Consider the following 142,993-nt stretch of genomic DNA (forward strand, 5'->3'; position numbering starts at 1 on the left):
CGCAAGCCTTCCCACAGACGGCGCCAATTGTAGGGACACGATTATTAACGACCCAAGAGTGACATTGGGCTCGTATGTAAAGGGCCCGAACAATATAATTTGTAGAGTGTGGACTTGAAAGGCTGGACCTTGGTCACCGGACAGCGGTCTGGTCATGATTTTTATGGAAGCTCATATGAAGGTAGGCTTGGCTTGAATAGCTAAGGCTTACATCGATGCAGCTTGGAGGGTTTAAGTCCTCGAACTGCGTCTAAGGAGCATCATATCCTTCCCATTCTCCTTTTTTTGTAGGATTTTATCCTTCTTTTTCTCGGGGGCCCTCTCCCCCTTGGCTTTCTTTCCCTTTTATACTAGTGTTTACTTCCCGTTCAGTGTCCACGTGTAAGTTTTGCTTTTTCTTTGGGGTATAGACTCGTCCTATCAATCCATACCTCAGAGTGGTTGGGGGTGGTTGGGAAAAGTTAAATAGCATGGTCTGGAGTATGGGTCTGTCAGATGCAGGGCTCCATATTACGGTGTTGGCAGCTTTCTCCCTTGGACTGCCCTTGTACTGAGTTTGTCCTTTTCTTCAGGCGTTTTGTGAGGTGTTGAGCGTGAGATCGTCCTCGGCCACATCCTTGGGCCTTTTTGGGGCTTTCATCATGCGTCCTCGGTAATAGGGCTCATCGGCCTGGGTTTTGGGCCCTGAATGTAAAGTGGGCTATGACCTCAAATTTCCCGACCCCACATGAGTCATATGAAAAAAGAAAAAAAAAAAGTCATGGAAAAATTATGCGGTACAACTCATGACACATCATGCAAGCATGACTTGTACTGCCCAAATTTGATTACTAAAAAAAATTCTTATGGTATACTATTAAAATAATATAAAATAAATAACCAAATTTATCTTAAATTTATAAAATATTAACTATATTATCTCCTTTTTTTTTTTAATTCATGTAATATGTTTGTAAAATATTCAAATATTTGTTGATACTTTTTAAATTAAGGTTGTTAATTTTTACAAAATCATTATTATTTATTTAGTTAAATTAATTTTGACACCATCGTGGTTGAACTCTAATTTGACCTCAAAACTAAAAACCTTTTTTTTTTTACAGATATTTCAACAATTTATTTTCTTAAATCTTGCTCCCATGTTAGCTTTTGCAACAAATAAAATTATCAAGAATCTTGTACTATTAATACGAAACTAACCAAAAAATTTCCCCTTGGCTCCAATTAAAAATTAAAATGTAAAAAAAATATATATAATAAAGAAAGAAAATGAACTAAATCAAATTCAAAGGTTTCTAACAAAAATAAATGGGAATTAAAAATAAAATACAACAAAAATTTTGAGTCAAATCTTTTGAGTTATTTTTCTCTATTGAAATAATCTAACAATTCCATTGAGCTGAAATAAAAAAATAAATAAAAATTACCATGTCATGCATTGAATTCTGTTATTGTAAACGATTAGTATTCTTCTTCTCTCTCTCTCTGTTTGCTACAAGAAACAAAGAGCTACTTATGATGACAACAATTAGTAATAAAAAGTAGTAAACTTAAATTTTTTTTTTTTTTTTTTTTGAAAGATAATATAGTTAATTCTTCAAGTAGGGATGGCAATGGGGCATGGCGGGGCAGGGCCGAAGCATAGGGTCTTCATCTCTGCCCCGCATGGTTTTGTCTTGCCCCATCCTCACCCCGCCCCGCATGACGGGGAAAACTTTCTCATTCCCGCCCCTTGGGGTCCTGCGAAGCCCTGCCCCACCCTGTAAAACTCTACTTTTTGTTAATTTGTCCTACAACTAGTACAATTTTTTTAATGAAACCTATTTCATTAATAAAAATATACTTAAAATTACAACTAAATTTATCCCATCAAATCAAATCAATTTTTAGAAAAAAAATTGAATAATATATCTAAGTGTTTAACAAGACAATCATAAAAATGAAAAAAAAAAAAATTTAAAAATCTCATAGTATAACACATAACAAAATAAAGGTAGAGAACCACATTGGGTAGAATAAAATAAGCTAATATTGATATGTTTGTTTAAATACTAGAGTTTTAGGGTATGAAAAATTTACAATTATAACATTTAGCAACGTAGGGCGGGGACGGGATGGGGCGGGGCAGGGTGGGTCTAAAAAGTTTAAACCCATCCCCGCCCCGCCCCGTGGTGCGGGGCTAAAATCTTGCCCCATCCCCACCCCACCACCTTTGCGGAGTGAGAAAAATCCACGCAAGGCGAAGTGAGGAGGGGCGAGTTAAGCAGGGCAGAGAAAAATTATCATCCCTACCTTCAAGTATATGGCATGACTACATAAATAAAAAACATAATTTCAAAATTTTGGAAAATAATATCTTATTTTCAGAGTAGACTAATTACAATAAAAAATTATAAATATATTAATTATAATTATAATAAAAATTAAAAAAATACATATTTTTTTTGGACAAAATTTAGCTACAAAATTAGTTGTAGCCTTAGGTTATAAGACCTTACTTAATAAAATAAATATTACTACATATTTTGAAAATCTAACCATTGAATTGCATGTTCTTTATGCTCTTTATACACATATCGAATTTTGTGTCAATTGGATATTATTTACTATATGATCTATAAGCTTATTTTTTATTTATAATTTTAAACTACAAAAATTTGCAATTTAAACAATTTATTAATAATATAGCTATTGATATTTAATTTTCTATAAATTTTGCAAGCATGAAGGATATAAGAAGAAAATGTAATCCAAAGTTGGATTTGTCAAAATTTACCTCTAATAAAAAAATATTGAGTAAGATTGTAGCTAATCTGTTATTTTTTGATTTTATCGAGTTATGGTAATTGACACTTTTAATGTCTCTAAACATGCTCAATGTTCAAATCCACCATCCTCAACGTCATAACTATCAAATTTTGGAAAGTATATAAAAAAAATTAAAAAATAAAGTTTTTTTTTTTTTGGGGGGGGGGGGGAAACTTGAAGTATCTACTAGTTTAAAATAAATCTATTTTGTTTCCATATATATTGAACATGCTATGCAGTAGACTATTAGTTGGTTCTTAGGATACTTTTGGTACACTGAATGAAGATTACGACAGAAATTGTAATCTTTATTACTAAGAATAAAATGTGTTGTAATGTAATAACTAAACTTATTCATTAGTTTGGTTGTGAGTTATAACATTAGAATGAAACTTAACATTTATTTTAGGAAATTTCTTACTCATACAATTATATCTCCTTAAAAATTGTTATTTTTAAAATTTAAGAGAGAGATGTGTTATTTTTTATGATTTTTTATTTTTATAATTGTTAGATGTATATGGAAAGTTTGTTTATTTGGAAATATATTAAATTTTAAAATTATTACACTTACTAATAAATAGCTAATACAACCTTTTAACAAAATTTAAAATGTTTGTTACATACATGTGTCCTTACATTTACAACTGAAAACGTATGTGTAACAAACAGTCGTACAGAACTCTTCAAAAAATAAAAAATAAAAAATAGAAAGCAGTCATACATAATACAGATATCTTTAAAGGGCCCGGTTAATGTGTTAAGCTTTCTATTTTTAGAAATATTTTCTCAGAAATTGAAAAAATTATCATTACTTTTTCCAAAAATAAAAATTAATGTGTGTTAAGCGCACACATTGTAAAATCCATCTTTAAAATATGTAACTAACGGTCATATGTTCAAACCATAACTAACTAAAGGTCATGTGTTCTTCGGTCTTCATGCGCTAGCTGCGCGAGTCTTAACTCTTAAGTATTAGGCTGCCACGCTAAGTCATTATTCAATCACTGCTTTCAGCTTTCTTGTGATATACCTTAATTCTTTCAGCGTTTTCTTTCACTCACCAAGAAAAAAAAAAATGGCCGATGCAATCTCGTTTGGTCTTGTGCTGAAGATCATTGAAAAATTGGGCTCTACAACTTTCGATGAGATTGGATCAATTTGGGGTGTCAAAGATGAGTTCCAAAAGTTGAAGAACACTGTTTCCACCATTCAAGCTGTGCTTCAGGATGCAGAGGAGCAGCAGGACAAGAACCATCAAGTCAGGACTGGCTCATGAAGCTCAGAGACGCAATATATGATGCTGTTGACTTGTTGAGTGATTTCTCCACTGAAGATTTGCGGCAAAGGGTGATGGGTGGTGATAAAATGGCAAAGAAGGTACGTACTTTCTTTTCGAGCTCAAACCAACTTGCTTTTCGTCTTACTATGGCTCACAAAATAAAAGCAATGAGGGAGAGACTTAATGCAATAGCAAATGATAGGAACAATTTCCAACTGGTAGAACAGCCTTTACAGAGAAGGGTTGAAACTAGGGAAAGGGACCAAACTCACTCATTTGTAGGTGAAGAGGAAGTTATTGGGAGAGAAGACGATAAGAAGAACATCATAGATCTATTATTGAACTTTGATGTGGAAGAAAATGTCTCATTCATATCCATAGTTGGGATCGGTGGGTTAGGAAAAACTACACTTGCTCAATATGTATATAATGATGAGAAGGTGAAGACTTATTTTGAGTTAAAGATGTGGGTGTGTGTCTCTGATCTCTTTGAAGTGAAAACAATTGCTGAAAAGATACTTGGATCTGCAACTAGTACAAAACTTGAAAACCTTGATATGGATCAACTGCAAAATAAACTTCGCACAGAACTCAACCAAAAGAAGTACTTACTTGTGTTGGATGATGTGTGGAATGAGGATAATGAGAAATGGTGTAATTTGAAGAGACTTTTGATGGGTGGTTTAAAGGGAAGTAAGGTGGTGATAACTACACGGACCAAATTGGTTGCAGAGATTACAAGCACGATCCTACCATATAATCTAGAAGGCCTATCAGAAAAACAATCTTGGTTGTTATTTAAACAAATGGCATTTAAAAAAGAGCAAGAGACCATCGATCCTAACCTCGAAGTAATTGGAAAGGACATCATACAAAAATGTCAAGGAGTGCCTCTTGTAATAAAGACATTGGGGAGAGTATTATACTTCAAAAAAACAGAGGATGAATGGTCTTATATCAAGGATAATGAACTTTCAAATGTAACTCGGGGAGAAAATGATAAGGGTATTTTACTGATTCTTAAATTAAGTTACGATCATCTTCCATCACATTTAAAGTGTTGTTTCGCTTATTGTTCATTGTTTCCTAAAGATCAAGAGATTCCAAAGCTAACATTGATACAACTATGGATAGCACAAGGGTTTATCCAATTATTAGATGAAAAGATATCGTTAGAGGATGTTGCAAATGAGTACTGCATGGAACTAATTTGGAGGTCCTTCTTCCAAGAAGCAGAAGATGATCACTTGAGGAATATAACTAGTTTTAAAATGCATGATTTAATCCATGATCTTGCACAATTAATCTCAAGGACTGAGTGCACACTTGTTAATTCTAATGCAATAAGGGTCAATGAAAAAGTACATCACCTATCATTTCCATCTTACAATGTTTTTGAGAAGAATTTAAGCTCTTTTGTCAAAGCAAAGAAGATACGTACATTTATTTTGACATCCTATTCCTCGTTATATGATGAGGAAGTAGAGGAAGAATCAACTCTCAATAAACTTATTTCTAGTTTTAGATGCTTGCGTGTGTTAGACCTACATGGTTTAAATATTGTGACAGTCCCAAATTCCATAGATAAGTTGGCATATCTAAAGTATCTTGATCTTTCGGAGAATGACATTGAAGTTCTTCCTAGTTCTATTATTAGATTGCTGAATTTGCAAACAATAAAGCTTTCTAAATGTGGGAAGCTTAAAGAGTTACCAAGAGGCATTCAGAAGTTGGTTAACCTCAAGCATCTTGATATATATGGTTGTGACAGTTTGACTCATATGCCAAGTGGATTAGGGGAGTTGACTTCTCTACAGACATTACAGCTATTCATTGTGAGTAAGGACACTGTAGGGTCGTCCTCCAAGCATTGCAATGGACTAGTAGAACCAAACAAGCTAAGCAGCTTGAGAGGAGAATTACAAATTAAAAATTTGGCATGGATAAAAGATGTTACCTCAGAAGCTAAGGCAGCAAATTTGAAAGACAAGCACCATCTTAGAAATTTGAAATTAAGTTGGAATTGGGATGATAATAATGAAGCTCATGTCCGTGATGCTGAAATCTTGTTGGAAGGTCTCCAACCACACCATACTTTAAAATATTTGGATGTGGAAGGGTACCAGGGTATAAGATTTTCGAGTTGGCTTCCTTTGCTAACAAGCCTTGTTCATTTGAGAATATGGAAGTCTGATTGCCTATATCTACCTCCATTGTATCAACTCCCCAATCTCCAATATCTATATCTTCAAAGTCTGGCTAGTTTGGAATACATATCAGATCAGGAAATCATTGATGAGGTATTTCCTCCATTGGCATCATCGTCAACAACATTTTTCCCATCCCTAAAGTCACTCCAACTTTTGGATTGCCCTAATCTAAAGGGATGGTGGAGGAGGGATATTGTAAAAGACAATAGTGATAATTATAACGAGGATGTGCCAACAATGACATCAACATTGAGTCATCAATCTCAGCATCATATACCATTGCCTTACTTTCCTTGTCTTTCTTACCTGGAAATCTTGAATTGTAGTAAGCTGATTTACATGCCATTGTTTCCATATCTTGAAAAAGGGTTACTACTAAACAATGCCAACTTGAAGCCATTTCAACAGACAGTGGAAATGATGATGGTCCCTTCCTCCTCGTCCGCTTACCCACCTTTCTCCAAATTAAAGCATTTGTCTTTGTCTCAGATGCAGGATATAGAATCTTTGCCAGAGTATTTGTTACAAAACTTGACTTCCCTTGAGTATCTAGAGATTTGGGGGTGCCCTAGACTGAAATCTCTTTCTCAATTTATGCAAATTTTGACCTCTCTTAAGAAGCTGCAAATTGGGGATTGCGAGGAGATTGATCTGTTTAATGACGAGAGTGATGATGCCACTCAATGTGTTACAACTCTGCAAGTGCTTGAGATTTCAAATGTTCCTCGCTTGATTAATTTACCAGAATGGATCAAAAACCTCACATCACTTCGGAGGCTCAAAATTGACGAATGCCCCAATCTGACATCAATTCCAAAAGGGTTCAGCAGCCTCACATCACTTCAAAACCTTCAAATTTGGAGATGCCCCAATCTGTCATCACTTCCTGAAGGGATCAACAGCCTCACTTCACTTCAAAACCTTCAAATTTGGAGATGCACCAATTTGACATCACTTCCTGAAGGAATCAGCAACCTCACTGCACTTCAAAGGCTTCAAATTCATGGATGTCCTAATTTGATATCACTTCCAGAAGGGATAAGCAACCTTATATCAATTCAAAAGCTTCAAATTCACAGTTGTCCTAAATTGATATCACTTCCTAAAGGGATTGGTAATCTCACATCACTTCAATGGCTTGAAATTTGTGGATGCCCCAATCTGACATCTCTTCTCGAAGGGATCGGCGAGCTCACATCACTTCAGACTCTTGAAATTGATGGATTGCCTAATCTGACATTGCTTCCTGAAGGGATCAAAAACCTCACATCCCTTCAGAGGCTTAAAATTGATGAATGCGCCAATTTGACATCACTTACGGAAGGGATCAGCAATCTCACATCACTTCAAATCCTTGCAATTCGCAATTGCCTCAATCTGACATCACTTCCAGAGGGAATGTGTCGTCTCACCTCTTTACAAAGCTTGATGATTAGCAAATGTCCCCACTTGGAGAGAAGATGCCAGGAGGGAATTGGCGAGGATTGGCCTAATATTGCTCACATCCCAAATTTTCAATATCATTTTTAAAGACTAGATACTTGTTCAGCAACCAATATGCTTCTGCTTCTATGGTAGGTACTACAACATGTACTTTCTAAGCAATCATTTTTATTTATTTTTTTTAATTTTCCTTTCTTTTTGAGCTGACTTCTGTATCTTCTATAATGTTGATAATATCGGCAATTTATACTCAACTTAATATGCAGAATTTTTTAAGAACAGTACAAAGTTACAAACTACTGAATGGGAGCTATGGGAAACAAGGGAGGACCTTTCACATCCTAGAGATGGAAGGGAATGAACCTGGTCTATCATCAAATTTTCAGGTATATGTAATGCCAATTCTTCATAGACTCAAAAGCCATTTTATTCCTCCCTTTCTTCATTTTCCTTGGGTCTTCTACTGAAAAACATTTAAATTGATCCATATGCAGAATATAATTTTTTCTAAGTAAAGATATAAGTAATTAAATCCCATAGGAAGGGGGTGGATTCCACTAGGCCATAAGGCCACTGCCCTCATATGCAAAAGCAAAAGCAATTGAAGCATAGAAAAAGCATAGTAACATTCTTTTACTTGTTTTCAAACTTATGGAGACTGAAATTGTGCAAAAAGTAAACAACTAGCTTGTGATTACCTTATATAATTTTCTTTTTCTTTTAAAACTGTCATTCTAGTTATGACTTCTTCACATGCCAAGAGTGGAAAATAAGAAAAAAAATTAAAAAATAAATACATAAACCCAGCATTGCTTCCTCATCCAAATAATTACTATCTCTGTATCTCAAAATTAGGTTGGCAAGGTGATATGCTTGGTTTGTTTATTGATTTAGGTGCATTGACAGATTGGAAAGTTGCACTTGCTGATATTGGAGTGACATTGTGGTGGAAAATCGTTTTAGAGAACTAATCAGGTGTGTTTAGTTTTGTAAATTCTTTTTTATGTATAAGCTTCTACCATGTGTTTAGGGTGCAGAAATCTCTATGCTTTTAAGTGATTGTTCTGTAGCTTAATTGGACTAAAAGCATAGCTTGAAATATAGGTTTAGGGATGCAATGGATTCCACTTTATGAGTTTAATTAAAAAAAAAAAAAGGATGAATTGAAATATAAAGTTTAAAATAATATATTCTTTGGAATTGGAGAAACAAATTAATGAGCACTATTTTGTAAACCAGCGTAAAACATAGCATTGGAGATAACTGGATTTTGTTTATTATTCTTTTCTTTACTAGTCAGCATGATGCCTGGTGGAATAGATGAGACTGCTCTAAGACTACTCAAATATCCTTGAGATTTGAATTGATTTTTGAAGGATCATACACTCCACCATATCTCAAGTTTCATACAACACCTTTAAGATTTAATTTTTCTGTGCTTTACAAATACCAAACTTTCTTTTGTTATCTTTTTGTTTAAATTCAGTTAAGTTTCTCAGCTTTTCATAGCTTTCCTAAAAGTCAGATTAAGAATCGTTATCTTGTTATCTCTCCATTGACAGATTTAGTTAATCAAAATACAAGAAATCTGCAAGATGCTGCAAATGTTACAAATTTCATCTTCTACCAGTACCTTTTTGAGGATAGCTTCAATTTTTAGGCAACTGCTACTTGGGATGTTCAACTGCTACATTTTGGAGCATCAATATTTTGCTCATATCCTAAAATTTCAAGGGTAATTACTTCACTCCCCCGCTCCCCCCCCCCCCCCCCCCCCCCCCCCCCCCCAGTTGTTTTGTTGGTGAAATAAGTTGTCTGTGAGAGTCAGTTTGAAGTAAATATTGATTTTGCTTGATTTCTATATGCTTCTACACTGTACATAAACTTATATTAATCAATTTCAGAGAGAGAGAGATTAATCAGAATCACTTATGTATGCTATACTATTTTCACAGCTCAAAGTTCTGTATCTGCATTATTGTTGTCCCACTAGTGTAACAAGCAGTAAACACTAATGCTCACTATTTGTCTGTATTGACTGTCTTATGCATGTAAATAGTCTGCTTTCACTATCAATTTAGAGAGACTAGAAAAAAAAAAGGGAACAAAAATGAAAAAGGGCTGGACTTACCTTCTCTAACTACCTTTCTATTTCCTTTATTTTCATTTAGCTGAGCTTAAGAGTATTTGAATTGAAACTTTTATGGAAACTATTCTTCTAAATTAGTGATATAACAATTTTGTCGTTTACAGTAATAATAATTTCATCAAGATACTTAAATTTATTTTAGAATCTCATGTCCTGTACAATTGGCATGCAAAAGACAATAAAATACATTTTTCTTAGGTATTTACTTTCTTCTTAGAAGCAGATTATTTGTTAGAGATTTACATTCAATAAAGTATGGTAGCATAAGCTTATATCATCTACGGTATGATTTGCTGCAATCCTAAATGTTTCATTATGTATATTTGATCCTCTATTCTAAAGTACAAATTCTGGAAGGAAAAGGTTCAAACCTCTGATAATATAATCTCATTCTTACCCTACATTGATTTGAAGCTACAAGGATTATTTACGAGATTGCAGGAAAGTATATATGATGATAGGAACCTTATGAGGATTATAAGATTCTCATCACATTCATTTAAAGTTGCATTTTCCATTCTAAATCTCTCTTGTAATATATTTTAGGTAAGGAAATTTGATTGGTTGGCCTAACCAATATAATGTCAGATTGGACAGGACTACATAAAATATACATCTATCTTCCCTACCTATTAATTTTCTGAGTAACTCAGTCCCCTCCCATTCCATTAAAAAAAAAATTCTCTTGAGAACTTCTAGCTGAATAGAGTAAACTTTAGAAATCATCCAAAATTGCTTACTAATTTATTTACTAAACTCTGAATGCATGAATTACTGTTTATATAACATCCTTGATGTGCATATTGGATAAATGGGAGGAGTAAATGTGTGACTTTTGCCATTGTTAACAGGCTCTTGCAAAGACATTAACTAAGTTAGCTTATTGATTGGAACAATTCACGCTATTAAGGCCTAGCATAAGTGGATTCACTCGCAAAACTTAAATGGTAAGATGTTTCTCTAATCTTATTGTCTATTATTTTAATACTCTTGAGCTTATAAATTTTGGTGGATCTAGTAGGGTGTGATAAAGAACTTCACTGATTCAATGAAGGATTCACAGGACCTAGATTTTGCCAACATGGTACGGTGCATGGTCAAAAGTCAAATCTCTTTTTTTTGTAACTGATGGCCTTAATTAAAAAAAGTTCACTTCAACTGATTGTGGTTGATGAGTGTGCATCAGCTGGAAAGAAGGAAGAGCAGGGAACAACATGCAAGGCGTGCCTATGAGCTGTTTGAGAAGGATGGGAACGAATCAATTATGATAGGAGGAACTTGCTCGTCACTTTCGAAGGGCAAATTTTGATTCAATTGCTTAGGAATGCATCCATTATTAACTGATAATGGTTCTTTGATTATGTTTTCCTAATGGCAAGTTGGCAACTCATAGTAACTTGGTTGCTATATTGGTATTTGGAAATTCTTTTGCTTGGATTTTGGGTTAGTTTCTAATTGAGATACTTGACTGCTTTTAGTTTTTTTTTCCTGGCTTAAAGAGACACGAACAAAAATGAAGAATCTTTTGAGATATCGATATGTACTACAATTTCAGATGATGATGTTGGCAAAGAATTTGAAAAGCTTAACCTAAAGAAGAAGAAATGTCTAACCGATGGTTTAAATACACTGCTTATTATACATGAATTGTGATAATCATGTTGCACCCACTTAAGGCAAGATACCAAGATTGAAAAGTTTTTTTTTTTTTTTTTGAGTATGACCAAGATTGTAAAGTTGGGTTATTACACAGTTTTTTTTCCCCCTTAAATCCCGTGCATTGCGTCTACGGCTAGTTAAGCATACACCCAAACCCACCACAAAAATAGTATTTTAATTAAGAAAGTTCTTTTGGCTGAATAATTAAGAAAGTAATTGTTGAAGTACACATTTCTCTTCTCGTATTATTGTTGTTGTTGTTGTTGTTGTTTTTTTTTTTTTTTTTTTTTTTTTTTTTTTTTTTTATGAGTATTATTGTTGTGTTAATAACTTAATATAGCTTAGAATCTATCGCGCGTGTGTATATATATAGCTTTAGCATATTTACCGATCCATTAATCTCTTCTTTTTTTCTTTTTTTAATTTAATGTCTGAAGAATGAAGATAAATCTTTAATAATAGGAACGTGGTTAAACCTTGAATATTTTCTTCTTCTTCTTCTACTTTTTTTTTCTTTTTTTCATATTATTGTTATCACTTCCTAGCAAGTATAAATTATCGTCCCTATGACTTACATGCCTCAAATTTGTCCTCTTTTTTGTGGTCAAAATTCGTATATACGCTGTGGTCACCATCATAGGCAATTTTCCTTCAAAGCCACAAACTCCGTTTAGAAAAATTTTGGCGCACATGGATGTTTCCTCTAAGTTATAGGTTGGAGAAGCAAGCCTCAAGGGATTTGTATTTTTCATAAAAGTTTAAGAGTAGGGCAGCAATTAAGAATGTTGATGGTGTAACGGCACTGCCACATATCATCCTTCTGTACCATATTTAGAATATCTTGAACCAATTATGCTATGGCTTTGCTTTTTGGTAACTTCTATTTGGTTGTCACCTTTATGTTTTGAGGTTAAATTGCGTATTTGGTCTTCAATCTCTTTGACCTTTGTTTAAAATCGTTCTTTATTTTAAAGGGTGCACTTTAGTCCCTAATCCCTATACTTTCCTATTGTTTCAAAAAGGTCATTTTAGTCCCTACCTTCATAATGTTTCCAAAGGTCTTTCTCATCATCTAATAAATGAAAATTGCCAATATAATAAACAAAATTCATGCCTATTCATCAAACTAGGCACGGAGTTTCTATATGCAGAGTACAGAAACAATCCCAAATTCCCAGTTCAAACTAGCAGGGATTTTTTTTTTCCCAGCAATTGAAAACATCACAACCACACAAAGGTTTCACTTTTTTTTTCCCCCCTTTTCTACTTGATTATCTCGTTCAAATCTAAAAGAGTGCAGAATGAAGTTAAATAAATATCCAGCCTCCCATCTGTTTTGTATCAAGTAAAGAAACACAACGCCAAGAGCACAGTAGCTTGATGCCATTGCCTAGTCTCCTTTATAGGGAGAAACAAGACTAGGGTTCAAATCCCCCTCCCTATTTATTGTACAAGTTGTGACAATCCAATTATTCAAAAAAAGTACAAAAACATCACTGGTTAGTTTATATTCTATATTCCATTGCAGAGAGTTTATTGTCGTTTCCATCAAACCATAAAAATATACAGTTGAACATATATTTACAAAGTTTTCACCATTCACGTTTCCATCAATGCACATAGATTCCCAGTTAAAGGGCCTAAGCTTTCTTCATTTTCTAGTGTATTTACAACATTTTCACTATTCAGTGCTCTACCCTAAACATATATATGAAAAATTATTAACAGCAATAAGCACCAATTCTATAGGTTTATTTGTTCCTTTAAACATGAAGTACTGTTTTTTTTTTTTTTTTTTTTTAAATAAGTTTGTTCTTGCCTATAAAAAAAAAACCAGCAATGACCACCCAAAATAGAAAACTATATGTAGACCTTGATTTATGAACTCTCTTCCGGCTTCAGAAAATTGTAATATTCAAGTTGAGTCATCTCTCCACCATGTACTGGGTCAAATTTGCATCGGTAGAAACTGCATTCACAAACCAATTAACAATTTCACTATAAGTTGAATTTAGAAACTAAAAACCATCAGAATTGAATTACTGGCAAACACATGATCAAGTAAATGAAAGATGACCATATAATGAATAAGCACAGAATTCACCCACTTGATAAAAAAATAAAAGAATAATTTCTCTTTATGAAAGGACAACTAAAAAGAAAAAATTGTTTCATGATCCGATCCATGGCTGGATTTCCATATCAAAGTAACCAGATCACTACCATGGTAACAAACCATATCATGATCCCACTTATTGCAATCAAAAACTTTGTAACAAGAATTACTAAGCTGACTGGATCATAGAAATGAAATCCAATGCATGAAGAATAGAGAATTTCTTAAAGAAGATATATCTCCTCTCCTCCCTAAACACATAGGAAAGACCCAGGTTCTAGAAGATCTACAACTAGAGTAAACAATGGTGTGGGTACTATCCTCCCTGTAATACTAAAGGGCTCAAACTAAGGTAGAATATATTAGGTTCTCCAATTAAATTCAAGCACATAACTCCATTGAATTTAATTGTCCTTGGAAAAGATAACATTGTTTATGCTTCATTGGCAATTATGTGTTTGAATTTAACTTTAAAGATACCATTTAAGCCACTCCTGTTCCTTGAAGCAAAATGGAGGATAAAATGTGGTGGGGTCCAGCAGATTGCAAAAGATGCTGGATCATAGCCCTTGCAAAAGGCTAATCTTTATGAACTAAATCTAGAATTTAGAACACAGCTTGTAATAAATCCTTTCAGTATATATTAACAACACAATACTTTACTTTTTAAAATGATTATAAGAAGAGTATTCTAGTAAGAATTAGAGAAGAAATGAAGACAGCTAAGAGGGGCTATAAATCTTCAAGTTGATAGCAGTTTTAAAATTAAACAAACTCTAGAAAGATTACAGGGCATGTATTGAAGGCTAATTGAACCGTCACTGTCCAACTCATATATTGAAGGTTGGGTGATAATTTAGAGAGGGAGAGAGGTGATGACTTATATTACAATATGATTAGCTTACCTTCCATCCATGCCAAGAATCATAACTGTGCTCTTTTGGTGGCCAAAGGCAACAATGTACCGTAACCCTTCCTGCAAGCGAAACTGAGCCATTGACCACTCTGAGCTGAAATATCTTGGCAGCACACCTGCAAAAAAAAGGCCATTATCCAGTGTTGGCACTCCAAAATATGAACATCAAAATTGGTTACTTCATTCCAGTGGGCTTCGAAAGGCCATCTGATAAACATGGCCTGCTAGTTGATATGCAGTTACCAGTAATAGTATAACTATTTACTAAAACCAGGCATGCACTTCCAAGCAGTAAGTTGACGAGATTCAAAATCAATATATCACCAGTTTCACTCATGTCAACTACATAGCATTGAAAGCCACACCTTTACACAGAAAAGATCTGAATAATCATCTCTGGATATCCAAATTTTTTAGCCCTTAAATAATTCTAACTGACAGCACTCAATCACTAATTGGAAAGAACTTATTAGTGTACAGCACATAGCAATTACCTTTGAAGAAGGATAAAGATGAAATGGCTGATAGTTTAGAAACACTGGGTTCAGATGCACCACGTGATCGATCAGTCCCCAATGCTCCTGAATCAATCTTAAGACCGAATACATGAACAGTTCCCTTGTCACTTGAGACAGCTAGCCACTGGGCAGTCGATGAAAAGGCAATGCTATGTATCTCTGCTTGTTCTGCACCTCTCCTCACCTACATAAATTCAATGTACAAACAATGAATACACACAAGTTTTACTTCTTTCAAAGAAAGTAGGATCAAAATTTTCTATGCATGTTGGTTTACTAAAATCAGTTCTTGAGCAATCTTAACCCGATAATTGTCAAGGATATTAATAAGTGGAATTGATCAGGGTCAAATAGAGATAAAGCATGGCCCCAACTGATCAAAAAACCCTATAATACATTCACTACGTTTCAAATCACTTCTCAACTCATCTGATTGGAATGTTAAATTTCCACATCATTAAGCAATTCAAAAACACATTTCACAAAATACTAGGATATAGCCTCCCCAACCCCCCACCCCCAACCTTATGGATAAATTAACCAAACAGTAAACACAATTTGATTAAATTAGGTTTGAACTAACTTTTAATAAAGTCTAGTAAATCATAAACATAGGTCTTGAAATTTAAAACGATCATTTCTAATTTAGTTCCTAAAAAACTCAAAAGTGCTGGCTTTTAGTTTCTATGAAGTGATTTTTAGTTTGGTAATGTCATCTTAGGAGCTAAATGCTACGTTTAGTTTGGTCCTCAATCTTAACTCATGACTTGAAGTTTGAACTGAAAGCGAATGACACAAACATGAAACGCCAACAAGTGTTAGTTGAACTGAATTTCTATGAATTGTGTTAGTTTTTAGTTTGATCATGTCATATTAGGGGCTAAACGCTAATCAGTGTCAGTTGAACTACGAGGCACTTCGCGTACCCGAGACTATATTTAAGCCTTAAATTAAATTACCTCTTGTATCAATGAGCCATCAAAAGCATTGAAAACCCTAACCAAGGTCCCTCTACTACTAGCCGTAGCCAAAAACCTTCCATCTTGCGTGAGACCCAAGCAAGCCAGCTTCGAATCATGCGCGTGAATAAACCTAGTCCGTTTCGCCACATAATGATCGACCCGAACCTGACCCGTTTGCAACCCGGGGCAAACCAGCACCATATTCGGACCCACGCCTTGCGAGACCTCGCAGAGTCCACTAGGGTTCGGAGCCGTCTCTATCTGGTGCAGTAACTTGAAGCACACGTAGTCGTAGACGAAGACCTTGTGCGCCAAAACGACGACGATTCGGTCCCGTCGGAGCCGGACGGACTTAACATCTGACCTGAACGAGAGCTCGCCGAAGCACCGGGAAGAGTGGTCGTCCCACATCAGCACCTTCGTGGGCGGCGCGTGGGGTCCACGGGGGACGATCGCGAGTATTTGGGAGCGGAAGAGCATCTCGACGAACCCCATGCCGCCGCGTGTGTCGTCGATGTCTCTCCGGAACATCTCTCGGACCGGGTCGCAGTTGTAGACCCGGAAGCCTTGGGTGGTGCCCACCGTGAAGCATGTGTGGTCTTGGTTGAAGGACACGTGGTGGAGAGCCGTGTCCCGGGTCATACCCGAACCCGGAGTCGTATACGTTTCCGTGGTGGTGTTATCGGATTGGGGTTGGGATAGTGAGTCGGGGTCGGAGTCGGGGTCGGGTTGGAGTGTGAGATTAGAGAAATAAGAAGGGAAGGAAAGAGTGGTCATCGGTGAAGAAGGTAGGTTAGAAGGAATGTTTATACTTTATTACTTTATAGAGTTTTTGTCCTTTTCAACTTCGTCTTGACTCCCGTATTCTACTCTAGTATTCCTTTTTTCTTTCTATCTTAAAATTTTAAAAAGAAAACTCTGATAAATGATTAAAATAATTGATAAGTTTAAATTTTAAAATTTGTTAGTAATTTATTAAAACTTTTAATAATGGAATTTTTAATTGGAATAACATTTTAATCTTTATGAAACTTTTTTTGAGATGGAATTTTTATGAAACTTAAAATGGTGGAATAGAAATTTTTTTGAAACTTGGGTAACCGTAGAAATAAGTTTTCTGATAAATAATAAAACCTTTTAATAAATAATAACGAGTGACACATGACAAAATCCTATTATACAATGTAGAATAAATTATATACATTTACTTATTTGGTGCAACTATAATTTCAAAACCCAAGTTTTAGTATATGATATATAATATAATTTGGCTTAAAAATAAATTGAACAAAAGTATGGTTATACCTAGAATTAAAAAAATATTAAAAAAGTTGTACATACAAAGTAGTAAAAAATTATCGAAAATCATTTCAATTTGACTAGAGTAATGAAATATTTCAATATTAGTTAATACTAATATACCATTTTGAGATTATTATTATTTTTTGTGTGTATGTGGCATATGTGTGTTGGTATGTATATATGCGCACATTTTTTTTATATGTTTATAAAAATAGAATTTCAAATCCACATATTTATAAGCCCTATTTTATTTTATTTTTCTTATGAGAATAAACCCAAATATGAGCCTAAGTACATTAACACAATGCATTAGCTCAAATAATATGTTTTATAATATTTTAAATTATTTTTTATCATAACCACCAAAACATCATAAAAATCCTTCATAAAGTCGGTTAAAGCCATTATAAACTAGTATTTTATATGGCACGTTTTAGAAGGGTATAGATACTAGTTTAGTAGTTTATAGAGATACTAGTACGATATAAAGTAGTTTGGTAGATAAGCCAATTAAACCGAATAAGTAGGATAAAACTAAAGCAATACTTAGGTACAGTACTTAGGTGCTGTTTCTTAAATTCCTCTCTAAAATTTTTGCCATATGACTTTTTTCTCATGAATAGAAGTGTATTTTTTAAGTTAAGTAACCACATAGTAAAATTTTAAGAAGGGAACCTAAAGAACAGCACCTAAGGTACTTTAAATAAGTTTTATCCATAAAACTATACCAAACATGCTTTTAAATTAAATGTATTAAACAAAGGGACAATAAGTAAATAATGTGTGATTTTAAATAAAACATGATTATAAAATTTTCAAAATAATGAGAATTGATATAAATAATTATAAATTTAATTATTAAGTATTTTTTAGGTAACTTTGGTAATGTTGTCATAATACATTCTAAATAATGCATCATGTGTCCCTTTGGTATAATTATAGGAAGTAAAGTTTTAGTTGTAGAACTTTGGTTGAAGTACCCGTTTGGCATTGTTGTGAAAAATAGAACTTTAATCATAGAGTTTTACTAGTAGAGTTTTTGCAAAATGAAGGTTTAAATGAAAAGTTCTTTAGTGTTTGAGAGTGATTGACAAATTATAGAACGTTTTCCTCAACTATCTTTGCGTCCTTGGCCTCTTTGACTAATGACTTTCACGTTAACATTTTTCATTCAAGGTGAGCTTAGATTGTAGAACCTACTCCAAAAGCTATACTTCTTATAAAGCCTTTATTTATAGGCTTGTAGAGATCTCATGAGCAGGTCAATGGTCATTAACTTTAAATCTTTTTACTTCTCAATTCCAAAAATGATCTAGTCAAAGTTTGAAGCTAATGATCAGGGAATATTTTTATGCCAAACAAGCACCATCCAAAATTTTGCCATATTTTTTTAATTGATTACAATAGCCAATACCCTTGAAAAATTATCCAAAGCTTATTCAAATTCTTTCATGTGTGAGGTTTTAAATCCACCTCTCAATGTTGGAAAATGAACTTTCTTCACCTTATAGAGAGTTTTGAAGAATCTCTAATGCTTGATTGGATGAAGTTGCATTTGAAACTTTTTTGAATATGGTTTCATTCATACCTTCATAGATCAATGTAGAGCTTGTTGATCTTTCTTTCGAACCTTTTGCAAGGTTTCCTTTTGATTTGAAGTCACAGATCCTTACTCCATGTTATCTTTATCCACTATCTCCCATGCATCATATAATCCAAGTAACGACTTCATTCGGATAATCAATTATCAAATTTTTCTTAATCAACTGAAATGGAATCATCCCATTTTGGCAAGCACCATTCTCTCCATGAACCAATTGTCTCTGTACCACATTATTGGAAGTCGATGGGCCTTCACACACTCAAACACCACTCACAAATGGAACAAACCCACTCTCAAAGCACGCAAAGAAAGAATGGAGATGGAAAAGGAAGAGAATTCTTCGTGTTCTTATATCTATTCTTCACACTTGGTTTGCAATTAATGGAGGAAAACATGAATATATACTACACCATGCAACCTTAATTCTGACAGTATTAAATTATATAAACTTTAAAATTTTACTACTCCATTCAACTTGTTTACTATATTATTTGATGAATGAAATAAAGTCTCATAAATAAAATAAGTTGTTCATAAACACTGCAAACATTTCATTAGCAAGTTTCTTATTCTTTCAGTAAACCAGCACAGCGAAATGGACATATAGAGACATCACTAAAAAGTCATGTTTTCCGCCTCTCTCCTAATGGAATCAAAGAGTGCAGTAGATAAATAACGTTCTCCAGAGCTGGGGAAAATCACCTGCATAGCACACAAAATCAAAAGGAAATAGTTAAATAATTGGGTTAAACATATATATGCCGACAAGTATATTTTTCAAACTTTGAATTAGGTTAAAGAGTGGTAATAATTACACACAGTGTGTATGGGACACCCGGACGAACAATGCCATGTTAGCTGAAATTATGTTTTGAGAACACAATTTCAATAAAAATTGTGAAATTAAAAACACGATTTTACCATTTCACAAATATAACTTAAACTACAACAAATTGATCAATATTGTATACGATATTATGGCCACACAACCTGCAGCTAAGCAAAAGTAATGGACAGCTTGAAAATAAATATGGTATTCTACAACACTCTTCATCTCCTGGTTTTGGAAGACATGAAGAAATATGGATCCTAGAATGTGCAGTCAGGACTCCGTAGAGCATACAAAAGGAGTCATCCAAAACATATTTAAAGGGGTTCTGATGTGAAGCTTGAATTAAAATAACCTAAGCAGACTATCATAATAATAAAAACATGCAACAGAGATTCTATATTAATTTGAAGAAGGCAATAAGACTTACAACAATAAGTTTTCCATCATTTTCAGGCCTCTTTCCCACCTTCATTGCAGCAGCTGCTGCAGCACCAGATGAAATCCCCACCTGAAATAAACAAGTTCCCATTTTCAACAGAGAGTTGGAAAACCAAAGAGACCAGCAAGTAGCAACAAAAGAACTGTAGAAATTATGTGTAACAAAAATAAATAAAAAGGAAGTGTAAGGAATTCCTCTAGAATCTTTACATATTATCTAATGAAGATAATTCCATACCAGCAAACCTTCTTTCAGGGAAAGCAGCTTAGCAGTTTCAATAGCTTCCTCACTTGATACCTGAAAAAAGTTACCAAAAACATCACAAATCATTGAAAGTAAATCCATGCCTGTAGTAGCAGCCAACAGAAATCAGAAATGTTGTCATGGAAACAAAATAGCTCAGACTTGTTATGATTTGACAAGATTCACAAAGCAAACATTGTAAGTATGTTCCTGCACTACTAATCTAATAGGTTCATATAAATATCACAAGCATTTGCATCTTTTACTTAAATATGTAACAGGAATGTCCAAAGTCTTCTCTGTGTCTTTTCAGTTTCTATTTGAGGTAGAAGTATTATATCAGTCACTAGACACTTGTCCAAGGCCTAGCAAACTCCATGGATATAGAACACTCAAATTTTGTCAGAGCATTCCTTATCATTTTCCCAAAGCATCTCTCTTATTAAATACTATAATATTAAAATAGTGCAGATATTGAGTATGGAAAATCAATCCCAGAAGAAAAAGTTTACAAGAATGATCCATTTCGTGAAAATGTATGCATTTTCCTTTCCAAGCCTTCCTTGACAAAAGGAAATAAAGAAGATGAACAAGATCTCCAATAAAATATTCAATTTTCATTCTCAATATAAAGTCCTCCTAAACAAAAAATGATTTTAATCTTTTTATTTTCTAAAATATACTTGCAAAAGTAGCCACAGAGGACCAACTTCTCCGAAAGAGTTGGCATTCTTCGTTATATATTGGTTATCAAGATTGCCAATAAAAACAGTTTTGAACCTGAAGAATACATGATTTTGATCTTTTCTTTTCTAAACATACTTAAAAAAGCAGCCAGCAAGGAGTAAGTTTTCAGAAAGAATTACATTGTTCATTATCTAGAGGAATCAGACCAACTGCAAGCCCCATAAAACCGACTCATGCCTAGATGATATACCTTGGAAAAACTACAACTGAAATGAACCTTACTAATAGAAAGAATATAAATAAATAAATAAAAACCCCAAGACAGATAAACTAGAAAAGACCTTTCATGATCAAAATCCTAAACAAATGAACTACCTAATGTCTTTAAGGACTAAGAAGCTTGATTGTCTGAAACATCCAAAATGGACTTATCATTTTATCATATTGATTACACAAGTGGAAAGATGATAATGGGCTGTGTCTCATTGCAAGATTATTGTAATTGCATTTCCCATTTTTATGATATATTCAGACTGCTCTAGTACCTTTACAAAATTATAGCACAAGAAGATATTTTACATGTAAAATCAAGATGAATGCAAATATAATGGTTTCTAAACTCACTTGAATAACTTCATCAAACACATTGACATCCAGAACATCAGGGATAAAACCAGCACCAATTCCTTGAATCAGATGCTTGCCTATGAGATGTGCATGCATGCAACAGTTAGAGAACTATCATTGAAAATCAATGCAAACCAAAGAAATCATATAGATCAAATAAATATCAAACATAATGAAAATAATTTATGGCAGACAAATTTAACAAAGATTTGACTGTTCAAACATGTGCAATTTCTATCCCCATAAAAGAAAAAGAACCTGCCCTGAAATTTTTAATTTAAAAACCAACAAAGGTGGTCCAACCACCTTGGATTTCCTAATGATGCACGAAATTGATGCCAGCACAACGTACTAATATTTAACAAAATCACACATCCAATAAAAGTTCCAACTTTTTTGTTTTAGACACCTCATAATATCTCATATTATTATATTCTAAAGGTATAGACGATACTAGTGAAATTTGGAAACTGTAGAAATTTTTTCAAGTACAAATTTAATAATAAATTTTCAATCACAAAGACTGCACATATACATAAGAAGGGTAAAAGTACCAAGAAAGAATAAAGAATTGAAGGTACTAAACATTAACTAACCTTGTTGTCCTCCATTCAAGATTGCATTTTCAACCGGTTCTACCCCATACACCTACATTTATACAGGATAAAATGGACCATTAGTATAAAGTATAAAATAATCTCTCTCTCTCTCTCTCTCTCTCTCTCTCTAAGAATCAAGCACACACACAAATGGAACCTTAATCTCTGGGTTTTTCTCCTTCAGGAAATTCCCTGCACCAGTTATTGTACCCCCAGTCCCTATCCCTGCAACCAAAATATCAACTTTCCCTGCTGAATCTCTCCATATCTCTGGGCCAGTGGTTTCATAATGGATCTGAACCAAGAATGAGAGAATGATTTATTAATGGTGTTGATCATCTATCCATATCAAAATATAGCAAGTGCAAACAATACCTCTGGGTTGGCAGGATTTGCAAATTGTTTTAACAGATAACTATTAGGGAATTTGCTTAAGAGCTCATCAGCCTTCTCAAGAGCACCATCAATGCCCTTGGTAGGATCTGTAAGGTGCAACTCAGCTCCAAAAGCTAGGGACACAATTCTTCTCTCAATGCTATATGAAGCTGGCATGATAAGTATTAGTCTGTAACCCTTGACAGCCGCAATGAAAGCCAACCCAATGCCAGTATTGCCACTTGTTATCTCCATGAGAATAGTCTATTGCCATTATTCAAACATGTCCCAAATCAATGAAAAATATGTTAGTTCTATAATCTGGACTACATACATAGCAATATCTCATATACAATTAAATATGAGTATTAAATAGATACTAAAAAAAAAAAAATAAAGAATTAAAAGTAGAAGTGAAAAACCCTGTAATATGAGCATTGCAAAACTGGGAAACAAATCCCAGAGAGGTCGTCCAAGTCTCACTTTTAAGTTATAATGAGGTTAAATATCAGCACAGTACGCAATAAAATGTGTACCAAATGCCTAATGAAAAGCCATGCAGGTGCCATCATAGCAATTGTAGGGATATACTTTATTTGGTTTCAATTCTTATAATCAACCAAGAAAGAAGAAAATTTGAAAGGTAAAAAACCTGTATGACCAAAAAAAAAAAACCTAGATATGTAGAGATTTCACTACCAACCTTCCCTGGTGTAATCAGACCCTTATCCTCTGCATCTTTTATCATACTATATCCAATCCTACATGCCAAAAGTTGAATTCAAATGCATGTCTGAACTAAAGATTGTCAATGAAATACAATGGTTTGTAAATCACTCTATATAAATCAAAATACAAATGAAAAAAAAAAAGTTAAATAAAGAGTTAAATGCCTGTCTTTAACACTGGAACCTGGTTGCATCATCTCAAGCTTGGCAGCAATACGGGCTACACAACCATCCACAACATTATTGAGATATACCATTGGGGTATTGCCTATCAGCTGCAAAAGTCAAAAATTACCATTAGCAAAATGGAATATGAGAGCAAAAGCATTCATAATACAAAATAATGAAAACAAAAGCAACATTAAAGCATTAATTATATTGAAAAAAGTATACTTCTGTAACATCTTTCTTGATTGCACACTTGTCTTCCATCTTATCTTCTTAAAAATACTACAAAATGATAAAGAAAAAATGAGTGTGACGAAACTTCAAAGAAGTAGACTGCATTTGCATATAAAGAACAAAAAATATATAATGGGCAAATTTGCACAATCATGAAAAATAATATTGTTCCATTTTGCTTTTCACTGAGCCAATTCCTTTTTTCAATTAGTAAAAAAACTGCAAAACAAATCAAAACTTTTGATCATTACAAAAATTTAGCATGATTTGAGATATATCAACATGTACAAGATTTTATATGAAGACCTTCCTATGATCTCAAACACAACGAGAATTAAATTCATATGAGTACCGAATCCCGTAAAACAAACAACAGGGCAGATTTTTTAACATAGAGCTCTAAAAGTTCTACAAGCAAAGCCAAGATTTACTCACAATCAGAAATGAATTAACATAAACAAAGAAAAACCCTCCAAAAAAAAGGCTCGAAAGGAAATATTTTTCAATTCAGAGTTTCTAGATTCACCAAAAGCTCAAAAGTTGAGGTTTTTTTTTTTTTTTTTATAATTGATATTCATTTATTTTACTTAGCAATTAAAAAAGCCATAAACAACCCAAACTTTTAAGAGCACATTAGAGCAGAAAGCCAAACTCAAAAACAATGATTGGAGCATTATAATCATACAAACCTTAACTAAAAGCTCAAAAACCAATATTTGTCAAATTTTTGGGAAATGCCAACAAAATTAGTGCAGAAAGCATAGAATAGCTTCGATATTTTAAGCAGATTATATTACTCAAAATACCCCAAAGGTTGAGATTTTCAATAATCTCCATAAACAGAGCGCAGAACAGAATCACAGCTAAATCATTTCAAGCACCCAACTCAAAGATTCCAAGAATCACCCATAACTCCAAGGCTAAAACAGCATAACATCAATAACCCACCAACAGTAACAAAGCATAGCAAAGAAATATCAACTACTTCATAGTAGTTCTTCTAAGGAGTACAAAATATAAATAAGAAAAAAAGTTCAATTGTGCATAAGATTTGCAAAATTCACTTCCAGACAGTCAAAACCCAAAAATGCCTCACTCTCAAAAGCTAGTCTTTATTTAGAAGAAAGATATAGTAGCTAAGCTTAGAAATATCAAGTACCCAGTATAGCTCACTACTCTAAAAGGACAGGTTTGGAACCAAACATAGCAACAAGCCAACAACAGAGAAATTTGTAAGTACCCAGTAAGGGATCAATCAATTTCATGAACATTTGACAGTCAAACTAAAGAAAAATATAAAATACTTGCTCTCTTGTCTGATAGAGATAAAGAATAGGGAGAGAGAATCGTAAACCCAAAATAAACGTTCAAAAAATTAATTAGTTAAAAAAATAATGTTGATGCGTGAAGGCTCCCAAGTCCCAAGCACAATATGAAGAGCTGAACCAAAGGACAAAATTGCTTTGATTTTTATATACATATATATATTATTGGGATAAGGTGCTCTTTAACATAATAAAATAAAATTGTTTTGTTTGTTGCCCAATTAGTCAAAATAGAAGGTCCTCCGCAAAGAACCAATCAAAGAATTTCATTAAATCCCTTCTAAGATCTTTTTCTATTTCGTCCTGTATTTTGTTGAATACACGGATGCAGTATAGGATATATTTTTTTTATTAGTAAAAAACTAAGAAATAAAACAGTAATAAAAGAGACTCTTAAATAACTATAAAAAATAGAAATACTGGGATGTCCTTTAGTTTAGTAATGACTAATGACTGCTTGCGCAATTTGAAATAGAGTCAATTTTAAATAGAGTGGTAAGTAATATGTTTTATGTAAGCCTAGTTCTATTTAGAAACTTATAATTGAAATCTAAATACACGCAATTGCACAAAAAAATTGTTTTTGCATCAATTCAAAGCCCAAAAACAGTTTTTATAAGATTAAAAAGGTCTGTTGAGTGCCTATTGGTTATGTCATTTTTTTTTTAGAGAGTTCCAACCTATGACATCCGTTTTTTATGAGCACTCTTTGTCATCAGACTAAAACACCAATCAGTTTTTAGTGTAGACGAGGATTGAACCCCAGATCTCTTATTCAACCATTAGAGACTTTACCAATTGAGTTAACTGGAACTCACCTATTGGTTATGTCAATAGGCTTTTTTTTATTTTTATTTTTTGCAGTTTTATGTTATTTTTTTCAATGTGGGGCCAACTTTATAGAAAGAAAAAATATATTAAAATAATTTTTAGCACTAGTTTTATGTCTTTTTTTATTTATCTCATTTTTATTAAATGAAACCCACCTTAGTACAACCTTAACAAACATGATATGGTGATAATTACATTTGCCTGTGTATTATTATAGATTATGAATAATTTGTTACAATTTTCTGCACTAGTTTTCATATTTCGAAAGTGTTATTTAAAGAGTACACTAAAATAAATAAATGAAAAGTAAAAGCATGATCAATACTACAAATATATATATATATATATATACACACACACTTTAATCAATCAGGACTAACAAAAGTCTTTTTTTAATAATATCAACTAATATCAATTAGGACTAACAAATGTATTTTTTTAATAATATCAACTAATATGAATCTTCCCATCAAAAAAAATATACATATATGAATCTAATAATTGGCTCGAACTCTTTCCCTCGTAGGTGCCAATTCAGCTGCACGTTTTTAGGTCAAATATGTCTTTATATATTATATTAACTAGTGTGTAGTCTCGTGCATATGCACGGTATAATTAAAAACAATCACAATTATATGGTTTAAACTATACATTTTTTTTAAAAGATGTTCAAATTATACATGGTATTATCTTGCACTTTTTTAAATCATATGTGGGAGCCTGTCAATCAACAGACCCATTAAGGTCAGGATCGTTGGGCCTGTGGCCCATCCGAGGATGCATATCCGTCCAATGAGGCCATGTCAGGTCACAAGGCAATTGCCGAAAGGGGGTGGTAATCAATATCACAAAGGTAGAGTTCTGTATCCGTCCGAGAACGCCATACTCCTCGGCAGTATGCGTCTGAGGACGATCAGGACGCGGTCTTGTTGCAACCAGACCTCAGAATTATGTCATCACTAAAGATAGGATAACAGACCAAGGGTAAAAGAGATAAGGCAAACAAATATCTATAACTACAGCTGCCTCCGCATTAATTACCTCTCAACCAACACTCTGACCGCATTAATGTGGAGGTGATACCTGAACAGTAAGGAGGCAGCCTTACAGCTGCCCATAGGAAGTTTCAGGAGGTGCTAGATGGGACAGAAAGAAATCCTCCGAACCCAACCTACACGTGTGCGGTGAGGATGGAACACAAAGGGTGGTATATAAACTGAAGGAAGAACATGCAAGAGGGGGGATAAAAAAAAAACATAAAAGAAAAGAAAGAAAAACATAGACAAAAGAAGAAGAACAAAAAGAGAGAAAAAGAACTGTATCGGTTACCAAAGAAAACGATCGTTGTGCCAACTCTAGGCCTTCAATATACGTGAGGGTGAATCTTTTTATTATACAAAAGTTAACCTAGTTCTTTACACCCACGCTCTACAAATCATATTGTTTGGGCCTATTTCCGTACGAATCCAGTATCGTGTTGGGTCGTTACAAATCGTGTCCTTACAATTGGCGCCGTCTGTGGGGAGAGCTTGTGTTAGCTTAAAGGACTTCCGGTGCAACGTTTCTGATGGAGGAAGTGGGTCCACATCACCCCGCGGCGGGACCGCATCAAGAGGATGTCAACCTGCACCAGGCGGAGTCAAGGGGCTCTCAGCATGGTGGTACTTGAAGGAGTCCCGAACGGAGAGAAGGCCGTGAGGGGAGTGTACGTACAACTCATACCACCAGGAGCCACTCTCGAGGGAAGAGTCACGTCTCCCACACGAAGTATGATGGGAATCTGCAACGTGAGATTGCAGATTTGAAGAAAGAGTTGCACCATGCACGGCGAGAACGTTCCCCACCTTGCTCCGAACCATCATCTGGGGAGTCGAATGGAACTAGTTATAGGCGGAGATCGAGAACTCCGCCAAGCAAGACTTTCTCCTATGAAGAGGAGCACCACCATCGACGTAAGCGTAGAAGTCCAACTAGCAGGGGCTTAGGGAATGATGCCATGAACAAAGCCTTGAGTCAAATTTCCAAGTCGCCCTTTATGAGAAACATAGATGATGCGATTCATCCTCGGCGGTTCCATCAGCCTACGTTCTCTCTATATGATGGTCATTCAGATCCGGTGGAACATGTAAGCTATTACAGCCAAAAGATGGCTATTTACTCCAGGAACGAGGCTTTGATGTGCAAAGTTTTTCCATCGAGCTTGGGTCCGACGGCGATGAGGGGGTTTAACGGCTTAAGAGCCAATTCTGTTGGGTCTTTCAAAACACTGACTCGGGCTTTTGGTGCTCGCTTTATTACATGCAACAGGACTCCTCGGCCTTTGGGATCTTTGCTGACTCTATATATGCGAGAGGGCGAGACTCACAAGAATTACTCGGATAGGTATTGGGAAATGTTTAACGAAATAGAGGGAAAGAACGATCCTGTGGCTATAACCACTTTCAAAGCTGGTCTCCCAGCTAATCACGATTTGAGGAAATCCTTGACGGGTAAACCTGTCACCAATGTGCGCCAACTGATGGACAGAATAGATAAGTACAGAAGGGTAGAGGAAGATCAACTTCAGGGAAAAGGAAAAGCCAAGGTGATCCCTCAGGAGAAGAGGGATTTCAGGTCGGACCGTTATAATAACAGCCGACCACGGAGGGATTTTGTTGGGCAGTCGGGCTCGGCGGACGCCCAGGTTGTTAATGCAGTATTTCGGGAGCCCGTGCAGCAAGTTTTGGAGAAGATAAAGAATGAGCCATTCTTCAAATGGCCGAACAAGATGGCAGGAGAGCCTAGAAAACGCAACCCGAGATTGTATTGCCATTATCATCAGGATCATGGGCACACGACGGATAACTGCAGGAATTTATGGGACCACTTGGAACAGTTGGTCCGTGAAGGGAAATTAAAGCAACTCTTGCATCACTCCAATGGAAGGGCGAGCCAAACAGGTTCCGAGGTGCGTGGGGACACTTCATCAAGGCTCCCCCTGGGTACGATTAACGTTATTTTTGCGGCCCCGGGAAGGACTGGATCTTGCCCCTCCAGAGTATTGTCGGTGTCCCGATCCCTGGCCGAGGATCATTCCCAAGCATTGAAGAGGGCCAAGGTGCGTGTCCCCCTGATTCTAGGCTTTTCGGATGAGGATGCTTTAGTGGTAACATTGAGAATTGGCGGGTACGATGTCAGAAGGGTGATGGTTGATCAAGGTAGCGCTGTGGATGTAATGTATCCAGACTTGTACAAGGGGCTAGGTTTGAAGCCAGATGACTTAACAACCTACAACTCTCCTCTGGTAAGTTTTAAGGGAAGGCTGGTCACTCCTAAAGGACTGATTAGGCTGCCTGTGCAAGCAGGTACGGATGTGGTGGAGGTGGATTTTATCATTGTAGATGTCTTTTCTCCGTACACGGCTATTATGGGCAGACCTTGGCTTCACACCCTTAAAGCGGTCTCGTCTACTTTGCATCAGAAGGTGAAGTACCCATCCGGAGACCAAGTGTTGGAAATAGTAGGGAATCAGGCGGCTGCTCGGCAATGCCTAGTCACAGCTATACAGCATCGGCCAGAAGCAAAAACCTCGGCTACGGCAGACAATGAGCCATAGCAATTAAAGTCCCCAGTACGAGGCTTGGACGTGCCAGCCAATGGGGTAGAATGTGAAGATCTGGAGAGGGTAGTTGTTGCTGATGATTCGGAAAAATTCTTCCAGGTTGGGGCTAAATTGTCTTTGCAGGAGAAAGTGAGTTTGCTGGAATTCCTCCGAACCAATGTGGACGTTTTTGCATGGGACCCGTATGAAGCCTCAGGGGTGGACCCGAATTTCATTTGTCATCGACTCAACGTGAACCCCGCTGTTATGCCCAGGAGGCAACCTCCTCGGCGACTATCGAAGGAACATGCAGAGGCGGTTAGAAACGAAGTTGCCAAGCTTAAACAGGCTAGGGCTATCAAGGAAGTTTTTTACCCTCAGTGGTTGGCCAATACGATGGTAGTAAAAAAGAAGACTGGAAAATGGCGCGTGTGCGTGGACTTCACGAATCTTAATAAGGCCTGTCCCAAGGATCCATTTCCTATGCCGAAGATCGACCAGTTGGTGGATGTGACCGTGGGTCACCCTAGGATGAGTTTCTTGGATGCCTTCCAAGGGTATCACCAAATACCGCTGGCCGCCAACGATCAGGAAAAGACTGCTTTTGTGACCCCGATTAGGAACTACTATTACAAGGTGATGCCCTTCAGTTTGAAAAGTATTGAAGTTTATATCGATGATATGGTTGTGGAAAGTAAAGTAGTGTCCGAACATGTGGAGGACCTCACTAGTATCTTCGGGATACTGAGAAAACATAAGTTACACTTGAATGCTTCGAAGTGCTCCTTTGGTGTAGGTTCCGGGAAGTTCTTAGGGTACATGGTGACCCATAGCGGAATTGAGGTGAACCCAGACCAAATTAGGGCCATTAACGATTTGCAAGCACCTCGGAATCCAAAAGAAGTGCAGAAACTGACTGGGATGACTGCTGCATTGAATCGGTTCATTTCCAGGTCGGCCGAGAGGTGTCGTCCTTTTTTCCGCCTATTACATAAGTGGCAAGGATTTGAATGGACCGCGGAGTGTGCTGAAACGTTCCAGCAATTGAAAGAATACCTGTCCAAGCCACCTATGATGTCTAGTTCTGAGGTGGATGAGGTGTTGTTTGCTTATTTGGCGGTAGCCCCTCATGCAGTTAGTTTTGTCTTAATACGAGAAGACAATGGCGTCCAAAGGCCAGTTTATTACGTGAGTAAATCCCTCCATGAGGCCGAGGTGAGATATTTTTTATTAGAAAAGGCCATACTGGCGGTGGTCCATGCAACACGCAAACTTCCGCACTATTTTCAGGCCCATACTGTGGTTATCTTAACCCAACTAGCACTTAAGTCCATACTCAGAAGTGCTGACTACACCGGAAGAATTGCCAAGTGGGGCACGATTCTGGGTGCTTTTGATATCAAAGACATGCCTCGCACCTCTATGAAAGGTCAAGTCCTTACCGATCTGGTGGCTGAGTTCGCCGAGTGCCCAAAAGAAGTTAATATGAATCAAGGTCACATGGATGAAAAATCGGTTGGCCTAATATCCGCACAAGTCCTCGCAAACCAACGGGGAGCAGGATTGGGATTGGTGTTGATATCCCCCAAGGAAGTCATAATCGAGAAGTCGTTAAGATTAGGGTTCTCAGCTACTAACAATGAATCAGAATACGAAACTTTGATAATGGGAATGAGTATGGTCCATAAAATGGGTGGAAAGGCAGTGAAGTTATTCTCAGACTCGAGATTGGTAGTCGGCCAGGTGAGAGGAGAGTTGGAGGCTCGAGACCCAAGGATGCAAGGGTATTTGGACCGGGTTAAGCGTATGCAAACGAAGTTTGAGTCTTTCGACTTATTGCATATTCCTCGAGGTGAGAATACACACGCTGATTCCTTGGCGACCCTTGCCACCTCCTCAGTACGATATTTTCCTCGGGTGATTATCGTTGAAGACTTGTGTACCCCCACCTCACCAGAAAAGGAGGTTTGCCAAATCAATCAAGCTAGTCTGTCGCCAAGCTGGATGGATCCCATATTAAAATTTCTTGAAAGTGACATATTGCCCGAAGATAAGGTGGAAGCTGAGAAAATACGAAGGAGAGCTTCTCGGTACTGGTTATCTGAGGATAAAAAGTTATACAAACGGTCCTTCTTTGGGCCATACCTGCTCTGTGTGCCTCCTGAGATAGCAGAGTCAATCTTGGAAGAATTGCATGAGGGCATTTGTGGAAGCCATATAGGGGGAAGGTCTCTATCATGTCGAGCCCTCACAGAAGGATATTGGTGGCCAAATATGTGGAAGGAAGCGCAGGAGTACGTTAAGAAATGCGATCAGTGTCAGAGATATGCTCCAAATATCCACCAACCGGGAGGAGTTCTTAACCCTCTCTCTAGCCCTTGGCCTTTTGCCTAGTGGGGGCTGGATATTATCGGCCCTTTTCCTAAAATCATAGGAAACAAGAAGTACCTGCTGGTCGGCACAGACTACTTCACTAAATGGGTTGAAGCTGAGCCCTTGGCGAACATCAGGGACGTAGATGTGAAGAAGTTTGTTTGGAGGAACATTGTTACGCGATTCGGAATTCCCCACACTCTTGTCTCAGATAATGGACTCCAATTCGATAGCAATGCCTTTAGAGAATATTGTTCAGAACTGGGTATAAGAAACAGATATTCCACTCCGGCTTATCCACAAGGCAATGGGCAGGCTGAAGCCGTTAACAAAGTAATAGTCAATGGGCTTAAGAAGAGACTGGACGACGCGAAAGGAAAGTGGGTGGAAGAATTGCCACATGTGCTTTGGACGTATCGGACAACTCCCCGACGTTCAACGGGGGAAACTCCCTTTTCCATGACCTATGGGGCTGAGGCCGTCATTCCCCTGGAAACTGGATTCCCAACTTTAAAGACTAGTACATTCTCTTCGGGTAGTAATGATGCGATGTTGGAGAAAAGTTTGTACTTGATTGAAGAACGAAGGGAGAGCGCAATGGTTCAACTAGCTTACTACCAACATAAACTCAAGTAGGGCTATGATAGCAATGTGAGGATGAGGCCATTAGCCATAGGAGATCTGGTGCTGAGGAAAGTCCTGGGGGCCACTAAGAATCCAAATTGGGGAAAACTGGGACCTAATTGGGAGGGACCATATCGGATCACTTCTGTAGCAGGAATAGGAGCCTACTATCTGGAAGACCTAGATGAAAAAGCTATACTCCATCCTTGAAATGTAAATAATCTCAAGAGGTATTATTATTAATAAAAGTGTTTCAATTCAAATATTTCTTTTAATTTACGTCAATCATGCATCCTATACTCCTGCATCCTGTGATGTATATTGAAATGTTAAACAGAAACTAAGTTATGTCAGGTCCTTGGACCACAAACTTTGTGGAAATTAACGTCCTGTGATGTATATTGAAATGTTAAACAGAAACTAAGTTATGTCAGGTCCTCGGACCACAAACTTGGTGGAAATTAACGTCTTGTGATGTATATTGAAATGTTAAATAGAAACTAAATTATGTCAGGTCCTCGGACCACAAACTTGGTGGAAATTAACGTCTGGTGATGTATATTGAAATGTTAAACAGAAACTAAGTTATGTCAGGTCCTCGGACCACAAATTTGGTGGAAATTAACGTCCTGTGATGTGTATTGGAGTGTTGAATGGTGACTGAGTTGTAATAAATCTTCCAATCACAAACTTAACGAGAAATAACGCCCTGTAACACTCATTGGGGAATCAAGGAGAGATCGTTAGACGTAAGTTGGCGTACAATCAAGGTACTGAAGGCATGATTTTATTTAGTTTATGAACTTTCGTAAGGAATTGCGATTGATTAGAAAGAATACGTGCATATCTAAAACGTCTCCCTAAGATCCTGTTGTATTAATGCTTATTGCCTATTGCTAATTATCGATTGACGGTATGTATGAGTAAGATTGCCCCATTCAAGCAAAAGGTAGTGGAAATGAACCTATCTAAATTACAATAACACAGTGAACGAGCGCAAAAATAACATGAAGTAGTAAAAGCGATAAGAAAATGAGCGAAGAAGTCCCCTACTAAATGACTAGTTAAGCTACAAAACAAGCTCTATTTTTTCAATTTCAATTGAGTCTTTGGGTTCTGGCTGGCGGGTATGTCTGCCTCCAAAGTCGTGGTTCCCTCTTTGGTTTTGGTAACGCCCCTAGTTGGTAGAACTGTGGAGTCCAAATCCCGTTGAAAACCTTGGGAAGCCGTCTCTGCCTCCGGAGCGGTGGTGGTCTTGTCTGGAGAAGCTCCTGGAGGGGTAAGTCCCTCTTTAGCTAATTCCGGCTGGCTACGGGGAGGAAAACTGTGAGACGAAACCTCCTCGTTGAGGTTAATAACTGAAGAGGGAGTATCAGCCTGAGGGGTTAGAAGAACTGAGGGGCGGATTGCCTCGGGATAGAATACGTTCTCTGGCTTACGTAACTCAGATGAGGCTTCAATCCCGACACGGTTAAGAGCCTCGCTCCAAGTTCTTGCGCAGTAGATACGGCATACCTCCGGAACCTCAGCTCTTAAAGCCTTCTCAGTTTCGGTTATACCAACCTTGTAGCCTCTCTGCTCAGCTTCGTTCATTGCCTGTTCGGCATCAATCTTTGCTTTCTCCGCTTGCTCCTTGGACTTTTTAGCTCGCTCCCTTAGCTTCTGAGTTTCCTCCAGGTGCTTCCTGAGAACTAGGACTTGCTCTTTAGTCTTCTTTAGTTCGACATTCGCCTCCTGCAGAAGTTTCCCTTGGTTCTCGGCCTGCTTTTGGTAGCCTTCTAATGCCGACTCGGTGCTCTTGCGAGCTTGCTCTTCGGCCTGTAACTTTTTCTTTGCATCGGCCAAGTCCTGTTCGAATTTGGACAAGGTCTATACAGCCGTTGTCCGTCTTTTTCTCTCATCGTCTAGTTGATCGGAACAAGCGTTGAGCATCTCATCTAGCTTGAAAGTATTTTGGATGATCTGTAGGAAAAAGGTTAACACTATAGTCAATAAAAGGTGCATATTGGTGAGTAACAGTCACAGAATGAGAAAGGTAAAAGTTAGCTCCTTACCATGCCCAAATATCGTTTATTGTCGAGGACAAGTTCATTCTTCCTCATGTTCTTTATTTCGGCCATATCTTTTGGCAGTAATAAGGCTTCCTCTATGGCCGAGGCTACATGACACCCTATGCCGCCGTTAAAGTCCCTTATAGATACGTCATCTCACAGGGGCTCCCCACCGTGCATGGGTGCTGGCAACCATGCTTGGGGTTCAGGATGTTGGGAGTCAGATTTCTCCTGGCCCCGCGTGGCTTGGTGCTTGGTTTTCTGCTGCTTTGCAGCTCGTTGGGCATCCTCCTCTCGAGTTGGACGAGACTTGCTCGTGTCTGCCACATCCTTGCCCTTCTGTTCCCTGCCCCTTTTCTGCTCGGCAGCTTTGGGAAGCGCTAGTTATGATGATGGCCGAGGAGGTTGGTGAGGAGCAGGAGGAGGGGACCTAGCTGGAAGAGATGAAGCCTGGGATGGTATTGTTTTTGTAGACGCACTCTTTCCCGGCTGACCTTCCATCAGCTCCAGCAGGCTTTTCTAGGGTTTTCTTTGTATCCCCATCTCGTCAGGATCTTCCTCGGGGCTTTTGGGTTGATCAAAAATCCTGAAATCGTCCAAGAACTCAGATACCGCTACAACCGTTTCCTCGCTTTTCTCCTTTTTCTTTCTCCCTTTTATTTCCTTTTTCCTGAGAGGAGGTAAGGATAAAGAAGTTCCCGCCGAGACGCTGGCTACGAAAAGAGGCTCTGTGCGAGGTGTGTACTGGGGAAGCGGAATACCCTCTGGAACAATGAACCCTTCGTAGGCAACACTAATACGGTGAAGCCGAGGGTCGTGTGCTCTAATCATGCACTTCGGCGCCTGAAAAGCAAAAGAGAGGGGGGTATAGCCAAGAATTAAGTGTGCTGCCCGGAGCGGACCGTCAAACTCATTCACGTATATTTCGGCCTTCAATAATTTATCCAAGCTCGCCTTATTGACTAACCTAAGAATGGGCTTTGTGTAGCGTCTATCTACAAAACCGTTGAGTCAAGAGTGAAAATTATAGGAGACAAAAATAATGAAAAAGAAAAAAGTAAATGAAATGTGTTCGCAGACTAAATAGTATAGATCTATGACTACGCGCCCACCTGGTGTTCCCTCTACGGTCGGGCAAAGCAAACCATCGTACCATTCCCCAAAGAGAATAAGGAAATTCTCCTTTAAGTTCTTGTTTGAAGTGGGAAGGCACTAAATTAGCCTTATCTCAGGATATCTCGACTTGAGATAATATCCCTGGCCAGTTAAATGATGGAGGTTGTACACCTAATTTACATCATGATGGGTTAGCTTTAAGTCCATTCTCTTATTCAGAGCGTCTATACTTCCCAGGACCCTAAACATGTTTGGAGCACACTGGGTGGGGGATAGCCTAAAGAAATTGAGGTAACTCCTAGTGATACTACCTATGGGGATAGTCATCCCGCCCTCTATAAAGGCAATCATGGGAATAACTACTTCCCCAGTTTGTCTGGCATCAACCCATTCCCCTTGGGCTGCGTACCTCATCCCTACTGTTGAGGGGATTTTATACTTAGAGCGAAAGTTTCTAATACCTTCCTCGGATTCGACGAGACATCGAAATGGATTCTTTTGTTTCCCCATTTTTCTAAAAGACTTAGCAGAAAAGACTGTTGGGTTTGAAATAAAAGTGGTAAAAACTTCGAGAGGACTTACAGATTCAAAGGAAGGGCCTCGGACAAAGTACGATTATTTGTAGTCGCCAGGAAAATAACGAAAATATAGAGAAAGGCAGGTTCAATGTATGAACTCTGGAATCACGTAATCATCGAAGGTAAAGTACAGGGTTAATTCGAGAACGCCTTTATAGTTATATAAGGATTGTGAGCGGTAAAGTTCCCGCTCACAAAACAAGGGAGGCCTTCTGCCGTTAGATTTAAATCTCACCGTCGAACATGAGAGACAAGGGCATTGCCAAAATTTAATGCTGCTAAAATCGGGATGCTGAAGCGTCAGGGGCATGCCCCAAAACACACATAGGTATGGGCTTATGACGTCAAAATCCACCTTCTCTCCCGAGGAGTCGAAAAGTAGGATTTTCAGGGGCTATTGGGGGGGCCTGTCAATCAACAGACCCATTAAGGTCAGGATCGTTGGGCCTGTGGCCCATCCGAGGATGCATATCCGTCCGAGGAGGCCATGTCAGGTCACAAGGCAATTGCCGAAGGGGGGTGGTAATCAATATCACGAAGGTAGAGTTCTGTATCCGTCCGAGGATGCCATACTCCTCGGCAGTATGCGTCCGAGGACGATCAGGACGTGGTTTTGTTGCAACCGGACCTCAGAATTATGTCATCTCTAAAGATTGGATAACAGACCAAGGGTAAAAGAGATAAGACAAACAAATATCTATAACTACAGCTGCCTCCGCATTAATTACCTCTCAACCAACACTCTGACCGCATTAATGTGGAGGTGATACCTGAACAGTAAGGAGGCAGCATAGGAAGTTCCAAGAGGTGCTAGATGGGATAGAAAGAAATCCTCCGAACCCAACCTACACGTGTGCGGTGAGGATGGAACACAAAGGGTGGTATATAAACTGAAAGAAGAACATGCAAGAGGGGGGATAAAAAAAAAATAGAAAAGAAAAGAAAGAAAAACACAGACAAAAGAAGAAGAACAAAAAGAGAGAAAAAAAACTGTATTGGTTACCAAAGAAAACGATCGTTGTGCCAACTCTAGGCCTTCAATATACGTGAGGGTGAATCTTTTTATTATACAAAAGTTAACCTAATTCTTTAAACCCATACTCTACAAATTATATTGTTTGGGCCTATTTACGTGCGAACCCAGTATCGTGTTAGGTCGTTACAAATCATGTCCTTACACCATACATTTCTAAAATATGTAATATTTTCTCATTATATATATGTGTGTGTGTGTGATTTAGAATTTAATTGATTTTAGACTCTTCGGTTTTTGCACCCAATAATTCACTTGTCACAAAATTTAAAAACTTAGATGGACACGTGGCAAAAAATTAGGTCAAAAATTAAAATCCAATTTAGAATCTAATTGGATTTGGACTCTTCGATTTTTACCCTTAGTAATTCACTTGGCACAAAATTTAAAATTAAATGAGACACGTGATGCAAAATTAAGAATCCAATTAAAATTTAATTGAATTTTCTATAAGCTTAACCTATATACACACACACACACACACACACTCTAGCATGTAACCTATGCAAATGCATGGATGCATTTAAAATTAAACACAAATTTTATTATAAAAATAAAATAAATTAGTCAAATTATTTTAAAAAGTAGCATGTAACACATGCATATATATGGATACATTTAAAATTAAACATAATTTTTATCATAAAAATATAAATAATTAGTCAAATTATTTTTTTTAAAGTAAATGTAATTAGTTACATATTAAAATTCTTACCTAAATTTAATACTTTTTATGATAATTTTTTTCTAATTTTTAATAAAATATAAAGTGTGGTGATCTTTGTTGTGTAGTGATTTTTATTAAGTATATATGATTAGTTTTTATAAAATAAAAAATAAAAAATTTATAGTTCATTAATATTAGATTCTTAGTATTTTGCACTCATTAACTCACTTGGCACAAAGATTAAAAAAACTTAAGAAGACACATGGTAGAAACTTAAGCGGATAATTATAATGTGGTCCTCACATAAATTTTAACACATGGCGCAAAATTAGATTCTAATTTCAAATTATAATTAAATATTTTCTGAGATTTACCTATTAATATATATATATATATATATATAGACTATTTAAGTAGTCTCCTCAAAGTGTTTATCTCCCGAACAATAATCAATATATATATATATATATATATATATACAAAACTGAAGTTTCTGAAACTCCCACAATTTTCCACATCATCGCTATTTTCTTTTTCTTTTTATTTTAGGTTTTATATCTTATATATTTATTATTTTTATTTAACGTATAATTATCTTATCAAGTGTTACAATAGTCTAGTTTAAGTAAAACTCTATTAGATATATGTTTCAAGAGTTTGGAAATTCTACTTCAACTAAAATTGTATAACAAAAATTTCAACAAATTTACACCTCATTAATATTTTGTTAAAAGTTTTATTTTTAAAAAACCTTTAGGGTTTCTTCCTTTCTTGCATAAGAACCCTGTACGACACCAACACAAATATTAAACCTCATTAGTATCTTTGCATCCCACTCCTCGGTGAAAGTAGATTTTCCACTCCCTCTTTGTTTCTTGGAATTATTTGTTTAGTATTTCTTGGAATTGATATATAGATTGCTTTTCTTTTCTTTTCTTTTTTGATGAGAATTGCATATGCAGGAGTGTTCCTATATAGGGTTTTTTTTTGGTAGTTTTTAGATTGGTGGCAATCAACAAAGAGAGAGAGAGAGAGAGAGCAAACTAAGTTAAAGAGCAGCATTGTGACTACTCATATTCAACAATTGGGAACGTTTTATCCAACAGAGCCTAAACATTAGGTTTAGTATGTTAATTTATTGTATTTTATCCAATACAAATTTCTCACCTAATCTTTTTATTGTAGAACTTTATAATTTAAAATTTAAAAACAAGAAGCATGAATCAAGAAGATGAACTTCCTAAATTTGGTGGTGAGTCACTACTTTTGTTTATGAAATCAATCTTTTGTGTTCATTATGCTATAGGAAATCATGATTAAAAGTGAACACGTTTAGCATTTGAATTTAAAATATTTTATTCCATTTTGTAGAATTCAATAGGCGTGTTTGAAAGATTGAATTAATCTTAATTAAGTTTTCAATATCTTTTTGTTATCCTCTCCTTATATCAATTTCAAGTTCTAATCATGTTTTGACAAATCAAGTAGGTGATACTAAATTCTAATATTGTCACCATCTTTATAATCAACTTATGGGTGTTTGCTTTTATGAATAATCATTGAATCAGTTATTATTCGTACTATATTGGATGTTTTAAACTAATACTAATTAATTCTAGTAGACATTATATTAAATTGTATATTTTTAGAATGACTGAATTATCTTGATTGTCTTTTGTTTTGTTATTTGGGTCTCTTTATTTCCTTTCAATTTCTATTTTGGTTGGTCCTAACATCTAATTGAAATGTTTGATTTAGCCATTGGCCATAACAAACTCCAACCAATTCTTTGTTAGTTTCAAAGTTTAACCTAATTAGTGGCTAATCAACAAAGAATGAGAAAAACACTGTTGGGAGGTACAAAAACAGCACAAGACTACAAGAGAGCTTGGTGGGCTTCAACTTCTAAAGTTTTTGCCTTTCTATCGAGGTAATTGATCTTATTTAGGAATGAAATATCATTTGAGTTATTGAGATAATATCGTGCATTGCACGGATTAGCGACTAGTAATTGTCAATATTCATACCCTTTTTCTTTTAAGAAGATCACTTAACAAAAATTTTATACTGATGGATAAAATACATTGAACTTGTCAAAACATAAACCACTATAATATCTAAGAAATTCATTTTTAAGAAGTAATTAAAATAAGTGTATAATATTCAATATAAATAAGCATCTCAAGCTTCAAGTGATAGGCTTATAGCTCAACGATAATGGCACCCTTGTTGTACCCTATACCTATGGTTCGAACCCACCTCTCCCTCCCCTCTATATATGTATATGTTTATGTACATATACATACGCATATAGTAAACAGATTTTGTAAAGATTTTTCTTCAAACAAACAAAATTTTTGTTAAGAAAAAATCATTTTTGCTCTTTTTTTTTTTTTTTTCTTTCTTCTTTCTTGGCTGAAAATGTAGGAAATCTTGGCTGGAATTATCATGTATTTCAAGTGGCTAAGGGAAAATCCCAAAATACTGATTTATATATTTCTTACCCAATCCTAAGAATATGTGGGAGGATAACAATGTACTTTGTATTAGAAATTCCAAAAACTCAAAGGGGAGAGTAGACTCCATGCTCGTTGTAATCGACAGGTTTTCTAGATGGCGCATTTGTATTCACTATTGTAAGATTTTCAACAGAGATTGTGTGGTTGCATGGAACTCTAAATTCCAATACTTTTGGGTTTTGACCATTTCAAAAATTCTTGCTTACTTTGTGGAGGAGGATTGATTTAAGCTTAAATTATAGGCTTATAGTAGTGTGTATTGTGCACCCTCAAATTGATTGGGCAAACAGAGGTGATGAATATGACCCTGAGGAATTTAGTTTGTAGTATTTGCCAGGATAAGCCAAAACCTTTTTTTTTTTTTTTTTTTTAAAGCACTTGCAAAAGCTATAAATTTTCCTACAACAGTGTTGTTCAAAGTTTTTTTTTTTTTTTTTTGGGTTAAAAGGCATGATATATTAACAACAAAAGGGGAATTACAAGCTGACCACAGAGGCCAAAGTAGTGGCTATTTGCCTATAACAGTATAATCCATTAACATAGATACAAGTAATTTATCTAATTCATCTGAGGGGGAAGTTTCAAAAATAACAAAATCCTCCCTCAGGCAGCATCCTTTCTTTGCCAAAAAGTCAGCACACCGGTTCGCTTCTCTATATACATGAGTTACCCGAACCTGTGTGACTCTTGCTATGAGAAATCTGCAATCAGAAAGTAATGAAGAAAATTTTATATTAACTGAACAGCAAGCTTTAAACCATCCCTCAATGCCCATAACTCAGCCATTACACTTGTTGCATGCCCAATAGACCTCAAGAATCCCCTAATCCATCTCCCTTCACTATCTCTGATCAGCCCTCCACCGCCTGCCTTGCCTGGGTTTCCTAGTGAAGCTCCATCCGTCTTGAGCTTAAACCAACCCGGAAGAGGCTTAGACCATCTAACTGGAATAGCAATCTTAGGTGCTATTTGTTTGGCCTTACTCACACAGTAATAAAATTCCTTGGCTTGACTCAGACACACCTTATCAAGTCTTGGGTTTGGTACACAGTTTTCAAACACAACATGGTTTCTATTTTTCCACAAAGACCAAAGAGTAAAAAGAAATAACGTGCACCAAGGAGTAGTGCCTTTATGTTTCACTCCACTTAAACAATTGGTCTTTAACCAAATCTCAAGACCCTCAGTAAAAGAACTTACATGAGCAGGAGGTACCTCTAGTTTCTTCCACAGATCACGAGCATACACACAATCACGAAAGAGATGGAGGATGGACTCGCCCTGCTCTCTACAATCTACATATCGGGCACAATCTAACACAATTGATGCTCATGTCTGCTAGTACTGATAGTGAGAGGATTGGTGAACAAGCTCGTCTCTCGTTCTCTCTCCATCGCCGGTAAATGGCAGCAACAACAGCTCCGCCGCCTCAACATCCATGAGTACCAGGTCCACTTCTCTCTCGCTCTCTCTGTGACATGTATTTGTGTGTATATATATGGAACAAGATTAGAGTTTTTTCTATTTCTCTGTTTGGTTTGCGATAAAAAAACAAGCTCGGGAAAACAAAACACTGACTTGGGTTTTAAGGCTTATAAGTTGTTATGGTTTTGTAGAACTATTCAGACTGATTTAGGTACTGTATTAGGGCCAACTGAGTGAATAATGTAATTTTTATTTTATTTCCTGCATTTTCTCGGCGACCAAACACAGTATAATTCTTAGCACGGATAAAAGCTGTGGTTCTTAGCACACGGACAAAAGCTACGGTTTTTGTCTCTGTGTGTGTGTGTGTGGAAAGTATGTGTTTTTTATGGGAAATGTTTGATCTTTGTGCTAATTCAAGCATGTGAATTTGTGAAATTGTAAATTTGTTTGGAAATTTTGATTGGATGTTTGCTAATATCTTTGCGTCCTTGGCCTCTTTGACTAATAACTTTCACGTTAACATTTTTCATTCAAGGTGAGCTTAGATTGTAGAACCTACTCCAAAAGCTATACTTCTTATAAAGCCTTTATTTATAGGCTTGTAGAGATCTCATGAGCAGGTCAATAGTCATTAACTTTAAATCTTTTTACTTCTCAATTCCAAAAATGATCTAGTCAAAGTTTGAAGCTAATGATCAGGGAATATTTTTATGCCAAACAAGCACCATCCAAAATTTTACCATATTTTTTTAATTGATTACAATAGCCAATACCCTTGAAAAATTATCCAAAACTTATTCAAATTCTTTCATGTGTGAGGTTTTAAATCCACCTCTCAATGTTGGAAAATGAACTTTCTTCACCTTATAGAGAGTTTTGAAGAATCTCTAATGCTTGATTGGATGAAGTTGCATTTGAAACTTTTTTGAATATGGTTTCATTCATACCTTCATAGATCAATGTAGAGCTTGCTGATCTTTCTTTCGAACCTTTTGCAAGGTTTCCTTTTGATTTGAAGTCACAGATGCTTACTCCATGTTATCTTTATCCACTATCTCCCATGCATCATATAATCCAAGTAACGACTTCATTCGGATAATCAATTAATCAACTGAAATGGAATCTTCCCATTTTGGCAAGCACCATTCTCTCCATGAACCAATTGTCTCTGTACCACATTATTGGAAGTCGATGGGCCTTCACACACTCAAACACCACTCACAAATGGAACAAACCCACACTCTCAAAGCACGCAAAGAAAGATAGAATGGAGAGGGAAAAGGAAGAGAATTCTTCTTGTGTTCTTATATCTATTCTTCACACTTGGTTTGCAATTAATGGAGGAAAACATGAATATATACTACACCATGCAACCTTAATTCTGACAATATTAAATTATATAAACTTTAAAATTTTACTACTCCATTCAACTTGTTTACTGTATTATTTGATGAATGAAATAAAGTCTCATAAATAAAATAAATTGTTCATAAACAATGCAAACATTTCATTAGCAAGTTTCTTATTCTTTCGGTAAACCAGCACAGCGAAATGGACAAATAAAGACATCACTAAAAAGTCATGTTTTCCGCCTCTCTCCTAATGGAATCAAAGAGTGCAGTAGATAAATAACGTTCTCCAGAGCTGGGGAAAATCACCTGCATAGCACACAAAATCAAAAGGAAATAGTTAAATAATTGGGTTAAACATATATATGCCGACAAGTATATTTTTCAAACTTTGAATTAGGTTAAAGAGTGGTGATAATTACACACAGTGTGTATGGGAAATCCGGACACACAATGCTATGTTAGCTGAAATTATGTTTTGAGAACACGATTTCAATAAAAATTGTAAAATTAAAAACACGATTTTACCATTTCACAACTATAACTTAAATTACAACAAATTGATCAATATTGTATACAATATTATTGCCACACAACCTGCAGCTATGCAAAAGTAATGGACAGCTTGAAAATAAATATGGTATTCTACAACACTCTTCATCTCCTGGTTTTGGAAGACATGAAGAAATATGGATCCTAGAATGTGCAGTCAGGACTCCGTAGAGCATACAAAAGGAGTCATCCAAAACATATTTAAAGGGGTTCTGATGTGAAGCTTGAATTAAAATAACCTAAGCAGACTATCATAATAATAAAAACATGCAACAGAGATTCTATATTAATTTGAAGAAGGCAATAAGACTTACAACAATAAGTTTTCCATCATTTTCAGGCCTCTTTCCCACCTTCATTGCAGCAGCTGCTGCAGCACCAGATGAAATCCCCACCTGAAATAAACAAGCTCCCATTTTCAACAGAGAGTTGGAAAACCAAAGAGACCAGCAAGTAGCAACAAAATAACTGTAGAAATTATGTGTAACAAAAACAAATAAATAAATAAAAAGGAAGTGTAAGGAATTCCTCTAGAATCTTTACATATTATCTAATTAAGATAATTCCATACCAGCAAACCTTCTTTCAGGGAAAGCAGCTTCGCAGTTTCAATAGCTTCCTCACTTGAAACCTGAAAAAAGTTACCAAAAACATCACAAATCATTGAAAGGAAATCCATGCCTGTAGTAGCAGCTAACAGAAATCAGAAATGTTGTCATGGAAAAAAAAAATAGCTGGGACTTGTTATGATTTGACAAGATTTACAAAGCAAATGTTGTAATTATGTTCCTGTACTACCAATCTAATAGGTTCATATAAATATCACAAGCATTTGCAACTTTTACTTAAATATGTAACAGGAATGTCCAAAGTCTTCTCTGTGTCTTTCCAGTGTCTATTTGAGGTAGAAGTATTATATCAGTCACTAGACACTTGCACAAAGGCCTAACAAACTCCATGGAAATAGAACACTCAAATTTTGTCAGAGCATTCTTTATCATTTTGCCAAAGCATCTCTCTTATTAAATACTATAATATTAAAATAGTGCAGATATTGAGTATGGAAGATCAATCCCAAAAGAAAAAGTTTACAAGAATGATCCATTTTGTGAAAATGTATGCATTTTCCTTTCCAAGCCTTCCTTGACAAAAGGAAATAAAGAAGATGAACAAGATCTCCAATAAAATATTCAATTTTCATTCTCAATATAAAGTCCTCCTAAACAAAACATGAGTTTAATCTTTTTATTTTTTAAAATATACTTGCAAAAGTAGGCACAGAGGACCAACTTCTCTGAAAGAGTTGGCGTTCTTCATTTATATTGGTTATCAAGATTGCCAATAAAAACAGTTTTGAACCTGAAGAATACATGATTTTGATCTTTTCTTTTTTAAACATACTTAAAAAAGCAGCCAGCAAGGAGTAAGTTTTCAGAAAGAATTAAGTTGTTCATTATATAGAGGAACCAGACCAACTGCAAGCCCCATAAAACCAACTCATGCCTAGTTGATATACCTTGGAAAAACTACAACTGAAATGAACCTTACTAATAAAAAGAATATAAATAAATAAATAAAAACCCCAAGACAAATAAATTAGAAAAGACCTTTCATGATCAAAATCCTAAACAAATGAACTACCTAATGTCTTTAAGGACTAAGAAGCTTGATTGTCTGAAACGTCCAAAATGGACTTATAATTTTATCATATTGATTACACAAGTGCAAAGATGATAATGGGTTGTGCCTCATTGCAAGATTATTGTAATTGCATTTCCCATTTTTATGATATATTCAGACTGCTCTAGTAATATTACAAAATTATAGCACAAGAAGATATTATACATGTAAAATCAAGATGAATGCAAATATAATGGTTTCCAAACTCACTTGAATAACTTCATCAAACACATTGACATCCAGAACATCAGGGATAAAACCAGCACCAATTCCTTGAATCAGATGCTTGCCTATGAGATGTGCATGCATGCAAATAGTTAGAGAACTATCATCGAAAATCAATGCAAACCAAAGAAATCATATAGGTTAAATAAATATCACATATAACGAAAATAATTTATGCCAAACAAATTATACAAAGATTTGACTATTCAAACATGTGCAATTTCTATCCCCATAAAAGAAAAAGAACCTGCCCTGAAATTTTTAATTTAAAAACCAACAAAGGTGGTCCAACCACCTTGGATTTCCTAACAACACACCAAATTGATGCCTGCACAACGTACTGATATTTAACAAAATCACACATCCGATAAAGTTCCAACTTTTTTGGTTTAGAGTCTAGACACCTCTAATATCTCATATTATTATATTCTAAAGGTATAAATGATACCGGTGAAATTTGGAAAATGTAGAAAATTTTTCAAGTACAGATTTAATAATAAATTTTCAATCACAAAGACTGCACATATACATAAGAAGGGTAAAAGTACCAAGAAAGAATAAAGAATTGAAGGTGCTAAACATTAACTAACCTTGTTGTCCTCCATTCAAGATTGCACTTTCAACCGGTTCTACCCCATACACCTACATTTATACAGGAGAAAGTGGACCATTAGTATAAAGTATAAAATAATCTCTCTCTCTCTCTCTAAGAATCAAGCACACACACAAACGGACCTTAATCTCTGGGTTTTTCTCCTTCAGGAAATTCCCTGCACCAGTTATTGTACCCCCAGTCCCTATCCCTGAAACCAAAATATCAACTTTCCCTGCTGAATCTCTCCATATCTCTGGGCCAGTGGTTTCATAATGGATCTGAACCAAGAATGACAGAATGATTTATTAATGGTGTCAATCATCTATCCATATCAAAATATAGCAAATGTAAACAATACCTGTGGGTTCGCAGGATTTGCAAATTGTTTAAACAGATAACTATTAGGGAATTTGCTTAAGAGCTCATCAGCCTTCTCAAAAGCACCATCAAGGCCCTTGGTAGGATCTGTAAGGTGCAACTCAGCTCCAAAAGCTAGGGACACAATTCTTCTCTCAATGCTATATGAAGCTGGCATGATAAGTATTAGTCTGTAACCCTTGACAGCTGCAATGAAAGCCAACCCAATGCCAGTATTGCCACTAGTTATCTCCATGAGAATAGTCTTTTTCCATTATTCAAACATGTCCCGAATCAATGAAAAATATGTTAGTTCTATAATCTGGACTACATACATAGCAATATCTCATATACAATTAAATATAAGTATTAAAGAGAAACTAATAAAAACAAAGAATTAAAAGTAGAAGTGAAAAACCCTGTAATATGAGCATTACAAAACTGTGAAACAAATCGCAGAGAGGCCATCCAAGTCTCACTTTAAGTCATAATGAGGTTAAATATCAGCACAGTATGCAATAAAATGTGTACCAAATGCCAAATGAAAAGCCATGCAGGTGCCATCATAGCAATTGTAGTAATATACTTTATTTGGTTTCAATTCTTATAATCAACCAAGAAAGAAGAAAATTTGAAAGGTAAAAAACCTGTATGACCAAAAAAAGAAACCTTGAGATGTGTAGAGATTTCTTTACCAACCTTCCCTGGTGTAATCAGACCCTTATCCTCTGCATCTTTTATCATACTATATCCAATCCTACATGCCAAAAGTTGAATTCAAATGCATGTCTGAACTAAAGATTGTCAATTAAATACAATAGCTTGTAAATCACACTATATAAATCAAAATAAAAAAATATAAAAAAATAAAAATAAAATAAAAAAACAGTTAAATAAAGAGTAATGCCTGTCTTTAACACTGGAACATGGTTGCATCATCTCAAGCTTGGCAGCAATACAGGCTACACAACCATCCACAACATTATTGAGATATACCATTGGGGTATTGCCTATCAGCTGCACAAGTCAAAAATTACCATTAACAAAATGGAATATGAGAGCAAAAGCGTTCATAATACAAAATAATGAAAACAAAAGCAACATTAAAGCATTAATTCTATTGAAAAAAGAATACTTCTGTAACATCTTTCTTGATTGCACACTTGTCTTCCATCTTATCTTCTTAAAAATACTACAAAATGATAAAGAAAAATGAGTGTGACGAAACTTCAAAAGAAGTAGACTGCAGTTGCATATAAAGAACAAAAAAAATATGATGGGCAAATTTGCACAATCATGAAAAATAATATTATTGTTCCATTTTGTTTTTCACTGAGCCAATTCCTTTTTTCAGTTAGTAAAAAAACTGCAAAATAAATCAAAAATTTTGATCATTACAAAAATTTAGCATGATGTGAGATATATCAACATGTACAAGATTTTATATGAAGACCTTCCTATGATCTCAAACACAATGAGAATTAAATTCATATGAGTACCGAATCTCGTAAAACAAACTACGGGGCAGATTTTTAAACATGGAGCTCTAAAAGTTCTAAAACCAAAGCCAAGATTTACTCACAATCAGAAATGAATTAACATAAACAAAGAAAAACCCACCAAAAAAAGGCTCAAAAGGAAATATTTTTCAATTCAGAGTTTCTAGATTCACCAAAAGCTCAAAAGTTGAGGGTTTTTTTTTTAATTTTTTTTATAATTGATATCCATTTATTTTACTTAGCAATTAAAAAAGACATAAACAACCCAAACTTTTAAGAGCACATTAGAGCAGAAAGCCAAACTCAAATCCAATGATTGGTGCATTATAATCATACAAACCTTAACCAAAAAGCTCAAAAACCAATATTTGTCAAATTTTTGAGAAACGCCAACAAAATTAGAGCAGAAAGCATAGAATAGTTTAGATATTTTAAGCAGATTATATTACTCAAAATACCCCAAAGGTTGAGATTTTCAATAATCTCCATAAACAGAGCGCAGAACAGAATCATAGCTAAAACATTTCAAGCACCCAACTCAAAGATTCCAAGAATCACCCATAACTCCAAGGCTAAAACAGCATAACATCAATAACCCACCAACAGTAACAAAGCATAGCAAAGAAATATCAACTACTTCATAGTAGTTCTTCTAAGGAGTACAAAATATAAATAAGAAAAATGGTTCAATTGTGCATAACATTTGCAAAATTCACTACCAGACAGTCAAAACCCAAAAATGCCTCACTATCAAAAGCTAGTCTTTACCCAGAAGAAAGATATAGTAGCTAAGCTTAGAAATATCAAGTACCCAGTATAGCTCACTACTCTAAAAGGACAGGTTTGAAACCAAACATAGCGACAACAGAGAAATTTGTAAGTACCCAATAAGGGATCAATCAATTTCATGAACATTTAACAGTCAAACTAAAGAAAAATACAAAATACTTGCTCTCTTGTCTGATAGAGATAAAGAATCGACAACCCAAAATAAACGTTCAAAAAATTAATTAATTAAAAAAATAATGTGGATGCGTAAATTATCGTGAAGGCTCCCAAGTCCCAAAGCATAATATGAAGAGCTGAACAAAAGACAAAACTGCTTTGATATATATATATTATTATAGATTCTGAATAACTTGTTACAATTTTCTGCACTAATTTTCATATTCCGAAAGTGTTATTTTAAAGAATACACTAAAAAAAATAAATGAAAAGTAAAAGCATGATCAATACTGCAGCAAAAAAAAAAAAAAAAAAAACTTTAATCAATCAGTACTAACAACAGTCTTTTTTTAATGATATCAAGTAATTTCAATTAGGACTAACAAATATATTTTTTTAATAATATCAACAAACCACCACAAATAAATTCCTAACTGCAAAAGTCTCTTCCAATGGTAACTTTTCTTTATTCACTCAAATAGAGCCAAAACTACACACAATCTAAACACCAATTTGATTACAAAGTGAAGTTTTAATTTTTAAACCCATAATTACCAAGCAACCAACAACTCTCAAAAAAAAAAAAAAAAACAAAACTAATATGAATCTTATAATTGGCTCAAACTCTTTCCCTAGGTGGCAATTCAACTGCGAGCTTTTTAGGATAAATATGTCTTTATATATTAATTAATTAATTAATTTTATATATATATATATATATATAGAGAGAGAGAGAGAGGAGACAGGGACAGAGACAGAGATAGAGATAGAGACAGAAATGGGTTCAAGTTATTAGAGTTACACTTTTTTTAAACCATTAGATTTAAATAAATCTAAGGATTTAAAAAAAAAACTCATTAATGCTAATATTCTAATTGATCTTATTTATTATTCTTTATTTAATACATTCCATACTTATTTCTAAACTCCAAAAAAAAAAAAAAAATTTATACACCTACTATTTCTCTCTCTATCTCCTCCACAGCTCTTCCACCTCAATGGCAAGGTCATCGGTAGGAAAAAAAAAAGCCACAATCTACCTAACTTTGATTAATAACAAAACTATTGCTATTATGGATGAGAACCAATTATGCATTAATACACATGGTTCTACGATGTCATTTTATTGCTTGGTCCTATCTATCTTCCGGATAGTGATCTTATTGTTGTGCTGCACAAGTAGAAAATACAAAGATAAATAACTATCCAAAGGGGTATACAAGCAGAACCTCAAATTTATAGATGACTTCATACACTAGTGTTGGATGGTCCCCCTTTATTTCAAAACTTATTAGGTTCCTATGTTGCTTAAGTCCACACGAAAGCTTTATAAAGCCTTTTATGAAAGGTCTCACATTGTCTTTCTAAGCCTCATAGCATGTTGGCTAATAATGTGTATGTTTTGTTGGTTGTAGTTTAGGTCCTATCTTTGTTGTTGCTTAGTAGAAAAAAAAACTGTCGGCAATGCCTAATTAGCCCATTCTAATTCCTGAGAACTCACACTGGATGATTCAAGTAAAGGAACTAAGGAAGCCCTTTGAGAAAAATGAAGTTCCATGACTGTTTAAAGATAGATTTGGACTCTTCGATTTTTATACCTAGTAATTCACTTGGCACAAAATTAAAAATTAAATAAGGCACGTTCTCTAAACTTTGCCTATTAATATATATATATATATGAGTAATTCTACGGTACCCCCCCAAAAAAAGGGGGGGTACGGTACCCACTAGTAGGTAACCTGCTATACCAGGTTACTTTTTTCTCACATTTGATGGTTCCATTCTCACATTATGCAGTTCCAACATCACATGTGACAGTTTTTTTCTCACATTTGATGGTTCCCTTACTTTTTTCTCACATTTGACGGTTCCATTCTCACATTATGCAGTTCCAGCATCACATGTGACAGTTCTTTTCTCACATTTGGTGGTTCCCTTACTTTTTTTCTCACATTTGACGGTTCTATCCTCACATTGTGCGGTTCCAACGTCACATATGACAGTTCTTTTGTCACATTGAGTGGTTCCCTTAATTTTTTTCTCATACTCGATGGTTCTATCCTCACATTGTGCAGTTCTAGCATCACATACGACAGTTCTTTTCTCACATTTGATGGTTCCTTTACTTTTTTTTTTCACATTTGACGGTTCCATTCTCACATTATGCAGTTTCAACATCACATGTGACAGTTCTTTTCTCACATTTGATGGTTCCCTTACTTTTTTTTCTCACATTTGACGGTTCCATTCTCATATTATGCAGTTTCAACATCACATGTGACAGTTCTTTTCTCACATTTGATGGTTCCCTTACTTTTTTCTCACATTTGACGGTTCCATCCTCACATTGTGCAGTTCCAACATCACATATGACAGTTCTTTTGTTACATTGAGTGGTTCCCTTAATTTTTTCTCATACTTGATGGTTTCATTCTCACATTGTACAGTTCCAACATCACATGTGACAATTCTTTCCTCACATTTAGTAGTTCCCTTACTTTTTTCTCATACTTAACGGTTTCATCCTCACATTGTGCGGTTTCAACATCACATGTGACAGTTCTTTTCTCACATTCGATAGTTCCTTTACTTTTTTCTCACATTTGACGATTTCATTCTCACATTATACAGTTCCAACATCACATGTGGCAGTTCTTTTCTCACATTTGATGGTTCCCTTACTTTTTTCTCACGTTTGACGGTTTCATCCTCACATTATACAGTTCCAACATCACATGTGACAGTTCTTTTCTCACATTTGGTGGTTCCTTTACTTTTTTTCTCACATTTGACAGTTTCATCCTCACATTGTGTGGTTTCAACATCACATATGACAGTTTTTTTGTCACATTGAGTGGTTCCCTTAATTTTTTCTCATACTTGATGGTTCTATCCTCACATTGTATAGTTCCAACATCACATGTGACAGTTCTTTTCTCACATTTGGTGGTTCTCTTACTTTTTTTTCTCACATTTGACGGTTCCATCCTCACATTATGCGGTTCCAATATTACATATGACAGTTCTTTTGTTACATTGAATGGTTCCCTTAATTTTTTCTCATACTTGATGGTTTCATCCTCACATTGTGCAGTTCTAATATCACATGTGACAATTCTTTTCTCATATTTGGTGGTTCCCTTACTTTTTTTTTCTCACATTTGACCGTTCCATCCTGACATTGTGCAGTTCCAACATCATATGTGACAGTTCTTTTCTCACATTTGGTTGTTCCCTTACTTTTTTCTCACATTTAATGGTTCCACTATTACATTAAGTAGTACCAACATTGCATCTGACTCTAACTTCCCACTAAGTTCTTAACTTCTGATGACAGTTGTGACCAATTAAATCTGAACCTTCTAACTTCCATCCACGTTGAGGAAGTTACTAAACAAGTAACCACTCCAAAACTCACTATAAAAGGACTCAGCCATATGAAATCAAAGTAAGTTTTTCACCACTTATAGAGTTGGAATTCCTGATTTCAAGACAGAAAACTAACTTAAGCATTGGAGGTTTCTTGGCCAATTCACCCCAATCATCTTTGATCTTGTGCTTCTTTCTTTTCAGGCCTTCCAAGCAATCTCAAGCCCATTGAAACCCGAAGCATTCAGCCTACTGGTTTTCTATGCGTCATCAATATATACTATAAAACCGAAGATGTATAACCTTATGTGCTTTCTAATTGTTCTTATACAACATCTGCAACTTAATCATAGTTGTGTGTTCATTGTGGTGTCTAAGGTTGGAAATAGGGTGACTATACAATTAGCAAGTTATGCAAAAAATCCACTACAAAGATTGTTAACAATTTTAAAATTTTTAGTAAACACTTGAATTAAAACTACAGATCTAGTATGAAATAGTCATCAATCAAGGCTACTATACCAGGTTTTATATTTTTTAGGCATTTTCATTAGATCCACATGTGCGAAAATGTCATATGACTGTATCCAACACGGGTATAACCACCCCAACTAAAGTGTCTATGTAATTTTGTATCATAAAATTATTATTACATTTAGACCCATCCAAAACAAAATAAACATCCCAAAAAATTTCCACAATAACAAAAAGTACCAATAAAAAAGCTACAAACAATTAAGGACAATTGGCCGACTTTACCAAAAACGAATAACCTAGTCATTTTTAAAAAAAATTATCAAAATAATTTTGTCATTGAGAGTTCAGCACATTGACCACAGTGATAAGTGTGAGCCTTATTTGAGTTAGCAAAGCCTACACTAGCTAAGTCTAAGAGAGCCGTAATAACAATGAAATGTTTTTGTTGTTGAAGACTTATCGATGCCACAAAACACCTCTCTGTCTCTCTCTCTCTCTCTCTCTCTCAGGGTTTCGCAAAATTTATACAAACTTGTCATTCTAAAGCCATTTGGTATTTGTTCATATAAAATATGAAAACAGTGTAATTTGAACATAATTGTCTATTAAAAGGTCAATTTTCATCTCTATACTTCAACTCATGCCCACACCAAACGAGATAACTCAATTGGCTTAGGATTCGTAATGATCTGGAACATCGGGTCCAGTCTTCTTTCCCGACCTTCCTTCAATCGCAAAGGGCAATGTCTTAACGTCAGAGATAGTGCCATAGCAGGGACTTGGTATATTTTTTGCCGAGCAACTCTGGTTCAAATCCTTCATGCCTGCAATTTTATTTTTTTGAATTTTCAATTTACGGTCTATAAGCTGAAAAGCCCACAAGATCCTACACCCAAAAAAAACCCTAGTTCATCCCAAATCTTCTTTCCTTCAATGTCAGTGATAACAGCCACCGATTTTCCTCTCTTTCTATGCCCTTTTATTCGAAGTCTCCACCGTTTCTCGTCACTAAAATCTCAGTACATCTCATCCTTATTTTTTAGTTTTCCATTTGGGGTTTTGGCTGTTTGACTTTTGTATTGCTGAATTGTTATTAATCTTGTTTTGTTTTTATTTTCCTTTTGGTTTCGCAAGGCTAGGGATAGACACAGGTGGGGGCCTGGGCTCCTCTGGGCCATTTTTTTTTAGTAGGTTAATTTTCAAAAAAAAAAAAAGACTTGGGCCCCCTTACAAAAAGCTTGGCCCCCTTTGAAATTGTAACCCAGCCTGCTAGTCCACATGTAAATATAAAAAATAAATAAATAAAAAAATAAAATAAAATTAAGTAGGTTAATTTTCAAAAAAAAAAAGACTTGGGTCCCTTACAAAAAGCTTGGGCCCCCTCTGAAATTGTAACCCAGCCGGCCAGCCCACATGTAAAAAAAAAAATTTAATTAAGTAGGTTAATTTTCAGGAAAAAAAAAATATATATATATATATGAGACATGAGCCCCTTACAAAAAGCTTGGACCCCTCCCAGCCGGCCAGCCCACATGTAAAAAGACAAGGGGTTTAGTCCAAAAATGTAAACCCAGCAGCCTGTCTCCGAAGTCCAAACGGAAAAACAAAAGAAAAAAAAAAAACAAAGAAAAGAAGGCTGAGGCAAGACAGAGTGACAGGCTTTTCAAAAAAAAAAAAAAAAAAGTCTGAGGGGAGAGACTTTGCCGCTGCCCACGCCGTGAGTGAAGCTGCCAAAACGCGAGGTAAGAGCTTGAAATCTTGCTGCTGCCCACACCGTGACGTCGCCACCTCGCGAGAGCGGCGAGGCCCATCTCGCAGACCCACGCGACACCCACACGGCCACACCCACCACGCGACACCCACACGGCCACACCCACCACGCGACATCCATCTCGCCGTGACGCCACTGCTGGCTTTGATCTGCCCCACCTCGCGAGAGCGGCGAGGCCCATCTCGCAGACCCACGCGACACCCACACGGCCACACCCACCACGCGACACCCATCTCGCCGTGACGCCGCTGCTGGCTTTGATCTGCTCCAGCCTTCACAGTCAAGTATTTAATCTATCCTTCAAAATCTCAGAATCTGTGCTTGTGGTTTTTGTGTTTTTACTGATGAGGAATCTGTGCCTGTGTTATTTTTCTTTGGCTTTTTGGCTCTGTGACTCTGTGACTATCTTACTGATGAGTCTGTGTTTGTCTTTGTGAATTGTGACTCTGTGTGACTATATTATATAGATAAGAGAGAGAGTAGAGTCTCTAGAGATTAGAGAAAATATCAGTGTTTGACTGTTTGTTGTGTGGTAGTTGGGCAACAAAATAAGGACAAGTTAAAGGCTCACAGCAAAAGGAAAACTGAATCAACTTTCAAAGAATAAAAATGATAAAAGTGTTTGTCGGTAGTGGATAATAAGTTCATTGTGTCGGTAGTGGGATTGGTGAATGGGTCAGTGTCAGAAAAAAGAAAAGAAGAAGAAAGATAATGGCAAAGAGACAAAAGATAAAAGACAAAAGACAAACATAAATCATATAATACTAGACTCTGAGCACGCGCTCACGCGTGTATTTATAGACTCTTTTAACCATTGAATAAATTTTAATTATTTTTTGATCTCTTTACACAGAATGTACTAAAAAAATTAAACATGTGAATCTAGGCTTACTAAACTCAGGAAGACACTTCCCAAATCCAACTCCCACAATACATTCTAACATATATTTAGATCCAGACAACATGAAATAATTACCTCCAGAGATGATGTTGCTCTGTTAGGAATGTAGACTTTATAATGAACTTTAGCAGCCAGGTTGTCAACATGAAGGGACTTCAAAATGGTGGTATATCATTTGTAGCACGGACTTCACGTCCCCTACCCTTTGATTGCAAACTTTTATCCTGAAAACATACAACAACGTTCATTAAGAGGCTACATACAAAAATAGTTGTTGCTATGAAGGATAGGGATGGAGGGAGAACATTATAACTGCTTAATGATAATGGGCGGAAGTTTGAAGTTGTGTTTGTGAGAATTTGTAGACAGATTTTTTTTAAAGCGATAGTTAAACGTTTATTTCTTTTTTTTTTAAATTGAAAATTGTACATCTTCTTTGTTTAGGAATAATATATTGGTTCACATGGATCATGATACGGAGAACGAAGGGAAGACTGATTTTATTGATTTGGAAAAACATTGGAGTACTATTCTCGAAAAAGGAATAGATCAGTTGACTGATGCCCAAATAACTGGTTTGAAATTCAGTTCCCTAGATGATGGTGGAGAGTTTTATAACACATATGCAAAGTTGGTTGGGTTTAGTATTCGTAAAGATGAGATAAAACGTAATAAAGATAACATTGTGACTTCTAGAAGATGGGTTTGTGCAAAGGAAGGGTTGCGAATTAGGAAAAATGAGTCCAATGTAAATTGCATGCGTGAGAGACCAATAACAAGAAGTGGTTGCAAGGCCGCTTTTCGTATTAGGTTTGAACGAAAGTTAGGTGAATAGGTGGTAGGAGAGTTTAAAAGGGAGCATAATCATGACTTAGTTCCGCAATTTGAGACTCAATTTCTCCGTTCACATAGGACTATTAAGGATTCTGATAAGGCTCAGATTATAGCATTGCATAATGTTGGGGTCAAATCAAATCAAATCATGGATCATATGATCCAACAAGCTGGAGGATACGAGAATATAGGGTTCACTTCAAAAGATCTCTACAATTATGTAGCGGCAATTCGCAACAACAATACGCGAGATGGTGATGCTGAATGTGCTTTGGGATATTTACAAGCAAAAGTAGACATGGACTCCTCATTTTTTTTTAAATACACTGTTGATGAAGAAAGCCGTTTGGCTAATCTGTTTTGGACAGATTCTCAAAGTCGTTTAGATTATGCATGTTTTGGAGATGTAGTCGCGTTTGATACAACATATAAGACAAATGTATACAAAAAACCCCTTGTTATATTGGTAGGAGTCAACCACCATCGGCAAACTATAGTATTTGGTTTTGGATTATTGGTTGATGAGACCGTTGAAACATATACTTGGGTGTTGCAAAATATGCTTGTAGCAATGAACAATAAGACCCCTATTTCAATTGTGACAGATGGGGACAAAGCAATGAGTAGAGCTATTAAAACGGTTTTTCCAAATTCTCGACATCGTTTATGTGTGTGGCATCTTGAAAGGAATGCTTTTGCAAATCTACATGATAAAGTATATGAAAGTTTTATTAGGTGTATGGTACGATATGTTACACCAGATGAATTTACTACATATTACCATTAATAACGACACGCAACCATCAACTGCTATAAGATTATTGTCTTTATGTTTGCGTACACCTTGAATGAGAAAATCAATGAGAAAATCTAGCATGAACTTTGCCCAATTCAAGTTTCTAATCTCTTCAACATTACGGCAAATTAAAACAAAAGACCGTTTCATATAAGATTTTGTAGTGGGACATAATAAAGTACCCACTATAAACAGCAAAAAATAACTCACAAATTCATTTCCAAATGTTTCCATCTTATTCAACTCATCCTCTAAGAGCTTAATTGGTATATCCCCTTCCACATTTAATCCATATTGTTGGCACATATGATTTATCTCTTCTGCGCTCCCAACAATAGATATATCAACCCCATTTGATCTTATTCCTAAAATATATTCTACATCTTCAGTGGAAATCGGTAACCTCTTACCACAAATATCCAATGCACATGAATTTTGGTCAAAATGATCAATTAACCATTTGCATAAATCTCTATCCAAATTTATAAACTTTAAATCCAACAAACTACCAAACCCTAACTCTTGAATGACAGATTTTTGTCTTAGATTCAATTTGTTAACCATCGAACGAACGCGACCAAGGGTACACCGAGTATCTAATGAAACCTGCATTATAAAATAAATAAAAAAGGTTTTATAACGAAATTTAATACATAGTGATGCATTCTAAAAGTTTCGTAGGTAAATACTTACTTTACGTGGTTTGCAAGGAATATTATGTTTTAGATTTGCATAATTTTCACAATTCTCACGTGCTTCCCTCCTATACTCTAATTTAGAGTCGTCATCAAGATTATTCCACTTTTTTGTAATCTCATCCTTAACCTGTAATTTTAGATTTTCATACTCAAGTATGATGTCCATGAATATGTGAACTAAAAAATAATAATAACCTAAAAAAATATAAGTATTATTCAACTTACAGCTTTACTTATCTTGACAATGCCTTCAGCTTTCATCATTTCTACTTGCCTTTTACTAAAAATCCAAATTGAACAAAACTCACTTTCTTGAATATAACATTAGGATAAATAAAACAAGTAAATATATACTGAATTGCATGAATCTTACTAATAAATTATAAATGCTCCAAGTGGTCTTTTCGGGGGCCTAACTTGGAGAGCATCTTGCTCTTCAATGGCATCTTGCTCTTCAATGTTCTTCACTCTCCCCATACTCCTATCACAATATAGCATGAAAAAAAAAAAAAAAAGGTAAGCAATAACATGCATTAAAAAGTAAATATATTTCATGGTTGAATTTTGAAACTAGACAAAAGGTGAATTTTGAAACTAAACATAAAATAAATTTGTGTGATGTGGACACAAGATATAAGGAGTTTGCTATCAATTGGGCCTAAAGACCTAAGCCCAATCTCTTAATTAGTAATTTTCATTTCCTATATGGATCAAGAGTTAAAGTTCTTTTCTTGTAAGCAATGTTTTGGAACTCTATTAAGAAGCCCTGGGTTCAATTTTATAAGACAAAGTTTAATTGATAATAAAGTTTTCACTAGTGTTATTTCAATTGTTTGGTGCCAACCCTAGCCAACCCTAGGTGTTGACTCCTAGCATTTTCTTTCACTTGGTTTTGAATCCAAGCAAGCCAAGGTGCTAAATCCTAGGTCCCATCCTTTATTTTCTTATTCTTGAATTTATTGTTGCAAATTTTTCGTTTGTCTTTCATCACTGTGTACTTTATAAAAGAACATTAGGTACTCATGTTCGTAGTGGAGGAAAAAAAGTCCAACTGGTTTCAAGATACAAAGAGGAAAAGTGATTAGGAGCTCAAAAAATAGAATCCCAAAAGATTATCAGGATTTTCTTTTTCTTTAAGTTAGTTTTTATTCACATGAAAAAGAGCAAAGATGAAACACCATCAAATACACGGGTTGTGAACTGAAGGTGCATCTGAATCCAGCAAACTAGAGACAGAATGACCACTTGTGGGAGCCATCCAATCATACAATGTCGAAAAATCAAGTTCACAGCCAACATTAATCATTCAAGGACTTCAAATGTCCAGTTATTTTGTTCCTTCCAAATAATCCCCATGACACAGGAATTGCATTCCAAATATCACCATTTTTCTGCCTAGAAAACTGCCCCTTCCAACATGCCAACAAATCTACACCCTCTTTGGCATAACCCACTGCACCCCAAAGAGGCATAAAATGAAAGACTATGAATCTCTATCCATAGAACAATTTAACAATAAGTGATCATAGACTCCCCAGCTTGCTTACACATACAACAACAATCCACTATGATAACATAAGCATGCCTGGCATAAGAACCAAGTTATGAATGAATTCCTTTTATACCCAAAAAAAAAAATGGAGATAATAAGTGAAAAAATTAAAATAATACTTCTTTAATTAGAAGAGTAACTAAGGAAATGCAGTGAAGTCAATCAAGAAGTGTTTTTGAATAAAATCATATTCTCAAAAATTTGACAACTGCTAATTTTACTCCCCACAAACTTGTTTCGAATCTAATTGTAGCTATAAACTAGTTGATGTTCACTACAATGCACTTGTTTTAGCCAAAGCATCAACCTATGCAAAACCTGCTAAATCATCAAAATCTATGAAGTATTCAACACCCCTAGGCCTTGGCTTAGTAGTAGCTTTTTCATCAAGTAGAGAAAAAAGTGTTGAAATGATTTTTCAACTTTAAAAAATTTTAAATTTAAAATTGAAAGAAAAAAAAAAGGTAATAAAATGATATTTAACAGCTGATAATGTAGTTTTAAAATAATATAAAAAAATTAAATTAAAAAAAAAAAAAAAAAAAAGCATCAACAAATATCCAAATAAGCAGGGCCAAGGAATGAGAAAGTTGAGCAAGGAATCAAACAGAGGTGGCATCAATAACAAATTCATCCCATTTTTGTTTGATCTTCTTGAATTGACTTAGAGAATGACTCCCATGTACTCCCTCTTTCAATAATGTAAGTTTGAGTTGCCAAATACTCTTATTTGAAAGAAAATAATTGATGTAGAAAAGAGGGCTTTGATATTAAAATTTATAAAAGACAGAAGAATTCTCAAGGGACTATACAGAGCCACACTGCTAGAAAGTAGAAAGGCGCAGGATGATGTATGTATAACTTTTGCCTGGTCTTGCATTTATCTAACTCCACTTGTGTTCGACTTATCATGGTTCTTGTTTTATATTACTTTACATGTGACTAACTGAAAATTGCTAGTTTAGATTATGCATTTATTTTTTGCATGCTCGTGTTCTATATTAATTCTTTTTTATACTGCACATTGACATTTTCTTTAATGAATTTTCTATTTCTACTTGACATATTATATAGGCTGACACATAAAGGTAGTTTAATAGTTGAATTCCAATGTGATGACTAATGAGTGGGGTGATTGTGGAGATGGACTGCACTTAATGCAACTTGACATCCATTTCTAAAATCAATTATTTGTTTTGTATAAGTTTCTAGGGCTTGTACAAAGTCAAGAGTCATTAAATCCAGACAGGACTTAGGAGTTTCATCATTCAATTGTGAGAATGTTTATCATAATTTTTGGATGCAAGTTAGTTGGACATTTTCCTTTTTTCTTCTTCTCCCTTTTTTTTGGGAGAAAAGGGATTCCCTAGTTCTCTCAGTTCCTTGTAAAGCAGCCTCCACCGTTGGGTGTAGTTTTGGTTAATTTGTTCTCAGTTGGATGGTTCTATTTGAAGAACTACATTAGAGAGGGTTTTCTGTGGATCTTTTTCTAAAGGAATTTTCTGATGTAAATTTCCCAGCTTTTTGTTGGTTGTTACCTACGTTTAAACAATTTTCCTTCAAGTATCACTTTTTAAAAACAAAACATTCCTTCAAGTGTCTCATTTGCACATTTATATTTTTTAATGCCATTCCACCAAAGTCCACCGGGGGATTTTAATCCTAATCCTTAAGTTTATCCTTAGGCCTTTGGTATCATTCATGCCTTACTCATGTAAGAGATAGATGAGTGGTAAAATGCATTATCATGGATTTTTCCTTGAAAGGCATCCTCCGTTGACAAATCAATTTGAAGCCTATGATTCCCCAAGTTTTTTGATTGTAAATGTCTCGATTATGGGTTGAAAACTCAATGGGTCCATCTGTAACTTACCAATAAAGTAAATGTCTATAGGCTTTTGGCAAACTAGTAGAAGTTAGAGCTAGTGGTTGGTTAAGTTCTGTTTTGGCTAGGCATGGTCTAGACTGGTTTGGTTTGGGTTGTGTTGAATAATTAGAAGGGGAGGCACTAGTCAGAAAGCAGGAAATGAAGGGTTGGTGCCGGTTGGTATTAGCTTAATGTGGCAGCTTGGTTTGGTTTAGACGTTTAGTGACTCCAATACTTGTCCTGTTGGCATGTAAGATAAAAGAGGGACACAGTTTTGATACAGGAGATGATCTAATTAGGAAGGCTGTTTTTATTACAACTTCAATTTATGGTGAACATCAGACAGATAAAATATCTGCAACTGAAACTCTGAGCAAACTCACCAGGCTTCTTTCAAATTCTAAATTTTAGAGAAACCAACTCTAAAATAGGAAACCAACTCAAAAAAATAGCACAAACCAACACTGAAATTGGTGTTCTTACTGCCTTATAGTATGCATTCTCAAGAGAAATAGGCTCTTGTATCATGGCTTCCAACCTATGAATACAATGACTGAAGAAAAAGACCAATAACTAGAAAAGCAAAACATAATTGTTCAGAAATTTTTTTTAATAAACAAAATAATTCAAGCACCTATGCAGGATTAGACACGACTTCACTTTCCTTCCTCTCTTACTGAGGCAAGAGATGCCATTTGCCAAAGACCATTGCTAAAAATTGCTCAGCAAGTTTGGTATACTCATAAGCACAAGTCAGTTGAGGCAAAAGTTTGTACAATAATGAGTGGCACAAAACTTGCCATAGTAGTAATTGTTCAACGGTTAAAACAAGATACTCCATGAAATAGAAAATTTAGTTAGAACCAACATGGAGAAATCCTCATATTGTGAGAGACAAGAGTAGAGCATTAGAACTCCTTGTTGCAATAACCATTCAATTGAAGTTGGTGATAAAGGATATAAACAATCAACAGTCATCAACTTAACTCAGCAGTAAATATTACATCAGTAGCTCTGGTCATATCAGATCTATGGAATCCATAAAGCCCATTTACTAGACCGGTTATCTGCATGTACAACTAGGGTTTAGAAGGTAGCAGTCAATCATTGTAGGCAGTACCTTGAAAATTGTATATACCTTTTTTTTTTTTTTTCCCTGATAAGTAACGAAAATTTTATTGATAAAAAAGGAAACACCCGTGTACATTAGGGGTGTACTCAAGAGTACAATCAATCTTTCAAATTACAATGCTCAAGCATATCTAGAAAATTAGGACAGGGAAAAGGTTTAAAAGCAAGACTCCAGTCCAGTAAAGTACAAAAAAAGAGAGACTAAATCTCAATAATAGACCATTCACATCCCTCAAAGCATCTAGCATACTGTTCCCGCCTAAGACACCACGTAATGCAATGTGACACAGCCCTCCGAAAAGCTATATTTCCGTTTCTACCAAAGGTACCTTGCCAGGCTGCTAACAAATCAAGGACCCTGTGGCATAACCCAAATAAGACCAAACAAACTCCACACTATTGTCCATAACTCATACACTATGCAACATTGAAGAAGAAAATGGCCCACTGACTCTCCCCACTCAAGTGCAAAGTGCGTTCAACAAGTAAAAAGAAATAGCTTTTTGAGCTTATTTTGACGCACCCCACACCAAAAAGAGAAAACTTTTTTCCCTAGTTTCAACAAATAAGCAAATCAGAAAAGCACATCTGAACACAAACCAGACAGCACAAACTGTTTTCCAAGGTTGCAAGAAGTCATCAATATGATTATGATGTATAATACCTTCATCAGTAGAGTTTTGAAACTGACTCACCAATTCTTTAAGGTATTGCAGCCTTGGACTTCCATATTTTCCAGTTCGCTCTTCTTGTCTCCGATCATTGGTAAACATTTAATTTACGCTGATGGTTGTTCTTACTGCCAAGGTGGTCGAAAAAAAAAAAAAAAAAACTCCTAAATCTGTAGGTCCATAGTATCGTGTCCTCCCCACACTCCCAACCAAATCTAATCTTATCCCAACTTATGGATAAGGGTCCCACGTCTCACATTCCAAACTCAAAAGTGTAAAGACTTTTTTTTTCTTTTTTTTGAGAAACCGGTCTGTGAGACAGACCGATGCTTTTATTATTAAAACATAAGAAAACTAATCAAACAGAGCAAGGGGGATAATGTCCCCAGGTAAGTCTTCAACCCAAACCTGACATTCTAATTCTAGCCCAACCCGGGATTTCTTTGCCAAAGCATCGGCAACCTTATTACAATTTCGTTTCACATGGCAGTAGTGATCCAGGCAATCAATGGTGGACTGACAAGCCCTTTGGTGTAAAGATTAATTTGTCAAATATATAAGAACCGAAACTCAAACAAAACAATAATATCATAAACCCACAAAGTTTAGAGAAATAATATAAACCCATATCAGCGTTAATCGTATGTAAAGAGAGAACCTGAAGATTGTGGGTGGCGCCGCCGATTTAGAATGGAAGAGAAGAAGCACCGCCGAGTCGTCCGGGAAGAGATGAAGCACCGTCGAGTTGGATTGGATATGAGTGCGCCGCTGATTTGAATATGGATTGGAAGCTAATAAGCTAGAGAGCGGCGCCGACAAGTGGATTGGATGAGAAGGACCGCCTCCGATTTGAGGTTGTGGGTGCGCCGGGCTCTGAGTGTTTGTGGGTGCGCCGGGCTCTGAGGGTTTTGTGGGTTGCGCCGCAGATGTGGTATCAACGATTTGAGGGTTTTGTTTAGAGAGGCAAACAGAGCAAACGATTTGAGGGTTTTGTTTAGAGAGGCTCTGTGAGGGTTTTGTTTAGAGAGGCAAACAGAGCAATGGGTAGAGACGCAAACGTGAGACAGGAGAAAGGCGGACAGGGCTGATGAATGTTTTAATTTTTTTTGTTTATATTTAAAACCTGTTTAACCGGTAACCAAAAACCTTTAAAATTATATTAACGGACATGATCAAAACCATAAGAAAATAACGGCCCAAATATAGGTGGGTACCGTACCCTCCCTTTTTTTGGGGTACAGTAGAATGACCCATATATATATCTATATATATATATATATATATATATAGACTATTTAATGAGTCTACTCAAAGTGCTTTTATCTCCCCAGCAATAATAATTGTCAATACTTAAAATAATATAATATTTAAGAAATTTGTTATTCAAAAGTGGTCAATAGAAACTCAAAAATAATCAATTTTAATTCTTTATAATAAATAATAAATTATGAGAATAAAAGCCTAATTACAATAATATTTAATATAATAAGTAAGTCAAAAGATTCCAAAAATATTTTTTTTTTTAACCAATTACGTAAATACAACCCTATACAAAATTTATGGATTATATTTTTTGGGGGACAAATATCATTTTTCCGCAATTAATGTCCTCGTTTAGTTTAAAACATAGCAATGTCCTCTCTTAGTCCAAAATGTAATAATGTTCCCTTTTAACTTTTCGAAACAATCTTCTCAACAACAACAACCAAAAAAAAAAAAAATCAAAGCAAGATGATTTCTATATAAAAAAAAAACTTTTGGTAACACTAACAACTAAATAAAACTTATTAGTTGGTGATCACCTAGGTTTTTTTTATTATTTTGAAACCATTCCTAGATTACCACAAAGGTTTGAAAGTCATAGCTATCGTGTTAATATTTAAAGTGCGTTTTGTCAGGAATTTTCCTGCCATAACAAACTCATCTGCACCTAGCTCCTTAGATGAAACCAGAGTCTTCCCTCTCTGAAAAAGAAAGACAACTCCAATATTTTGTAAGGTTATCCATAAGAAGGAAAAACTAAACTCTAACGATTTCCCAAGCCCCCCAAAAAAGAATGCCCATAATCCCTATGATAAACATGTTACCCTTAGGGACAGAACCACCTTCCAAGGAAGGGACGATAGTTCTACAACCTAGGAGAAGTTGGAGACTCGAACTTTTGCTAGTGATAGAGAAACTCTTGGCCACTGCACTATCAGAGAAACTTTTAGAGTGGTGAAATAGAAAATTTTTGAAACTTATGTAATGGAGTATAAACTATGCTAAGAATTAAAAAGTTTTCTAATATTTTGGTAATAGAATTTTATATAAAATAAACACTTTTAATAAATAATAGTGAGCGGCATGATGTATTTTTTTTTTTTAAAAAAAAGAGCTACATGGCAAAATCCTATTATACAAGGTGTAACAAATGAACAAAGTTTCTTTTCAAACTAATTTGGTGAGAAACTCTTCAAACTTCTCATATATCTCTTTTTTAGGTGTGAATTTTGGAAATTTAACTATTGAATTTCATGATCCTTATGTTCTTAACATGCATATCAAATTTCATTCAAATCGGATGTTATTTACTATTCGATTAATAAACTTATTTTCTATACACAATTTTAGATCACAAAAACTTAAAATTTTAACATTTGTTTATGACATAACAATTGATCTTTGATCTTCTTGAAATTTTGCAAGCATGAAGGATATAATAAGAAATGCAATCCAACAGCTAGAATTTCAAAATTCACACTCAATATAAAAACATATGAGAAGTTTGAAAGGTTTCTCTACCAACTAGTTTGGAGAGAAACTTTGTTCGTAATAAATCATATACATTGAGTCACTTATAGCAACTACGATTTTAAAACCCAAATTTTAGTATATGATATAATATGATTTGGCATAAAAATAAATTGAACAAAAGTATAGTTATATCTAGAATAAATAAAAATTCAAAAAATTGTACATAATAAAGTAGTCAATACTTTATCAGAAGTTGTTTGGATTTGATCAGGGGAATGATATATTTTGATATTAGTTAATACCAGTGTATCGTTTTGAAATTTTGAGATTATTGTTATTTGTGTGTATTGGTATGTATGAACACATTTTTCTTTATATGTTTATAAAAGTAGGATTTATATATTTATAAACCCAATTCTTTCTTCTTACGGTTATAAGCCAAAATATTAGCCTATATACATTAACACAATGTATTAGCTCAAATAATATATTTTATAACTTTTAAAAGTTATTTTTCTCATAACCCCTGAAATACCATAAAAATCCTCGATACAATCTGTTCAAGCCGTTATAGACTATTATTTTATATGGTATGTTTTAGGAGGGTATCGATACTAGTTTAGTAGTTAATATAGTACATATCAACCAATACAAGGATATTATAGAGCACTTTGGTACATAAGCGAGCTAAACGTATAAGGAGAATAAAACTATACCAAACATACTTTAAATAAAATTTATTAGACAAATGGACAAAACGTAAATAATGTATGATCCTCTAAGTTTCAACTTTTGTCATTTCGGTTCTCAAACTTTCAATTTTTGTTAATTCAATATTTTGTTACTTCTCAGTTAAATGGTGCCGTTAAGTAAGCCAAAATAGCACCGTTTAGGCTCTATTTTTTTTTCATTTTAAATTTTGTAATTAAAAAAAATCAAAAACTGTTATTAAAAAAAAAATAATTAAGGGGAATGATGTCGTTCCCCTTCCCTTTTGAAAGTTAGAGGACAGAAATGAAAAAACTGAAATTTTGAGGACTAAAATAACAAAAGTTGAAACATAAAGGATCGGTTTTGGATTTTTGCCTAAATTTAATTATTATATATATTTTTAGGTAAGGTTTGGTAATACTGCTGGCATAATAGATTCTAAATAGTGCATTATGTGTCCCTTTGTTTTTATTATAGGAAGTAAAGTTCTAGTTATAGAACTTTGGTTGTAGTACCCATTTGGCATTGTTGTGAAAAACAGAACTTTAATAGCAGAGTTTTAGTAGTGGAGATTTTGCAATATATAAGTTTAACTGAAAAGTTCTTTAGGGTTTTAAGAGTATTTGACAAATTATAGATCATTTTCCTCAACCACCTCTGTGTCCTTGGCCTCTTTGACTACTTTCAAGTCACCATTTTTCATTCAAGGTTAGTTTAGATTGTAGAACCTACTCCAAAAGCTATACTTCTTCTTGTTAAGCCTTTATTTATAGGCTTGTAAAGACCTTATGAGTTAGTCAATGGTCATCGACTTTAAATTATTTTACTTTTCAATTGCCAAAATGATATAGTCAGAGTTTGAAACCAAGGACTAGAGGATTTTTTTTTTTTTTTGGGCCAAAGAGACAACATCCAAAATTTTACCATGTCTTTTTAATTGATTTACAATAGTCAATACAATTGAAAAATTAATTGAAACTAATTAAACTGTTTCATGTGTAAGGTTTTAAACCTGTCTCTCAATGTTTGAAAATGAACTTTCTTCACCTTGTCAAGTATGTTTGGAGAGTTTTGAAGAATATCTAATGCTTGATTGAATGAAGTTGCATTTGAAATTTTCTTAAATATGATTTCATCCAAACCTTGATAGATCAATGTAGAGCTTGTTGATCTTTCTTTCGAACATTTTGCAAGGCTTCCTTTTGATTTGGAATCACAGATGCTTCATCTTATGACTCCATGTTATCTTTAATTCTTTACCCATGTCTCTCATGCATCATGGAATCCAATTAAGGCCATCAGTTGGATAATTAATTATCAAAATTTTCTGAAGTTTGGAAAACTGAAATGACATCATCCTGTTGGCAAGTACCATTCTCACCATGAACCAATTTATTGGAAGTTGATGGACACACTCTCAAAGCACACCAAGAAAGACAGAATGGAAAGGGAAAAAGAAAAGAACTCTTCTTCTGTTCTTATATCTCTTCTTCACATTTGGTTTGCAATTAATGGAGAAAACTCAGAAAAGCGTGAATATATACTACAACATGCAACCTTTACTTCCACAATATTAAATTACATAACTTTAAAAATTTACTACTCCATTCGATTTCTTTTTTTTTTTTAATTATTTGATAAATGAAATAAAGTTTCAGAAAATAAATTAAGTTGTTCATAAAAAATTAATTAATTAAGTTTAACTCGTAACACACTGCAAACATTTCATTAACAAGTTCTTATCCTTTCAGTAAACCAGCACAGCGAAATGGACATATAAAGATATCACTCAAAAGTCATGTTTTCCGCGTCACGCCTAATGGAATCAAAGGGTGCAGTAGATAAATAACGCTCTCCAAATCTGCGGAAAATCACCTGCATAAGCATAGCACACAAAATCAAAAGGAAATATTTGAATAATTGGGTTCAACATATATATATATATATATATATATATATATATATATATATATATGTGTTGACAAGAATATTTTTCATATTTTGAATTAGGTTAGTAAAGAGTGGTGACAGTTACACACCGTATGTAAGGGACACACAATGCCATGTTAGCTGAAATCGTGTTGACATTGGGTTTATTAAACATGGGTTTATTAAACATGTTAAATTCTTTTGATTATTTTAGTTATCAGACTTAAAATATTTGTGATAAATTACTGATTATCTCTAAAACTTAAATCATTAGGATATAATAAATTTAATCATTTAAATTACCTTTATTAAGTAGGGCCAACTTGTGAGATTTTTTTTAAATGGGAGGTAAGGAGGAGATAGGATTTGAGCTCAAGACATCATATTAGGATGCTATGAAAAATTACTGATTGTCCAAAAAAAATTAATTAAGCATTTAATCTGACAACTTGGAAGCCGTATTGTTAGTTCAAATAATCCTTATAAATAAATAAAATGAACATAAAGGAACATGGAGAAAACTAGATAATTAAACCAAAAAATAACCCATTAAATTACAACAAATTGTTCAATATGATATATGATTATGGCCAAGCAACCTGCAGCTATACGCAAAAGTATTCTACAATATTCTTCATCTCCTGGTTTTGAATGATAATTGAAGAAGTATGGATCCTAGAATGTGCAGTCTGGACTCAATAAGGCATACAAAAGAAGTCATCTAAAACCTATTTAAAGGGATTTCTGATGAGAAGCTTGTATTAAGATAACCTAATTAAGCTGACTATCATTATAAAAAAATTATTTTAACTTCTCAGCATAATGTTGGTAAGTTCTTGATAAAATTACAATTTTTATGTTACTGAAATTTTGTTTTTTGTTTTTTTTTTTTTGTTTTTGTTTTTGTTTGTTCTTGTTTTTTTCTAATAATAGTGTTGTTCACAGTTCTGTTAGATGATTTTCATTCTCTATTATCTATTGGAAAGGTTCTGAAACATGTATTGGACTTAGTCATATTGCCTAGAGGAAGCCAATGCAAAATAGGCCAATTGATAAACATTGAAGCCACAAGGTGTTTAAAGAGTCATGGCCATGTTTTTTTTTTTTTTAAGGAAAGAAATATGATCCCTACGAAATTCTAAAGAAAATCAATGACAATGTGAATATGGTCAATCTTCTTGATGACATGACAATTTGAAAGACATTTATTATGGTTGATTGGTACAAATACTATCCACTAATGAGCCACTCCATCTAGATATTAACTCAGGAGCAAGTTCTTCACATGTGGAGAGGACTAATGTAGACAAAGTGTCCCTAGAATTTCTTGATAAGTTGGACAATTAGGAATCAGGGCAAATGGGGTGTATTTCAAAGCAAAGTCATAGGAAATTTAAGGCTATTTTAATAATTTTATTTTTAGAGAAGTTTGTCAGAAACCAAGGAATCATCTAAATATGTGTTATTCCAGATTGGTTTATCATATACTAAAATCAATTTCTGGTGGATTCCATACTTCTTTTCTTCAATTTTCAAGGCTTTTCTTAAGCTAGAGCAATATCTAGCCTTACTATATGTTTCTGTTTTATGTTACGTATAGATCAACATTTTGAGACAAGGTCTTCCATTTTCCATAAGTACAAATGGCACAAAGAGGGACAAGTGCAGACTTCTTAGTAAGTTATTTAGCAAATAACAAATTACATAGGTTCTGTAAAATCATCAGTCAAAACTAAAAAGTCATGTTTTCTGCCTCATGCCTAATGGAATCAAAGAGTGCAGTAGACAAATAACGCTCTCTGAAGCTGGGGAAAATCACCTGCATGAGACACAAAATCAGAAGAAATCGTTAATGGAATTGGGTTCAACATTTGCTGACAAGTATAGTTGTGAGCCATCTGTGCACTTTACACAATCCTCATTTGTCTAGGCACGGCTATAACAATTCAAAAATGATGTAATGGTGGGAAAAGGTCAGGTTTAGGTCTGGCAAATGGATGACATACAGACTTTTCTGGAGTGCCCAAACCAATAGTTGACCTGAATTCTAACAAACTCAACCTGGTATTTGTTCCAAGCTATGTCAGGAAATATACATTTCATAATTTGAAATAGGTTAATATCCAAAAAGTAATTTTTCGTGGATTAATTTGATCATTGATATGCATCACTTTGACCTTGGGTTGGTTACTATGTCACGTATTTATGCCACTGCTAGGAACACTAATAGAACGGAAATAAATAAGACTTACAACAATGAGTTTCCCAGCATTTTCCGGCTTCTTTCCCATCCTTATTGCAGCAGCTGCTGCTGCACCAGGTGAATTCCCCACCTGCATTAAACATGCCCTCAGATTCAGCACAGTATTGGAAAAACCAAAAAAGACCAGCAGCAAAATAAATGTAGAAATTATCTGTTTAATAAAGAAAAAAGAAGTGTAAGGAATTCCTCTAGAACCTTTACATATTATCTTAGGTAATTACCATACCAGCAAGCCTTCTTTCCGGGCAAGCAGCTTAGCAGTTTCAATAGCTTCCTCACTTGATACCTGAACAAAGTTACCAAAAATGTCGCAAGTCATTGAAAGGAAATCCATGCATGTGGTAGCAGGTAACAAAAATCAGAAATGTTGCCATGGAAACAAAATTTCTGGGACTTGTGCATGTACTTTGACAAGATTTACAAAGCAAACACTGTAAGTATGTACCTGCACTACTAATCTAACAGGTTCATATAAATACCACAAGCATTTGTAACTTTTACTTAAATATGTAACGGGAATTTCCAAGATCTTCTTTGCATCTTTCTGGTTTCTATTTGAGGTAGAAATATTATTTCAGTCACTAGACACTTGTCCAAGGCCTGGCAAACTCCATGGAAATAGAACACTCCAAATTTTGTCAGAGCATTCCTTATCATATTCCCAAAGCATCTCTGTTATTAAATACTATAATACTAAATTGGAGCAGATATTGAGTATGGTAAGTCTATCCCAAAAGAAAAAGTTTACAAGATTGATCCATTTCTTGAAAATGTATGCATTTTCCATTCCAAGCCTTCCTTAACAAAAGAAAATAACTAAGATTAACAAGATCTCCAATAAAACATTCTATTTCATTCTAAATATAAAGTCCTCCTAAACAAAACATGAGTTTAATATTTTTATTTTCTAAAATATACTTGCAAAAGTAGCCACAGAGGACCAACTTGTCTGAAAGAATTGGCGTTCTTTGTTATATACTGGTTATCAAGGTTTTGAAACTGAACCATACATGATTTTGATCTTTTCTTTTCTAAACATACTTAAGAAAGCAGCCAACAAGGAGTAACTTTTCAGAAAGAATTAAGTTGTTCATTATATAGAGGAACCAGAACAACTACAAGCCCCATAAAACTGACCCATATCTGGATGATATATCTTGGAAAAACTACAACTGAAATGAATTTTACTAATAGACAGAATTGGACAACAACAAAAAAAGCCCTTTAAGACTTGAATAATTTAGAAAAGACCTTCCTTGATCAGAAACATAAACAAATGAACTTCCTAAATCCTAATGTCTTTGAGGACTAAGGAGCTTGATTGTCTGAAACTTCCAAAATGGACTTATCATTTTATCATATTGATTACACAAATGCAAAGATGATAATGGGTTGTGCCTCCATTGCAAGGCTATTGTAATTGCATTTCCCATTTTTAAGATGTATTCAGACTGCTCTATTACCTTTACAAAATTATATCACAAGAAGATATTTTACATGTAAAATCAAGATTTATGCAAATATAATGGCTTCCAAACTCACTCAAATAACTTTATCAAACATATTGAGATCCAGAACATCAGGGATAAAACCAGCACCAATTCCTTGAATCAGATGCTTGCCTATGAGATGTGCATGCATGCAACAGTTAGAGAACTGTCATTGAAAATCAATGCAAACCAAAGAAATCATATAGGTTAAATAAATATCGCATATAATGAGACATTTAAGGAAAACAATTTATGCCTGCCAAATTTAACAAAGATTTGACTATTGCGATTTCTATCCCCATAAAAGAAAAAGAAGCTACCCTGAAATCTTCAATTTAAAAACCAACAAAGGTGGTCCAACCACCTTGGATTTCCTATCGATACCCGCACAATGTACTGATATTTAACAAAATCACACATCCGATAAAGTTCCAACTTTTTTTTTCCTGTTTTAGACACCTCATAATATCTCATATTGTTATATTCTAAAGGTATATTTGATACAGGTGAAATTTGGAAAATCAAGAGCTTTTTTCATGTACAAGTATAATAATAAACTTTCAAGCACAAAGACTGCAGATATACATAAGAAGGGTAAAAGTACCAAGAAAGAATAAAGAATTGAAGGTACTAAACATTGACTAACGTTGTTGTCCTCCATTCAAGACTGCACTTTCAACCGGTTCTACCCCATACACCTACATTTATACAGGATAAAATAGACCATTAGTATAAAGTATAAACTGATCAATCTCTCTCTCTCTCTCTCTCTCTCTCTAAGAAACAAGCACACACACAAACGGACCTTAATCTCTGGGTTCTTCTCCTAGAGGAAATTCCCTGCAACAGTTATTGTACCCCCAGTCCCTATCCCTGCAGCGAAAGAATCAACTTTCCCTGCTGAATCTCTCCATATCTCTGGGCCAGTAGTTTCATAATGGATCTGAACCAAGAATGACAGAATGATTTGTTAATGGTGTCAATCATCCATCATATCAAAATATAGCAGATGCAAACTGTAAGGTTGAATTTATTCAACCATCTTATTGGCTTTATTCCGTGCCAAATTTGCTTGTAATTCAGCATTTAGTAACCCTGTATTTAGGTGGGTTTGATGTAAGGGTAGTGAGTGAGATAGAGTGAAGTTTGCTCAAGAGTGTGCAAGAAAACAGAGTGTCGCGGCTGGGACTCGCGGGTGACTCGCGGCTGCAAGCCGTCAGAAGCTGCACACGTGCCAAGCATGCTGGAAGATGAACAGTCATGCTAGCTGGAGCACTACAGGACAAAACAGGACAACTGGCCATAAGGTTATCTCGCGACTGGATCTCGCGACTTAGTCAAGCCGCGAGGTCAAGCCGCGAGCCACCCCTGTTTTGTAAAAACTTGACGTTTCACATTCCTCTCCACTCCAGTATAAATACCCCTATTACCCACGATTGAAAGAGGGCTTCCAGAGAGAATTTTGAGAGAGAAACCCTAAAGAAAAACCAGATTGTTCCACCCACAATCTCTACCTTAGAATCTCTTCAAATTCCTCAACTCTCTTCCTCTCCATTGTTAAATCCTTGAGAGGCATTATACCAAACCTGGTTCTCACCATCATCATCACTGTGAGACAGTCGTTTGGATTTCTGGGAAGCAGTTAGGAAGGAACCAATCTTCATTGGTTGATGCTACGGTCTAGTAGCGGAATCCGGGAAGCTAGAAAAGAAAAAGGTTCGGCGTAACCTCGTTGGAGCAAGAAGCTTGGAGGGCTTAGGTGCACTGGGTAGATTAGGCTTGGAGGGTCTATTGCTGTCCTTGTATCCCAACTATATTTTCTAGTGGATTGATTACCGCCTGGAGGGCGGCGGAGAGGTTTTTCGCCGAGGACTTCGGTTTCCTCTTCGATAACACATCGCGTGTTGTCTTTGTGTTTGCATCTTCCTTCCTCTCTATCTTTGCCTTTATATTTATCTGCTGTGGATATTAATCTGTTATGACTTAGATAGTATTTAATCAATTTCGTTTGATAGCATATGTTAAGTTTCCGCACACTAGTTGTTTGACATATTGCTTGAATTGATTAAGTTGTTATTTGGGGGTCTAAACATTCAAAGGTGTTTTTGTACATGTTTTTGAATTTTCACAAACAATAACCTTGGGTTGGCAGGATTTGCAAATTTTTTAAGCAGAAAACTATTAGGGATTTTGCTTAAGAGCTCATCAGCCTTCTCAAGAACACCATCAAGGCCCTTGGCAGGGTCTGTAAGGTATGACTCGGCTCCAAAAGCTAGGGACACAATTCTCCTCTCAAGGCTATTTGAAGCTGGCATGATAAGTATTAGTTTGTAACCCTTGACGGCTGCAATGAAAGCCAATGCAATGCCAGTATTTCCACTTGTCACCTTCATGAGAATAGTCTTTTGCCATTATTCAAACATGTCCAGAATCAATGAAAAATATGTTAGTTCAATAATTTGTACTACATACATAGCAATATCTCATATAGAACTAAATTGAGTATTAAAGAGAAACTAAAAAAACAAAGAATTAAAAGTAGAAGTGAAAAACCCTGTAATATGAGCATTATAAAACTGTGAAACAATAATGTCCAAGTCTCGCTTTAAGTCAGAATGAGGTTAAATATCAGCATAGTGTGCAATATAATGAGTAACAAATGCCTAATGAAAAGCCATGCAGGTGCCATCATAGCAATTATAGGGATATAGTTTATATGTTTTCAATTCTTATCATCAACCAAGAAAGAAGAAAATTTGAAAGGTAAAAAACCTGTATGACCAAAAAAAACCACGAGATATTAGAGTTTTCATTACCAACCTTCCCTGGTGTAACCAGACCCTTATCCTCTGCATCTTTTATCATACTATATCCAATCCTACATGCCAAGAGTTCAAATCAAATACATGTCTGAACTAAAGATTGTCAAAGAAATACAATAGCTTCTAAATCACTCTATATGAATTGAAATACAATTGAACAAAATGTTAAATAAAGAGTTAAATGCCTGTCTATAACACTGGAACATGATTGCATCATCTCAAGCTTGGCAGCAATACGGGCTACACAACCATCCACAACATTGTTGAGATATACCATTGGGGTATTGCCTATCAACTGCACAAGCCAAAAATTACCATTAGCAAAATGGAATATGAGAGCAAAAGCGTTCATAATACAAAATAATGAAAACAAAAGCAATATTAAAGCATTGATTCTATTGAAAAAAAGAATACTTCTGTAACATCTTTCTTGATTGCACTCGTCTTCCATCTTATCTTCTTAAAAACACTGCAAAATGGTAAAGAAAAATGAGTGTGACGAAACTTCAAAGAAGTAGACTGTAGTTGCATATAAAGAACAAAAAAAATGTAATGGGCAAATTTGCACAATCATGGAAAATAATATTGTTCCATTTTGTTTTTCACTGAGCCAATTCCGTTTTTTTCAATTAGTAAAAAAACTGCAAAACAAATCAAAACTTTTGACCATTACAAAATTTTAGCATGATGTGAATTATATCAATAGTACAAGGTTTTATTTGAAGACCTTCCTATGATCTCATACACACTCAATTTGCTTTGTTATATTTTGGATAATTTATAGTGTGATCATTTTTTTGTACTGCTGAACCAGTGGGAATGATCAATGCAATGAAGTGCGCACTCAGTACACACTCAATTTGCTTTGTTATATTTTGGATAATTTATAGTCTGATCATTTTTTTGTAAAAAAAAAAAAAAAGAAGTGTGTGTGATAATGTTATTTTGAGATTCGGCAGGAAAAAACAATGTTGTTTAGTGAAGTTTAAATAGATTAAGCCAATTTTTTTTGTATTTTTAGTAATGTTGTGATTGCATTTTTTTGGGGGTAAATTGTGACACTTGGTTATGTTTTGGAAAGTGACAGTGCTTTTATGTTGGCCTCAGATTGGTTTTTTATTTTTATTTTTTAGAAGAATGATGTAGATTCCATTAAGCCAAACCGGCTAGGATTACAGCATTGAGATGTGAGTCAAGCAAGGTTATGAATTACAGAATTACCTTCATAGCATGTGTGAGAGAAGCTAATATTATTGAAGGCCTTTGCAATTGACTTTACTTCAAAAATCAAATTTCAGTAGGTGGCTAGAGAACTATCTGCATCTTTCAAAGAGTTGATGATGATCTTCAAGTCACCTTCAAGAACAGCTGAGAAACAACCAATGTTGAAATCGAAGTCGAGGGCCCTCACAGCTGCTGGTGCTTCAACTTCTGCAACAGTGTTAGGGAGGGCCAAATTATGTGTTGTCATTCGTGATTCCTCACTAGATGAAGGTGAAGATGATTACAATGTATGTAAGAGAGTGTTTTTGAGGGTTTGTACCTAGAACATGTGAAGGGTTGACACGTGGGCATTGTTGGGTCTCACTGCCAACAAGTGATTCCAATGTGGTTTTGATCTTGAAGTTGAAGAGATGCAAAGGTGGTGTTGATTGAGTCCAACCTTGATATTGAAATGTGGGTCTAAGTTAAGTTTAATGCGTGGCCTACAAGTCAGAGTTTCTCTGTGGATTTCGACTTTCGATTCGAGTGAACGTTTTGTTGTTGTAGTACTAGTGGGTAGTTTGTACCTATCTTGCATTGCATATGCCAAGTTTTCTTTTCTACTGAAAAGACTCATTTCTGTTAAGCCAATTGTAATTCACATCCACCACCTAAAGTGTCATGAATTGATTATAATTTCAGAATTCTCCTAGATAGTGTTCACCTTTTTTTTTTTTTTTTTTTTTTGTCGATGAATTTCACATTTGTTTAGAAACTTGTTGTGCCTATCAGCCTATGGTTTAGTAACTTTAGTTATTTTATAGGAGTGTATTTAACTTATTTTTATGTCGAATTTTCTAAATCTTCACCTTTTCTTTTTGAATTACAAATGTATATTTGTCTGTTTAAATAAATAAATAAATAAAGAGTTAATCCTAATTTATTTTTATATAAAAAAGTATCAATGTCAGTAAGGAATCGCCAATTGCATAAACATTTGACAACCAAACTAAAGAAAAATACAAGATACTTTCTCCCTTGTCAGATAAACATAAAGAATAGGGAGAGAGAATCGTCAACCCAAAATCAACGTAAAAAAATTAATGAAAAAATAATGTTGATGTGTGAATAGTGAAGGCTCCCAAGCATAAGAGATGAATCAAATGGTAAAACTCCTTTGATTTTTATTTATATTATTATAGATTCTGAATAACTTGTTACAATTTTCTGGATTCGTTTGCATATTCCGAAAGTGTTATTTTAGAAAATACTCTAAAAATAATAAATGAAAATAAAAGCATCACATGATCAACCCATTATCAATACTATAAAAAAAAAAATAACACTTTAATCGATCTGATGCTTTTTAAAAAGGTTATGTGTGAAGGTAGTAGTTAATGTTGCATTTTTTTATTTTATATTGTAATCAATTATTTTTTTGAATGCAATGGCACATGAGTTAGTTGAAGAAGTATTTGTTTATTTGCTTTTGTTACTTCCCAATGTAATGAAATCCAATAAATTCCTTCTTAACGGAAGCAAGATAAAACCATTAACAAAAGTCATTTTAACCGTCCACCTTACGAGTGCTAGAAGACAATAGTTAAAGTTGAGTTTTTTTATTATAGTCAATCAGTTTTTTTGAGTAGAGTCAAACATGAATTAATTAAAAAAGTATTTATGGTCCATTAGCTTGAGAAAACCTATTTTCAAGAACTTTCCAGGCTTCAAAAGTTGTGCTCCTATAGGTCACATTTGCTGAAATCTGTTGCATCTAAATCAAGCTTGTTTGAGACATGGTGTAGTTGCCATTGAAGCTGTAACAGTTCCATCAAAGAAACCAAGCTTGCTTTTAGCACTCAATCCCATCTGCATTAATCTTTGACCAAGTAGGTAAGTTTTCCCTAGGTAGAGGCTGACCAATCCAAATTGCTTCAAGCATCTTTAACATAAAGAATACAAGAGATAATTGCTAGAGTAGTTTCAAAATTAAGTGAAGATATTGATTCAGCAAGCAGAAGTGGAGCTTTGTATTTCACTCTTTAAACACCCCTATGATTTTTGACTATGTGAACCACGAATGATAGGACAACCAAGTGGTCCATTTTTTTGTTTCTTTTTTTTTAATTCTTTAATATGTTTGTTTTGTTCAGTTTCACAGTTGTAGTTGAAGTACCACATCGAATAGAAACAAGAGAGGAGAGGCCAACGCTTTGTATAAATGAGGCGGAAGGCATGCTGTAAAACATACTTACCTGGACGGGGTCAATGGGTGATCAAACAGGCTCATGGCCTAGGTTGGTGACCTCCATTGCACATAAAGGAGGGGTGCCCGCCTAAGGTCTTCCCAAGCGGAAGCTCCTACGTCAATATTTCTTGCACTGGGGGCCTGCGTTCGCGCGGCCCCTGCCTATTTCTAATCAAACTTCGGTCTTATTTTATCTCGTAGGCATTTGATAAAAGGTATTTTTATCTCCTATTTGGGGATAAAGAAAATTTTTTTGAGGGTGTATTAGTGGATAAAGCTGAACTTCTTATGAATCTGCATGATTAATACTAATTACATGGTCATTTTTATTCTAAATTTAAATATGTTAAAATTCCAAAGATTATTAAATTTGCTTGATTACTTGTTATATGGTCGTTTTTAATCTAAGATAGAATGTTTAATTGGACTCTTATTAGTATTTTGTATTCATTAACTCACTTGACATAAAAAATTAAAAAATTTAAGTGAACATATGACACAAAATTGGTCTACAATTGAAATTTAATTTAGAATTTAATTAAATTTTCTTTTAATTTTGAATTTATAAAATTCGTTTAGGGATATGCCCAATCCAAGCATATTGTAGTCTATGATTACTATTTTATATCATTTTAACCTAAATAAAGCTTTGACATTAACAATTTCAAACCTTTAAAGTATAAACAACAGCAATTTTTCCTTTTACCATTCCTATAAAAGAGAACCTGTGGTGGCAATGTGCCTCCTAATCCAAGCTTCAGCGCTTGATTCCATTTCTATACCATTTGAAGGCATTTTGGGTTTGATAGTTTTGCTATTCTTAAATCCTTTACGACGGAAATGTTGTGCACCATGGATCATGAGCACAAGTTATCTCTGCCAGTGATAATGCTTCAATCATAAGAACCACTCTAGTACACTAATGAGAAAAGATAGTTAATATTAGCATGTTTCATTATACGGATATAAATACAATAAACTCTGAGGAACATTTGAGTGGGGGTGTGGTTTTGCACTTTTTGCTATGGTCTATACACAAAGTTGGTGGCTGTATGTAGAATGTGATTATATTAAAAAGGTTTTAATCACATAATGAACAGAAAATTCCTTTACAATGTTCTCCAAGTTACAATGATAAAGGGCCTGGCTAATCATATTCCACTAGATTTCCATTCCATGTGATCACCAAGTTAGAACGTCTGAAAGTGTTCAATAGATTTCATCTATTTGTCTAATGTATGGACCAACGCTTATCTCCAATTCCGTAAGTTTGGTCTTCACAATGCCCATTGTGTTAGGATTCTAAGTTATAATTATTTTCCTCATTCATCCAAACTTCAACATTAAGTTTAGACGACAATTATTATTACAATTTTTTTCCCAATTGCTAAAGTGACGAGTTGTGATTGGTGTATAATAAAAATGATATAAGTGGTCGTCACATATGAAAGTGATATTCTACTAATTAGAATCCGTCACCTAAGATGTTGTGGAAAAAATCATGAAATTCATAGTGTTTGTAGCAATGTTGAACAAACTTGAACTATAAACTTTTCTTTCATCCCACATCAACAATATATGTAAGAGAAGGGGGTAGTTGGAGAGATAAATAAGATAAAAGCATGATTAAGCAACATACTTACCTGGACAGGGTCAATGGGTGATCAAGCAGGTCCATGGCCTAGGTAAATGATCTCCATTGCACTTTGGAGGGGTGTTTGCCTAAGGTCTCCCCAAGTGGGAGAGCCTATGTCATAATTTGTGGAAGTAGGGGCTTGCGTTCGCGCAGCCCCTGCCTAATTTAGTTCAAAATTTCTTTGAAGCATTTTGTGCCAAAATCTTTCTTTAAAGCTAGTTATGTAAATTTTTAAAAAAATTTAAGTAATTTTTAGTTAAAGTAATAAAACTATATGATTATAAGTAGTATGACATTTATTTGGCATACTAAATTTTTATTTTTGAGATTATAATTAGTATGACATTCCTTTTCCAAATTAGATCTGTCAAAAAAATGCTTGGAACCATATTCTTGAAATTTTCTATCATTATGATATGAATTCTTGAATACTTCTGAGATATAACAGCTAGGAAATTCAATAATTCTTTATATAAATTCAATAATTCTTCATGTTCCAACCAGAAAAAGAGTCGTCATAATTTTGAAACTCAAAAACCCATCTGCCTTGCCATCAAAAGCCAGCGTATATCAAATTCGATAGCCAGCTGTTTGGGAACAGAAATAGAACACACAAAGGGCCAAAGTACCCAATGGTTGAAGGAGTCCAAGGAAGAAATGAAAATGATGCAGAATTTATAAAAAGGATCACCAAACCCATAAAATTTTGCCTTAAAAGTCTCAACTAGCAATGAGCAGTGAGCAGTGCAAGAAGGAAATTCCAATGTACCCAACATTAGTAAAAAAAAAAAAAATCCAATATTACAAAATGTTGATTTCTTGTAACTCAATTGGCACTTGTGACCTCTAATTGAGACATTCAAGGTTCAAATTTTCATCTCCATAAGATCGAATTATCAAATAAAAAGACAAGAAAACCCAAAACCTAAAATATGAAAGATGTCTCCCTATCAGCTCAACTACCAAGGAGAAAATACATAAAAATGTAACAACCGTTAAAAAATATAGCAAATCTTTAACTTCTATCAAGGGGAAAAAAACATTATGCTATGTTGGTTGAGGTGAAAAGGAAAGAAAATGGAGAGAAAATTGTGATTTTTCATTGTTTGGTTTGAGTAAAAAGAGTAAAGAAATAACATTGAATTTTTAAAAAATAAAATCAAATGATCCCAACTTTTTCATCATTCTATTTTTAATTAAAAAGATATGATAGTGATTTAATCTCTATTCTTTCTTCTTCTTCTTTTTTGCTATTCTCTTTATCAAACACAAAGTAAAAAAACACATATTTTTCTCATTAATCATCCTCCCAACATTTGTAAACGCATGTGGAATATATACATAATAAGAGGATTTGCAATAGTTCGTGTAAAAATTTCTTTTTATTTTAATATAAGAACCTATTTTTCTATTTTACATAATAAATTTTCAAAAACACTCATATCAAATTATTTTTATTACTCTTCCAAATCATTTCTATGTGAGTAAAGAAAGTATTAAAAATATATTTGCATATGGATAGTCAGAGTATTCACATCAACTCATGCAAAAAATTATGTCTATTTTAGCATAGAGACCTACTTTTTTCTATTTTATATACTCATTTTTCAAAAATTTCACATTAGATTATCAATTTTATAATTCATTTCATTAAAATATCAATTTTACTTAATTTTTAAAATTTTTAAATTTTTTTTCACACACAACAACTATTATCCATCTTCTTATTTTATCATCGGGAATTCAGGATACGTAAAGAAATAATAAAAAATTAAATGCAAAATGAATAGTACTAGCATAAATTTACATAGTTACAGCAACAATCATGTATTTTTCACTCTAAGAAATGTTTTCTTAGAGTGAAAAATAGTGAAAAATACATGATTGTTGCTGTAACTATGCAAATTTGTACTAGCACTATTCATGGAATTTGGGATAAATCTAGAGAAGTTGCATCGTGAGAGATCTTAAAGTGAAAAATACATATTTGTTACTATAATTATGTAAATTTACATGATTGTTACTGTAACAATCATGTAACATCAAAACCTCAACACTTTATAAGTAGTTCGCACAAGATTTATATAATATCATCAAAAGACCCATGACACCAAAATCATAATATTCTCCAAGACAAACAATTAGAATCTTTAACTAGCTCCAAATAATTAATAAAAATTATATTCACCATCTATTTCACATTAAAAAGCCAAAACCTCCCAAATCTTCACCATTTAGATAGCCACCATTGTAAAAATTATAAACCCACTCATTAAATAAATCCACCAAGACAAAACCCATACATATAAACACATGAATATCACTTCCAAAACTCATAAATCACATGGGTATCATTATCAAAGCTTAAATAAAGAAAGTCTCTAGAAAATTAAAAGCATATAAACCCACAAAAAAGATTATAAATATTTACCTCAAATAAAAGATGTAAAGGTTCCTAAGAAGTTTTTATGGTGATCTTTTCGAAAAAATGATGGTGGAGATAGTGGTGTGGAGTGGAACCTGGTGGGAGAGTGGGGGAGTTTGAGAGAGAGGAGTGTGTGTGTTGTGTTTGAGAGAAAATGAAAAAGAAAAAGTGGAGAGGACCCTATGTTGACCTGCCAAGAGTGAGAGGGTGAGATGATATGTGTGGTTTTTTTTTTTTTTTTTGGCTAAACGAGATGATATGTGTGGTAGCAGTGAATGGGTAGGTGAGGCACATGGGATTTGATTAAAATTTTGACCTTACATGTTTTTTTAATTAAAGGGCTAGGCTGTTACATTCTTTCCCCCTTATAAAAATTTCATCCTCGAAATTTTATATACCTTGATCTTGAAAAAGGTTTGGGTATCTTGACAACATTTTATCCTCACAGTCCCAAGATGCCCCTTTCACCGAATGATTCTTCCAAAACACCTTCACCCAAGATATGGTTCTATTGTGTAGCACCTATTCCTTGTGATCCAAAATCTCTACCGAAATTTCTTCATATGGCAAATCATCTATAATCTGAAGAGGCTCATAGCTCAATACATGTGAAGAGTCAAGAATGTATTTCCTTAACATAGACTCATGGAAAACATTATGAATTCCTAACAGGGCCGGTGGTAGGGCAATTCTATATGCAACATTGCCCAACCTTTCCAAGACTTCAAAAGGCCCTACAAACCTAGGGCTTAACTTACCCTCAAGTTAAGATTCAAGAACAGTCAAAAAGCATCTATCGGAAAGAAGAATACATGATTGTTACTGTAACTATGTAAATTTATACTAGCGCTATTCATCTAACACAATTTCACAATTCATTTCATTAAAATATCAATTTTACTTAATTTTTTAATTTTTTTTCACACACAACAACTATTATCCATCTTATTTTATCATCGAGAATCCAAGATACGTAAAGAAATGATAAAAAAAAAATGCAAAATGAATAGTACTATTATAAATTTACATAGTTACAATAACAATCATGTATTTTTCACTCTAAGATCTCTCATGGTGCAACTTCTCTGGATCTATCCCAAAAATGAATAGTTGAACCAATTGTGTTAAATGCAAAAAGAATAGTGCTTGATTTCTAGTTATATGGTCATTTTTAATCTAAATTTTAATAAGATAGAATGTTTAATTGGACTCTTATTAGTATTTTGCATTCATTAACTCACTTGACACAAAATTAAAAAATTTAAGTAGACACATGGCACAAAATTGGCCTACAATTGAAATCTAATTTATAATCTAATTGAATTTTCTCTTAGTTTTGACTTTATAAAATTCGTTTAAGGATGCCCAATCCAAGCACATTGTAGCCTATGATTACAATTTTATATCATTTTAACCTAAATAAGCTTTGACATTTAACAGTTTTAAACCTTTAAAGTATAAACAACGGCAATTTTTTCCTTTTACCATTCCTGTAAAAGAGAACCTGTGGTGGCAATGTGCCTCCTAATCCAAGCTTCAGCGCTTTATTACATTTCTATACCATTTGAAGGCATTTTGGGTTTGATAGTTTTACTAGTATTAAATCCTTTACAACGGAAGTGTTGTGCACCATGGATCATGAACACAAGTTATCTCTGCCATTGATAATGCTCCAATCATAAAAACCACTCTAGTACACTAATGAGAAAAGATAGTTAATATTAGCATGTTTCATTATACGGATATAAATACAATAAAATCTTAGGAACATTTGAGTGGAGGAGTGGTTTTGCACTTTTGCTATGGCCTATGCACAAAGTTGGTGGCTGTAGCCTGTATGTAGAATGTGATTATATTAAAAAGGTTTTAATCACATAATGAACAGAAAATTCCTTTACAATGTTCTCCAAGTTACAATGATAAAGGGCCTGGCTAATCATATTCCACTAGATTTCCATTCCATGTGATCACCAAGTTAGAGCGTCTGAAAGTGTTTAATAGATTTCATCTATTTGTCTAATGTATTAACCAATGCTTATCTCCAATTCCGTAAGTGATCACCTATGCCCCCATTGTGTTAGGATTCTAAGTTATAATTATTTTTCTCATTCATCCAAACGTCAACATTTTAGACAACAATTATTATTACAATTTTTTTCACAATTGCTAAAATGACAAGTTGTGATTGGTGTATAATAAAAATAATATAAGTGGTAGTCATATTTGAAAGTGATGTTCCACTAATTAGAATCCGACACCTAGGATGCTGTGGAAAAATTGTGAAATTCATAGTGTCTGTAGCAATGTTGAACAAACTTGAATTATAAACTTTCCTTTCATCCCACATCAACAATATATGTAAGAGAAGGGGGCAGTTGGAGAGATAAATAAGATAAAAGCATGATTAAGCAACATACTTACCTGGACAGGGTCAATGGTTGATCAAAAAGGGCCATGGCCTAGGAAAATGATCTCCATTGCACTTTGGAGGGGTGTTTTTCTAAGGTCTCCCCAAGTGGGAGAGCCTATGTCATAATTTGTGGAAGTAGGGGCTTGCGTTCGCGCAGCCCCTGCCTAATTTAGTTCAATTTTTTTTTTTTGAAGCATTTTGTGCCAAAACCCTTCTTTAAAGCTAGTTATGTAAATTTTAAAAAAAAAAAAAAAAAAAAAAAATTAAGCAACTTTTAGTTAAAAGTAATAAAACTGCCATATATAAGTTGTCAAAAAAAAAAAAAATGATTGGAACCATATTCCTGAAATTTTCTATGATTATGATATGAATTCTTGAATACTTCTTAGATATTATAGCTAGGAAATTCAATAATTCTTTATATAACTTCATGTACCAACCAGAAAAAGAGTCATCATAATTTGGAAACTCAAAAACCCATCTGCCTTGCCATCAAAAGCCAGTGAATATCAAATTCGATGGCCAGCTGTTTGGGAACATAAATAGAGCACACAAAAGGCCAAAGTACCCAATGGTTGAAGGAGTCCAAGGAAGCAATGAAAATGATGCAGAAGTTATGAAAAGAATCACCAAACCATAAAATTATGCCTTAATAGTTAATCTCATCAACTGGCAACGAGCAGTGCAACAAGTAAATTCCAATGTACCCAACATTAGCAAAAAATAAAATCTAATATTACAAAATATTGATTTCTTGTAACTCAATTGGCACTTGTGGCCTCCAATTGAGATATTTAGGATTCAAATTCTCATCCCCCAATAGGATCGAATTATCATTAAATTTTAAAAAATAAAAAAAATCAATTGATCCCAAAATTTTCATCATTCTATTTTTAATTAAAAAGGTATAATAGTGATTTAATCTCTATTCTTTCATTTTTTTTTTCTATTCTCTTTATCAAACACATAGTAAAAAACACATTTATTTTTCATATTTTTTCCATTTTTCATCCTCCAAACATTTGTAAATGCATTTGGAATGTATAATACAAGCATTTGCATTAGAGCATTACCATTAGCTCTTCTATAAAAAATGTCATTTTGACACACTAAAAGCATACTTTATTATTTTACCACATCATTTTACAATATCTCATTCATCAGATGTTTCATTCTTCAATTCTATACATTAAAATAATATTTGCAATACAGTAAAATAATATATTAAATTCCTCTCCATCATCATCATCAACAACAACAACCACCACCACTGCCCGTATTGGTAGTAATAGCGATGTACCTTTCATTTTGTTTGCCCATCCACCGCCTGTGGTGGAGCGGCTTTGCACCCTAGATATCAAGGGAGTTAATACCGTACCGGAGGTTGTACCGATTTGGCCAGCGGTACGATATATTTCGGGTACCGGTCAATACCGGTGTACCATTTCGGGTTTATCGCTATTATTTTATATTTATATATATATAGACATACTTATTATTTATTTAGAATTATTTATAAATCTATATAAGAATCCTTAAATTTATAATAGCATATTTCTCTAAATTAATTGCTTATTTTTAATATGATTATTTCTTGCTCAAATATCAACCCATTAATATAACCTGATGTACTAGATTGTAATAATAATGAAAAGGTAAAAAGATGATATTAATTATAAAAAAATAAAAAATAAAATTACTTACCAAATGTGAGTTGTAGCCAGCTTAAAAGTCAAGTATATTTGAAATTTGAACTCATTAGAGTTCACGTGGGTGTCAGAACTTACACAAAACAAGAGCCACACACACAACTAAAACTCACACAAAACAATTAAACAAGAGCCACACACTGATTCTCACAAAAAAAAAAAGAAAAACAAGAGCCACACACAACTAAAACAGAAGGCACAAGAAGAACAGTCTCGGTCAAAACTGAACAAGAAGAAGAAGAAGAAGAAAAAAGAGCAGCGGCTGGATAAAACAGAAGGAGGAAGGCTGGGGGAATGGCCGACAACATAGGAAAACAATCAGTGAAGACGACATCGTGAGCTTTCTGCTTCTAACTTTTTCCATTTTCTTCAAGTTTTTAGTACCGCCTGGTATCCATTTTTCAGCCGAGATGTCCAATATTTGGCGGTATGTTCGGTATAGTCTGGTAAGGACCGGTATTTTAAGCGGTACGAATCATGGGTGTTTCTGTACCGGTTCACCTGTCGGTATGATAAATTCCGGCCGTACCGGCTGGTACGGTACGGAATTGACTCTACTGCTGGATATAGAAAGGGCCTTTTGTAACAGACTGATTTAGTTTTAATGCATTTAATCTCCTTTACCAAAAAAAAAAAAAAAACCACCATTGTCGCAACAATGGCCACCAACAACCATTGCCACAACAACATCGATAGCCACCACTAGCACAAACCCACATCCACCAACACCACCTTATAAAATTAAAAATATATATATTAAAAAAAAAAAAAAAACCACAACCACCAAAATCAACCCACAACTGCCGCCACCCACCAACATCAGCCCATCAAAACCCATGAAAATCAACCCACAACCACTAACTGCCAAATCCACCATTAAATCACAACCACCAAAACAAAAAAATAAAAACAAAAAACACAACCCACCATTGACCCACCACATCCCACACACCCACCCACTATCGCCTCCAACCCACCCATCGCCGACCCATCCTTCGGAACCCATCCATAGGCCGACCCTCCCACCACCATCTCGACTTACCCACTACCGAACCGGGTATAAAAAAAAAAAAAAAAAAACCCACCACAGCAACAAAGATCGACATTAGGTCGAAGAGGTGGCGCGATGAGGTTGAGAGGAAGAGAGAAAGAAGAAAAGAGGAGAGGTTTGATGTCTGAGGAAGAATGAGAGAGAAGAGAAAATAATAAAGTGATGAGAGAGGAGAGAGAAAAGAGAATAAAAAAATATTAAACACTTATACTATTTTTGTCCATACACTCTCATATTTGAGAGCATACTGTTCACTCATGCCAAATATTTTGGCATTTACAACACCTGATAAGAGTGGTTTTTTGATGTTTGGTGTGTCAAATGCCAAATATTTGGCATTTGACACACCTGATGGTAATACTCTTAGTTTGTGTAAAAATTTCATTTTATTTTAACATATGAACCTATTTTTTTATTTTACATAATAAATTTTCAAAAATACTCATATCAAATCATCTATTTTACACTAAGTTTTATTAAAATATTATTTTTAACTATTTTTTATTACTCTCCCAAATCATTTCTATGTGAGTAAAGAAAATATTAAAAATATATTTGCAAATGAATAGTATGAGTATTCTGTATACACATCAACTCATGCAAAAATTTATGTCTATTTTAGCATAAGAACTTATTTTTTCTATTTTATATACTCACTTTTTAAAAATCTCACATCGAATTATTAATTTTACAATACATTTCATTAAAATATCAAATTTACTTAATTTAAAAAAAAAAATTTCACACATAACAATTATTATTCATCTTCTTATTTCATCATAAAAATAATAAAAAATTAAATACAAAATAAATAATGCCAGTATAAATTTACATGATTACAATAACAATCATGTGTTTTTAAACAATTATTCATGGTATGATGTAGCTGAATTCTAAGATTGATAGATTAAAATGTGATTTTTTTTCAATTATAAAAATATTGATGTGATTGCTTTAACAGTGTAGCTAAACTCCTGTTTTGCACAAATTGACAAGTGATGTGGCTATACAAAGATTCTTTTTGGCGGGAATATTGCTTTTCTACAAATGTATGGCGGGTTGGCTGGCAGTACAAATGTACCATACAATAAAGAGAATTCACTTTTTGGCGGAACAAATTTAACTTTTTAGCGGTACAAATACAACCGAAATCGTGATTTGGAATCACAATTTCATGCATGAATTTTCTTTTTCTTTTTGAAACACGTTTATTCCGCTTGATTGGGAGGTGTGCCATTTACTGATGCCTACTTTATAATCGTGATTTGTGAATGTAATCTTCGGCATTGTCCTTTTGTGCATGTAATCCTGATAGTTTTATAATAATTTTTTTTCCTTGAGGAAAAAGAATAAAAAAACTTTTCAAAAGATATTTTGTTTTAAAAAAACTTTACATAAACAAAAAGTAAAATTAAGAGGAAAAAAAATACAATTTGAAAATACATTATAAAATAGGGGCTAAGTATCCAATTTATAAGTTTTTTTTCCCCCTTTTATAATTCAATTGTTGGGAAAAGAAAATTCTTGAATGTGAATGTAAAAACATCTAAAAGTGCCGATCAAATTACAAAACTTTTAACATGATAAATTAAATAAAAAAAATGATAAGCTAAGCTAGTACTAGCTGTGCAAAATTAACAATGCTATAATTAATTAGTTATTATAAATTTTATAATAGATTTATGAACTAAACTCATATTAGAATAAAGAGTGATGTTATAATTATTAAAAATTTTATTATAAATTTATATTTTGTTAATTAAATAGTTGAAAAGTGAGTGGTTTGACATGATTGATTATATGACTTTTTGTAATTTATTATAAAATCTTATACTTTATTGTGTCAACTCATAAAACATAAAATTAAAAATGAATTTATTAATGTGTGTCCTAAAGGCATATTTTAGTAAACCATTTTAGAAAATTTTTTATAAAAAATTGAAAAAATAATTCATTGTTTTGATAACTTTTTTAATTTCTCATAAAAAATTTTCCAAAATAGATAAGTAATGTGTGCTCTAAGGGCACATATTAACTGGACCGAATTAAAAGTTTATAACATCCATATCATTTATTACTCCATTAGTTTGTAAACTTTTTTATTAAAAAAAAAAAAAAAAAAAATTTAACATTTCAAAATAATTAAATAACCTATTTATTAGTAGTGATACACTCATGATCGCTCCAGAAGCTTATAAACCATGAGTGGGAGGGTTACTTAGGCGATGTGGGACTGGGGTGAGCCTAGGTGTCAATCACTTCATGGCAAAAATCCTTAGCTCCCACCCCTTCGTCACAAAACCTCCCCAAAGCGGACAAATACCGATTGATGTGAGTCGTGTACCCACAATTAGTATAATATCACACTAATGACTTAAGTCTGTATTTTTTTTTTAATAATAAAATTTGACAGCAACTTAAGAATTTTCCACCAAAAAAATAACTGATAAATTTTTTTGGTAAAAAGCTTGTTCTTTTAGTTTTAACTTTCATAGTTTCATTCCTGCCTTGGTCAGCTTTACCTTTACCCCTCTCTCTCTCTCAGCAAAGAAACCCAAAGTAACACTCTCACAGCACCTCCTTTTCCGGCATTTTCTTCACCTCTCAAATGCTTCATTCCTGCTCCACAACACACTACCACGACAGTGAGTTGCTTCTGTCTCTTTTGTTTTTTTTTTTTTTTTAAAAAAATATTTTATATCTGCTCTTTTTTACTTTCATCGTGTTTGTGCGTGTGTGTTTCACCCTCTTAAGAAAGGAACATATTTCTATAAATACTAACCAAAAAACATTTTGCAAGTTTTTTGGGTTGCTTTGGTCTTAGTAATCTATTTAGAGTGAGTTGTGTATTTCATCTCTATCAATTTGTTAATGGCTGGTATTTGCTCATGATTTTTAATCATTCTACTAGATGTCATAACCTTTCTAGACTATGTAATTTTGATCTCAAATTTTCCTTTTTCATTTTTAAGGTCAATAATAACTTAAAATACCAACAAAAACTTCATAAATGCTTTATGACAGCAACAATGATAATAATAATAATAGCAGGAAACTTGCAATTTTTTAAAGATCAATTTTTGGCTATGTCGTTTTCGTCCCTAAATTTGGTAACGAAGTTCACATTTTTGCCCCTATACTTTAAAAGTTTGCACTTTGCCCTTCAATTTTTGAAAACTTTCAGTTTGTCAATTTTTTACCCTTTAACAATTTCTTTATGTGACCCAAAACCAAAAGCAAACTTTTAGAAACTAGTTCACTAAAGGAACTCGAGTCTTAGATGTGGCAAAAGTTGTGGATTAACTGCCACGTGGAACTTAAGATCCTTCAAATGTCTTATTAGACTCGAGTTCCTTGGAAAAAATAACTTAAAAGTTAAAACCACGCTGCAGTCTCAGTCTCTCTCACTTTCACTCTTGATCAGAGATGGACACACAAAAAAAAAAAAAAGGAAAAAAATGTAGCATATTCAAAAATTTCCCCAAAAAAATATATTTTTGGCCCCCTTCCTTCAAAATCTTTTATTTTAACCCATGAAAACTAAAAAGAAAACTGCAACATCCTTTTGCCCATTGCATATTGATCCAAAAATATGAAGCCTGTGGGAACTATGATCAAATGTGTGCAGTGGATAGTAATGCTTGTTTGTAGGTTAAATTTATTTTTATGAATTATTAACTATTTTTAGAGAATATTTTATTAACATTAATGTTGTTGTAGCTTGTGGGGTATGTTTGTTTGGTTTTTTTTTGGACTAAATTTTGAAACGATAGAGCTATATAGTATGGAAATATCGAAACTTTTACTTGAATTGTTGATGATGGGAAAATTATCTATAATATTTGATTTTTTTAAAGAGAAAAAAATTACAAATAATTTGAAGCTAATAATGCAGCATTGCCCCTAGTGTTGATGTCCCAATTCATGAAAATTTTCAAACAAAATTCCAAAAAATTACCACTGATTAAATTAGTATTCAGTCCAAATTGTGAAAATATGAGATTATAATGTTAATGAACGTGTTGAAATTCAACAAAGCTTGAGTAGATGTTAATTTTGATTTTTATAAACTTTTTTGGGTTTACACTTTGGTCACCCGAACTTCAAATTCTAGTTTCGTCCTTGCTCTTGATGTCTCTCAGTCTAAGTCTCTCCACTTTCTCTTAATCTTGCTCACCTCTCTCTGTTTCTCTCTCTCTCTCTCTCTCAAGGTGTAGAGTTTGGGTTTTCGGGGCGATCTCAAAAAATCTTGATGTCTCTCAGTCTAAGTCTCTCCACTTTCTCTTAATCTCGCTCACCTCTCTCTATTTCTCTCTCTCTCTCTCTCTCTCTCAAGGTGTAGAGTTTGGGTTTTCGGGGCCATCTCAAAAAATCTGTGTGGGTTTTGATTAAGGTACTGAGAATTACTAGGTTTTTAGAGATTGGGTTAAAATTATTTAAGATATTTTTGTAAATATTGTGAACATTTAGTATGAAATCTGAATTGGGAAAAACTGAGGGCTCATTTAGTAATGTTGTTTATATTTTTTTGGAAATACATGTGAGTGAAAAAAGTGCGTGAAAATGTAATATTGTTTAAAAACTGAAAACATGTGTTTAAACACATTTATCAAACAATCCTGAACGTTTCAATTCATTATTGTTTGTGTACCAAGATATATACCTGTACTAACTAACTAACTTTGCCTCAGAACTAATAAACTGACAGCTGTAATCCACTATCTATAAATTAGCTCCTAAACTACAAGTAGTTTACAACAAAATACTAAACTGCCTGTAGCTTTGTAACATCTTTCTTCTTCTTATCCTCTGTTTCTGCAGTAGCAGCAGTAGTTTCTGCAGTAGTAGCAGTAGCTTCTGTAGTGACTTTCTTCTTAACTTTCTTCTGTTTAGATGAGACTTCCTTAGATTCGACTCTATTGCTTTCACATTTAGTATTGCCAGGTTTTTATTATAACTTATAACAGACATAAAACGTTAAAGATTTGAATGGGTTTTGAATGCCAGACCTTAGATGGACTTGGAATTTTGTATTGGGTATGAAATGAATAATAGGTGTATTTAATAATGTAAGGTGTGTTGACCATATAAAAATTTGTTTGAGGTGTGGAGTTTTTGGCTATTTTGGGACATAATTTCATAACCATACCAGATGTGATGTTGTAACGGGTGTTGTTGACATTTGTTTGTACTTTGCTTGGATAAAATGTTTTTTAATTGATGTTGAAAAAAAGTATTATATTTGTCACTAACATTTTGTAAATTTCATTTGACTTGAATAGGTTTGCGATGAATTCAATTTGTACATTATTATACTATGGCGGAGAGCCTTGCTGTGATGATGAGAAGCAGGGATTGCCGTATAAAGGGCCAGGTAAAAAGTGCGAGATTATTCTGCTAAATAGTAGCCTGAACACCCTGGATGGTTTGAAAAGGGAAATTATGAAAGAGCTGGATGTGAACCCTCAGTCGCATGACATAACAATTACTTATCGTGCTCCTCATGAAGTCCTCAGTCACCACGTGACATACAGGCATGTATTGATAAAAGGAAACAAACATGTTAAGATCATGTTTGACAAGATGAAGTCAACGCCCGAAGTAAAAGATATTGAGTTGTATATAAGTGTGAAACCTCGTATGGAAGTTGGAGGGAAAGAAGGGCAAAAAAAAACTTTGGAGGGTGAGGGATGCATCAACAACACTATTGCAATCAAGTCTGCTCCTTACAAGGTGCAGGACATGAAACAGAAGTCACTTGTTATGGATTGGGATGAATACTACAATCTGTTACCAAAATTGATGATGGCACTTAAAGATTCAAATCCAACTACAAAGGTTGAATGGAACTTCGTTAACAGTCCAGTCCAAGGAAATGCTTTCTTTCGGCGTGTATTTTGGGCTTTTGGTCCTTCAATTGAAGGGTTCAAACATTGTAGGGCAGTTATCAGTATTGATGCAATGGTTTTGTATGGAAAATACCAAGCCTGGTTGTTGATTGCAATGGCAGTTGATGCTGAAAATGAAGTTTTTCCACTTGCCTTTGCTATTGTGGAAGGAGAATCGTGCGCTAGCTGGTCATGGTTTTTATCTTGTATTAGGTTGTATGTCACTCAACGCCAAGGGATTTGTCTCATATCTTCCCAACACAAAGGTATCATTTCAGCCCTATCTAATCCGCTTTTTTGTTGGCGGCCTGATAATATGTTTCATCGATTCTGTCTTCGTCACATAGCAAGCAATTTCAATGAAAGGTTTCATGACAAACATTTGATGGAATTGATTATGAAGGCAGGTCATGCTAATCAGCTTAGGAAATTCAATGCTATAATGGAGGCCATTAGAAATTATAATTCAGATGCCGGAAAAAGCTTGGATGAAATCCCACTTGAAATGTGGACCTTGGCATATGATGGTGGGCGGCGTTATGGGGTAATGACCACTCACTTACCTGCGTGCTTAGATGTTTTATTGAAAGGTGCACAGAATCTGCCTATAACTGCGATGGTGCAATCAATTTTCATTAAACTTGCTCAGTACTTCAATAATCGCCGCAGTAAGATTCAAGCTCAACTAAAAGAAGGTCAATTATTCAGTAAATATGCCATAAATAAATTTGATAGATATGTGGAGAAGTCAAAAAGGCATACTATAACAATCCTTGATCGGGAGCATGGTACATTTCATATATGGATATCTATGAATCCAGGGATTGTAAATAGAGGTAATGATTCTCAAGTGGGTTCAGGGTTTGGGTTTGCAAGTAGGGGCAATCGTTATCAAGCAGTTAAGTTGGATGAGAGAACATGCAGTTGTAGGAAATGGCAGATATTTAAGATCCCTTGTTCACATGTAATTGCATCTTGTCATGCTGTGTCACTGAATGGCCACCAGTTTATTGATCCATGCTACAGATTGGCAGAACAACTTGCTTGCTATAAGCCACAATTTAATTCAATACCCAATGTCCCATACCGGCGAGAGGCCAAGCTCCCCAAGTTATACACTAACCCTAGTATGGCTAGACAACAAAGTTGCCTAAAACCACCACCACTCCGGAATGAGATGGATTACAGGAAAAATCAACCACCAAAACGCGGAGTGTGCCATCAAGAAGAACGTAATCATAGAAAACGTCCCAATGTGAACCTTACAGCTTCAAGTTGTGATTCTTCAACCCAGGTAATTGCTTCAAATAAATTATCACTTATAGTGTTTTAATTTTTTTTCTTGCCTTTTTTGTATGTTTAAGAAATTTTTTTTAATCAGTATCCCAAAAGAATATTAATTACAAAATCTTCAACATAACGTGCTTGTCATTAGAACATATATCTTAATTTTTGTTAATTGGACTTTATTATATTGAGTATAATTTGTATTTGTTAAGTGTTATACTAGACAATGTTTGGGTTCTTGTTTTAAATGTAATGATATCCTTATAATTCACTTTCTTTTTGATTGGTTGAGTGTCATGTACATCCTCACATTGATATACATTGTCTTAGTTGTGTCCTCTGTAAGCTTAAGTTTTAATTGAAACTTGTGTGTATGTTCTCTTGCATTATATAAAAAATGAATATCGAAATAAAATTGGGATAGACATTAATGGTAAATATAGTACTGAACGTCTTTCTTTTTTTCTTTTTTTAGTTACAAACTTACAATTGGGATAGATATTATGATAAATATAGGACTGAATGTCATTTTCAAAAGTTGTAAACAAGAAAATGGATTTAAGTATTGCTATGATCATGCTGAATTGATTGTTCACATACTTACATTTTGATAAATTTTTGTTTGTCCCAAATATATATGGAAAATAATGGGATTTTTGGTGACAAGTTTCATCCCAACCACCACAAGTTATTTACGTCATGTATTACTATTAGTATTAGGTGTAATGCAAATGAATTTTCATGTTATTTTTACTTAATATCTTTAATTTTACTGTATTTGATGCTTCCAATGAATTTTCAAGCAAAAGGAGGGTTCTAGCACTCAAATTTAGCCGAAAAGAAATGAAGAATCTGGACAAGAGGTTGGGACCTTTTCTTGACGTTTTGTTACAAGGCTCAGAAAGTTGGTGCTAATGTGAAAGGAAATCTACCTGTGGTGATCATGGATGAAGATTGCTAGGCTGACCACCAGGTAGTTTGGAATTGCTATTTTGATGTACAAAGTGGATGATGAGGACTTTAAGCCCCCCTAGAAAAAAGGCACTGTACCTACTATCTTTTTGTAAGTAACTAGTACTCCTATCTTTTTGTAAGAACTGAAATGACAGAAGTACTTCAAAGTGCTTTTTAAATCAGATCAGAAAACAATGGAAAGTGATTTCAGCAGATTTGTATGTTTCTTGGGAAAAAAGAATGAAAAAAATATATTAAAAGATCAAAATCCAAAACTGGGGGGATTTTGTTAAACAATACAATTTTTAATAAATACTTGGGAATTAGGATTTAAAAATATATATATATTTGGGGAAATAGTTTTTTCATAAAATCATCTCTCCATTAACCTTTATTCTGATGAGATGGCTAAGATGATTTGGCCATTTTTAAATTGTTGTACTCTTGGAACTTGTCTTTGGAAGAGACGAGTTCTTTTATAATCTTAATGACCCCCTCCCCCTCTGTTTTTTCTCACACTTTCAAGGTGAAAACATTCTACTCTCTTGCTTTGCTTTGGACTATAGACTTGATGCAGTTGAATTAAAACTGGAGAATTTCTTATCAAAAAAAGAATTAAAAATGGAGAATTTGAAAATGTTTTTGGCATTGGAGACTAGAGTTGTTTACACCGAGTAGCCCTAGGAAAATTTGGGGCCTTTTTTTTCCTCTAATTTTTTTTCTAATTATTGTGCATTGGGTTAGTTTTTATCTAATAGATGGTTTTTCTATTTGGTACTCTTTTTTTGTTCATGGTGTTTTGGCTAGATTATTGTTCTTTTGTGGGTCCATGGTTATCTAGCCTGGTTCATAGGTTAATCCTTAGATTGTTTTGATGGTTATGAAACTTGATTGAGGAGTTGAAACGTTGCTATGAGATCAGTCTGCAAGTCAGGTGTTGTCGGATTGTTTACAGAAATGTCAGGCACTGTATAAGTCTCTTTTTGTCTTTTTTGTTTTGGATGGATCATATTTGTGAGATGAAATAATTTTGTGGGGTTTGATGTATTATATTGAGAGACTCATATGAGATTCTTTAAGCTGCATAGGATTTTGAGAGGTAAATTCTTGATGGAAATATTGCAGCACTTGAACATTCACATGTAACAGCTACAAGTGTTTTGCAGATAGAATTTCAGTGTTCAGGAGGGTGTGATATGGAAATTTTTGGTTATAAGATATATTCTATTCTCATTCTGCTTTGTATTTTCTAATGACATTGCCTCCATTTTCATGTTGTAATTGGTTGTTACCATTGGTGTAAGTTGTGACTTGAGATTGGTTAGCCTAAAAATGAAACCAACTAGATTATCTTAGGGTGGTTTGCTTGGTTCTCGGCTGAACACATGAACCAATAAAGGATGGTTTATTTTTGGGTTGTAGGAGCTGGATTATGTGACCCAAACAATGAACCAAACATGTATAAACCTAGGTATGGCAATGAAGTGGGTTACATGGGTCTCCTCTTTGTTCAATCTTTCTTTCATTGTTTTTGGTCCCAAGACCTCTATCTCTCTTTCATGTACCTTCGTTATTCATCTGTAGGAGATTATCATACCTTCTCTTTCCCCACATCATACTTAATTAAATTTCAAAAGTGACAAGCCTGTGCATCATGTCCTTGTGTAGGGGATTAGCATTTTGTGTTGGTCTTTTAGTTCCTTTCATCTAATTGTATGTTTTCTTTTCGTGTAAAACAAGGTTTGTTACTTTTTCTCAGTTTTAATTTTACCACATTATTGGACTAAGTTGGTAGTGTGACACAAAATTATAGCAGTTTGGAGCAATAGGTTGTCATGAGATACTTGCCCCATCATCTTCTCTTCTTCCACATATAGGTTAGTACCTCCATCACTCCATGTCTTGAGTTATCAGTCGTTCACTTATTTGTCCTGTAATACATTTAAGACACAATTCTTGCTGCAAAATATGTTTTTGTATTTAACTTTAGTATTAATTTTTATTAGTTGTCTTGTAATTTTTATAAGACAATGGTTGTATAGAAGACAAACTACAGTCCAGTCCAACGAAATTCTGGCTGCACATACTAATAAATAAATTAAACTTTCGTATTAATTTTTATTACCACTAATATATTTTTAGTTTTTCATTGTGTAATTTTATTGTAATTAACTTTCTTTGGAAGGAAAATGTATAACCTTTTGGTGAAAAAAACACAACTAAAATCATATGTATTCATTGTGATTTTATATACATATTATTATTATTTGAAAAAACGATAGCAATGTTTTATCGGTAAGACTAACTGTATGATACATCAGTATTGAGAAGAGACGAGACGCAATACAGGATGGGGGGTACTCTATGGTCTACCCAATATCCTTCGTATGACTTGGGGGTATTTACAAACATGACCTATATCATCCCATGTTGTGTAGGAGAGGTAACTTTTTATTATCACAATTCATTAGTTGAAGGCCAAATATTTGAACCTTATATGTCTCTGTCAGAAACACCAAAAAATATTAGTTGAGTTATTAGAGCTCTTGGGGTGTAGGAAGGTCCAAAGCAAGCATCAGATTCCAAATAGTCTTGGATTCTAGATCAATTAAACTGTGCGTCTTTGGACAATGATAACTGAAGTAATAAGCTATACTAGTTTTTCAGGTACCACATCGAATGAAAACAAAAGAGGAGAGACCAAGGCTTGTTATAAATAAGGTGCGGGCAACAACGAGTAACATACTTACCTGGACGGGGTCAATGGGTGATCAACAAGGCCTATGGCCTAGGTTGGTGACTTCCATTGCACTTAGGAGGGGTGCCAGCCTAAGGTCTCCCCAAGTGGGAGAGCCTACGTCATAATTTGTGGCAGTGGGGGCCTGCGTTCGCGCGGCCCTTACACAATGTTAGTCTTAACTTATCTGTTTATCGTTTTAGCGGAGATGCTTGAAGGCTGCTGGGTTAGGTGGATTAAGAATGACTAAAAGTAAATTATATGGCAAGAAATTCTGAATGGAATGTGGCTGGTGTATTTGGTTTTCAGCGTAAGTATATTTATTTTTATTTTATAAAAAAAAATATAATCATGTCATTTTTAGCATGATGTTTTCTGCCCCAAAGTCAAGCACCGGACATGCTTGTATTTCTATTTTGTATATCATTTGTGGCAGCTAATGGCAAAACTTTCTTGTTTCAGCACTTTTATTACATTTCCACACCATTTAAATGCAAATTGGGGTTCTCGTAGTTTACCTGTATTAAATCCTCAAATGTTTGTCGATTTTAAAATCAGAGTCCAACGTATAAATTAAGTCATTTTATTTACCTTTGCAATAAAGGATCTGCAACAGGTAGTCTCGGCCAGTAATAATGCTGGAATCATGACTCATGAGCACCACTGTTGTGCACTAATGAGAAACTATTTACATCCGTCCCCAAACCATTTATCCTAAAAAAATCATTTGTAATTGGGCATGTGGACATTTTGGCTGCTGGTGTTCTTAAATTTTTTGCCTATATTGCATGTTGGACCATTTAAAATATAGTTTTGAATTTATTTATTTGTCTAATGTTTAGTTTATTCTAATTTATGAATCAAAATCCTAGAACTAGGACCACAAAAAATTACACAGCTCGCTACATGGTAAGTTGTAGCAAAAGTTGAGCAATTTTTTGTGGTCTTAGAATTTTTCAAAATCCCAAGTTGGTGTGTCTCAATGTGCTAAATTTAAGGAATCATGCCAGTAAGTATTAAATGGTAGCAAGCAAACTTTTAAGAGTGTAGGCAATTTGGCCAAAATTTATGATCATAGATCATGTAAGTGTGTTTGACTTATTTGCTAAACAAATGATAATAAACAAGTATTTTTCTTGAGTTCAACTTAAACTATTCATAAACATTTTGGTTCATATACCGTTTTATTTAATAGAAGGTGTTGGCTTGTACTTGAGCTCACTTTGGGTTTTACAAGTGTTTCTAAAGGCACTTTACAAAACTTCTTTTGAGCCAATGGATGAGCCGAGAGCAAGTCCTCTTTTATAATCCAAATCTTATTATTCCGAATTCCCTAATGATTTTCCATATGGGTGTGAGAAAAAACAAAATAGTGAGTCCAAAAGTACTTGGGCTTAGCAAAAATGGCCTCAATGATTATGATATGAATTCTTAAATACTTTTTGACGTTTCGTCCTTGTATCGTACCTAATTTTCCGTAATTTTATTTGAATTTGACGCTTCCATTGATTTGTCAAACAAAAGCATGGATCCATGTAGCACTTAATTTTAACGGAAAAGAACTGGAGAATCTGGACAAGAGGTCGGGACCTTTTCTTGACATAAGTACAAGCCTCAGAAATTTGGTGCTCATGTCATGTGAAAGGAAATCTACTTGCGGCGGTCACGAATGAAGATTGGTGGGTTAGGAATTGCTATTGTAGCCTACGAGTGCATGATAAGGACTTAAGCCACCAAAAAAAGAAAAAAGAGCACCATGCCTAGTACCAATAGGCAAAATCCATTGCCATCTGAGGGACCAGAATGCTTGACGACTTTGCTGTGACTGAGTGAGGTGAAGCTAATTTGGCACAGTATTGTTAGGCGTAAAGGGGTGCCAAGAAACACTATGATTTGTGTTATGTTATACTACCCACAAGAAAGCCAATCCTGGTTTTGTGAAGAATGCGGATTTTAAACATTGTTGTTGTCCCACATTGAATGGGTATAAAAATAGTGAGGTGGATGGTTGTGTATAAATTAAAAGCAAGAGGCACTTGAAAACATACATACCTGGACGGGGTCTATGGGCGATCAACAAGGCTCATGGCCTAGGTCGGTGGCCTTCATTGCACTTAGGAGGTGCACCAGCCTAACATCTCCCAATGCGGAGAGTGTACGTCATAATTTGTGGTAGCGGGGGCTGTGTTCGCGCGGCCCCTGTTAAATCTAATCCCAATTTATTGCTAGATTTTTATTGTATTTGATATTTGTACGGTAAGTCTATAGTCATTTGACCTGGTCACTCCGAAGAAAATGAATGTGAAATTTTTAAGGGCAGTTTCTGGTGTCTAAATATTTTTGAAGTACGTGTTGTCAAAAGTACGTGTTTAAAAATTAAAAGAATGTTTTTAAACAAGTCTATTAAACAGCTCCTTAATTTTCATAATTTGAAAAAGGTTTTTTTTTTTTTTTTTTTGTTCTTTAATTCAAAAGGGTGGCACAATTTAACTTGAGAAATTGAAGAGCAATTTTATGTACAATGAATGGTAGAAAAATGTGCTTATAGATAAAAATATCTTAAACATGTGCTATAGGATATTTAGGCCCCGTTTTCATATATAAAACATATTTTTTACTCTCGTATTTCTATATGTATTTTCAGTTTTTAAGTGCATGTACTAAATACTTCTTATTTCTTGAGAGAGACTTTTATTTTTTAAAGGTTTTGGTTAATAAGCAATGAAATTTCAATTATGATCATGGTATTCCCATCTACATGAGCAATCCATAGACAATTAGGTTTACTAACTAAAAGAAAAAAGGATCCTTTTGCAGGTTAAAATCCATTATGGCTTAATCTTTTTGTGAATTTTACTTATTATGAGTTTTTGGGCATGTTAGAGTAACGGGCCTGTGTAGATTTGGTTACTTATTAGTGCTAGGAGCAGAATGCGAGACATGAATTGAGAATTAAATCATAGGAAGTCAATTCACACAAATAGATGGGAAAAGGCATTAAGGAGGCCGTTGGGTACTGTTCATAAATTGCTATAATGATTTGACAATGATGGTAATTGGGTAACCCATACGACCTTGGGTTTCAACTTTCAACTCAATTCCTATTATTAGATGTTTAATAATAATTAGTCATACTGTTTTTATTTTAATTTATTTTTTTAATACTAAACAAAGACACTTATTTAGAGAACAAAAGTAGCAATCGTAGTGAAATTGCTGACAAAGCATGTTTAACAATAACATGAATACATTATTATTTCACCAGTCAATTACAAAATGGCCTAGTTGTAACTACTGGTCGTAATTAATCAAATAAAAGGATTGTGCCAAAGATAAAAGATTACTCTATAAGCCCTCACCACATGTTTGATGCTAAGGTTTGATCCGTGCTTTCTCTGATGAATATAATACCGAATGAGGGATAGGACTCGTAACTCACCTTTGGAGCTACGATGTCACGAGTGCGCAATAAGCTTAAGTCCCACATCGGAAAACAAAAAAAGTAGAGGAGAGAATGGAGTATAAATAAGAAGCAAGGAGCAGCGTTGTAACATACTTACCTGGACGGGGTCAATGGGTGATCAAAAAGGCCCATGGCCTAGGCTAGTGACCTCCATTGCACTTAGGAGGGGTGCTCGCCTAAGGTCTGCCCAAGTGGCAGAGCCTACGTCATAATTTGTGGTAGTGGGGGCCTGCGTTCGCGCGGCCCCTGTCCATTTATAGCCAAAATATTTTTACTCGAGTGGTGTATACCCTCCCTCCCATGTTTTATTGAAGTGAAAAAATTGAATTTTTCTGTGAACAGATAAAAAAAATTGAGTCTTTTAGAGGAAAACAAATGAAATTCAATTTGAATGGTGAATAAAATTATGTCCGTGGATCGCGGGATTACTTTTTCCTGTTTTCATATGTAAAACCATGCACAAAATCCAGCCAATTTTACATATTTTGCACCAAAAAATTTTTATATCATTGTTATTACAGAGAGTAATTGTGCATCACCTTTTTCTCTCTCTACTTCGTGCACAACGAACTGAGTAGCTTCTTTTCTCATCTTTTTCCTCAGATAAACACATATACCCACACACAAACAAATCAACATAAATATACACAAATACACCCACACGGACAAACAAATTGGTACTTGATTAGTGCTTTTGTCCGGTACTTGATTAGTGCTTATGGGTCAACGGGAATGGGTTTTGAGGCAGCTTGTAGAAGAGATGATGCTTGAGGTGGCTTAAGGGTTGAACACAGGTAGAGGAGATCTAACCGAGAGGGAGTGGAGATTGGGTCTTGTTTGAGGAGCGAGTATGGGTCTTACGGGTTTTGCAGTGAAGGTGTTTGATGTTTATTCTCAGTAAGTGTGGAAGAAAAGAAGCGAGAGAAAGTGAGGGGTTTGAGATGGCGGTGAAGGTGTCTATGGAGATCTGACCAAGAGGGTGTGGAGAGGACCAAGAGGGAACGGTGATTTGTATTTAGAAATGGGTATAGAGATGGGTATAAAGAGAGAGCAACAAATCAGAAAAAATGGCGAGAGAGAGAGAGAGCATATGTAATGGGTAGTTGAGAGAAATAAAAAAAAGATTGAGAAAATTTATTATTTAAATAAAATAGAGTTCAAAATAGATGGACTAATGTAGAGGATGTTGAGAAGTGGGTATGTAAAATAGAAAAAGTAGGTTTTTAATGTAAAATAGACATGAAATTTTAGTCGAATTGATGCGAATGCTCTTAGATGCTAAAAGGGAAGTCATGAACACTAAAGTCTTAGGTCCTTCCACCAACAGCAAAATGGTGTCACCAAATCATTTGGGAGTGAAGTGATTTGATGTTTTAGGTCCTTCTACCAATAGCAAAATGGTGTCACCATATCATTTGGGAGTGATATGATTTGATTTTTTTTTTTTTTTTTTGAAACTGATATGATTTGATGTTTTGTTGCAATGAAGTGGGTGGGAGAAATGAGGAAAAACAAAGTATGGCAACTAGTAACTGAAATGGATTCATGATTACGTGCTTTGGTTACTAATTTGAATAGTCTATTTCTTATAAGTTTTTATTGGAATGATAAGGATAAATAGTTTTCTTAAGGGGTAAGTAGGGTTTTAAAAACCAGAGGAGAGAGAAATTTGGATGGAAAAACTTTTTTTTAAATAAAATTTAGGAGTTTTTAAATTAGTAATTTTACATGTCTAATCTTATTATTTAAACTTTTTAGAGAGGTGAATTTGTGGTCCTCCAATGCCTACAAACAAACCTCTTCAATCCCAAAGCCTATCCAAAAAAAAAGGGCATAACAGTTTTAGCTTGTTTTTATAGATTTGCATTCCCACATCGAAAAAACATGAAGGAAGAGATAGAGGCGAGGCTTATAAATAAGGAGCACTAAGCATCAGTGAAACATACTTACCTGGACGGGGTCAATGGGTGATCAATAAGGCCCATGGCCTAGGTTGGTGACCTCCATTGCACTGAGGAGGGGTGCCCGCCTAAGGTCTTCCCAAGTGGAAGAGCCTACGTCATAATTTGTTGCCCTGGGGGCCTGCGTTCGCGCGGCCCCTGCCTAGTTCTCAATAAAATTCGTCTGTTAGTCTCAAGCTATTTTTCAAAATTCTCGATTGCAAAACGTAAATCCTGACCGTAGAGACTACGGTAACAACAAAATATTTATGATCTGTTGTAATGCTACGCTACTTATAATTGGCTGGTATTTTTCAGAAGTCAAAGCATTTTGTAATCCGAAGTTTTCCATTGTACTGCCCGTTTTCTGGTTCTATACAACACCCCTTGCCGTCGACTTGCCTTTTAGTCATCGACTATATTTGTAAGAATCTTATTTTTCAGGCTTAAAAGCCTTGTTCTGTATATTTGAAAGAATCTTATTTTTCAGGCTTAAAAGCCTTATTCACCGCCCTGGACGTCTTTTAGTGGTGGCATCTTCTTCATTTGAAAGAGTTGATTCATATGCTTTTGTCTCAGCGGATGAAACAGCATATTTTTGCTTCTCATTTCGGGCAATTAGTAATAATTTTTCTGTGGACTTCCAGAAATCTGTTTCATGTAGCTTGGCAAGGAAATTTTGCTACGCTACTTGCATACAATTGGTTCGGAGCATAGTTGACCTGTAAATTCATCTAACGTAGTGAACGCAAAATGTAAATAGTAGGCAAACTGAGTGAATTGTAATTTTCATTGTAACCCAAATTTTTTTTCCCACTTTCAAAAGGCCAATAGCTGAATCTCAAATTGTTCGTTATGTTCAGCCTGCCACTTCCTCTTGGACATTAATTTAAAGGGGGCCAAAAAGTTCGGATGTGAGGAATTATCGGATTTCAACCAGCAGAAACTTGGGAGGTTTCAAGAACCCCATAGGACCATACTTGGTATGGTGTTGTGGATAAAAAATTCTTTATTATGTGCTTGTAATTTGAGTTGCTTTGGTTTTATTGTTGTATATTTAGTGCCTGGATTTTTTTTTCCTATGTATGTGAGGTTTCTGTTTGAGCTTGTGTTTAGCAGTCCTATACTTTTAATGCTGTTAGATTTGGTTGCAATTGTCTGCTTGTGTTACTCTTTCAAGAATTTTCAGTGAAAGGCTAGCTGATTTATCAAAAAAGAAAGAGGAATTGGACTATTCCAAGAAATGAACTACATAAATTACCTTATTTAATCTCAAGACTTGAGGAATTCTGAGTCTCAGGTCACCACATACATTCCTTGGTTAATCAATATACAACAGTTCAAAGCATTGATACTATTCACATAATTTATTCATGGTAGACACGAGGAAGCAACAGTATCCAAACGATAAGCCAAATTGTAGCTCGAAAACCATGTTCTATGCCCATCTCAGATGCAAACAGCATGACTTGAAGCCACGGAATATCTCAGGGCTCAAAAACCATGCTCTCTGCCTCTCGCTTTACGGATTCAAACAGCACAGACGACAGATAACGCTCTCCAAAGCTGGGGAAGATCACCTGTCCGGTTTTGGTAACAAAAATATCAGTACAAACTTTCCTAAATTCTCATTCCATTGTGTACACTCAACAGGTTTAGACTCAACATAAGTCGGGGAAAGAGATTCAACGGATATAGAACTTATTATAAATTTTGCAACAGTTGCATGCATACACCAGATTAAACAACTACAAAGTGACACCACTATAAATAAAACATAAAAACAAATACAGTATATTCAGCAAAAAAGTCCTACATCTCAAGAAAGAATTTGGACGACCATGCAGATGAAGTATTGAGCAAATCAAACCTAGTAAACAATTCTATTTACTGATCTCTTATATTCTAAATTTAATATTTTATCAATCAATAATGTGTGTGGAGCTGTCAATTTGATCAGGTAACTGGCAATTGTGTATCCTAAGCAGACAGAAGCTAGAAAGCTGCCCACAGTTCACAAAAAATTGTTTCTTTCTTGTACAGCCATGTATACATATTGATATTGCCTCTACAGTGGGTTCTATGGCTGAACACAGAATGAGGTAACTAACTAGAAAGAACAAGATCAAACTTACAACAATGAGTTTTCCAGCATTTTCTGGCCTCTTTGCTATCCTAATTGCAGCAGCAGCTGCACCACCAGATGATATTCCTACCTGCAATACATGTTCGCACAGATATCTTAGAAGATCAAAAAAAAACAAACCAGAGGGCATCCAACAACAAACTTTTTCAATAAAAATTTTGAGAATGGACAGAGTAGCAAAAAATTGTTGGGGAAAAAAAAAGACCTAGTTGAAACATATTTTTCATTGTATGGGCTTACCAGCAAACCTTCTTTCAATGCAAGTAGCTTAGCAGTTTCAATAGCTTCTTCACTTGATACCTACAATGATACCATGTTGGTCAGAGATGTTAATGAAGAAAGGCAATAAAGCATAAAAGGGGAAAAAATGCACTTGCATAAATTTCTAAAAGAAAATGTCATATTACATAATATAGAATATACTATCATCAAACCTTTAGCATAGGTTCAAATCCTATTGGACATAATTTATTTCCATATATTTTGTTATATTAAGAAAACTCATGACTGCCACAATGATAATATCAAACAAGATGAAACTTCTTATTATTTTAAAAAATGAGAAAAAACTGGTGAACTTCATAAGGTTAGATACTAGATATTCCACATTTTAGAATAAGCCTTGGACAGATTATCTAAAACTTGCTTGTGATTAGGAAGTTCTGCACATTCTATCCCAATTAAAAGTTTTGAACACTTACTTGAACAACTTCATCAAGTATATTGACATCCAGAACTCCAGGGATGAAGCCAGCACCAATTCCTTGGATCTTATGTGGGCCTTGAGATTGACAGTTCAGTTAATCAAGTAAGACTTTGTTTGCATCAGATAGGACAGATATGTAAGCAAGCTTTGCTACAGAATTTCAAGAGTTTTGAGGAAATGCTAATACAAGAACATAAAGAAATGGCAACTTCCCAAGACAAATAATCCAGACTTATCCTGATATGAAGTTTTAAATATCAATGTTATTGAGAATCATGACTCAAAATATGGATGAGACAATGAATATCGGCAGTAATTTATGTCAAGTTAATGATATGAAGAGAGGGGAAGGGACATAAGGAATATAGGTATGTGGCTTCAAATAGTTATCAAGGCCATGACCAAAAAAACAAAAGATGGTTATAAAGTAGATAAAAGACTGTCAAAGCAAATTAATTTGATGCCAGTTCACTATTTCCTCAATGAATTTGTGTAATGAACTACATAAACATGTAAAAAGGCAACTTAACACTTACTCAAATAAATTGGTAAACAGAGTACAGAAACATCTAGTAGGAAAAATAACAATAAATAAACAGTAAAAATAAAGTTTGTTGCTTTAGATGAAAACTTGAAAATTACCATCAATAACAAAACAAACAAAAGAAGATCATCCACCAACCAGGATCTTGCAGCAATTCTATAGAAATGTGTTTGATTCGTACAGAGGTAAAAAATATGACATGCAGGTCCCAACAAGTCAAACAAAAAGTTGGAACTACTGGTAATCAACAAACAGTGGAAGATAGAAAAGTGGAACTGGATTGGTGGCGGAAGAGGTAATAGCAAACAGCTAAAAACACAAACAGAATCAGCACTTATTTCTCTATGCTAGCACAGAATGAGTTGCATATTATAGGACTATTCCGATACACCAGTTCAACTACCTATACATGCATATTAGCAGGGTCAACTCAGTTTTCTCTGCCTAACAGGGCTGGATATCCACCCAGACAGTACCATGATCTCACTTCTTCAACATTAGTTTAGTCTTGAATAGAAAGTAATTATTATTTAATCAAAGGCATAACATCCCACCCAGGGAAATGCCTCTAGGGATAGAACGTTTAGGCAGGAATCAAGCATGGTAACAAAACAAGATGGGAAAAGTGATGGAGAATGCAACAATGCTGGCAAATACAGAAGGATGTAAAGTTATTTCAAAAGTTGCACAAAGTTTAAAGATAAAGAGATATTAGAACCATTTTCTATGAAGGTAGAAAATGCAAATATGCCAGCAAATACATAAGGATGTAAAGTTATTTCAAAGGAAAAAGAAAGTTAAAAGAGAAACATATGTTAACAACATTTGCTACAAAACATTAGGAACGCAAGTAAACTAGCCAAAATGAATTTTAAATGATGCGCCCTCCAAGTTCTAGATGATACCCTTTGGTCCATGTTGCTAAGCCAATAAATTTTATACCCAAACGCGAGTGTAATAGCAATTAAAGTAATAGAGTAAATAAGGAAGAACATTTGAATGAAGCATGTAAAACATTATCACTCACCAGGTTTGCCTCCAGACAATACTGCACTTTCAACTGGTTCAATCCCATAGAGCTAAACACAAAAAGAAAGGGACTAAGAACATTGGGAAATAAACATCAGTAATAAGTTTATATTGACTTTTCCACTAATTCAGATAATTTAAAAAAGCTCACCTTGATGTCAGGGTTTTGCTCTTTGAGATACTTTCCAGCACCTGTTACTGTACCTCCAGTTCCTATCCCAGACACGAGCGCATCAACCTTACCACCAGTCCCTTTCCAGATCTCTGGTCCTGTGGTCTCATAATGGACCTAAATACAAAGAATAATGTGATCATAATTCTCCAAACAGCAACACATAAATGCACAAGACATTCACACAATGATACCTTTGGGTTTGCAGGGTTCTCAAATTGCTGAAGAATGTAAGCATTGGGAGTCTTTGCCAGTATCTCTTCCGCCTTCTGAACAGCCCCTTTCATACCCCTGGCTGGATCTGTTAAAACCAGCTCAGCTCCAAAAGCTCGAAGAATGGTTCTTCTTTCAAGACTCATTGAAGCAGGCATGGTAATTATGAGTTTGTAACCCTTGGCAGCTGCCATGAATGCCAAGCCTATGCCAGTGTTGCCGCTGGTAGGTTCAATCAAGACACTCTATAGCATGAACAAGAAGGAAATTCTATCAACTAAAAAGTTTCCTCATTCACCTCATTGCACTATTAAAGTATATAAAAGTAAAGAGATATCTAATTTTCAGTTGAACTATAAAGTTGAAAATGTAACATCACATGATTCATGTTAAAATGTGGGTGAACTTGGGACCAGAAGCTATTGCTCCAGGTATAGGAAATGCTTAATGAGTAAAATAGCATTTCTTTACTATTTTTAGCAATTTGTTAAATTAACACCACAGAAAATAATTCATAATCGATAAAACTTCACAACTTGGTGTTTATGTATGTGTTAAGCAAAATGACAATGTAATGGCAGTCTAATCCGCAAAGCATCATTTATATTCAACAAAATTGTGACACTGAAACTAGGATAACACTTAGCAGTGGTATCAATAAGAGACAATGCAAACATGCACAATGCAAATAGGCCTTTTAATTGAATATCTATTATGATTTCAAGTCAAGGTTAAAATGGACTAAAAAAAAACATATCTGAATGAGGATGATTTAATTACTAACCTCACCCGGAGTAATGAGGCCCTTTGCCTCTGCATCAGAGATCATACTATATCCAATCCTGGAAGGAAGGAAAGAATTTGCATATAGTACTGAGTGGGAGAAAAAACTTCCAACAATACAAATAATTTTAAGGCTGCATTGGGCATGGAATATAGCCTTGGAGACCATAATTAAATATAGCAATGTCCAGTGCCCTAAGTATCCCAATGATTTTGGGTTTGAATACAAGTTTCATGACAATTAAACTCTAGAAAAACAACTACCGAGCAAATGCAAGAATCTTGAATCACACAGAACCAAGATTCCAATCAAGTCCAATTTAACAAGCAGATGCAGCCTCACGATAATTATTATGAGAAAGAAATTACATAGCTTTCAAGTAATTAGTTATTCCAATATAACAACAGAAGAAATGCAATTAACTACCTGTCTTTCACACTAGAGCAGGGCTCCATCATCTCTAGCTTAGCGGCAATTCGAGCAACACAACCATCTACAACACGGTTGAGATACACCAATGGTGTCTTACCAATTAACTGCAAATTCCAGAAAAGTAATTGTAAACATACAGTAAGCTAAGTGTCTTTCATTAATAAAATACAATAAGGGTATTAAGGTAGAGATTTAAATGTCTTACTTCAGTAACATCTTTCGCAATCACAGTCTTCTCCTCCACCATTTTTCACAGATCACTGGAAAACCAATATTAAATATCAGTTAATTATTATTACTCATTTAAACACACACACAGAAGGAAACGTTTTGAAAATAGATTTTCATCACTAACAAACAGATTTTTAAGGGCTCAGAGTCCACATAAGTGAGCTTTATACAGTAATCAGTGGTGTCTAATGAGTTTGGATTTCATTTCAAAAAAAAAAAAGAGTTCTGTTTTCATTTCTGTTCCTCCATATCTTCAGCAACCAAACAAAGTGTGAGACACCATATTAACAACCATTGAGATCACCAACTCCATATTATTAACAAAACAAATTACAAAACCATAATAAAGAAACAAAATCTACCTACAAAAGTTCAACTACTCCATTAAAAGGACTATAAAAAATGAATCAAATACAACATATTCCCCAATAATAAATTCTAAACAAATCTAATCAAATACTACTTTCAAAGCTTAAAAAAAACCAATCTTTAACAAACCCCATAACAAAAATGCTTTAAAGATTATAGTGTAAAGAGAAATTTCTGCCACCTTGGAGATTTTGAAAGCAATGCAGAGCTTTACAGAGAAACCTTTGAAACCAAAAGGAAAAAAGAAAAGAAAACGATAACAATAACAATAAAAAGTGTGTGATAAGCTTGAAACTCTCACCAAGAAAAGCTTATCTGAGCTGAGAGACCAAAGGCCAAAGACCAAACAGAACCTCGGACAAAGAGAAGGAGAGAAAGGGAAAAAGAGATAGAGAGAGAGAGAGAGAGGGGGTAGCGGAAAGTCTAAGAAAACCTGTCGTTTTTTTGTTTATATATATAAGTAGAGTTTTTAGTGTGGGACCCTTTTCGCTATTACTCGAATATTTTGTCCTCTGCCGGCTATTATTTTAAATTAAACACGTATATGGAGTTGGCTTTTAGCCAATTTTGTCAATGTTTGCATTCATTACGTGTAATTTTGACAAATCAACCTATTATTAATATGCAAATTACCTTTTATTAATATTTTCTTTTTATAGGAGTTTTTACTTTTTAGTGATAATCTAATAGGACTCTATTATGTGTTTCATATGAGATTAAATTTTGTAAGATCCATGGATTCCAGTTAGCTCAACTGGTAAAGTCTCTCATGGTTGAATAAGAGATCTGAAATTTAATTCCCGCCTATATCAAAAACTGATTATCATCAGAAACGGACGTTCTATCATTACCAAATTTAGACTCATATACTTGGTTTGAATCCTACCTCCACATTTGCCATTATTTCTCTATAAATAAATAAAAATATTATTTTCATACATTCTATGCTAATAAAATTCAAAGTAAGCACATTTAATTATTAATAACTATTTTATTCATAAAATATGGAAATTTTCAAATTTTTTATAGTTAGATTATATACAAAACAAAATGTTGATTGAATACTAAGTAACATAATTATATATTAATATCCTATGAAGATGTTGATTGAATAAGTAATATATATATATATATATATTTTCAAGGAACTTATATATTATTTTCAATTTGATTTTTTTTTTTATATAGATAATAGTGCATCTACCATTCAATCAATTCACTAATTTATTTTTGATAGTTGCAACCGGGGAGAGTGGATTTAGATATTTCCGTTAAAAACACTAAAATATTTCAATTGAGTTACAGGACTCTTGGTCAATTCATTAATTTATTAATTTAAAAATATTGTTGACTTTACAAATTAATATTATATTAAAGTATTAAATACAAAAATCAATCATTTATGGTTAATCTTGCAAATAATGGTATAAAACGAATAATTAAATATAAAATCAACCATTATAGCACTATTGGTTTTATTTTAAGTGGCCCTGTCTGATTAAGAAAGTGTCACCACCACACACCCTTGGTGTAGTTGTCACTCCACAAATATAAATATTTATGGGGTGTGGGGGGCAAAAGTCGGGATTCAAGTCTCCAAAAGGGAGTTTCACACACATATACACTTAGATTAGGCTAAAGTAGAAATTCTATCTTGTATAAAAAAAATGTGTAATTTTTTTTTTTTTTAGATAGTTTTAATATATGACTTTCACTCTTAATAATAGCTCTTTATCATCAGACTAAGACACCAATCGATTTTTAGTGTAGGCGAAGATTGAACCTATGGCATCACATTTTAGCATATATTATCACATAGCTTTTGTTTTGAATTTGTTATTGCCCTCTCCTTCTCTTCCTCCCAACTTCTTTTTATTCCTTTTTGCTAATAATTAATTCTTTGAACAAATATTGTATACCTTTATTTTTTTTAATAAAAAAAATTGTGTGCCTTTGTGGACCAGTTGACAGATACACGTACATCACAATCCAAAGTCAAATGTACTTAGACACTAAGCGCACTCGATACATTGCTTCATCGACCAATACAATGATAAATAAGAGTTTTTGTTTTGTTTTGTGTCTAATTCATTGCTACGGCTACATAATAAGTTATGGATAACAATCCTTTGTTTTTTTTTAAGAAGATTATGGTTATGGATAACAATCCTTGTTGTGTAATATATATATATATATATATATATATATATATATATATAAAATTTTCTGGTCCAATAGAATAAATGAAGTCACATTCTAGATAATTGGTTAGCAATAGCCAATAGGTGTTGTCCATTTTATGAAATAAGGGTAAATTATTTAAGTAAAAAAAAGGCAAATTATGATGACTAATTTGTAATTTACACTATTAGAGTTTGCGATTTTGATTTTGCCTCCTAAAATTTTAAAATTTTGATATGCTCCCCTTACATTAGGTATTTTTTGGATTTGCTTTGTCATGCCTAGCTGTGTGTTAACAGCTAGATTTCACCCTAATGACACCTATGCTTGTATTTGTTTTGATTTTACACCTTCTATATTTGAATATGTTTTTATTTTGTAGCCTCTATGTTTGAGACTATTTTGATTAATTATGAACTTAATGAACAATTAGGCATGGTGCATTGAAGAAAGGGAGTGAATCCAAACGATACCTAACTTTAGGAGAGTGGATGAAAATTACCTTGAACTTTAGGGTGTAATTTGTAATTTAGTCTAATCTAAACATTCCATTAGAGGAGTGGTTTCAAATTTAAACCTTATAGTTTCATTTATGGTTTTCAAACCCAAACCGAACCATACAGTCCGACCCAGTTAACCATGAATCGGTCACTATTACGATTCTTTTAACCTTAAAAACCTCTTTATGTGAAAAAAAGTATAGAACCGCTCAAACCGTGGTCGGACCGTACGGTTCTGAGAACCATGGCCAGTTTTAACGGCTTGCTTGGTTCCCTTTTTTATCGTATTTTGGTCAAAAAACATAAATCAACCGGGAGAGAATTTAAATATAAAAAAGAAAAAGAAAAATCGTAAGAGAGAAAAAGAAAACAGAGAGCCACATTAGTATGTTACCACTATCACTGTTAGATTCCGATAGTATATTTTTGCCGATCATCCCCACATCCCATTTTCCTCTTCTCCTTCTTCTTAGCAACACTTCGCGCAGAAGCTAGAATAACTCCTCAAATTTTGTTTCTTTGTTCCTTGTTTCTTGAGTGCACTTAAAGATTTATTTGGATACCATTTATTTTGTTGAAATTGGAAATTTATTGTTGAAAGTACTGTAAATAAAGGTAAAAGTTAATTGAAATAGTACAGCAGAGTCCATAAATAGTGGCCAAATGAGCAATATGACTCATAAATAGTAACAAAAATAAGCTGAATGGTAAAATAATTTATAATTTTAATCCACGCACACTAAGTGTATGTTTGGATAATGTTGAAAAACACTTTTTAACTGTGTCCCACATTTTTCAATGGGTTTCGTACATTGTTTACGAGACTTGCAAGTATTTTTTTAGTAAAAACAACTTCAAAACTAGATCCCACGACATTATTCACATATTTAAAAATTATTTTATTATAGTGTTTTCAATTTTCAATAATAAATGATATTAAAACACAGTCTAATAAATAATCACTTGTCTTCGTGTTTTTGTTAAGTGTGCCGCACTGTTTCGCTGACAACACCACTACCCACGTGACCTCGTGAACCCAATGAAATAATTAGAGTGATTTGACTATTCAAATATTTTTAAACTTTACATGCAAATTTGTTATCCGTCAATATTGATACCAGCTTGTATCTTTCTTTTCTTTTTCTTTTTCTTTTTTTTAATAATAATAATATATGTCCTTTTTAAAAATTTTATTTAAGGTGGGTGGTTGCCCTTCTAATTGTTATATTATAATAATAATTATTATACTATTATTATCACAAGTTTAACTAATCAACATATAAATAAATAAATACTATATTTTTGTTTGTAAAAGTTATAATATGAAAAATACATTTGAAAAAATAGATCTTTATATTTAATTGGACTATTTTAATTAGTTAGTATTTGTTTTTTTGTACTAATTTAATATATTTATTTATATTTTAAATAATTATTAAATTAATTATGACGTCATCACGATTCGACTTCGGTCCAACTTCAAAAACCTTGAACCTCTCCCTTTTACGGTTCATTGAACGGTCCAGATCTAAAAACTATAATTTCGTTAGTATCAAATAAAATCCTGGTCTTTTTTGAGTTTGATGTTGGATTTTAATTTATATGATTAAAAAAATTTAGGATTTGATTTGAAACTAAAAAAATTATAAGGTTTAATTTGTATCAATCTTAAACTCTACATTTTAACTTAATTTTTTTGAAATTATAAGACTTAATTTGAAAGCATCCATAAATTATAAGACTTAATTTGAAAGCATCCATAAATTATAAGGTTTAAAATTCAATATGAATTGGAACGTTAATAATCTTGTTTGCCCACTTTGTTAGGACTAGTTAATAATCTTGTTTTGCCTCCAGCATTTACCTATCAAAAAAGAACAAAAAAAAATTGCACAATCTAGATCCGCTATATCAATTTTAGTTAATTTAATAGATAAAATCTCTTAACAGTAGATTAGAGACATGAAATAATTTAAAGGATTATCTATCTTCAACATGTCTAAATGATTTTTAATAAAATAAAATAAAATATTTTCTTACTTTGAAAATTCTTGGGACTTAATTGCTTGAGTTGGCTATAACAATCTTTAACAAGACAAAAATTTTCCTTTTTTTTTTTTTGTTAGCTGCTAATTTGATCTTTTAATAATAAAAAATTTTAACACCTAATATAAATTATGATAGTATTAGACTAATGTGAAAGTGTGTTGCACCAATTATAATTGACCATTTCAACCAATCAAAGAAATATTAAAAAAAAAAAAACTTGTATCCCTATTGTAAGAGCTTAAGAATTCTTGCCTTGAAGAGGAAAACTTTCCTTCCAATGTGGGACAAGGGAATTCAAGCCAAAGGCAAGGTTAGGCAATCAAGCCAAAAATACTAAAGCCAAAGGCAAGAATTCTTAAGCTCCTACACCTATTATTGCTTATTTTTTGTAAATGGGTTCAGAAAAAAAATATATTTTGGTAAATGAGCTGTGCAAGTCCAAAGTTCTCACTAAAATATGATCTGACAGCTTATAGCCTACCAAGCTGTCTGTTTTTTACTAAATTATACAAAAAAAGTATGGAATCAAAAACGTGGAATGAGGATCTAGCTTTGATATATATCCATTATAATATAACAAAACAATATTATATTTTGGTAAGAATCATTTAGGGGGCTTTGACCAAGTTAAGATGGATAACAGCATGTCAGCATTGCAATTTAATACTGTAAAAGATTTGCAAGGAAATTTTGAGATTAGATCTAATATTATATTTTCTAAATTTTTAATATTAAGATCCGAAATCCAATAGAATTATCAGATAATGGTGACTGAAAGATAATAAATTATTTGTATTCCCCGATAATGATCATATTCTACTCTTCTTTTCAGTTTAGAAAGCACCTGAGATTTTTAAATTTTATTTATTTATTTGGATTACTTTATGGATTTCGCCCTGCGAAGTGTGAACCTCGTGGCCCTTACCTACCTTTCTAATTTCCAAATTAATTAATAATCTCCATTGTGAAGCTATACATGCCATGTTTGTATAAAGTATGGACATATTGCTCAACGGCCGTGATCAATGCCCTCAATAACCTTTTAAGGGCTCGTTTGGAAGTTTATAATGGAATAAAATATCACTGCATATCCTTGGTGAGATGGTCATTCTATAAGTATAAGTGCTTATGGGGTGTGGGGGATAAAGGTCGAGGTTCAGGTCTTCAGGTCTTCAGGAGGGAGTTTCACACACATGTACACTTAGATTATGTTAGAGTATAAATTATATCTTGTATAAAAAAAAAATGGAATAAAATTGAATGATCATTAAAGGAATGGAATAAAATGGATTTAGTAAAGAAAGGAATAGAATGGAATGAAATTAAAAAATTTTGTTTGGATGTTATAAAATAAAGGAATTGAAGGAAATGAAATGGAATGTAATTAATATTATTTGGAAGTGAAAATGGAATGGAATAGAATGTAATTAATATTATTTGGAAGTGACATTAGAAGGAATGGAATGTAATTATTTTATAAAAACATTACTATTATACCCCTCATTTTAAAGAACATAAAAAATTATTATAGTTTATGGAAAATGAAAAATTTATTGTAGCTAAAAATCAAGTTATGTATATTTTTATGTTGTAAAGCAATTCACGCATCACATATTTATTTTCAACAAAATAAATATTGTATAAAAATGCAAATAAATATCTTTTAAAAAAACTTTATAATGAGTCTTGCTCAAATAAAACAAAATAACAAAATTCATTCCAAAACTAAAGTTGGCTAAGAAATCCCACACTTTTTTAAAATTTTTAGGCTTAAACATTAGTGTCAATAGTATACATTTGCGCTCATGATCTGGGCAACCAAAGAATATCTCCTTATATGTTGGATTTTCCATAAAAAATATGTAGGCCTTGATATTGGATCCAAGTTCAATACGCCCAAAACTGTCTAAACTTCTGCTCCATATGACTGTCAAAAAAACTTTGCCAAAACCTCAGTCACTCTATCAATTGCCATTGATACATTATCAAATGACTAGGAAATTACATTCCTAAATTTATCATCTTCTGCCAGTCATATTTTCTTACTTTTAGAAGACATTGCATCTTATGATGCTACTCGAGAACGTACAACAATATTTTTTGGTGACCTCTTATCATCTTCCACTTCAAAGAAAATTCATTATGAGATATCAAATTATCAATCTCATCAATAGTGGTCAATTGCGATTGATACATTATCAAATGACCGGGAAACTACATTCCTAAATTTATCATCTTCTGCTAGTCATCTTTTCTTACTTTTAGAAGACATTGCATCTTATGATGCTACTCGAGAACGTACAACATTAATTTCTGGTAACCTCTTATCATCTTCCACTTCAAAGTTCTTCAAAGAAAATTCATTATAAGATACCAAATTATCAATCTCATCAATAGTAGTCGATGCAGCATACCTAGCATGTTTCTCTTTTGCAGTTTCAGCATGATTATCTTTTGCTCTATCTTTAACCCAAAGTTGTGCCATTTTAAAGTAGTTGGGCATAGGTGTTATCATCCACTTCTTGGCTAAAGGTTTAGATTGTTACAAACCAAAAAAAATGGCTATACAATAGATATAATTATATAATACAAAATTAAACTTACAAAAAAAGGGTAATTTACCTTATGAGTGGCTCCCAAACTTCTGGTTCAACTATTCATATATTTAAAGAATCATTCTATCCAAAACCGCTCAATCCATCTTTAAATATGCTATAGCATTCATGAAAATTATTCTTCAGTGTCTTTTGTTGATTCTTAACCTTATCCTTGTTAATCTCCATGTGAAAATTTTCAACCAACTCTTTCACTATGTTATCATATGCCTTAGAGAAAAAAATTCCATTAACTCTACCACCTATGATCATTTGATGCAAAAAAGCATCCACTAAAGCATCATTCATAACACTACTCCATTGTACTTCTTTGCTTGGATCTCCACAATTTTTTTTTTTGATATCTTACCCATACTATAATTAATAGGACAAAAAATACATATAAAATATTGTGTGAATATTAATATTAATTATCAAAAGATAGAGAACAATATCAAAATAAAAAGAGAAATATGCATAACATTTAAGTCTAAGTAATTGAAACATAATATAGTCTTAAACGACATGACAACAATAAACCCAAAAGCTATCACATTTGGACATAGTTTTGCTATATGGCTAATGCTATAGAATCTCTTATAATATCTCCTTGCCTAGCATCCTCACCATCTTCTCTTAGAGTAGAGGCTGCACGTTTACAATAAGAATGTAAAACCTCTCCATCAACTTTAGCAATAAAACTTTGTTAGGAATCCAAGTGCCATAGTCTAGTCTGGATTGTATTGTATTAGTCATTGATATTTTTACTCATTGATATTTTACTTGTTGTTAGTGGGTGCAAGCTGTTAGTTGATGAGTTGGCACATAAGTGAGCTGGCATGGTTAGTTAAATGGCATGGTCAGTTAGGGAGTTAGTTAGTGGATAAAGACTTGTATATAAGCTTGGAAGTAGAATGGAAAAGGATAAGCAGAAAATTATTCAGTTGCTCGTCTTCTTCCTTATCTCTCTTCTCTATCTTCTAATTCTCATTAATTCATTTCTCTTATTCCTTAAGTTCTGGAGGACAGTTCCCTCAAAATAACTACCTTCTCTTACCTAGTTCTTGATTTGTCAAGAACTTAACAGACTTTCATCAGGATCGACACCCATTAAATAATTATGAAATATGCAACATGATAAAATGATTTCATTTTGAGTGTCAACACAATAACTAGGCTTTGTAGTACTTGCTATGATAGGAAATCCCTTTTTTAATACACCAAATACTCTTTCAACAGCATTGCGCAATGACACATGTTGCAAATTAAACAAATCTTTAGAATTTTCAGGGGATGATCAGAGTACTCTTTTAAATGATAATGCACTCTCCTATAAGGTGCAATCAGACGACTTCTATTAATGTATCCCATATCAACAAGATAATATTTAGTTAATAAAGAATAACAATCGTTAATTATATAATATAAATTTTTTAATTATAAAGAATACATCCTAATACATATTTGAATTCAATTTACCTTGTGGGATTTTCAAGCAGTTCATTCCCAACCCGATAATACGTATGTGAATTTTAAATCAAATGAGCATGCTACCAACACATTTTGTGTTAGGTAACCCTTCCAATCATGAAATCTTTGTGCATCCTCATTAGACACTTTGACACGAACATGTGTTCCATCAAGTGCCCCAATACAATCTTGAAATTAACAATTGAGGTCAATTAATTCTTTTTAATCCCTTATAAAATGTAATCAACCTCAAATTTGTTTTTTTAAGACTAGGGGCACCCTCCTTCCAAATTTCAAGAGCCGCAGGATAAAAGTGTAAGTTGACCTTAACTTGTAAAATCTCTTTTCATAAAATAAAAGCTAAAGTATTATGGAGCAAACGTTATAAATTGAAATACTAACATGTGTATAAGCCTCAATTTTTTAGGAAATAATTAACCTCAACCATAGTTAAGGAAAATTCTTCTAACCCCTTATACAGCGATTGATAAAACCATTGTGTACTTTTAGTAACATGACTAATGAGTCACATGACTTGTTTAAATAATAAACACGGACGATTTTATAAATCACCACAAAATGACATTAAGAAGTGTGAATTGAACTACAAGGCCTTGTAGTAAAGAGTCTTTGCAGTTTAATTCACACATTTTAATGTTTTCAACAAACCCATCTAACATTCCAATCCCTCATCGTCTATTTTAACTATTAGATTATTAAAAAAAAAAAAAAAAAAAAAGATCAAATGTATTTTTTTTTTTGGAAAAATCAAATGTAGAACTTTAAAATAAAGACTTTTGAGGCTAAATAGATAATATGTTAGTAGCTTTGTTGCTAAATAAAATATTTTGGGACTAAAGTAGATAGATTAAGCTAAAAAAATTACTTGCATTTAAATAACAACTAAATTAATGGACAAAATTTTTCTTGGGGAATCAACAATGTAAAATTGAGACTCCTAAGTTTTTTGAACAATAATCCTTGAATTGGCTTTAGATGATCATGCTTTGGGAAAGTCTTCTTTGTTGAGGCAATTCCAATCCTAATTCCCTTAAATACAAAATCAAATTGCATCCTCAAGGTAGCCTCATGCTCAAAGCAACACGACTTTGAAATTATCTCAAAGCATTATATTTACTTCTTTTTTTTTTTGTTGGGGGGGGAGGGGGACTCTCAGTGGCGGTGTCACTTTAAGACCGTGGTATCCCCCTCCAATTTGTTTTTGAAAATTTTGTTATTGCTTAGTGTTTATATGAAATCCTTAGCAAAAATACCATTTGGCCTCCTAAAAAATTAATGTTTATATTCCTATTAATGTTAGTATCTTTTTAAATAATACATAACCAAAATAAACTATAATCCCAAAGCGGATACTGACTCACAAGTTTATAATAGGTTATAAATTTAGTATGAGTGTTTTTTGGGCAAAATATAATAATATCTCTTCAATCTCATTCTTGTTCTGTCATTTAGTTCTCAATTGTTTTGATCACTTATTTATGACCACCTTAAAACCAATTGATGATAAGAAAAGTACACTCAAATCTTTTATGGCATTCGATATCACACCACGTGGGCATGTTTTTAGAGTGGTTGTAGGGAGTCAAATTGTGGTCCCCCCAACAATTCCTCCCTCACAATGATACTCTCGTGACTCGAACTCATGACCTTGGCTCTGATACCATTTGTCGGATTGTGAGCTATGCCATTCCACCTCAAAATCAATTAGTGATGAGGAAAGCACACTCAAATCTTTTATGGCATTCGACATTATATCACGCAGGCCTGTTTTTAGAGTAGTTATAGAGAGTCAAATTGTGATCCCCCAACAGATTTAATTACAATATTAATCTAAATATTGTTAGAAAATTGTTAAAGAAAGTGTTTCCTTTAATTTATAAACCATTGAGTATATAAAATATGATTTGTGAATATATAAATATATATATATATATATATATATATATACACTCTTTTATAGTTTTCTTTTACATCTCAACATTGAAAAAACTACAATTTATTTCAAATATAAATGATTATGACATAAGTTTTTTTTTTTTGTTTATTAAGCATGTAGTTTTGTAGTAATTATTATTTTTAAATATAGATTTATTTGATTTAAGATATGGCTTATATATACACACACATACACACAAGATTATATATTTATAAGATCAAGGTTAATTGCATCTTCTCAAAGAAAATTATCTGACTTCACCAAAGCCCCTCCTTAGTCTTCTACAAGAGAGTAGGGAAACAAGTAATTAGAAGTGTATGAGGAGGAATTGGGATAACTAAGAGCTCAACTAGTTTCAATAAGTCTAATGACATAGTTATTTTTTAATAACTTTTCTTATGTATAATTATTTGATGATACGTTGTGATTTGTAATTTTTTAAATATAGATTTATTTGATTTAAGATATGGCTTATATATACACACACATACACACAAGATTATATATTTATAAGATCAAGGTTAATAGCCCGTTTGGTTCCACTTTTTCAGCCCAAAACGGGCGTTTTCAAAAAAGCTAAGCCCAGTTCTGCGTTTGGTGAGTTCAAAACGTAACTTTTTTATAAAAGTTGCGTTTTGAACTTTCAGAAAAACTGAAGACAAAACGCGCAATAAAAATGGACTCTCAGCAGTCCATAAATTAAAACGTGCTGTGCGCGTTTTGTTATATTACCGTTGCAATCATTGAAAGACCAAAATACCCACACGTTTGACGCCCCTCATCTCTTATCTCTGCTCTCCCTTCGCATTTGACGCCTCCATCTGTTCTCTCTGCCTTCGTAAGTCTCTCTACTCTCTGTCTTTTTTCTTTTCCTTTTCTTCTTCCGCTTCGTCTTCCTGTTCTTCTTCTTTCTTTCTTTCTTTCTGCTTCTTCCTCTCCGTAAGTCTTTCTGTAGTTTTGGATTGTGGCATCAGAGAAATGAGTACCTTGGAGGAAGGTGATGTTGAGGTCGCGGACTGGGATCATGAGGACGGTGCGGGAGAGATCGGCGCCGGCAGGGAAGTGAAGAAAGCCGGCGTGGTGGTTGAGCTTGGCGAGGCGAGATCCGAAGGGGGCGCCGGAGATGTCGTACTGGATGAGGCGGTAAACGTCGACAACGGTGGCGGCGTCGCAGAGCTCGACGCAGGTCACGAAGAAGAAGACGAGCGCGATCATCGAGCACACCGAGTCGAGCATTTCTCGCTCGCGAGCTTTTCGCGAACCCATCGATGAAGAAGATCTAGGGTTTCGGGATTCAGATATAGATTCAATTATTTTGATTTTTGGTTTATAAAAATTTGAGTGTGTTTTATAGTTAAATTAGAGAGAGAGAGAGATTTCTTTACAGTGGAATAGCTCTCACTGCAAGTTCGGTATTAGTTTTGTTTGCAGTTGCTTTTTATTTTTTATTTACTTTTTTCTAAAATCATTTTCTGTTGCTGTCATTTCATTTGGGGTTGTCAATAAATTACCCACTTTTTAAAAAAATTATTATTAACTATAATAAATTACCACCTTCAACTTTAATAAAAATCATTGGAGAATTATCAGAAACATGCCATCTTTTCCATTCCATATCCAAATGCTTATTGTATCTGCTACTATGGTGGTTCTTCGTGATTCCATTGCTAATTCCATTTGAGGGGATAATAATTAGTAGTTATCTCTTTTTTATAATATCCTGTAGTACAATTTAAACTTGGGTTATTGGTATGTATTTTATAATCTTTTTTACATTTTTGTGTTGTACAATTTAAACTTAGATTATTGATATGTATTTTATATGTTTTTACATTTTTATGTAGTACAATTTAAACTTAGATTATTGGTGTATATTTTATCATCTTTTTACATTTTTATTTTGTGCTTCATGTTGATGGAAATTATTTAGATTTAATTAATATTATTATTATTATTATTGTTTAGTAAGTATATGAAATAGATGATTTATAATAAGTATGAAATAAACTCACATCCACAAAAAAAAAACAAAAAAACAAAAAAACAAAAAAAAAAACAAAAGTTTGAAATATCCCTTATATATACATTGTCCTTTTTGGTCATTTATTCCTCAAAAAGCCACTTTTAACAGTTTTTATCAAACACTCAGCTTTTTCATTATGCACTTTTTAACAGCTTTTACCAAACACTCAGCTTTTTGAAACTCCACTTTTTCATTATGCACTTTTACAAAACTCCACTTTTTCATTATGCACTTTTTCAAAAAGCTGAACCAAACTCACCCTAAGTGCCCGTTTGTTTCCACGTTTTAAACCCAAAAAGCACTTTTTAAAAAAAGCCGAACCAAAATATGTGTTTGGTGAAACCCAAAACGCAACTTTTATAAAAAAGTTGCGTTTTGGGCATAGACCAAAAATAAGGAGAAACGCGGAAATTTTTATGGACCCTCAGGGGTCCATAAATGAAAACGCGCAATGCGCGTTTTCAGTAGGTTACCGTTGCAAAAATAAAATTACGGAAATACCCATCAAATAGCACAAACCCACGGCCACAATCCAAAAACACATACCAAAATACACATAGAAAGACAGAAAAAAGAAGAAGAAGATGAAGACGAAGATTAAAATCATTACCCAAAACACAAACCACAATCCAAAAATACAGAAATCAAATAGCACAAACCCACGGCCAAACAACCATAAACACATAGAAAGACAGAAAGAAAGAAGAAGAAGAGGAAAAAGAAGATGAAAACAAAGAAAGACTCAACCTACAGTGTTCAGTTCAGGTCCGCGAGCAATTTGCTTCACATAAGTCAAGAAGCGGAAGTGGAGATCTTTTGGAAATCAAGTGGAAAAAAAAAAAAAAAAAAGAGAGAGAGAGAGAAGAAATTGAGAGAACCGGAGAGCTTTGGAATTGAGAGAGCCTTCTGGAAACAAACAGAAAAGGAAAAAGGAAAAAGGAAAGAATGAGAGAATGAGAGAGCCTTCTGGAAGGTGGAGGTGTAGGAAAAAGGAGAGGGTGTGGACAAAAGAGTGTACACGTGTGTGGTGGGATAAAATACAAGAGAAAAAAAAAAAGGAAAAGGTAACGTATGGAGGAAAAAAAAAAAGGAAAAGTATTAGAAATCACAATTTCAAAATATTACCATAATATTTTCACAATATTTTCACAATAAATTTTAAGTAATTAGCTAATATTGATGAGTAAAAATATAATTTTAGTAATGGGTTCAAATTAGAACAAGTAATAACTTTTCATATAAGATTTTGTTATGATTCTTGTGAAAGTATTGCAAAAAATATTGTGAATGTAACACTTTTTGTTGAAAAATATAATTGTTGAAAATGAATAGAAAAAGAAAAATAAATATTAAAAAAGAATAAATTTTATTACAAAATAAAAATTAAAAAAGTGGATAGGCAAAAGATAAATGTCATTATTGATTGTCCAAACAGCACAAAAATTTGTCTAACCTGTTGGAGATGCTCTTATATATACATTGTCCTTTTTGGTAATTTATCCCTTAAATTGTCACTTTTATAAGTGCTAGCCAAACACTCAGCTTTTTCAAAAAGCACTTTTTTTACCAAACACTCAACTTTTTGAAAATGCACTTTTTCAATTATGCACTTTTTGAAAACTCCACTTTTTCATTATGCACTTTTTCATTATGCACTTTTACAAAAAGCTGAACCAAACTCACCCTAATTGCATCTTCTCAAAGAAAATTATCTGACTTCACCAAAGCCCCTCCTTAGTCTTCTACAAGAGAGTAGGGAGACAAGTAATTAAAAGCGTATGAGGAGGAATTGGGATAACTAAGGGCTCAACTAGTTTCAATAAGTCTAATGACATAGTTATTTTTTTAATAACTTTTCTTATGTATAATTATTTGATGATACGTTGTGATTTGTAATTTTGTATACAATAAAAGCATGGTTAATAATGGGCTCACTTGAAAATGACGTTACATATTACAATCCTCCAAATTTACCATCTCTTTAAATGATATATATATATATATATATATATATATCTTTTTCTTTTTATAAACCACCTCAGGGGTGACTTTTTTAAAAAAAAAAAATTTTGATGGGAGCCTCATGGGTGACTTTATTTGTATACATATACATTTTTTTTTTTTTTTTTGGATAACTCAGATGTTTAATTAACAAAAGGACTAACCATCATCAACCACCTAATGAGTGACTTTATTAATTATTAAGCAAACAATTTTTGATAACTCAAAAGTTTCATTAACAAATTAAAAGGACTAACCAACATCAACCACCTAATGGGTGACTTTATTAAGCAAGCAATCAACTTTATGTCAAAACATTTTGTGCTTATCTCTCCATTGTCTACTTCAAGAATTAGACTTCTGATAATCAAAGATTACAGAAGACAAACTACTTCTCGCATTATTAAATTTTCGACCTCTAGAGTTGAACTTGGGAAAATCTAGGATGACAATCATGTTAAGAAATTTCCACAATGCTCTTTAACTAATATTCCCCTGGCTCCCACTTCAGTATTAGCATGAAAAACACTATTTGTATTGACTTTTACCTAGTCCCTAAGGGGTAAACCATGCTTGAGGGCTGTTTTCAACTAAGGTTAGGTTAGATAGGATGAGGAACAGTAGTAGAGATAAAATCATATTTGAGAACATCTGTATAAGCAATATTCCTCCGTTGACACCTTAAAAAAAATTGCATTTCTTGCTTTCTAATTGATCACCAAGATACCAAGAAATGTAAGCCAAACGAACTCTTAACTCAATCACAACTCTGTGTTTTTAGACAAGTGATTTTTGCATTAACCACTATTGATTCAAGTTATATGCTTATAAAGATATGGTCCGGCCAATTTTACTTTACTCTCCCGCTATCCGAATTGGCCCTAACTCGTCTTGAACAAATTGCTTGTCGATAGGAATTAAAATTATATGTTTTCTGATTGTGAAATCATCAAATAATTGTTGCAACTTGCAGTTGCTTTTCTCCTAACTTTTCCTTCCTCGATTAGTCAATGAGATTATTAACTTTATGCGCCATTGAACACTAGGTGGTTTGTGAAGAATAAAGATTTGTTGGAAATTGGAACCCAGACCACCCTCAAGCTTCTTCAAATGGTTCAATTTTTGTCAAACTTTGTAAAAAATTATATTCATCAGTAGTTTTAGGAAATTTTGTAATTACGCATTTGATTGGTGTAAACAGGTTCGATCAACTTGATTACAAGAATCCATGCATCCCTTGGAGTAAAACAGTAATTTTCAAGATACCCATATTGTGTTGGAAATAATAATCAGATCATTCAAATGGGTGTCAATTAAAAAAACATATTGAGAAAATTACCTTTGATATAAAATAATTTAGGGATTAATTTGTTACTTTTAAAACTTAGAGTTTAATTTGTTATATGCCTATATTACAGGGTTTAAAATGAAATTTTTCCAAAAGCCTTTTAAAATAAAATAGTTCTACAAGCTAACACGTAAAATTGAGGAAATACAGTTATTTATTTACATGGATTTGATTTTTTTTTTAAAAGTGAGATATATTAAGATTGAAATATATAACATTCATTCCATAATAATTGGTTTTTATCATTATGTTTTTTTTTTGGTTATGTAGACAGTAAACATGATTTAAATCTTGATTTTTATTCAATGCTTATAAATTTTACCATTTGAGTTTACTAAAACTCATGATTTTAAACCTTTAATGGACAATATATAGAATTAAATAGTCAACTTATGGGATCTGCTTTTGTAATCCATCCAATATTCTAATTTTTGATATGAAAAAAAAGGAGAAATACTACTATATTCACAAAATTTTCTTAACACTTTCATAACAAATTCTAAGTAGTAAGTTATTATTAATTGTTATGGATAAGAAAATAATTATTATGAATGAAAAAAAAAAGTGATTTAAATTGTGAATTTTAATTAAAACTAATAACAATTTACTACCTATAATTTGCTATAAAATATATTGTAAAAATATTGTCAACATAATCTTTTAAAATAAACTCCACCATTCCACCTATTTCTTAATATATATACATATATATATATATATATATATATATATATATATATTTTAATAAGTACAAGTTTTTGATACAAAGGAAGGAACAATTTTAGAGGCTGTTTGGATTTTGGTATTTTCATTATCTATTGTTCTGTTTTTATCACTTATCACTTAAAAATGGTGGGACTTATAGAGAGTAAGTCTATTTGGCTATGTTTTCAAGTTTTGTTTTCATCACTAAATTCTCTGATTTTTGAGTGATAAGTTAGTAAAACTGAAATCAATTTTTGGGTGTTTTTGAGTTATGAAAAGTGATGGTGTTATTTTGGTAAATATATTCATATGGTGGGCCCGTTGTCTGTGTCCTGTCTTTTCCTTGCCAGCTCCAATGACTACCAACGGCTTTCTCTTTCTTCCAGACCATCTCTATTCTTTCTTTCTTTTTTTCCTTTCCTATTCTCTTCCCAAGCCACTCTCTTCTCTCCATACCCATCTGCCATTAACACAACCCAGTAATCTCACAGTTCCGGTCTGCCACTCCAGCTAAAGCTCAAGTCTTCCTTCTACTCCGTCTCAGCAGTGGGTCTCGTGGGCTGTGGGTATCTGTTGTCTCAACAGTGGGTTTCTCCGTACCCATCTTCCTTCTACTCCAGTTTGTATCTATTGTTTTTGGGCTGTGGGTAAGAGGGAAAAAAAAATCTGAAATTTGGAGTGGGAAAGAGAGAAATATGGGCTATGGGTAAGAGAGAGAGAGAGAAAAAAAAAAAAAAAAAAAAGAGATTTGGAGTGGGGAACAGAGCAAATCTGGGTTGTGGGTAAGGCAAAATAATATGAAATTTGGAGTGGGGAAGACAAAAATATGCTCTAGTTCAGGGCATTTCAGTAGTAATTACCTAGAAGAAGAAGCCCCTGAGCACAATCCATGTCTTTTAGGTGGCTGGGGTTTAGCCCCAAGTTTATTGCTCTCTTTGAGTATTCATTTACTATGTGCCTTTCATGGTAGATCGTTGATGGACATACAGCCACAGGAGTATTACAAGTCAAATTGAAGTTAGAAGAAGATAAAGGCAAATCTATGACATGGTAGTTCATAACTTAAAAAGGTGTTTTGGCCTAAATAAAATTGCCTTGACTATAGATCTCAGTAGATGCATGCCTTAAAAAATACTATATTATACATAGCCTAATCAATTATGTTTAAGAGCAAGCTTCAATTGTCTCAGCTGGGTGATATCATGTAAATATTGTGGATTGGAAGCCAGGGTTGTGAAGCTAAATATAGGACTGTATATGTCAAGAGCTCATGACTTAGTGCCACTTTCGTTCGGTTCTTTCATAACCATTTTCCTGAGAAAGTTGTAGTGAAGATCTCTGGTTTGGTTTTGGGGTAAGTGGAGTAAAGAAGGGAAGGTAGGAGTTCTGGTGCATTGGTAGTATATGTCAGAGAGTGGGTCCCAATTTTTTGAGTTTTTGGAGTTGAAAACAGAACTGAGTTTAAGGATCTGTTTGGATAGAACTTATTTTGCTGAAACTAAAAACTGAAAACTTAAAACACTGTAGCAAAATAATTTTTAAATGTGTGAATAGTATCGTGGGACCCATTTTTAATGAAAAAGTTGATAAAAAGTGAAATTTGTGGGTTCGTGAACAGTGCAAGAATGCACTGTTCACGGACAAAAAGTCAACAAGTGCGGCTATAAAAAAAAAAAAAAAAAAAAAAAACCTGAAACGCAGGAAACGCAAAACGTAGACGCAAAAGCTCAATACAAACACACACTAAGTGTGTGTTTGGATAGAACTTATTTTGCTGAAACTGAAAACTGAAAACTGAAAACACTGTAGCAAAATAATTTTTAAATGTGTGAATAGTACTGTGGGACCCATTTTTAATGAAAAAATTGATAAAAAATGAAATTTGTGGGTCCGTGAACAGTGCATATACGCACTGTTCACTGCAGAAAGTCAACCATTGCGATTACTGTTCATTGAACAGTAACCGCAAAACGCGTGAAAACCAAAAAAAAAAAAAAAAAAAAGGAACAAAACGCAGCTCCAAACGCAGAAGCTGAATACAAACAGACCCTAAGTGTCAAACCAGCTTTTGGAGATATTTGGGAATTTTTGAGCGATAAAAAATGGGTTATATAGATGGATAAGTGAGGGGTGATGATATTTAAGTGAGGAATGATGAGTGATGAGTAATTTTTTTTTTACAACCAAACAGGCCCTTATAGATTATGGGGGAGATGTCCACCCAATCAGTACAAAATCCAGCCCAACTTCCAAAATAATGGGCCAAGAAATTTGCATCTCTAGGAGCAAAACCGCAAAACCCAAAAAGAGTTTTTTTTTTTGAGAAACCCCCAAAAAGAGTTGGCAGAGGTAAGAAGAAAATTTTCAAACTTCAAAGAGTTGCACTAAGCTCAACTCGGACTTAGCAATTAACCTTTTATTTTATTATTTATTTTATTTTAGAATATTAAGTATTTTTAACACAAACATAGAAATGAGAGAAGGTTTTAAAAAAACTAATAGTGATGCATATTCAAAATAGTCCAACTCTTAAATACATAACACATGTTTTAAACATTTTTAACACATTCTCATTTTCCAATGTTGGATTAACCTATTGTTATTTATTTATTTATTTATTTTAAAAATACTAATTATTTTAACATAAACGCATAACTTAGCAATACACAACTTAACAATTAACCTTAGTTGTGAGTGAGAGAGGTTAAAAAAAATGGAAAAAAATGGCAGAAAATTCATAGTTAATAAACCATTTTTTTTTAGGTTGAGATTAGAATTGAAACTTTTTATCTCAACCTTTGATTTGCTATTACACTGAATCTCAATCTGCTCAACTCAATCATTCCTTTAGGCTCCAACTTATTCATCCAAAAAAAAAAAAAAAAGGGAACAATTTATCTAATTTTTTTTGCTGAAAGTACGATAAATAAAAAGTAAAGTTAAGTGTGTATTTAACTTCAAATTAAAAAGCTAGTTTATTTTACTATTCAACTTATTTTTTGTATTATTCACGGGCTTCACTATACTTTTTAGTACTATTCATAAGTCCCACTGTACTATTACGACTAACTTTTATATTTATCTACAGCATTTTCAGTAAAAAGTTTTCACTTCACTGTACTTTTTGGTACTATTCATAAGTCCCACTGTACTATTACGACTAACTTTTATATTTATCTACAGCATTTTCAGTAAAAAGTTTTCAGTTTCAGCAAAATAAGCAGATCCCAAACAGACTAGTGTGTATTTGGCTCCAAATTAAAAAGCCAGCTTATTTTACTATTCAGCTTATTTTTTCTACTATTCATGGGTCCCACTGCACTTTTTTGTACTATTTATGAGTTATGTTGTAACTATTTTAACTAACTTTTACCTTTATCTACGGTACTTTTAGTAAAAAGTTTTCAATTTCAGCAAAATAAGCAGATCCCAAACAGACTAGTGTGTATTTGGCTCCAAATTAAAAAGTCAACTTATTTTACTATTCAGCTTATTTTTTCTACTATTCATGGGTCCCATTGCACTTTTTGATACTATTCATGAGTCACGTTGTAACTATTTTAACTAACTTTTACCTTTATCTACGGTACTTTCAGTAAAAAGTTTTCAATTTCAGCAAAATAAGCAGATTCTAAACAAATATGAGATCTGCAAATAGTAAGATCTTCTAGAATTCAAATTATTCAATTTAGGCATTCCATCCAATTTAGTTAAAAATTTGCAACTATAAAAATATTTTTCTCACATGAAAAAAACTATATAATTAATAAAAATATTTGATAGATTTTTTATGTGAGATATTTTTTTTCATTATATGATTGCATGCTTAACAACAAATTTTTAAAGAAATTGAACAAAATATCTAAATTAAATAAATTTGAAACATAGTGGACTCAACCAGTGGCGGAACTAGGATTTGACATGGGGGGCCAAAAATTACATTTGACATCACATTTATGCACGTCCAAGTGAACATATATATATATATATATATATAGTATTTGAGATCAATTTGCAAAATAACAATTCATTTGTGTGTATATTAAGCAATATTTGAATGCAAGAAAATTCAAAATAAAATAACATTTTCATTATATTATTTATCTATAAGGGTTTTATTTACATAAAAAATCATTTTGAAATTATAATTATAAAAATGTTATTGTGGGGCCAAAGAAAGTGTAGCCCCGGCCCAGGCCCAGTTTATCTTAAGGTCCGCGGCCCAAGCCAAGGAGAGCCATTGCCGAGGACGACCTCCTGCCCGGCACTTCACTAAACGCCCAAAGAAAGGAGCAAACTGAGTGTAGGGGCAGGGCCAGGGAAAAAGCAGCCAACACAGTAATACGGAATTCGGCGTCTGACAAGCCCATGCCCATGCCCATGCGCTTTTCCAGCAACTCCCAACTACTCTAGGTATAGGTCGACTAGATAGGCCTGCACCCCAAAAGTAAAATCAACACGTGGATGCAAAAAAGGGGGATGGAACACCAGTATAAAAGGAGAAGAAAATAAAGCTCTGGGGGGTCTTACAACTCTTGCTAAAAAAGAAAAGGGGTTTAGCTAGGGAAACCAAGCCCACCCATGCAATATTTCCCGTAGGAACTACTACTAAACAGCTCATCTATGCCCAAAGTCATACTTTTGAAGCTCACTCTCTACAAATGATATTGTGAGGGTCTCTTTTCGTATGAGCCCAATATTGTCTTGGGATCGTAACAAATTGGGCACCTACAATTGGCGCCGTCTGTGGGGAGGTTTGTGTCTTGGCATAGGCGATAGTTCGAGACAGTTCTCTTGGCATTTCTACTAGCTGGTTATGGCATGCTAGCGTAAAGTTCCATTAGGGGCTATTATTCTTGAATAGGGGCTACGCTTTATATCGTCAGTCGCGCAGATGGTTCTAGGGGCTCGGCCGAGGAGCTAAATTCCGTAAAGCCAAGGCCCCGAAACCAACTACTTAGAAGCAAACGTATAAGTTTTGGACAGAACCAAGGCCTTGTATGGTCCTCGGACCCAAGCCTCTGGGGAAACCAACTACTTAGAAGCAAAAGTACAAGTTTTGGACAGAACCAAGGCCTTGTATGGTCCTCGGACCCAAGCCTCTGGGGAAACCAACTACTTAGAAGCAAAAGTACAAGTTTTGGACAGAACCAAAGCCTTGTATGGTCCTCGGACTCAAGCCTCTGGGGAAACCAACTACTTAGAAGCAAAAGTACAAGCTTTGGACAGAACCAAAGCCTTGTATGGTCCTCGGACTCAAGCCTCTAGGAAGACCAACTACTTAAGAGGAAAATTGCAGGGAGTAGACACAGCCTGGACGTTATATGGCCCTAAGAGTCTACCCCAGATGAAAGCTATCCATTGATAGATGGGTTAATTCCTAGACCGACTGAAATCCTCAGCCTACCCTCGGATCCTCGATATCAAAGGAATTGGTGCAACTGTTATAGGGCCAGGTGTTATTAAAACATGGTCAAAGCCCCTCGCTGCTCGGCAGCCCCTCGGAGGGTATATTTTGTATTTATCGTTCTCGGTCGATCGTCGTGCCTGTGTTACGGGGTATTAAGCCGTTCTCTTGGTTAGTTTTCTGAGTTTTACTTACTGGGAGTTATCGTTATTATATTTGATAATACTTAATAATGCCAATAAGTTCAGATTGGTAAGGTTCTGTTTCAAAATTTCCTGCTTTAAACATCACTAAAGGAAAATACATACATAAGCGTACTTGTTCACAAAGTAATTGCTGCCGAAAGGAAAAGTATTTAGAAAGAAATAAGTTCATTTTTTATTAAGACAAAGAAATAGTATAGCGTACAATGAAAGCTGGAATAAACTTATACTAAAGCTAATTACATAAGCGAAAAGAAAAAGTACAAGAGAATGAAGAGAAAGCCGAAGAAGAAGTGCAGAGGAGGGGTTGGCTGCTGTTCCAAGATGTTGTTTGAGGAAACCATTCCTCAATACTTTTACATGCCCATAACTCAGGTAGCCAAAGAGCCCAACTTGGGGCCCGCACCGTTGAAGAAAAGGTGCAGGGAACCTGACTTCAGGCTAGCACCGCTAGAAGAAACGGTGCAGAGGGCCGGAGGTGGAGGAGCCTCCGTATAACCACGTCTGCGATAAAGCAGACAGCGCTGATGGCGGAAAACCTTACTTCTGACGCGTCAAGAGTCTGACGCGACCAGTACCTGCTTCGGATTTTGGCTAAAAGAGGTAGAAAAACCATCCTCGCCTTACCAAGATGGGAGATCATCTTGAGTCTGTGTCCACCTTGTCCAGACCACACCACCTTGAGCCTCGGAGAGACCCGGTGCCTCTATGGCGGGTGCAGTTCCTTCACCCCTATACGTGCCTTAGGCATATTACACTAAGGATGAAGAGCACTAAATATGGAGACTGTGATTATGGCTGAAGGATTGCGGTTGTAAAGAAAACCGAAGGGTTTGAATGTAAGAGGAATAACCTCCTGTCCTACTTATTTAAAGGGAAAAGAGGAGATATTTAATTTACGCAGAGTTCCAAAGAATGCTACAAATAAGGAATAGTGGGCTCAAGTTCCAACGCCATTCGTGACCGTAGGATCTGAAGATCCTCGTGAAGGAGCACCTCGAGCGTAGGGGTGTCAAAGGACCCCGCGTGAGTGGGTGAAGGAATGCCTCTTAATTTGACACGTCCCCCGTGTAAGTGGAAAAATGCAAATATTAATGGAGTGTAGAATCAGAGCAGGCTATGATGTAGGCCCAACATTATCAAAACCCTCCTCCCCAACTAAAAAGTCAGGCAGCAGGCTTTTGAGGGGCTATTGTGGGGCCAAAGAAAGTGTAGCCCCGGCCCAGGCCCAGTTTATCTTAAGATCCGCGGCCCAAGCCGAGGAGAGCCATTGCCGAGGACGACCTCCTGCTCGGCACTTCACTAAACGCCCAAAGAAAGGAGCAAACTGAGTGTAGGGGCAGGGCCAGGGAAAAAGCAGCCAACACAGTAATACGGAATTTGGCGTCTGACAAGCCCATGCCCATGCCCATGCGCTTTTCCAGCAACTCCCAACCACTCTAGGTATGGGTCGACTGGATAGGCCTGCACCCCAAAAGTAAAATCAACACGTGGACGCAAAAAAGGGGGATGGAATACCAGTATAAAAGGAGAAGAAAATAAAGCTCTGGGGGGTCTTACAACTCTTGCTAAAAAAGAAAAGGGTCATACCTTTGTATTGGGATCGTAACAAATTGGGCACCTACAGTTATATTAGGAGGGTTTTGGTTTAAAAAACCATCCTATTTATTAACCATTTATTTATATAAATTTTAAATGCATTTATTGTATTATATAATATAATATAAGTAATATTAATAGATTTTTTGGGTGGGGCCAGAGGGCAAGTGCCCCTGCCCCCCACTAAACTCTACGAAACTAAAGTTAAAAAATTGGTATGAATTTCAATCAAACTTAAACAGTAAATTTTCAATTTAGCCCCAAAAAATAAAAGCAATATAAGTATTTTCCAAATCATTTGAATTAGTGTTGACATGAGGTTTCCAAATTGGAAGTACGACTTTTACCAAACACAACACTTTTTTTGGAAAATTTTGGCACGTAGGACGGCGTAGGTAGCAGCATGGGCACAAATAGAATATTCCGCACTTCGTAGTATTACTTTCCAAGGATAGCATAATTCTGTTAGTAAGTTATACTAACCATCCCAAACACTTTTTGCCCTCTAATCCACGTCAAGTCAATACAACCAAAAAATCCCCAAAATTATAAATCCCCTCGCATCCAAACACTCCCCTAATCTCCCACCGCTCCCAACCAAAACCCACTTTGATTGGTCACTATCCATCTTTTCTTTCAATCAAAATATACACCAACCCACACAGTCAACACATAGATCTCGATCAAATTTTCCATATTATATATTTGTTTTTCTCCGACCCAGATTCGAATTCGGAAAACAACAAAGATCCATGGGCGTGCCGGCGTTTTATCGGTGGCTGGCCGACCGGTATCCAAGGTCGATAGCTGACGTGGTGGAGGCGGAGGAGGAGAATGTGGACATGTCGAGTCCAAACCCTAATGGGATGGAGTTCGATAACTTGTACTTGGACATGAATAATATCATTCATCCTTGCTTTCATCCTGAGGGCAAGGTATGCATTTACTTTCCCCTAATTTTTTTTCTCTTTCGATTGCTATGTTTTTCATTTCATTTCGTTTCATATTTAGAAAGAAAAGAAAGAATTTAGTTCAGGAAGAAGTTTCTTGAACAAATTTTAAAATTGATTGCTTTAGAGAGAGAGAGAGAGAGAGGAAAATTTGGTTGAGAGAGAGAGTTTTTAGCTCAGGAAAAAGTTTCTGGAAAAAAATTTGAATTCATTGATACTTTAGAGAGAGAGAGAGAGAGATTTTAGTTTGAAGATGACAGTTTGGGATTTTTTTTTTCTTGATAAACAAGGTAGCCAGATCTCTTAGACTATTTGACTATTTCATCAGGTGTAAGTAGTCTCCCGTCCCACACACACTAGGTTATTATAGGGAGGAATCTGAGGGACAGGAGTGCCCAAGATGCAGACAAGGGGTTTCGAACTTAGGATCCTTAGGGTTAGTTTGGTAGTTTCTTAGCTAAATTTACTATCAGTTTTACTAGAAGAACCTTAAAAATTGATTGGTGCCATATCAACAACATAATAAATGAAAGTTCTAATTACAGATATATTTTTTTACGGTATTGAGTTTAAAAGTTAGACTTTTAATTTGAAAAGCTTAGCATCACTCTTTTTTTTTCATGTAACCGAAGAAAAATTAAGACAAAGCAACATTGTTTTAGTCATTGGGTTGTATGTATGTTTTTATGTATTCATGTATTGCGTGTAGATAGATTGATAGATAGGCCAACGAGCTCTTGCAAGTTGCACTCTTAGATACATAGCACATGTTTTAAACATTTTTAACTCATTCGCATTTTCCAATGTTGGATTAACCTACTATTTTTTATTTTTTATTTTTTATTTTTTTTATTTTATTTTTAAGAATACTAATTATTTTAACATAAACACATAACTTAGCAATACACAACTTAACAATTAACCTTAGTTGTGAGTGAGAGAGGTTAAAAAAAAAGGAAAAAAATGGCAGAAAATTCATAGTTAATAAACTTTTTTTTAAGGTTGAGATTAAAATTGAAACTTTTAATCTCAACCTTTGATTTGCTATTACACTGAATCCTAATCTGCTCAACTCAATCATTCCTTCAGGCTCCAACTTATTCATCCTAAAAAAAAAAAAAAGGAACAATTTATCTTTTTTTTTTTTGAAAGTGCGATAAATAAAAAGTAAAGTTAAGTGTGTATTTAACTCCAAATTAAAAAGCTAGTTTATTTTACTATTCAGCTTATTTTTGGTATTATTCATGGGCTTCATTGTACTTTTTGATACTATTCATAAGTCTCACTATACTATTTTAACTAACTTTTATATTTATCTATAATATTTTCAGTAAAAAGTTTTCAGTTTCAGCAAAATAAGCAGATCTCAAACAGACTAGTGTGTATTTGGCTCCAAATTAAAGAGCCAGCTTATTTTTTCTACTATTTATAGGTTCTACTGCACTTTTTGGTACAATTCATGAGTCATGTTGTAACTATTTTAACTAACATTTACCTTTATCTACGATACTTTTAGTAAAAAGTTTTCAATTTCAACAAAATAAGCAGATCCCAAACAAATGTGGGATTTGCAAATAGTAAGATCTTCTAGGATTCAAATTATTCAATTTAGACATTCCATCCAATTTAGTTAAAAAATTTGCAACTATAGAAGATTTTTCTCACATGAAAAAAACTATATAATTAATAAAAATATTTGATAGATTTTTCATGTGAGATATTTTTTTTCATTATATGATTGCATGCTTAACAACAAATTTTTAAAGAAATTGAACAAAATATCTAAATTAAATAAATTTGAAACATAGTGGACTCAACTAGTGGCGGAACTAGGATTTGACTTGGGGGGGCAAAAATTACATTTGACATCACATTTATGCACGTGCAAGCGAACATATATATATATATATATATAGTATTTGAGATTAATTTGCACAATAACAATTCATTTGTGTGTATATTAAGCAATATTTGAATGTAAGAAAATTCAAAATAAAATAACATTTTCATTATATTATTTATCTATAAGGGTTTTATTTACATAAAAAATCATTTTGAAATTGTAATTATAAAAATGTTATATTAGGAGGGTTTTGGTTTTGGTTTAAAAAACCATCCAATTTATTAACTATTTATTTACATAATTTTTAAATGTATTTATTGTATTATATAATATAATAGAAGTAATATTAATATATTTTTTGGGTGGAGCCAGGGCAAGTGCCCCTGACCCCGGCTCCGCCCCTGGACTCAACTATACAAAACTAAAGTTAAAAAATTAATATGAATTTCGGTCAAACTTAAACAATAATTTACAATTTAGCCCCCAAAAAATAAAAGCAATATAAGTATTTTCCAAAACCGTTTGAATTAGTGTTGACGTGAGAGCATCCACATCAGCTTGTGTATACTCATCTAAAATACAAAAAGGGCTCCAATTTACACATTTTACCCCAAAATTCTTCCACATCAGTTCATGTAAAAATGTCTATATATATACGACGTCTTGCAAAATGAACAGTAACCGTGCATATATACACGGTTACTGTTCACCGTGTAAACAATTTTTTAACATTATTTTCTCTCCCCTGTCAAACGACTTCTCTTCCTCAACCATTACAACAATCCAGCGCGCCAGAATAACCACCCAACCACCAAACCCAGCGCCACCACCAAACACCGAAATCTAACACAGAGTATTAACCAAACTCAACTGAAAATTAACCCAAAATCAACAGAAAACCCAAAATCAACTGAAAATTAACCCAAACACATCCACAGAAAAATCAACATAGAGATACACTTGCTCAAAAGTGAAAAAAGAAAAAAAAAAAAAAAAAAAACACAGGGATACACTTGACTGGAATGATCGGAGCTCGTGGGTATGGGTCTTGCCTGATCGGAGCTAGGGAGATCGGTGCTTGCCTGATCGGAGCTGTGGATCGGAGTTAGGGAGGTCGGTGCTTGCCTGATCGGAGCTGTGGATCGGAGCTAGGGAGATCGGTGCTTGCCTGATCGGAGCTGTGGATCGGAGCTATGGATCGGAGCTAGGGAGATCGGGAGCTGTGGAACGGAGCTGTTGATCGGTATAGACCGAGAGGGAGAGTTGATTCAGATTTGGGTAAGAGATGGGTTATGGGTGTAGAGAGCTGTATCAGAGAGAGAGAGAGAGAGAGCTTCATCAGAAAAAATGAGAACCAAAAATGGGTTTCGGTTCTCCCAGAGAGAGAGAGAGAGCTTCATTAGAAAAGAAAAAATGAGAACCGAAAATGGGTTCCCAGAGAGAGAGAGAGAGCTTTATCAGAGAGAGAGAAAGTGAGAACGAAAAAGGGTTCCCAGAGAGAGAAAGAGAGAGCTTTATCAGAGAGAGAAAGTGAGAACGAAAATGGTTCCCAGAGAGAGAAAGTGAGAGCTTTATCAGAGAGAGAGAAAGTGAGAATGCGCGTATAATAATGTGATCGGTTGAGGAAATAATAAAAAAATTGAAAAAATTGATTATTTAAATAAAGAGGGTGATAAAATAGATGAACTGATGTGAGTGTTTTGTAAAAGTGAATGTGTAAAATAGAAAAAATAGATTTTTAATGTAAAAATGGATGTGTAAAATACACGGACTGATGTGGTTGCTCTGAGATTTCCAAATTGGAAGTACCGACTTTTTCCAAACACAGCACTTTTTTTTGGAAAATTTTGGCACGTGGGACGGCGTAGGTAGCAGCATGGGCACGAATAGAATATTCCGCAGTATTACTTTCCAAGGATAGCATAGTTCTGTTAAACAGTAAGTTATAGTAACCATCCCAAACACTTTTTGCCCTCTAATCCACGACAAGTCAATGCAACCAAAAAATCCCCAAAATTATAAATCCCCTCGCATCCAATCACCCCCCTAATCTCCCACCTCTCCCAACCAAAACCCATTTTGATTGATCACTATCCCTCTTTTCTTTCAATCAAAATCTTCACCAACCCACACAGTCAACACACAGATCCCGATCAAATTTTCCATATTATATATTTGTTTTTCTCCGACCCGGATCCGAATCCGGAAACCGACAAAGATCCATGGGCGTGCCGGCGTTTTATCGGTGGCTGGCGGACCGGTATCCAAGGTCGATAGCTGACGTGGTGGAGGCGGAGGAGGAGAATGTGGACGTGTCGAGTCCAAACCCTAATGGAATGGAGTTCGATAACTTGTACCTGGACATGAATGGAATCATTCACCCTTGCTTTCATCCTGAGGGCAAGGTATGCGTTTACTTTCCCCTAATTCTTTTCTTTCTTTCGATTGCTATGTTTTTCATTTCATTTCGTTTCATATTTAGAAAGAAAAGAAAGAATTTAGCTCAGGAAGAAGTTTCTTGAACTAATTTTAAAATTGATTGCTTTAGAGAGAGAGAGAGAGAGTTTTTAGCTCAGGAAAATTTGAATTCATTGATACTTTAGAGAGAGAGAGAGAGAGAGAGAGAGAGAGAGAGAGAGAGAGAGATTTTAGTTTGAAGATGACAGTTTGGCAGTTTCTTAGCTAAATTTACTATCAGTTTTACTAGAAGAACCTTACAAATTGATTGGTGCCATATCAACAACATAATAAATGAAAGTTCTAATTACAGATATATATTTTTTTACGGTATTGTGTTTAAAAGTTAGACTTTTAATTTGAAAAGCTTAGCATCACTCTTTTTTTTTCATGTAACCGAAGAAAAATTAAGACAAAGCAACATTGTTTTTGTAATTTGGGCTGTATGTGTGTTTTTATGTATTCATGTGTTGCGTGTAGATAGATTGATAGATAGGCCAATGAACTCTTGCAAGTTGCACTTGCACCTCCTCTTCTTGTAAAAGTAAGGTGGACAGGGTCTGAGGATTGTGTAGAGTCGTAGACATGTACCAATGAGAGAAAGGATTGTGTAATGTGTAGTTGTGTTGGTTTATATAGGGTAAACATCGATTTTTCCATCTTTAATGATGAAATTTCCTCAAATAATTTCAACAGCTTGCCAAAACAAAATTGAAGAACTTTCAATCAAACCTTTTAGTGCTGATTTTTGGTGCAAAACAGAAATGTTTGAAATGTGATCATGTTTGTAATGAGGCTCAACTCAACTAAGCGTTCATGATAACTATGTAGGCTTAGATCTACCTATAAAAAAATAACTATGTAGGATTAGATGTGGGAAACTTTGAATGCAGTTATAATGAATTTGGATATATAGGGAGAGTTTAATGTAGAAAATAATGACCTTCAAGTTGCTTGCTACGTTTGTTTTTCGTCAATGCCGTTTGTGCTTTCGCTTTTTAATTTTAAAAAAAACTATGGGATGGGGGTATAAAAATTTGATTCTGGAAACACATTGGATAATAATGATGTTAGATGAAAGAACCCTTGTAAAGAATTATTCTGAATTGTTCTGGTGTATATTTCTCATAATTGTTTTACTAAATGCGGTTGTTATGCATGCATGCAAGCAAATACTTATACATTAGATATAGATGCTTAAAAGAGACATGCATACGGCGGAGTTCTTGCATCTAGAACTTTGAGCATGTCTGATGCCCCAACCATGTTGACAAAGCAGTTGAAATTGACAACCTGGTAACATATTTATACTCTGTTCATGCAGCCTTCACCTACCACCTATGACGATGTATTCAAATCAATATTTGATTACATTGACCATCTCTTCTCATTAGTTCGCCCAAGGAAGCTTCTTTATATGGCAATTGGTGAGCTCTATTTAATACATGCTGTCTATGCACATTTTTGTTGCACTAGATTCAGATTTGGTGAATTTGAATTTTATAGATGGGGTTGCACCAAGAGCTAAAATGAATCAGCAACGTTCACGGCGCTTCAGAGCTGCAAAAGATGCGGCTGATGCGGTAAGATATATCTCATGCTAGCTAAACGGTTCCTACTTAATGACAACTCCTCTTGTAAGACCAAGGTGGAGGGTGAGATAGTAGGTGTGTGTGTCATTACCAATAAAAAATAATGATGTTGGTTAACTCACATATGACATGCTAGGAAGCTGAAGAGGAAAGGCTGAGGAAAGAATTTGAGGCTGAGGGAAGAAATTTGACCCCTAAAGAAAAGCCTGCAACTTGTGATTCAAATGTCATCACTCCCGGAACTCAGTTTATGGCGGTGCTTTCAGTAGCACTTCAGTACTTTATACAATCTAGGTTGAACCGCAATCCAGGCTGGCGGAATACAAAGGTGTGATTGATCTTATCCTACATGGTTCTATGTCTCCCTTATCCCCTCAAGATCGGATGATCCTTGTCTGTGGAGTAATCCCTTCTATATTTTCCCCTTATGCTTCTGATTTTCAGGATACTTTGTCTCTCTAATTTATTTATGGGGCTGCATTGGGTGATTATTTGAAGGTTATTCTTTCTGATTCAAATGTACCCGGTGAAGGGGAACACAAAATCATGTCATACATTCGATTGCAACGTAACCTTCCTGGTTTCAATCCAAACACTCGTCATTGTCTATATGGTCTGGTAAGTGTTTGCCCAATTTTATGCTCATCATTTCTAATCTTGTTGTGCTATTTGTCTCTTCTTATTTTTGCACTTTTTTTGGTCCTCTACAGGACGCTGATCTGATTATGCTATCTTTAGCTACACATGAGATTCATTTTTCTGTACTAAGAGAGGTCAGTTGCTCATGTCTTGATAACACTCTTCACACAATAGTTTATTTCAAATGGTTGATCTCACACTTTCCTGAGTTCACAGGTGATTACTCTGCCTGGGCATCAGGAAAAATGTTTTAGTTGTGGCCAAGTTGGTCATCTTGCAGCTGATTGTCGTGGTAGGGCAGGCAATGGAGCTGAGGATCGGAATGCCGTAGATGATACCCCAATTCACAAGAAGAAATATCAGGTTTGGGAATTCACTTCTGCCTTTTAAGTTCCACAATTTTTAAATTTGTTTTTATTTTATTTGTCTTATTACATCTGAAATCGTTCACTTTGTTGGCAGTTTCTCAACCTATGGGTGTTGCGAGAATATCTGCAATATGATTTGGAGATTCTGAACCCTCCATTTGAGATTAACTTCGAACGAATTGTAGATGATTTTGTATTTATGTGTTTTTTTGTTGGTAATGACTTTCTTCCACATATGCCAACATTGGAGATCAGGGAGGTATGTAGGTGGGAGGCAGCCTTCTG

General features: G+C 34.3%; 10 protein-coding genes and 7 non-coding genes across 47 annotated transcripts in view; 11 read left to right on the plus strand and 6 right to left on the minus strand.

Annotated features, from left to right (window-relative positions):
- Window positions 1-3,774: 3,774 nt before the first annotated feature.
- LOC115982590 (putative disease resistance protein RGA4) lies at window positions 3,775-11,514 on the plus strand. 7 transcript variants are annotated; one of them, XM_031105229.1, is made up of 6 exons: window positions 3,775-7,874; window positions 8,010-8,129; window positions 8,638-8,718; window positions 9,306-9,478; window positions 10,744-10,976; window positions 11,079-11,514. In XM_031105229.1, the coding sequence occupies exon 1, from the start codon at window positions 4,084-4,086 to the stop codon at window positions 7,828-7,830; it is 3,747 nt and encodes a 1,248-aa protein (XP_030961089.1). In that variant the 5' UTR covers window positions 3,775-4,083; the 3' UTR covers window positions 7,831-7,874; window positions 8,010-8,129; window positions 8,638-8,718; window positions 9,306-9,478; window positions 10,744-10,976; window positions 11,079-11,514. The 7 variants fall into 7 exon arrangements, with proteins under 7 accessions (XP_030961089.1, XP_030961092.1, XP_030961087.1 ...); XM_031105232.1 differs by having other exon boundaries at window positions 10,744-10,839; window positions 10,911-11,514; XM_031105227.1 differs by having other exon boundaries at window positions 10,744-10,839; window positions 10,914-11,514.
- A 1,541-nt stretch (window positions 11,515-13,055) lies between these two features.
- Window positions 13,056-16,874, minus strand: LOC115979978 (autophagy-related protein 18a-like). Its single transcript, XM_031102113.1, has 4 exons — window positions 16,061-16,874; window positions 15,078-15,285; window positions 14,573-14,699; window positions 13,056-13,520 (listed from the first exon to the last, which is right to left on the minus strand). Exons 1-4 carry the CDS (start codon window positions 16,838-16,840, stop codon window positions 13,430-13,432), a joined length of 1,206 nt encoding a protein of 401 aa, XP_030957973.1. The 5' UTR covers window positions 16,841-16,874; the 3' UTR covers window positions 13,056-13,429.
- A 2,533-nt stretch (window positions 16,875-19,407) lies between these two features.
- Window positions 19,408-25,320, minus strand: LOC115979981 (cysteine synthase-like). Of its 8 annotated transcripts, none has more exons than XM_031102134.1 (11): window positions 25,141-25,319; window positions 23,892-23,948; window positions 23,664-23,773; window positions 23,474-23,531; window positions 22,771-23,034; window positions 22,553-22,690; window positions 22,393-22,444; window positions 21,794-21,873; window positions 20,477-20,536; window positions 20,228-20,308; window positions 19,408-19,670 (listed from the first exon to the last, which is right to left on the minus strand). In XM_031102134.1, exons 2-11 carry the CDS (start codon window positions 23,928-23,930, stop codon window positions 19,584-19,586), a joined length of 969 nt encoding a protein of 322 aa, XP_030957994.1. In that variant the 5' UTR covers window positions 23,931-23,948; window positions 25,141-25,319; the 3' UTR covers window positions 19,408-19,583. The 8 variants fall into 8 exon arrangements, with proteins under 8 accessions (XP_030957994.1, XP_030957993.1, XP_030957992.1 ...); XM_031102133.1 differs by having other exon boundaries at window positions 25,060-25,319; XM_031102132.1 differs by having other exon boundaries at window positions 24,968-25,319.
- Window positions 25,321-43,495: 18,175 nt separating this feature from the next.
- Window positions 43,496-49,344, minus strand: LOC115979979 (cysteine synthase-like). 16 transcript variants are annotated; one of them, XM_031102126.1, is made up of 11 exons: window positions 49,327-49,344; window positions 47,919-47,975; window positions 47,691-47,800; window positions 47,453-47,540; window positions 46,785-47,048; window positions 46,567-46,704; window positions 46,422-46,473; window positions 45,817-45,896; window positions 44,498-44,557; window positions 44,241-44,321; window positions 43,496-43,683 (listed from the first exon to the last, which is right to left on the minus strand). In XM_031102126.1, exons 2-11 carry the CDS (start codon window positions 47,955-47,957, stop codon window positions 43,597-43,599), a joined length of 999 nt encoding a protein of 332 aa, XP_030957986.1. In that variant the 5' UTR covers window positions 47,958-47,975; window positions 49,327-49,344; the 3' UTR covers window positions 43,496-43,596. The 16 variants fall into 16 exon arrangements, with proteins under 16 accessions (XP_030957986.1, XP_030957984.1, XP_030957988.1 ...); XM_031102124.1 differs by having other exon boundaries at window positions 49,322-49,343; XM_031102128.1 differs by lacking the exon at window positions 49,327-49,344 and adding an exon at window positions 49,235-49,293 and having other exon boundaries at window positions 47,483-47,540.
- A 6,864-nt stretch (window positions 49,345-56,208) lies between these two features.
- LOC115980570 (protein FAR1-RELATED SEQUENCE 5-like) lies at window positions 56,209-57,202 on the plus strand. Its single transcript, XM_031102805.1, has 3 exons — window positions 56,209-56,555; window positions 56,658-57,045; window positions 57,185-57,202. Exons 1-3 carry the CDS (start codon window positions 56,209-56,211, stop codon window positions 57,200-57,202), a joined length of 753 nt encoding a protein of 250 aa, XP_030958665.1.
- Window positions 57,203-57,282: 80 nt separating this feature from the next.
- On the minus strand, window positions 57,283-64,367 carry LOC115980571. Its single transcript, XM_031102806.1, has 5 exons — window positions 63,953-64,367; window positions 58,447-58,554; window positions 58,299-58,353; window positions 58,069-58,200; window positions 57,283-57,981 (listed from the first exon to the last, which is right to left on the minus strand). The coding sequence occupies exons 2-5, from the start codon at window positions 58,548-58,550 to the stop codon at window positions 57,283-57,285; spliced, it is 990 nt and encodes a 329-aa protein (XP_030958666.1). The 5' UTR covers window positions 58,551-58,554; window positions 63,953-64,367.
- A 6,783-nt stretch (window positions 64,368-71,150) lies between these two features.
- LOC115980572 (putative inactive cysteine synthase 2) lies at window positions 71,151-76,426 on the minus strand. Its single transcript, XM_031102807.1, has 10 exons — window positions 76,422-76,426; window positions 75,973-76,002; window positions 75,660-75,714; window positions 75,431-75,540; window positions 75,244-75,301; window positions 74,535-74,825; window positions 73,271-73,366; window positions 73,070-73,121; window positions 72,485-72,555; window positions 71,151-71,219 (listed from the first exon to the last, which is right to left on the minus strand). Exons 1-10 carry the CDS (start codon window positions 76,424-76,426, stop codon window positions 71,151-71,153), a joined length of 837 nt encoding a protein of 278 aa, XP_030958667.1.
- A 2,269-nt stretch (window positions 76,427-78,695) lies between these two features.
- Window positions 78,696-78,858, plus strand: LOC115983060. The gene has a single exon (XR_004089864.1). It is a non-coding gene; the product is annotated as a U1 spliceosomal RNA (small nuclear RNA).
- A 1,473-nt stretch (window positions 78,859-80,331) lies between these two features.
- On the plus strand, window positions 80,332-80,492 carry LOC115983095. The gene has a single exon (XR_004089893.1). It is a non-coding gene; the product is annotated as a U1 spliceosomal RNA (small nuclear RNA).
- Window positions 80,493-85,170: 4,678 nt separating this feature from the next.
- On the plus strand, window positions 85,171-85,331 carry LOC115983002. Its single transcript, XR_004089820.1, has one exon. It is a non-coding gene; the product is annotated as a U1 spliceosomal RNA (small nuclear RNA).
- A 5,131-nt stretch (window positions 85,332-90,462) lies between these two features.
- LOC115982543 lies at window positions 90,463-96,208 on the plus strand. Of its 2 annotated transcripts, none has more exons than XM_031105170.1 (3): window positions 90,463-90,572; window positions 93,210-95,109; window positions 95,906-96,208. In XM_031105170.1, exons 2-3 carry the CDS (start codon window positions 93,217-93,219, stop codon window positions 95,933-95,935), a joined length of 1,923 nt encoding a protein of 640 aa, XP_030961030.1. In that variant the 5' UTR covers window positions 90,463-90,572; window positions 93,210-93,216; the 3' UTR covers window positions 95,936-96,208. The 2 variants fall into 2 exon arrangements, with proteins under 2 accessions (XP_030961030.1, XP_030961031.1); XM_031105171.1 differs by having other exon boundaries at window positions 95,915-96,208.
- A 2,590-nt stretch (window positions 96,209-98,798) lies between these two features.
- LOC115983083 lies at window positions 98,799-98,959 on the plus strand. The gene has a single exon (XR_004089884.1). It is a non-coding gene; the product is annotated as a U1 spliceosomal RNA (small nuclear RNA).
- Window positions 98,960-100,837: 1,878 nt separating this feature from the next.
- Window positions 100,838-100,995, plus strand: LOC115983058. The gene has a single exon (XR_004089862.1). It is a non-coding gene; the product is annotated as a U1 spliceosomal RNA (small nuclear RNA).
- Window positions 100,996-102,345: 1,350 nt separating this feature from the next.
- Window positions 102,346-102,506, plus strand: LOC115983071. Its single transcript, XR_004089875.1, has one exon. It is a non-coding gene; the product is annotated as a U1 spliceosomal RNA (small nuclear RNA).
- A 1,692-nt stretch (window positions 102,507-104,198) lies between these two features.
- On the plus strand, window positions 104,199-104,359 carry LOC115983026. Its single transcript, XR_004089841.1, has one exon. It is a non-coding gene; the product is annotated as a U1 spliceosomal RNA (small nuclear RNA).
- Window positions 104,360-105,422: 1,063 nt separating this feature from the next.
- LOC115979983 (cysteine synthase) lies at window positions 105,423-111,230 on the minus strand. 2 transcript variants are annotated; one of them, XM_031102140.1, is made up of 11 exons: window positions 111,124-111,230; window positions 110,428-110,482; window positions 110,217-110,326; window positions 109,791-109,848; window positions 108,988-109,251; window positions 108,773-108,910; window positions 108,620-108,671; window positions 107,044-107,123; window positions 106,583-106,642; window positions 106,332-106,412; window positions 105,423-105,776 (listed from the first exon to the last, which is right to left on the minus strand). In XM_031102140.1, the coding sequence occupies exons 2-11, from the start codon at window positions 110,467-110,469 to the stop codon at window positions 105,684-105,686; spliced, it is 978 nt and encodes a 325-aa protein (XP_030958000.1). In that variant the 5' UTR covers window positions 110,470-110,482; window positions 111,124-111,230; the 3' UTR covers window positions 105,423-105,683. The 2 variants fall into 2 exon arrangements, with proteins under 2 accessions (XP_030958000.1, XP_030958001.1); XM_031102141.1 differs by having other exon boundaries at window positions 111,004-111,224.
- Window positions 111,231-139,640: 28,410 nt separating this feature from the next.
- LOC115979984 (5'-3' exoribonuclease 4) overlaps window positions 139,641-142,993 on the plus strand; it is a 15,461-nt gene continuing 12,108 nt past the window's right edge. The window contains exons 1-8 of the mRNA XM_031102142.1: window positions 139,641-140,057; window positions 141,434-141,536; window positions 141,616-141,692; window positions 141,838-142,029; window positions 142,200-142,319; window positions 142,412-142,474; window positions 142,557-142,703; window positions 142,803-142,967. Of these exons, the coding sequence (XP_030958002.1) occupies window positions 139,875-140,057; window positions 141,434-141,536; window positions 141,616-141,692; window positions 141,838-142,029; window positions 142,200-142,319; window positions 142,412-142,474; window positions 142,557-142,703; window positions 142,803-142,967 (1,050 nt within the window). The 5' untranslated portion in view covers window positions 139,641-139,874. The remainder of the gene's footprint in view (window positions 140,058-141,433; window positions 141,537-141,615; window positions 141,693-141,837; window positions 142,030-142,199; window positions 142,320-142,411; window positions 142,475-142,556; window positions 142,704-142,802; window positions 142,968-142,993) is intronic.

Source organism: Quercus lobata, chromosome 3 (genome assembly GCF_001633185.2).
Source record: "Quercus lobata isolate SW786 chromosome 3, ValleyOak3.0 Primary Assembly, whole genome shotgun sequence".
Lineage (NCBI taxonomy): Eukaryota > Viridiplantae > Streptophyta > Magnoliopsida > Fagales > Fagaceae > Quercus > Quercus lobata.

What these genes read in the sequence shown, in the direction of transcription:
- LOC115982590 (XM_031105230.1), top strand. Translation starts at nt 4,084, where the DNA reads ATGAAGCTCAGAGACGCAATATATGATGCTGTTGACTTGTTGAGTGAT.
- LOC115979978 (XM_031102113.1), bottom strand. Translation starts at nt 16,840, where the DNA reads ATGACCACTCTTTCCTTCCCTTCTTATTTCTCTAATCTCACACTCCAA. An exon ending in ATGGCTCATTGATACAAGAG is followed by an intron (nt 15,286 to 16,060) that starts GTAATTTAATTT and finishes GAATTTATGTAG; the next exon opens with GTGAGGAGAGGTGCAGAACA. An exon ending in ATCTTTATCCTTCTTCAAAG is followed by an intron (nt 14,700 to 15,077) that starts GTAATTGCTATG and finishes TTTTTTTTGCAG; the next exon opens with GTGTGCTGCCAAGATATTTC.
- LOC115979981 (XM_031102134.1), bottom strand. Translation starts at nt 23,930, where the DNA reads ATGGAAGACAAGTGTGCAATCAAGAAAGATGTTACAGAA. An exon ending in CTTGAATGGAGGACAACAAG is followed by an intron (nt 21,874 to 22,392) that starts GTTAGTTAATGT and finishes CACATCTCATAG; the next exon opens with GCAAGCATCTGATTCAAGGA. An exon ending in CCCTGAAAGAAGGTTTGCTG is followed by an intron (nt 20,309 to 20,476) that starts GTATGGAATTAT and finishes TGTTTATTTCAG; the next exon opens with GTGGGGATTTCATCTGGTGC.
- LOC115979979 (XM_031102114.1), bottom strand. Translation starts at nt 49,197, where the DNA reads ATGTTCATGAAATTGATTGATCCCTTATTGGGTACTTACAAATTTCTC. An exon ending in TGTTCCAGTGTTAAAGACAG is followed by an intron (nt 47,541 to 47,690) that starts GCATTACTCTTT and finishes TTTGGCATGTAG; the next exon opens with GATTGGATATAGTATGATAA. An exon ending in ATGATGGAAAACTTATTGTT is followed by an intron (nt 43,684 to 44,240) that starts GTAAGTCTTATT and finishes TGTGCTATGCAG; the next exon opens with GTGATTTTCCCCAGCTCTGG.
- LOC115980570 (XM_031102805.1), top strand. Translation starts at nt 56,209, where the DNA reads ATGGATCATGATACGGAGAACGAAGGGAAGACTGATTTTATTGATTTG. An exon ending in AAGGCCGCTTTTCGTATTAG is followed by an intron (nt 56,556 to 56,657) that starts GTTTGAACGAAA and finishes CCGTTCACATAG; the next exon opens with GACTATTAAGGATTCTGATA.
- LOC115980571 (XM_031102806.1), bottom strand. Translation starts at nt 58,550, where the DNA reads ATGGGGAGAGTGAAGAACATTGAAGAGCAAGATGCCATTGAAGAGCAA. An exon ending in GGAGCATTTATAATTTATTA is followed by an intron (nt 58,354 to 58,446) that starts GTAAGATTCATG and finishes TTGGATTTTTAG; the next exon opens with TAAAAGGCAAGTAGAAATGA. An exon ending in TTCCTTGCAAACCACGTAAA is followed by an intron (nt 57,982 to 58,068) that starts GTAAGTATTTAC and finishes TTTATAATGCAG; the next exon opens with GTTTCATTAGATACTCGGTG.
- LOC115980572 (XM_031102807.1), bottom strand. An exon ending in GTGTATGAGATCATAGGAAG is followed by an intron (nt 75,715 to 75,972) that starts GTCTTCAAATAA and finishes ACCATTTTGCAG; the next exon opens with TGTTTTTAAGAAGATAAGAT. An exon ending in GGACTGGGGGTACAATAACT is followed by an intron (nt 73,122 to 73,270) that starts GTTGCAGGGAAT and finishes GTATAAATGTAG; the next exon opens with GTGTATGGGGTAGAACCGGT.
- LOC115982543 (XM_031105170.1), top strand. Translation starts at nt 93,217, where the DNA reads ATGAATTCAATTTGTACATTATTATACTATGGCGGAGAGCCTTGCTGT. An exon ending in GTTGTGATTCTTCAACCCAG is followed by an intron (nt 95,110 to 95,905) that starts GTAATTGCTTCA and finishes TGAATTTTCAAG; the next exon opens with CAAAAGGAGGGTTCTAGCAC.
- LOC115979983 (XM_031102140.1), bottom strand. Translation starts at nt 110,469, where the DNA reads ATGGTGGAGGAGAAGACTGTGATTGCGAAAGATGTTACTGAA. An exon ending in TTGCGAAAGATGTTACTGAA is followed by an intron (nt 110,327 to 110,427) that starts GTAAGACATTTA and finishes TGGAATTTGCAG; the next exon opens with TTAATTGGTAAGACACCATT. An exon ending in GCCTCATTACTCCGGGTGAG is followed by an intron (nt 109,252 to 109,790) that starts GTTAGTAATTAA and finishes TTCATGCTATAG; the next exon opens with AGTGTCTTGATTGAACCTAC.